Source organism: Bombina bombina, chromosome 6 (assembly GCF_027579735.1).
Source record: "Bombina bombina isolate aBomBom1 chromosome 6, aBomBom1.pri, whole genome shotgun sequence".
NCBI classification, from domain to species: Eukaryota; Metazoa; Chordata; class Amphibia; order Anura; family Bombinatoridae; genus Bombina; species Bombina bombina.
This window is the reverse complement of record NC_069504.1, coordinates 629754147-629898325: the sequence shown is the minus strand read 5'-3', so window position 1 is coordinate 629898325 and position 144179 is coordinate 629754147.

Below are 144179 nucleotides of genomic sequence, written 5' to 3'. Positions count from 1 at the left end.
TGTCCGCTTGCACATTGTTAAATATGCCCCTTAGTCCTTAGATGACCCAAGATGCAGTAACTATTTCATAAGCATTTTAGCATTATGAAAAATAAAGAAGCAAATAAAATCTGATTTCAATTTATACTTATAAACATGCCACAGTTTAAGGGCTCCATGTATGAAGCAGTGAGAGCTGCTCAGGAGCCCTTGGGGGGCAGGTTATAGCCTGCTTCCCGCAATGTAAGAAGGTGGTGATGGAAAATCGCTGAGAGCTCGCTCACTCTCAGTGATCATCAGCCCCTTCAGTCACGCGATTGGTCCCGCAAATGAAGGGGCGGGCATTAATAAATGCAATGAGTTTGTAATGATGCATATGGCCAGCGGACGAAGAAATCAGTCAGCTGCCCGTATTTAGTGAAGGCAGGTGCACAGCTTTACAAGTTGAGAAGCTGTCTGCCCTCGTCTTGGTACACGGAGCCCTAAAATGTTAAAGGACCAGTAAATACAGTAGATTTTCATAATCAACTAATGCATGATAAAAAGACAAAGCAATAGCTTTAGTTATGAATACGTATGTTCTGTGAATTCTTGCTATTCTTGACGCTGTTAAATTGACGCTGTTAAATTTCAGACCAATGACTGAGCACCATACAGGCCAGATGAAGCCCGACAAAAGTTTAGCGTTTTGTGGGTGAAACGCGTGTAGCCATGGTTTTTCGATTTGCATTGGATTTCAGCTGAACTGCTGCTTAGTATTTGCATCTGCCCGGTTCATGGTGATAACTAAGAGGAAATACCTATCGGCACCCGAGTAACTGAATGCCCTGTTTCTGACACGGATGGATCAGGTATGAACTTACCTTTCTCAGGTGAAGTGGTCTTGGAACACAAGTCTTCAAGGACTGACATAGGGGTGTATTACTATACAGCTATGATGCTGCAATATCTGTTTAAACTGCTGAGAATTAACCATCCCCGGATTTTAAGGGGTTCCGCTATTATCACAGAGTATTATTAAAGATACCTAAGGGACTTTCTGCATTTGTGGAGGTTACATCGGGGGGACTCAGCAAGACATAGTTTCCTCTGGGCAACACAGATCTTCCCGTATGGATTTTGCAACATTGTACCGTTTACTAGTTACATTGAACTCAGCTACAAGGTAGCATCTGTTTCACTGCAAGCTATGGCAAGTTACTACTTGTGACCACAAGCTACACAAGATATACTTCTTTATTTCAGTCCTCACTAGTGCTAGTAAAGGTTTCATTCATTTCTGGGAAGTGTGTTATTATTGAACTGGTTGATGTTTTGATATACATGTGCTTTTTAGTTTTGCTTTTTTTCTGTACTTTTTTTTAAGTTTTTGCATTTTGATTCTGTGATTGTTTTTTAATGGGGTATTGAACACAATAATATATTTTATTGGGTTCCTATACCTATCAATAAATTTTAAGTAAACACGATTGAAGTTCCAGTCCCTTTTTGTGAAACTTGCTGGAATCAAGTTCAGAATAGAGGATATGATAAGAAATATCTGCAGGTGCCACTGGATGAGTCGCTACTGATGACCCAAGAACAAGCATTAATAAAGAAAGTAAAGGACTCTATCAATAATAAAATAATATTCTCTACAGAGTTTACCCCTGACAAAATGGATATACCCAATATCCTTAAGAACAATTGGGATATCATTAAATGATGCAACACTACCATTTAGTAACTTTGAAGGTCCTATGGTAGGGTATAGGAAGGGGAGATCCCTTTGTGATCAGTTACTACGTACTGACAATAAAGCAAGCAACATGAACAAGACATGGTTAGGCTCAGAAAGAAATGGATGCTACAGGTGCAGTGGTTGTGTGACCTGTAACGGTTTATCTCAAAGTAAATACTTTGTACACCCATGGAGAAATAAACGTTACACTATTAATTACAGGATCACATGCACCACTACACATGTGGTGTACATGCTGCACTGTCCCTGTGTTCTATATAGGGAAAACCCAGGATGACCTGCGGATATGTATGGCCAACCATCAGTCAGCCATACGTACAGCACTACGTGTTGGCAGTTCTGAACAACCAGTAGCGAAGCATTTTTAATGCATAACCATAATGTATCTGATCTCAGATACATAATTATAGATCACATTCCAGCCCCTATTCGAGGTGGTAACAGAGCTAAAATGCTCCTCCAAAGGGAATCCAAATGGATTTTTACCTTGGAAACATTGGTCCCTATGGGCCTTAATACCAACTTTGATCTACATTGTTTTCTGTAACTAATCCTATAGGTAGTCACAAATAGTGGTTAGTTAGAGTGCCCATCTCTCTGTTAAAGAATGAATAGATCCTATTACAACACCATCATTCATTAGGTAGTCATTCTCTATGTTAGTTAGTGTACCAATTTGACTCCATCCGGAACTTGTGTAGCATTTCCTAAATGTAACTGATAATAAATATTATTTCACAGGTTGCAATACTGTATTATTATGATTCAGGTACTCCCCAAGCTGGGTAATGTAGTTAGATTTATAGATCAGAACTATTATTATAATAGATTTCAAAGAGGGATCTTAATATGTTTTATTCTATAGCATAGATCTATCTAGGTTGTCATATATATGAACCTGTGTCCTGATAACATAATATGCCTGTCAGAATTGTATGCCAATTTTGCATTTAATGTTTACGATCTGTGCAGTATTTGTAAATTTGGTTTTAATTTTTTGCTTTTCACGTTGGCCCAGATGACACTCCATAGTCCAGTCGACGCATGCGCAGTTGCGCCGTTTGTGTTCTGCGGATTCCCGGATGTGGCAGAGCAGTTCACCTTGGGATCGATATGGTAGCACTTATAAGGGTGGTAAGTAAAATGTACATTACGTGTCTGAGGACGGGTGGATGCCTGAAAACGTTCACTGTTTTTGTGTACAGTAAAAATTGTTGTTTAAAAATACCAGCGAGCGCTTGCCCTTTGTGAAATAATCTCTTTATGTATAATATATATATATATATATATATATATATATATATATATATATATATATATATATATATACATACAATTAAAAATAAAATGTTCTTGTGAAGAACATAGGTATTTGAAGTATTTTTTAACGTACCTTTGGCTTTACTGCAGTTGTCCTAGCAAACCTTTGTGTTAGTGTGCAAGTGAAAGGCAGAAGAGGTTTTTGTAGTGACTTTTGAGTGCAGGATTTGCGCCTGTATTACAGGTTGTTTGGTCTGGCTATAACGCTAGCGTTATAGTTTATACCTCTGTGATCCATTCCGCTATCTGAGACTAGTAGCTATGGATTTTGCTTCACAAAAATGCTTCACAAAACTCAGAAAAAAATGTTACAAAGTTCACCCACCATCACAAATACTATAATAAACATATTAACCCCTAATTTGCCGTCCACCCACATAGGCAACTCTAAATAAACATATTAACCCCTAAACTGCCAACCCCCCACATCACCAACACTAAATAAACATATTAACCCCTAAACCACCGGCCCCCAAAATCGCTACTACTATAAAAAAAACTATTAACCCCTAAACCGCCTGCCCCCCACATTGCTACTCCTATAATAAACCTATTAACCCCTAAACCACTGGCCTCCACATTGCTACTACTATAATAAACCTACTAACCCCTAAATCACCACCCCCCACATAAAGCAAAACACTAAATTAAACTATTAACCCCTAAACCTAACCCCCCCTAACTTTAAATTAAAATTACAATATAACTGTAAAATTATTATTATTATTTATTTATAAAGCACCAACAGATTCCGCAGCGCTGCCCATGGGTACAAGGATAAAAGCACAACGGAGAAACAATACAATAAAAGACAAAATTTTACAGACAAATACAGGGGGAATTGAGGGCCCTATTCCCGTGGGAACTTACAATCTAGATGGGTAGGAGGATTGGAAACAAGAGGTGTTAGGTAAGTGAAGTGCATTTATTAATGAGTCAGGTGATAAGCTTCCCTGAACAAAAAGGTCTTTAGGGAAAGGTTAAAGGAGGAGAAGTTAGGGGAAAGTCTGACAGCTCGAGGAAGTGCATTCCAGAGGGTTGGTGCCGCATGAGAGAAGTCCTGTAGTCTAGAATGAGAGGAGGTGATGGTAGAGGCCTCAAGGAGCAGGTCGATGTTGGATCTTAGGGGGTGGGCTGGAGTATATTTGTTGATGAGTGAGGACAAGTAGGGTGGGGCAGCATTGGTGAGGGCTTTGTAGGTCTTGGTGAGAATTTTGAATTTAATTCTGCTGTGAATGGGGAGCCAGTGAAGGGACTCACAGAGAGGTGCTGCAGAAACAGAGCATCGAGAGAGGGGGATTAGCCGAGCAGATGCATTTAGGATGGATTGAAGGGGAGAGAGGTGGGAGAGAGAGAGGCCAGATAGTAAGTTATTACAGTAGTCAAGTCGGGAAATTACCATGGAGTGGATTAGCTGTTTAGTAGTTTCAGCACTCAGAACGGACAGATTTTGGAGATATTCTGTAGGTGGTTGCAGCAGGATGAAGAGAGCAATTGGATGTGGGGAATGAAGGACAGATTTTAATCAAGTGTGACTCCGAGGCAGCGGACTTGGGGTGATGGGGAGATAATGGTGCTGCCAACAGTGATGGAAAAATTAGAAACTGGAGTAAAGTTAGAGGGGGGGGGGGATTAGAAGTAGTTCGGTCTTGGACATGTTTATTTTTAGGTGGTGAGAGGCCATCCAGGAGGAAATGCCAGATAAGCAGTCACTGATGTGAGAATTGACAGAAGGAAAGAGTGCAGGGGTGGAAAGGTAGATCTGGGTATCATCAGCATAGAGGTGGTAGTTGAAGCCATAGCTGTTGATAAGTTTACCCAGTGAAGAAGTGTAAATAGAGAAGAGTAGATGACCCACGACAGAGCCTTGAAGTACTCCAACATACAGAGGCAATGGAGAGGAGAAGTCACCAGCAAAAGAGAAGGAGAAGGATCTGTTAGAGAGATAAGAGTGAATCCAGGCGAGGGCAGTGTCACAGAGGGGATGGTCAACAGTGTCAAAGGTAGCAGAGAGGTCAAGTAAGATAAGTATGGAGTAGTAGCCTTTCCTTTTAGCAGAAAGAAGATTGTTAGTAACCTTGGTGAGGGCAGTCTTATTTGAGTGTTGGGGATGGAAACCAGATTGCAGGGGGTCAAGCAATGAGTTGGAGGACATGAAGTGGGTTAGGTGATCGAAAACTAGTTTTTCAAGGATTTTTGAAGCTAGCAGGAGTAGTGATATGGGGCGGTAGTTTGCAGGAGAGTTAGGGTCATGGGAGGGTTTTTTGAGGATGGGGTGACCTTTGCATGTTTGAAGGAGGCAAGGAATGAGCCGGTAGAAAGGGATAGGTTGAATATGTGAGTTACAGCCGGAGTGAGGGTGGGAGACAGAGAAGGTATTAGATGTGAAGGAATAGGGTCAAGTGGGCAGGTAGTGAGGTGTGAGGAAGACAATAGGAAAGCCACTTCACTCTCAGTGGTTGGGAGGAGGATGCAGAGAGTGGCAGAGGGGGTGACTGGGAGTGAAGTTGTGAGATTGCAGGCTTGTGTTGGGATGTTTCTTCGGATGGTAAGTGTTTTTTTGAAAAATTAGTCAGCCAGGTCTTGAGCACTGAATGCAGATGAGGGGGGTGGTGCAGGTGGATAGGGGAGAGAGTTCAAAATGGAGAAGAGTAGTTTAGGGTTTGAGGAATGAGTGGATATAATAGAAGAGAAGTAGGTTTGCTTAGCTAAGTGAAGGGCAGAGGTGTAAGAGTAAACAGTGAATTCATAGTGCATGAAATCAGGTTCAGAGCAGGATTTCCTCCAGGCATGTTCAGCAGTGCGGGAGCATTTTTGTAGGTGGCATGTTTGCTGGGAGTGCCAGGGCTGGAGCTGATGATGTGGGGCTTTGCAAAGTTGGGGCAGAGCGAGAGTGTCAAATGCAGAGGAGAGAGTATTGTTATAGTGGGTTATAGCAAGGTCAGGGCATGATATTGTGGAAGTGTGGGGGATTCATATTAGAATAAGGTTGGAGAGTTGGGGAGGGTCCACAGTGTGCAGATTTCTACAGGTGCGGGGGAAGGGGGTGAAGTTGGTTTAGTCTGTATATTAAGATTAAAGGTGAGTAGATGGCGGTCTGAGATGGGATATAGGTGACAGTCAACATCAGAGAGAGAGCAGAGATAGGAGAATACCAGATCAATAGAGTGTCCATTGTGGTGGGTAGGGAATAGGGTGGATTGTGAGAGGCCGAAGGAGTTAGTGAGCGAGAAAAGTTTAGAGACAGCATGGCAGATGGGTTGTCAATGGGGATGTTGAAGTTGCAAAGTTGTTAAGGAATAGGGAGGTTGGCCCAGGGGGCAATAGATAACTGCCACTCTGAGAGAGAGGGGGGAGAACAGTCAATGCAGTGGACTTCAAAAGAAGAAAAGGAGAGAGAGATGGAAATGGAGATAGGTACTGATAGAAGCAGGAGGGGGAGAGTAAGATGCCAACACCGCCACTATGTCTCTCACCTGGCCTAGGTGTATGGCTAATGTGAAGAGCACTATGTGTGAGAGCAGCAATAGAAGCAGTGTCAGAGGAAGATAGCCAGGTTTCAGTAATTGCTAAAAGATTGAAAGCATTGGAAACAAACAGGTCATGAACAGTTGTAAGTGTGTTACAGATTGAGCGAGCATTCCAGAGGGCACAAGAAAAGAGAGGGGATAAGCACTGTGTGCTAATGGAGATGAGATTGTTGGTATTGCGTGACCTAGAGTTTTTGCAGTGGGAGACAGAGCGAGAGTGTAAAAGTGCGGTGATTGATGCAGGGCCACGGTTAGGAGAGACGTCACCAGCAGCAAGCAGTAGTAGCAGAGAGAGTGACAGAAGGTGAGGGTGAGATTTGTAGGAGTGTGTATGACTAGACACAGGAGAGTTAGAGGGGGAAGTGTTTCTAAGAAGACAGAGTAGTTCATGAGAGGACAGCCTATGGGATGAGAGAAGGAAGTGTGAGATATCGATATTGTGGAGATTGTTGTTATGTGAGTTTTAGGAGAAGGGCAGACAGAAAGAGCAGAAAATACGAAGAGAGCATAGTGTAGATGTATAGTTATTAAGTTTACCTGTTAGTGAGACTGCAGTTTACACCTTCAGTTTCCACCTCCAGTGAGTAACTCTGCCATTTCTAACAGAGCCACTTAGAATCAGAGAGCCAAGGCTCAACTGAGCCTGTGGGCTGCTGTATGTAGCAGTGAGAGTAATGAAATGATTCTATGCAGATGTTACAAGAAGTCTAGCTAGCCAGGAGTAACACACTTGCAAATTAGAGCGGGGGTTGCAGGATGCATTAGTTATACAGAGATGATTACATTACAGGTAGACAAAATGGAGACAGAGGAAATGGTTACCAGATATTTCTATCAGGAATTAAATGGACGTTTTAAAAGCATCAGATGAAGTAGGTTTAGAAGCAGTGTGGATGTAGACCCAGTGAGTAACTCTGCCACTTCTAACAGAGCCACTTAGCATCAGAGAGCCACAACAAGGTGAAATAAAAAGAACCAAAGATTGAACTATAAATTAACCTAACATTACTATTTGAAAAAATAAAATCTAAATTACAATAAAAAACTAAATTACGAAAAATTTAAATTATCTAACATTACAAAAAACACTAAAATTACAAAAAATAAACAAAATTATTCTAAATAATAAAAATTAAACCTAATCTAATAGCCTTATAAAAACAAAAAAGCCCCTCCCAATAAAAACACACCCTAATCTAACAATAAACTACTAATAGCTCTTAAAATGGGCTTTTGTAGCAATAAAATGGATCTATATAAAAATCTATGTTGCTTTGCAAACAGGCATAGGGATGTTTGGTAGGGAGAAAAGTAAAGTATCAAGGGTGGTAGGTGACATATATGCAAGCCCTCTTTTGTATTATAATTTGATGTTTCTATTCATTTTTAATTTGAAACCCACTCTGTTTATATACATAGTTCTAGCAACCATATAAACACAGAGTAGACATATGTCCAATAATCCAACGTTCAAATGCAGATGTTCATCAAACAATCAAAAATATTTGATTAAGTAATATCATGTGGTTTGATGAACTTTTTTATATATATATATATATAAACTATTTTAAAGAGAAGAAAAAATGGCACAAAATAGTGACATTAAAAAAGACTGGGAATTCAGCACTCTTTTAAAAAATAATAACAAAACACTTGTTGAGATTTACTATAAAAATCCAAAACATACAGATTATAAGAAACAAAAAAAAGACAAAAAGGGGCCGGCCCTAATGACAACCTTAGCTGTACTGAGAAAAAGTGCAACAAGACATGAATAGCTAGCAATACAAATGCAATGTGTTGTAAAAGGAGAGAATGTTTTCAGGTATGAATCAGACCTACATTAGGTTTTAGTGAAAACTGAAACTACCTATTAAGAGAAAACAGTCTACTCCTATTTACAGGACTTGGCATCCAGGATAGATAAATGTCTGTTTATACACATATAGCATTAAGCATATCAAGTAAGCAATGCATTGCAGTTAAAGTGCACATATATAAACTTTTTCAAGCGGAATCCACATGGTATATCCTCTTAAAGGGACAGGGCTTTCAATCAGCCCACCTGAGACTAAAATCAGTTGAAGCGGTCTAGAGTTCCAGGGAATAGTTTTACACTAGTGGATGAGGTGTTTATAGTCAGAGGTCGAGCAAAAGGGTTAACTTTAGGCAGTTGTAAGCCAGTTGCAATATAACAGCTGTAGTGGTGTTAAGTCAGTCAGGCAAGGTGAAACAAGCATGAAAAAACAGCCAGTTAGGGACAGCGTGTGTCAACAAGCAGCGATGTAAGCAAACAAACCAAGCAAAAAATATAGAAATAGGTGCAGGAGGATACTTGCTTAGTGTTGTAGTACCACTCTGTCGACTGCACCTTTTCTTACCAGCCTCCGTTTGCCCATAGCCTCATCAGATCACCTAGTCGTTCTGTGTGCCACTCACTAGCGGCTCCTTTGCTTGAGAAGATGAGTAGTCATCCGTCGTCCCGATAATGCCTGTATACTTTTCCACCACTTGCATGCTCATATACATTCTGTGAAGACACTACTTTGCTCTAATATAATTCCGCTCGGTTCCATTTGCCGCCGCTCCATTCAGCAGCACACTCAGCTTTAAAATAGTCATATGCCTAGATTTAGAGTTTTGCGGCCAAAGGGGTGCGTTAGCTACGCATGGTTTTTTTCCCCTGAACCTTTTAAACAACGCTGGTATTTAGAGTTCTCTGAAGGGCTGCGTTAGGCTCCAAAAAGGGAGCATACAGGCATATTTACCACCACTGCAACTCTCAATACCAGCGTTGCTTACGGACACGGCCAGCTTCAAAAACGTGCTTGTGCACGATTCCCCCATAGGAAACAATGGGGCAGTTTAAGCTGAAAAAAACCTAACACCTGCAAAAAAAGCAGCGTTCAGCTCCTAACGCAGCCCCAATGTTTCCTATGGGGAAACACTACCTAAGTCTGCACCTAACAACCTAACATGTACCCTGAGTCTAAACACCCCTAACCTTACACTTATTAACCTCTAATCTGCCGCCCCCTGCATATTATTTTTAACCCCTAATCTGCCGCTCCGTACACCGCCGCAACTTACGTTATCCCTATGTACCCCTAATCTGCTGCCCCTAACACCGCCGACCCCTATATTATATTTATTAATCCCTAATCTGCCGCCCCCAACATCGCCGCCACCTACCTAAATTATTAACCCCTAATCTGCCGACCGGACCTCACCGCTACTCTAATAAATGTATTAACCCCTAAAGCTAAGTCTAACACTAACCCTAACACCCCCCTAAATTAAATATAATTTTATTCTAACGAAATAAAATAATTCTTATTAAATAAATGAATCCTATTTAAAGCTAAATACTTACCTGTAAAATAAACCCCAATATATCTACAATATAAATAATAATTATATTGTAGCTATTTTAGGATTAATATTTATTTTACAGGCAACTTTGTATTTATTTTAACTAGGTACAATAGCTATTAAATAGTTAATAACTATTTAATAGCTACCTAGTAAAAATAATTACAAAATTACCTGTAAAATAAATCCTAACCTAAGTTAAAATTACACCTAACACTACACTATCAATAAATTAATTAAATAAACTACCTACAATTATCTACAATTAAATCAACTAAACTAAATTACAAAAAAACCCCCCCACTAAATTACAAAAAACCCCCCCCCACTAAATTACAAAAATTAAAAAAAGATTACAAGAATTTTAAACTAATTACACTTACTCTAAGCCCCCTAAAAAAATAACAAAGCCCCCCAAAATAAAAAAATGCCCTACCATATTCTAAAATAAAAATTAAACAGCTCTTTTACCTTACCAGCCCTTAAAAGGGCCTTTTGCGGGGCATGCCCCAAAGAAAACAGCTCTTTTGCATTTAAATAAACATACAATACCCCCCCAACATTACAACCCACCACCCACATATCCTTAATCTAACCCAAACCCCCCTTAAAAAACCTAACACTAAGCCCCTTTAGATCTTCCTACCTTGTCTTCACCACGCCGGGTATCACCGATCCGTACAGAAGAGGGTCCGAAGTCTTCATCCTATCCGGCAAGAAGAGGAGATCCGGACTGGCAAACATCTTCATCCAAGCGGCATCTTCTATCTTCTTCCATCCGGCGTGGAGCGGGACCATCTTGAAGCAGCCGACGCGGATCCATCCTCTTCTAATGACGTCCTAAGTCCGAATGAAGGTTCCTTTAAATGACGTCATCCAAGATGGCGTCCCTCGAATTCTGATTGGCTGATAGAATCCTATCAGCCAATCGGAATTCGAGGGACGCCAACTTGGATGACGTCATTTAAAGGAACCTTCATTCGGACATACGTCGTTAGAAGAGGATGGATCCGCGTCGGCTGCTTCAAGATGGTCCCGCTCCGCACCGGATGGAAGAAGATAGAAGATGCCGCTAGGATGAAGATGTTTGCCAGTCCGGATCTCCTCTTCTTGCCGGATAGGATGAAGACTTCGGACCCTCTTCTGGATGGATCGTTGATACCCGGCGTGGTGAAGACAAGGTAGGAAGATCTTCAGGGGCTTAGTGTTAGGTTTTTTAAGGGGGGTTTGGGTTAGATTAGGGGTATGTGGGTGGTGGGTTGTAATGTTGGGGGGGTATTGTATGTTTATTTAAATGCAAAAGAGCTGATTTCTTCAGGGCATGCCCCGCAAAAGGCCATTTTAAGGGCTGGTAAGGTAAAAGCTGTTTAATTTTTATTTTAGAATAGGGTAGGGCATTTTTTTATTTTGGGGGGCTTTGTTATTTTTTTAGGGGGCTTAGAGTAGGTGTAATTAGTTTAAAATTCTTGTAATCTTTTTTTTTATTTTTTGTAATTTAGTTTAGTTGATTTAATTGTAGATAATTGTAGGTAGTTTATTTAATTAATTTATTGATAGTGTAGTGTTAGGTTTAATTGTAACTTAGGTTAAGATTTATTTTACAGGTAATTTTGTAATTATTTTAACTAGGTAGCTATTAAATAGTTATTAACTATTTAATAGCTATTGTACCTAGTTAAAATAAATACAAAGTTGCCTGTAAAATAAATATTAATCCTAAAATAGCTACAATATAATTATTATTTATATTGTAGCTATATTAGGGTATATTTTACAGGTAAGTATTTAGATTTAAATAGGAATAATTTATTTAATAAGATTTATTTTATTTCCTTAGATTAAAATTATATTTAATTTAGGGGGGTGTTAGGGTTAGACTTAGCTTCAGGGGTTAATACATTTATTAGAGTAGCGGCGAGGTCCGGTCGGTAGCAGTGACTTTGGGGGGGGGGGGCAGATTAGGGGGTAATAAATATTATGTAGGGGTCGGCAATGTTAGGGGCAGCAGATTAGGGGTACATAGGGATAATGTAGGTTGCAGCGGTGTGCGGTCGGCAGATTAGGGTTTAAAATTTTTTAATAGAGTGGTGGCGATGTGGGGGGGGCCTCGGTTTAGGGGTACATAGGTAGTTTATGGGTGTTAGTGTACTTTAGAGCACAGTAGTTAAGAGCTTTATGAACCGGCGTTAGCCCAGAAAGCTCTTAACTCCTGGCTTTTTTCTGCGGCTGGAGTTTTGTCATTAGATTTCTAACACTCACTTTAGCCAAGACTCTAAATACCGGCGTTAGAAAGATCCCATTGAAAAGATAGGATACGCAATTGACGTAAGGAGATCTGCGGTATGGAAAAGTCGCGGCTGGAAAGTGAGCGTTAGACCCTTACCTACAAGACTCTAAATACCAGCGGTAGGACAAAACCAGCGTTAGGACCCCCTAACGCTGGTTTTGACGGCTAACGCAGAACTCTAAATCTAGGCGATAGCAATTTAATGGGTCTGCACCACTAATATACAAATAAACTATTGTATAGAAGATTAGTTTTTCTATAATATTGTGCGTGAGGAAACTCCACACAACAACACTTGGAAAATGCAACTTTTTCCATCCACCACTCATACATATATATATATACATATATACATACATATATATATACATACATACATATATACACACACATATATATATATATATATATATATATATATATATATATATATATATACACATATATATATATATATATATATATACATATATATACATATATACACATATATATATACACACACATATATATATATATATATATATATATATACACATACATATATATATATATACATATATATATACATATATATATACACACATACATATATATACATATATATATACATATATACACATATATATATATACACATATATATACATATATATACACACACACACACACACACACACACACGAAGCTTGCACTCTCTGAATTTTCAAAAAGGTGCTTTATTTAGCAAAAAATGTGACGTTTCAGGGATCAATCACCCCTTCATCATATATACACACACACACTCATAGATAGATCAGTTGCACAGTTTTCAGTGACTCAGACAATTTACCCCAGACACACCTGGGTGCAAAGCCCATAAGGAAAATTACAAAACAAAATTATTAACACAACATATAGGAAGTTTGGCACTCTCGTGCAAGCACATGGCTAGATTAAAAGCAAAATCAAAGAGTTAGTTACAGCATTTGACCAAATTGTGATAGGCCCAGAAGCATATCAAGGTCTCTTTCTCCCTGGTCCCTAACCTACAGCCACACAATGGATTTCTTCAACCAAACACACTGAGATACAAACAAGGGTGACACAGGCCCTTTGTAATTTCCCTAGACACACACACAAACACAAAACACGGAAATGGACTACACTCTCAAACACTACTGGGATCACATCTTATGTCCCTGTAAAACTCACAAATTATTATTACAACACATAGAAAGTCTGGCACTCTCTTGCAAGCACACAGCAAGATTTAAAGCAAAATGTAAGAGTCAGTTACAGAATTTGGCCAAATGGTGATAGGCCCAGGACCACGTCAAGGTCACTTCTTCCCTTGGCCCCTACCCTACAGTCACACAATGCATAATTTCAACCAAACACACTGAGATACAAACAAGAGTGACACAGGCCCTTTATAATTCCTCTAGACATGCAAAGAAATACTAAAATTGACTGCATTCTCAAACTGGGCTTGGTACACATCACATGACCCTGTATCTATCTATCTCCTTGTTCATAATGTTTATCTGTTTGCACCGCTTCTCTGCCTTTGATATCTATAGGGGTAGATTTATTAAAGGTCGAGCGGACATGATTCACTGTAGCGAATCATGTCCACTCTACTTCACTAAATGGCGACAGCATACGCTCTCTGCATTTATCATTGCACAAGCATTTCTAGTGAAAATGTTGTGCAATGCCGCCCCCTGCTCACCGGCGGCCGCTAACAGAGGGTGTCAATCATTCCGATCATATTGGAATGATTTCAGTCCGCCTCCTAAAAGGTGGCGGAGAAGTTAAGGAGCGGCGGTCTTACAACCGCTGCTTCTTAACTTCCGTTTCAGGGCATAGAAACTTCCATTTCAGGGCATAGAAAGCAACATTCACTGCTTAATAAATCTACCCCTATATATCCACATCGTCTTTCCTTCTTCCACAATCTCACTCTTCCCTGTCTCTCTGTCTCCCTAAGCTTTGTCTCTCTTTCACATTCTCACTCTCTTTGTCTGTGAGGTGATAGCTTCACAAGTAATCAACCACAATTAGAAGAGGGAAAATATTACATTCTTAGGTAAGTACACAATATTGTTCCCTATTACAACTGCCTGAAGTCACCTATCAGTATTCTAGTACGTTTAGGAAAATGTGTACATGAATAAACAGAGCCCTGGAGGAAGGCACTACAACAGAAGGGCGTGTGACCCCTAGCCTGGGACCTATGAGGTGAAAGAAGAGGTGGGTTATGGATGGGAGGCTATAAAGAGGGGGTAGCCCAGCAAAAGAGTGCCAAATCCCTTTGCAAGATACGTGTGGGAAGAAGCTGTGAGTCTTGCATGTACCTTGCAAAGAGATGTCAGCGCTCCATGACCTGTTGGCCTCTGTCACGGCCTTGGCTAACACCAGAGACTCCGGATGGGTGCAGCAACAGCTTGCTGCGATGGGTTCCGTGCCCAGGGGGAGTCAGGATGCAGCGACAAGAGGAAGAGTAGCAAGGCCCTCTGGGGGGAGGCCTGCCAGGAGGGCCCGCCGGAGCATCTTAGCCCGAAGATCCACAGCAGGCCCAGGACGCAGGGGCCGTGCCAGAAGAGGAGGAGAAGCGCGAGAGTGGTGGCAGCGGGGGCCGCAATGGTGGAGGAAGTACAGCAGGTCAGAGGCAGAAGGTGTGATTGAGGTTGGGAGGCCATGGAACGGCCATGAAGGGTGATATGGTGGATAGGAAAAAGAGTTGGGAGGGGATGGTTGCTACTACGGCATTTAGAGGAATAGGAGATCTGGGGTGGTGGGGCCCGTGCAGGGATAAGCACGGGGGAGGCAGGGTATAATGGAGGGGAGGGGGTAGGGGGGTTCATGGCCTGGGGATGAAGGCCTTTAGCGGCAGGGAGGATGTTAAGAAGAAAAAGCCCAAGGGGGGGCAGTTTAGTTCATCAGTTAGGGGTAGCTGGTCTGATTATCAGGTGCATAGGATAGGAAGTTAAAGGGTAGTTATGGAGTGCATATAAGGGCATACATTGCTATATTAGGCAGGGATGGGTTGGTTGGTATGGGGGGGTGAGATACATTAGGGAGGTGGATAGTACTGTGAGACCCCCCTCCTCCTTCTCTCTTCATCCCCTTTCTCCTTTCTGTCACAGCAGGGCAAGTATAACCTCTACCCCTCCACCCCCCCTCCCAATTTTCCCCGCTAGGGCGTGTTGGTTTGGCTGGTGTAAGTGGAAATAAAAGTGGGTTTTGCTGCCCTTTGCCTTGTGTTTCAGTTGGAGCGGCGGAGAGGAGCAAGAGCAGAGACGGTGTACCTGCAGCGCAGGGGACGCACCAGAGGGAACCAGATTTCAACAACATGGACATGGATACAATCTTTCTGGACTAATTTAATGAGTTTGATGAGGAGCCGCAGGAGAGTGCAAGTGTGGCGGGAAAAGTGGCAACGGACCAGGTAGGGGGACACGAGAGTGTTGGCTCAGCTGCTACAGTTGATGTCACCTGGGTCAGCTGGGATATAAGGTAGAGAGAGTTTAGGATGAAGTGGGACCAGGGGCCCAAGGGCGGCAGCTAGCGGGAGCAGGGCTAGTACGGGGTGGTCTGGGAGGACTGACCTTGATGGTGTATTATCTTTACAAGCGGGAGCGGAGCACGGCTGCAGACTGGGCAGTCAAAGAGGCGGTGCAGCAGGAGCGAATAGACGGCAGGAGAGGTCCCGCTCTCCGGTGAATGAGGACAGATGGAGGGTTTCACATTCATCCCCGACGTGGGGCAGGCTGGAGAGGTCCCCCAGGCGGAGGGGTGCTGGAGAGAGAGAGAGATCACGATTCACCACCAGTTCCATGGGGAGGTGAAGGGTCGAAACGGAGTGTGAGGATAGGGGGTCAGTGAGCAGAAGGAGAGAGAGAACCAAAGATGGCAGACAAGACGGCGGCAACTCTGGACAAACCACGGCTCCTACCAACACAGGTGAGGTGCCACAACCAGCACTAGGGAACACAATTACATCTGATAGCAATGTGGGGAATGTGAATGAAGGGGTTGCAAGTTTGCTGAAGGGTTTTAAAGGATTTGGTGGCACAGGTGGAGAAGCAGTGCAATACGGGCATGGCGGGGGTGTGGGGCCAGCAGGTGGGGCAGGGTGCAACAGGGGGGACAGCGACGGGCAGATCCATTAAGGTGGCAGAGGTGGCCTTGACCAGGCCATGCCTATGTACATTTGGCTCTCTGGGCATACACCTGACCCAGGACATAAAATAGAAGATTTGGAAGCGGGAATTTCTACAGATATTTTCATTGCTTCCATTGGAACAGTTTGTGGAGATAAAAGAAGATACTAAGGGGGAGCAGGGTAAGAAAGAGGAGGAGGAACACAAGAAGAGATATAGGAAGTTGCCGAAGACATTCGGGAAAAGGTCCAGGGCTTTTAGCATACTGGCGAGTGTGATGGCAGAGAAGTTCCCGGAACAAGGTTCGGCTCTGTTCTGTTACTACGACGAAATATCGGCGGCCTATCGGACGTACGGGGGTATGGCATGGTGGCGCTACGATGAGCAGTTCTGGCAGAGGATTGCGGTGAGGCCGGAAATGCGGTGGGACGACCGAGACATGGGAATATGGCTGGAGATGATGACACCACTCCGGGGGCAGTCCTTTCAGGGGCTTGGGGGAACAGGGACGGGAGCAGGTGGGTCTGGGGCATCAGCGGCCATTAGAAAAGGCCTGTGCTTCCAGTTCAATGATGGACAATGCAGATTTGGGAGTACATGTAAGTTTAAGCATGAATGCTCGGGGTGTGGAGGCTCTCATGCCTACGCAAAATGCTTCAAGAAAGGGAAATTCCCTGTCAGATCAGGGGAGGTGGGTACACAGGGCCAGGATGCCAGTGAGGGTCAAAAGGATGGTACCATGGTTAAGACGGTACGCTAGGGGATGGAAAAGGAGGGAGGATGCAGAGTTATTGCTGACGGGGTTTAGCTCAGGATTTTGGATACCTTTTGTTGAAGGGGAAGGGTTTAGGGCGCAAGGGAATTGGAAGTCGGCTAGGGAATTTCCGGAGGTGGTTAGGGGTAAGTTGGAAAAGGAGGTTGCATTGGGAAGGATGGCGGGCCCATTCAAGGATATTCCGTTGGTCAATTTGAGGGTTTCTCCATTGGGTGTGGTCCCTAAGAAGGTCGCGGGGCAGTTTAGGATGATTCATCACCTATCCTACCCAAAAGGGGCGTCGGTAAATGATGGGATTGACCCAGAGGTGGCGGCGGTTAGGTATGCGTCCCATGATAGGGCTGTGGAGTTGGTTCAAGCGGCAGGGATAGGGGCAAAAATGGCAAAGGTGGATGTGGAAGCTGCTTTTCGGCTGTTGCCAGTACACCCTAGGTGTCACCATTTTCTGGGGTGTTGCTTTGAGGGGTCTTACTTTGTGGATCTCTGTTTGCTAATGGACTGTTCCATTTCATGCTCTTACTTTGAAAAGTTTAGTTGTTTCATGGAATGGGTGGTTAGGCAAATGGCGGGGGTGAACTCAATGGTCCACTATTTAGATGATTTTTTGTTCGTTGGCCCGGAGGGGTTGGAAGACTGAGATCTTGATTTAGGCTTTCATTCAAGTAGCGGACCATTTTGGGATCCCGGTGGCAGCTGATAAGATGGAGGGCCCTTCCCACTGTCTGAGTTTTCTGGGCATACAAATTGATACAGTACGAATGGAGTGCCGACTGCCAGAGGATAAGGTGACGGATTTGGTAGGAATGATTGAAAGGGCTTTAGGGAAGCGAAAAATAAAACTGAGGGAGTTGCAATCGCTAATCGGAAAATTTAACTTTGCCAGCAGGATCATCCCGGTGGGGAGGATTTTCTCTAGAGAATTATCATTGGCGATGGCAGGGGTGAAGGAGACATCGCACAGGATACATTTGAATAAGGAGCTATGGGATGACTTGGAAGTGTGGAGGAGGTTTTTGGCGGAATTCAATGGAAGAGCCTTGATGCAGGAGGTGGCGGGTCCTGGGTTACACTTGTATACGGATGCGGCAGGGGCGGTTGATTTTGGAGCATTTTTGAATGGGAGGTGGTGTGTGGGGCAGTGGCCGGAGGCATGGCATGAGAAGGGGTTAACAAAAAATCTGGTATTTTTGGAGCTGTTTCCACTGGTGGTGGCCTTGGAAGTTTGGCCCCATATCCTGGCAGATAAAAAGGTCATCTTTCATACTGAAAACATGGGGGTTGTGTCAGTAGTTAACTGACTGACAGCCTCATCTAAGCCGGTGATTCACTTGTTAAGACTATTTGTGTTACAATGTTTACGATGCAATGTATCATTCAGGGCAGTGCATGTGCCGGGTAGGGAAAACAGTATTGCTGATGCTCTTTCCCGTTTACAGTGGGATCGGTTTTCGAGAGCTGGTGCTGGGAGCCAAGGAGGAAGGGGAGCGGTGTCTGGAGTCGTTGTGGAGGAGAGCATTCGTAGCAGACTGAATTTGCTGAGGGGGGCGGTAACGCCCGGGACATGGAGGTCATACACGCAGGTATGGGCTTTGTGGTTACAATTCTTGCAAGGGCGTGCAGATGTGAAAACGTCCGAGGGTAGGGCCAAGGCATTGATAGAATGGATGGCGAAGGTCTCTCGGTCTATGGTTAAGAGGCGATTAGCGGCAATGGCCTTTTTGTTCCAGCTAATGGGGTGGGAAGATGTATCAAAGAAGTTCATGGTCAGGCTGGCCGCGAGGAGTTTGTGTAGAGGGAAAAGGGTGCCGGACGGCAGTAGGCCAGTAGTGTATGCAGTTTTATTGAGTATAGTTGAGAAGTTGAGATGTGTTTGTGTGGCGGATTTCGAATACAAGCTGCTCAGATTAGCTTTTGTAATGGCCTTTTTTGGGGCCTTCCGGGTTTCTGAGTTGGTGGGCACAAATAGACAAGATAAAGGGGGGTTACAAATGGTGGATGTCAGGGGGGAGGGGGATGTGTTGACAATATGGTTAAGGAGGTCCAAGACGGATCAGGTGGGGAAGGGTTGCCAGATATCTCTGAGAGCGAAAGGGGGTGAGTGCTGCCCGTTGCACAGTTTTAAGGAATATATGGGAGTAAGGCCAAAGGAGTGGACCTCATTGTCCCATTTCCAGTTTCAGGCAGTATTCAAAAAATGTGTGGGGTTGGTGGGTTTACAGCCGGCTGAATTTGGGACACACTCATTCAGGATAGGGGCGGCTACAGAGGCACAGGCATTGGGGTTGGGGCTTCGGGAATTAAGAGGATCGGGAGATGGGTTTCTAACAGTTATTTGTCTTACGTTAGGACAGTTTTATTATAATAGTGGTTATGTTGTTGTTTTGTTTACACAGGTCCGGTTAATTGTTGGCTGTTGGGACACTCTTACATTTACTGGGCGTGAAAAGCAGCAGCGGTTAAGGAACAAGGGTTTCAGATGGGGTGGTTACCAGAAGAGGTCCGCATCCGTTGGCTGGGTTTCAGAGGCATGAGGTGGGATCAGTTGCTTGTTAAGGTCATAGAATATGCCATGCTGTAATGTCCTCCTGATATACTGTTTATTCTTATTGGGGGGAATTATCTAGGCCTTATGCCCCAAAGGATCTGATGGAAGCGATGAAAAGCGATATTGTGAGGCTGGGGGAGTTGTTCCCAGGAATGGTCATTTTATGGTCTGAAATTGAGCCACGTTTGGCGTGGAGGGCAGCGTGGGATATATAAAGGCTTAAGACGTCTCAAAGGAAGGTTAACAGGATGATGAGTGGGTTTGCAAAAAAGCGAGGTGGGTTGTCCTTACGGCATGTAGAATTTGAAGGGGAGTCGGGTGGATGTTTTCTCCTTCAAGACGGGGTACACTTAAACGAAATAGGATTGCATTTGTTCAATTTTAATATAAAGGAAGGGGTTGCAAAGGCCTTGGAGTTGGTGGGCGGGGCACGGCGGTGATGCCTTTGCCTGTGGCGGAGAGCTTGCCCGGGGGGATAGCAGTTATGGTACCTCCTGAAGGCAGGAGTGAATGGGATGGGATTTTGTAGTAAGGGAGTTATGTTTCTGCTATGGACAAGCTGGGTTTGTGAGGATTTAAATGTGTAAGTTATATGTTATGAAATAAAAGCTGCGGCCTTTGTACCCCATACTTGTGTATTTTATTTTAGATAATTTCGTAGTGGAGGGGTCAAATTATTTACTAACTATAAGGTTCACAAAAGAGTCATATTGAAATAAAAACTCTTATAATGTTAAAATATCATTTGAGGGCAATCACTAAGCCCCTGAAAGAAACTGGGAAGTTCTCCTAAAATTAACTTTGCTTTATAAAGTAATCTAACTAAGTTCTATCCATGCGGTTATGTTAAGTATAAATCAGTAAGATTTTTTTTTAGCAAAATAATCTGAAAAAGAAAGTCTTTCGGCAAACAAGCAAGTTTTATTATGGAAATGCTGTAAGATGGAGAGAAAGCACAGCAGGTGCATTTGTGCCTGACAAAAGTAGTAAATGCCTAATACATGAATATTTTCCTCCAGCAGCACTTACATATTTCTTCCCATGTTATTACAAAAATAATGCATGGATGGTGAAGTGTGTGAAAAACAAAGGATAATTAGCAAATGAACATGAAAAATCTAAAATTAGGATATTGTGATCACGTTAACCACGTATTCTCCCATAGTTAGAAGTTAATGGAGCAAAGAAATTGCACTCAAACCCGATCGCATATTCTCAAGTATGCTACCCAGACATGAAAATATGAATATTTCACATTCCAGTGTTCTTGACATCACAGAATATGTTCTATTTATTCATAAATACATATTTCTATGTATAGCTCATTGTTTTTTGGTACAATATGTATATATCTATATATAAATGTGATGTTAACACCAATATCCGAAATTGTCATATTCAAAGAACTTGCACTGCATTACATAAAAAGGGGTAAAATGGAGGTTTAGGAGCACCCTACATAATGATCATGGGGAGAGGGGATGCGGGGGACCACTATAGTACAGAAGAAAAAAAAAAAAAAAAAATAAATATATATATATATATATATATATATATATATATATATATATAAATTTTAAAAAGTCAGGGAGGTGGAAGGGTTGTAGGAGGATCACTACACTACAAAAAATGTCTGCCAGTACCTAAGAGAAGGGTTGAGTGTGTATGGTGGAGTAAAAGAGCTCTTTGGGAGGGGATCATGGAGGTGGGAGGTGTCAGGTAGAAGTGTAATACCTACATTAATTTGCAGCCAGATTACAAGTTTTGCGTTAGAGGCTATGTGGTGCTAACGAGCAGTTTTCTCTCACCGCTCACTTACCTACATCGCTGGTATTACGTGTTTTTACAAACCCGGTGTTAAAAGGCAAGAAGTGAGCATTGAGCAAAATTGTGCTCCTTACCTCACTACAATACCAGCGCTGCTTAAGTCAGCGGTGAGCTGGTCGTACGTGCTTGTGCATGATTTCCCCATAGGAATCAACAGGGAGAGCCGGCTGAGAAAAAGTCTAACACCTGCAAAAAAGCAGCGTAAAACTCAGTAACGCAGCCCCATTGATTCTTATGTGTAAACACATTTTATGCTTACACCTAACACCCTAATATGAACCCCAAGTCTAAACACCCCTAATCTTACACTTATTAACCCCTAATCTGCCACCCTCGACATCGCCGACACCTGCATTATACTTATTAACCCCTAATCTGCCGCTCCGGACATCGCCGCCACCTATATTATACTTATTAACCCCAAATCTGCTGCCCCCAACATCGCCGAGACCTACATTATTTTTATTAACCCCTAATCTGCCACACCCGCATCATCGCCACCTACATTATACTTATTAACCCCTAATCTACCGCTCTGGACATCACCACCACTATAAAAAACATATTAACCCCTAAACCACCGCACTCCCACCTTACAAACATTAGTTAGATATTATTAACCCCTAATCTGCAGTCCCTAACATCGCCACCACTATATTAAATGTATTAACCCTGAAACCTATGTCTAACCCTAACCCTAACACCCCCTATCTTAAATATAATTACAATAAATCTAAATAAAAAATAATATTACCTAAATAATTCCTATTTAAAACTAAATACTTACCTGTAAAATAAATCCTTAGCTAGCTACAATATAACTAATAATTACATTGTATCTAGCTTAGGGTTTATTTTTATTTTACAGTCAAGTTTGTATTTATTTTAACTAGGTAGAATAGTTACTAAATAGTTATTAACTATTTAATAACTACCTAGATAAAATAAATATAAATTTACCTGTAAAATAAAACCTAACCTAAGTTACACTAACACCTAACACTACACTACAATTAAATAAATGACCGAAATTAAATACAATTAAATAAATTAAATTAGCTAAAGTACAAAAAAAAAATCCACTAAATTACAGAAAATAATAAACAAATTACAAGATCTTTAAACTAATTACACCTAATCTAATAGCCCTATCAAAATGAAAAAGCCCCCCCAAAATAAAAAAAAAAACACCTAGCCTAAACTTAACTACCAATAGCCCTTAAAAGGGCCTTTTGTGGGGCATTGCCCCAAAGAAATCAGCTCTTTTACCTGTAAAAAAAAAATACAAACAACCCCCTAACAGTAAAACACACCACCCACACAACCAACCCACCAATAAAAAGCTAACTTAAAAAACCTAAGCTCCCCATTGCCCTGAAAAGGGCATTTGGATGGGCATTGCCCTTAAAAGGGCAGTTAGGTCTTTTGCGGCCCAAAGCCCTAACCTAAAAATAAAACCCACCCAATACACCCTTAAAAAAACCTAACACTAACCCCCTGAAGATCGACTTAGTGTTTTGAAGACTGGACATCCATCCTCAAGGAAGCGGCAAAAGTCTTCATCCAACCGGGCTGAAATGCTCAACGAAGCCGGGAGACGTCTTCATCCAAGCTGTGCGAAGTGGTCCTCCCGACGGGCAAAAGTCTTCATCCAGACGGCATCTTCTATCTTCATCCATCCGACGCCGGAGCGGCTCCATCTTCAAGACATACAACGCGGAGCATCCACTTCATCCGGATTCTTCTTACTGAATGACGGTTCCTTTAAATGATGTCATCCAAGATGGTGTCCCTTAGATTCTGATTGGCTGATAGAATACTATCAGCCAATCGGAATTAAGTTGGAAAAAATACTATTGGCTGATGCAATCAGCCAATAGGATTGAAGTTCAATCCTATTGGCTGATCCAATCAGCCAATAGGATTGAGCTTGCATTCTATTGACTGATTGGAACAGCCAATAGAATGCGAGCTCAATATCTTGGGTTATCTACATAAAATAAAATAATATACTTATATAAATAAATATATATATATTGTCTTGATAGGTACAAAAAAAAAAAAACCAACAAAAATTTAGTGATGGCAAAAATACAATAAAAAGTCTCCAGTATTTTGGGCAAGTTTTTCTCTGAAATTCCCAGTAGCAAAGGGGATAATGATAATTTGAAATGATGGGGAAGTTGGCAGAATGTGTGTGTCAAAGTAAAAAAAATAAAGATTTCTGGTCTTTGTTTTATTTATCCTTAGAGTGTAAAGTCGAGTTTGTTTCCATTAAACCGTTTAAAATGGTGCCGTAAGCTACCAAATTTCCCCGCAGCTAAAAGTATTTTACAGCTCAATTTTAGTACCAGGTTTCCATTGAAATAGTTTGCGCTTTGCGTGCAGTCGCTCTTTTCGTGTAGGTGTAAGTTAGCGTTGTGTTAACACTTCCACCCGATGCCGGATTTCTAAAACATTATTAGATTACTATGGTAACCTGACCATGCATTACACTCGATTGCATATACGGCACTACATAAAAGTGCGGCACGTATATTTTACCCGTCGCTTGCTATTAAAATAAAATCAAACACCTAACGCATGCACAATATCTACCTCTCAACCAACCCCCCACCGCAATAACTAATACATGTATTAAACCCTAATCCGCCAACCCCCCACAACGCAATTATCTATTTAAACTATTAACCCCTAATCCGCCATCTCCCACAATGCAATCTTGCTATTTAAACTATTGACCCCTAAGCCTCCATCCCCCACAATACAAATAACTAATCGCGAAGCCCCCTAACCTAACACCCCCTAAATAAAACCCCATTACATAAATTAAAAAAATACTAACTTACAATTAAAATAAAAAATACTAACATTAATTTAAAAATAAAACCTAAGATTAAATTACAATAATTAAATCTAAAATTACAAAAAAATTAAAAAGTCTAAAACCACAGAAATTATCAAAAATAAAAAAATTCAACCTAATCTAATATCCCTATAAAAATAAAAAGCCCCCCAAAATAAAACACCCCCTAATATAAGACTAGACTAAAAACTTAAAGGGCCTTTTGTAGGGCATTGCCCTAAAGTGATAAGCTCTTTTACCTAAAAATACAAATTAACCCCTAACAGTAAACCCCCCAACTCACACCCCCCCCAAAATAAAAAACCTAACACTAAACAAACCTAAGCTACCCATTGCCCCTGAATGGACATTTGTATGGACATTGTCCTAAAAAGAGCAATCAGATCTTTTGCAGCCACTTAAAATAACAAAGTCCTAATCTAAAAAAAATAAAAAATAAAATAAAATAAACCCTAATTCTAACCCCCAAATAGGTACTTACCGTTCCTGAAGTCTGGCGGAGAAGGTCTTTTTCCAGGTCCTGAAGGTCTTCTTCAAGGTGGCGATATCTTCATCCAGCGCGGGGACGTCTTCTATCTTCATCCAGGACCAAGGCGACGCGGAGCGGAGGTGACCGCAGAAAAGGACCAGCTACCATTGAGCCATCCAGCGTGCAGCATCCTCTTCATACGATCCCTGCCACACACTCAAGCTTGAATGCAAGGCACCTATTTTATATTGGTGTACCGTTGCATTTCTATTGACTGATATTTTCAAATCAGGCAATAGGATGAGAGCTACTGAAATCCTATTGGCTGATTTGAACATTTTTGGGTGATTTTATTTTTAGATTAGGACTTTGTTATTTTAATGGTCTGCAACAGAGCTGATTGTTTTGGGGGGTTTGTTGGTTTGTGGGGTTTACTGTTAGGGGTTAATTTGTATTTTTAGGTAAAAAGAGCTGATCGCTTTAGGGGGTGTTTTTATTTTGGGGGCTTTTTTATTTTTAAAAGGGGTATAAGATTAGGTCAAATTTTTTTATTTTTGATAATTTGGTTTATTTTTTTCTGGGATTTTAGACTTTTTTAATTTTAATAATTTTAGATTTAATTATTGTAATTTAATCTTAGGTTTTATTTTTTCAATGAATGTTAGGATTTTTCATTTTAATTGTAACTAAGTATTTTTATTTAATTGTAACTTTTTTTTAATTTATGTAATGGGGGTTAATTTAGGGAGTGTTAGGTCAGGGGGCTTAGTGATTAGTTATTTGCGTTCTGGGGGGATGGTGGATTAGCGGTTAATAGTTTAAATAGGTAGATTGCATTGTGGGGATATGGTGGATTAGGGGTTAATAGTTTAAATAGGTACTTTGGGATGTGGGGGAATGACGGTTTAAAGGTTAATACATGTTATTGTTAGTTGCGATGTGGGGGCATGGCAGATTAGGGGTTAATAGTTTAAATAGGTAGATTGTATTGTGGGTGTATGGCAGACTAGGGGTTAATACATTTCATTGTTAGCTGCGATGTGGGGGAATGGCGGTTTAGAGATTAAAAACGTATTGTTAGTTGCGATGTGGGGGGTGGCGGTTTAGTGGTTAATACATTTATTATAAGTTGTGATGTGGGGAGATGGCGGATAGAGGGATTTTGATGTGTCGGTTTAGATTTCAATGGGAAAAAGGTCTCAAAAAGCACCTTTTTCCTGTTTATTACCAAGTTGAGCTGGGTGTAATTTTTGTGTATCGGCAGCCTCTGACAGTGTATTAACAGTTTGCACGGGCTGTGGAAACCTGGTGTTATTTAAAGATTAGCGGCTTCTGATACTTTGTATAGGACACGATAATGTTTTCGTCAGCCGGAGTCCGGTTGTCGAAATTGAGTTATAATGGGCCGTTGGAAGCAGTCGGTGAACGATATTGCTTTTGACAGCTTATTTAACGATTTGTGAAAATAACAATTGAGCCAAAAAAGGCTGCTCCTAGATGGTAACTCACCATGTGGTACAAAATAGCCACTGTTCTGTGATGAAATTACATTCACATGGGGACGGAGCTGAGCGGTGATCCAAGATGACCGCTTAACATGAAGCTCCAATGCCAGGAGCAGAACCAACACTCCTCTACACCTCCAACTACCCTCTCTAACCACCACAATAGTAGCGATAAAGCTCCATAACACCAACAGACATTTTTGAAGGTGTCAGTAACCCTTACAGACAGCCTACAAAGGCTGTAAAGACCCGCTCCTCATGTGACCCGTCTAAGACCACCAGCCTCACATGGCGCAGCAAAATTAATCCGGTAAGTCTCCTAACTTCTGCACACTGATAATAATCTCCTAAAGACACATTACACGCATTCATATGCTCAAATTGGAACAAACAAATGAATCAGAGAAGACCGTGCTTGTTTTTTTCACATATAGCCCACAGCACAATATAACAGATACCATGTGTTGACAGAGCACAATGTATAAAGTGCTTAGGCACCTGTTTCACTAAATCTTCAGCTTTCCATGTCTCATTGAACATTGCAGTACTTGTTTTCTGTCATTTATAGTGGACATTTTGCTATAAAAGCTGCATTTTTGCATATATATAAAGCCTGCTGCTGGAGACTACCAATACCATAAAGCTGTGTACTGCCACATACTACTACTAGAGACCGCCAAATCTCCATGTAAGAGGTTATCTCTGTACTATCACTGCTGGAAACCATCACATTTCCTGTTTATCTGCTAAACAGCAATATATCTATTTACCTACTACCAGTTTGAGGGTCACTGACTGTAGGCCTGCTGACCAAGTTCACCTTTGCAGCCTCTGAGCCTGCCCATCTTTAAGCTACTACACTATGGCGTCCAAAAACCTGGTTAAATCAGACAAACTTCCACGTCAGTCATCCGCACAAAAATCTAGCATGACTGCATATTTCCAGTCATCTACAGCCTCAGAAGCTCCTTTAACTCACACAGATACAGCCCTTATAATGGAGGCAGAAACGGGAACTTCACCAGCACTGGACACTTCTGCAATGCTAACTAAAGCGGACTTAAGGTTGCTACCTACAAAAGCAGACAAGAATGAGATGATTACTTGAGTTGTCACTAGCCTTAAAGAAGAATTTGCCAATCTTAAACAAGATATCAATGAACTTGGCTTTCAAGTGGAGGCTCTAGAGGATGAAAGAGACCTCTTTGGTAAGGATATTGACTCCACCCGCCTACTAGTAGCACAACAAGACCAACAGATTACAGAACTAAAAGATAAAATTGATGACCTCAAAAACCAAGGCTGAAGAAACAACCTGAGATTCCGTGGGATCCCTGAAATTATCCCTCGAAACTCACTTCAGCTATAAGTCATAGACCTGATTAAAGCCCTTACAGATGAAGATTCCTCTGACAGACAACATTCACATAGAAAGAATCCATAGAGCCCTTAGGGCTAAACCTAAGCCGGACCAACCACCTCGTGATGTCATAGCTCCTAAGCTACACAGACAAATAACTTAGCTTATCTGCTGCAATAAAACACTCAAACTTTCAATTTCAGAATAACCGGATACAAGTCTTCTCAGATCTCTCAACCTACACACTCCAACACCGAAAAGAACTCTCTCCATTAACCACCATATTGAAGGAAAAGAAAATCCTGTATTGTTGAAACTTTCCATTTGCACTATCCATAATCCATATGGGAAAATGATTGTATTGCAAATCCACCAAAGAAATACCGACCATCTGTACTTCATTAGGACTCTCTCTACCTGATCCCCAACAAACATCTACTTCTCTGACCCATAAAGACTCACCCTCACCAATAGAACGTAGCACTCCAACCCAAACTGTAGCCGGCGAAGCTCCTAAACAAAGGAGAGCAATGTGGAGCGAAGTTGCAAAAACAATATCCAGAACAAGACAAAACTTGGGACTTTCTCACTCAAACACTGTTGTAACCTGAGTATATGACCTCCTTTTTCTTTTTTATTACTTATTACTCTCAGAAATGTTTACATTTTATATAGTAAAAATTCTTTACAAACTCATAAAAAGTTTACTCCTTTGGGTAACTACCTTTAAAATATCCCATCCCAACCTCAATCTCACAACATATTCCCCTCTCCCCAAGACCCCTTCCCTTAATTTACACATCCCCATACCTGCCCTCCCCCATTATGTAGCTGAGGAGTTTTGGTCCTCAACCTTGATACCCTCCCTACCCTTTTTTTTACTCTCTTAGTTTCCCTTCTCAATGTTTTTTCTCGCCATTCTCTTCATTTTTTTAGACCCCTCTGCATTTCTAAATGCACTGGCGTCTACCATTTCTGCACTTGTTTTTGTTCTTATGTTCGTAAGTTTGATATGTTTGTACATTTTTTATCACTTCATGATGTACTAGCTCTATTGAAACACAAAATTTACAACATTGACGAAACTACAAATTTACGGAAATGTTACCTGTTGCCTTACTTTCTTTTGTTTTTCTCAGAACAGTAACAGGCTTACTCGGTTTACCAAGTAAATAGAATATATGAAACACTACCTCCAACACTTTTTTACGGCACGGACCAGGTAAGATCGCTCTAATTTTCTACTCTTTGAACCATGATGTTTCCCCACTCCACCCCCCACGCTAAACCTCTTAGCATATACACTTAAAATGTGAAAGACTTTCGAACACCCTACAAACGCTCTATAGCATTTAATGATTTTCATAAAAAGAAAGCTGATATATTACTTCTTCAAGAGACACACCTTTTAGAATCAGACCACTCTCATATCTCGAAATTTCACTATCCCACCCAATTTTTTAGTTCCAACTCTAAAAAACTAATGGAGTCGCAATATTTTTCCACAAAGATATCCTTTTTGAAAAGCTTTCACAAAAAACTGACCCAGAAGGAAGGTTCCTGATATTAGTTGGCCTCTTCTTTCACAGACCTATAACATTAGTCAATATTTATGCTCCACATATAGCCCATGCCACCTTTTTCCAAAAAATAATGAATAAAGTTCTAGACACATCTAAGGGTCTTCTCTTTATTGGAGGTGACTTTAACCTCCCTTTAGATTCTAAATTAGATGTATCCAATGGAACCTCACACCTATCAAATCATTCAATTAAATCAGTTTGGAAAGCATTACAAACAATACCCATATTCGATATATGGCGCACTCACCATCCTATCAAACGAGACTATACGTTTTTCTCGTCTCCTCACAAATGTTATTCCAGGTTAGATTATATATTTACGGACCATGTAGACCTTGCGATAATTACTAAATCCCAAATTTCGCACATAACATGGTCTGACCACTTAGCAATGTCCTGCCTCATGAACTGGCCTACAACTCCAGCTAACACATACATATGGAGGCTCTATGATACTATTTTCTTACATCCTCCAATCGCCCAACACATACAAACCAACTTACAAGATTTTTTTTTCATTAACAATCCTACTGATACTGATCATTTTACCACCTGGCAGGCCCATAAATGTACGATCCGAGGAGAACTTATCAAAGAACTTATCAAAGCTAAGGCCACACTGAATAAACAACATAGACAACAATACAACAAACTGACAGACACTTTAGCTCAAGCAGGAAAACAACACAAACTCCACCCCAAAGACAGCAACTTAGAACAAAGAGTACAGGAAGCAAGAACTGACTTATTATGTTTACGCCTACAAGACACATGTAGACAATTAGGAATTCACTCCAAATTTCATCTAGATAGTAATAAATAAATAAAACTCCTTGCCAGATACCTAAGGAAAAAAGATTCAAAACTTACGTACATTCTTTGACAGTAAACAATAAAACCTCCATCACATATGACAATATAGCTGAAACCTTTCGACAGTACTATGCTAAATTGTACTCCACTAGCCCTTCCTCTCAAATTTTAACAACCCCTCTATCAGGTCTGTTAGACTATCTACAACAAGCACACTCCTATATTATCATCAACCAACAAGTACAATTTAGACGATCCCATTTCCTTATCAGAAGTTTTATCCGTCATTAAAAATCTTCCTACCGGCAAGGCACCAGGCCCAGACGGCTTTACCTCCCATTACTATACCTGATTCAAAGGCATATTAGCTGGCCCAGTTACTGATATGTTTAATAAAATTGATCGGCACCACCCCTTTCCAAAGGAAATGTTAGAAGCCCACATAACTGTTATCCCTAAACAAGGTAAATCACCACTTCATCCCCAAAATTACAGACCGATATCATTAATCAACATGGATGTCAAAATGTATGAGAAAATTCTAGCAAACAGGTTGAATAAAATATTACCAAACCTCATCCATCCTTACCAAACTGGTTTCATTCTGGGACGTGAATCCAAAGACAATACTACTAGAGCCATACAACTAAAATCCTCCCCGGCACAAACAATCTTTGTCTCGATTGATGCAGAGAAGGCTTTTGACAGGGTGGACTGGGCATTAATGTCTGCCACCCTGTCTCATTTTGGCTTTTCCCAACCCTTTAAAAATAAAATCTTCGCATTATATTCTCATCCCACGGCCAAAGTCAGAATCAATTTCACAATCTCTTCCACCTTTCCAATTTTAAATGGAACTCAACAGGCTTGCCCTTTATCCCCCCCCCTATTTTCCCTATTTATAGAACCCCTATCCTGTCTTATCAGAGATAACACATTTATCCAAGGCCTTACGGTAGATCACACAGAATACAAAATATTACTGTTCGCAGATGATATCTTGTTGATATTGACTTCTTCTATCACCTCTATCCAAACCCTCATATCCGAAATTGCTGCTTATAGCAGATGGTCTAACTTCTCTATCAATTATAACAAATCAGACATACTGAATATCTCAGCTACTCCACAGGTATTATGTGAAATAAACAGATTAACACTCTTTAATACAAACACAAAAACAATTAAATACCTATGAATTATACAAGCAGAGAAAATCCCTGACATCTTCAATCTAAACTATTTACCCTTATCACAAATGATCAGTATAACTCTCTCCTCCTGGATCTCACATCTCGGCCTGTCGTGGTTAGGTAAAATCGCTGGCACCAAAATGACTATTCTACCAAAAATTCTTTATATATTCCAAGCAGCCCCAAAATCCCTACCAAAGTCATATATTTTATTTCTACAATCGCAGTTAAACCAACTCATATGTGGAAATAAGCGCCCCTTAATTAAAAAAAAAAAAACACCTTATATAGACCCAAAGACAAGGGCGGCCTAGGGGCTCCAAATATCCTACAATACTACTATGCCACTCACCTAACCCATATAATACAATAAAATAACCAACTAATAGATAAATTATGGGTACCAATATAAAGATAATTGTTAAAAATCAAGGTTGGCTAGCTACAAAAGATAGAGACCCAAATATAACTTCTAACCCCTTGATCTCTGGTACTTTGAAAGTTTGGGATTCACTGATTAGCAAATACCCCGCACTTTCAACGATTCCATCTCCCTTAACACCCTTGCTAGGAAACAGAGGTTATAAGTTTTTCTCACACCTAACCGCTGGTATACAAATAGAAGACATAATTTCCTATCTCCCTGCCTATAAACTGTATGAAGATCACTCATTAAAAACAATGACTGCTCTGAAATCAGAATTCCCAAGACTTTTCAATACCTGGCTTACGTATTTTCAGATTTGCACCTACCTATCCACTCATCCGAACAAAGACTCTTTCGTCAGGCCCTTGACGCCATTTGAAAACTTATGTTCCACACATATCCTTAAAAAAGGCACACTAGGATTCTCATACAAAATTTTATCCAAGATCACATCTAGGTCCCTCCCCACTTACACAATCTCTTGGAATAGCGAGCTTAATATTGATATAACCTCGCAACAATGGCATAACATATGGTTATTTCCCATACTTTAAGAGGCTATTGGAAGTAAATACCATACTCCAGTGGAGAGGAGACTCTAATTCCATACCGCAAAGAGGAAAGGAAGTTTTCTTTTTTCCCCAAAAGATTCACTGGGAGAAGTGTCTTACTCTGAAAAGGGCATAAGAGTAATCACCACACCTGGCAAGGTCAAAGAAAAAGAAAGTACATCTTTAACACAAATATGGATCTACATCTCCTCCATGTAATCATCATACCTCATATGTTTGAGGTTAAAGAAGGTGAGCACCTTTTTTATACACATACCTGTGTCTATTATTTAACATTAACATACTGCGCCATAAGTTGTTTTTTCTTTTTGTCTTTCTCCATTCTATGAGCGCTGATATCTTTAAACTACTACTACATCATTTGACCCTTTGTTCCATTGGTGATAGTGGAACCTCCAGATATAGCCACTTTTGAAATACACCAGGAGAAACTATACAAGCAGATTAACTATTTGCATCATACACAGAGCAAATTAAGGACCTTATTGACAATCGATATATATATTTAATAATACAAAATATTTTTTTTTCTATGTGAAGAACATAGAAATGTAAAATATGCACAACACGAATTGGGGTTCACAACTTAGGACTATTGCGGCCGGGTTAACGAACATGAAGAATTGTATATTCAATGTGCATTCTTTATATATTAAATATACAATTTTAAAAAATATTAATAAAAATGATTTTAAATTATTATACATATATATTTTTATTAACATTTTCAAATATTTGTAATTTTTATTATAGATATATATAATATATATCTATAGCAATAAAAAGTACCTCATCCTGTATGTAAAGATCATTGAATGTGACAATGTACAGTACATATACAGTAAAACACATAAATACTTCAATATCAATACATTCATATATAAAGGTACATACACACATATATATATATATATATATATATATATATATATATACAGTATCTTACAAAATTGAGTACATTTAATTAAATCTTTTCATGTGACAACACTGAAGAAATGACACTACAATGTAAAGTAGTGAGTGTACAGCCTGTATAACAGTGTAAATTTGCTGTACCCTCAAAATAACTCAACACACAGCCATTAAGGTCTAAACCATTGGCAACAAAAGTAAGTACACCCCTAAGTGGAAATGTCCAAATTGGGCCCAATTTGCCATTTTCCCTCCCTGATGTCATGTGACTCGTTAGTGTTACAAAGTCTCAGGTGTGAATGGGAAGCAGGTGTGTTTAATTTGGTTTTATCGCTCTCACGCTCTCTTATACTGGTCACTGGAAGTTCAACATGGCACCACATGGCAAAAAACTCTGAGGATCTGAAAAAAAGAATTGTTGCTCTACATAAACATGGCCTAGGCTATAAGAAGATTGCCAAGACCCTGAAACTGAGCTGTAGCACGGTGGGCAAGTCCATACTGTGGTATTACAGGACAGGTTCCACTCAGAACAGGCCTTGCCATGGTCGACCAAAGAAGTTGAGTGCACATGCTCAACGTCATATCCAGAGGTTGTCTTTGGTAAACAGACATATGAGTGCTGCCAGCATTGCTGCAGAGGTTGAAGGGGTGGGGAGTCAGCCTGTCAGTGCTCAGACCATACGCCGCACACTGCATCAAATTGGTCTGCATGGCTGTTGTCCCAGAAGGAAGGCTCTTCTAAAGATGATGCACAAGAAAGCCCGCAAACAATTTGCTGAAGACAAGCAGACTAAGGACATGGATTACAGGTCCTGTTGTCCGATGAGACCAAGATAAACTTATTTGGTTCAGATGGTGTCAAGCGTGTGTTGTGGCAACCAGGTGAGGAGTACAAAGGCAAGTGTATCTTGGCTACAGTCAAGCATGGTAGTGGGAGTGTCATGGTCTGGGCCTGCATGAGTGCTGTCAGCACTGGTGAGCTACAGTTTATTGAGGGAACCATGAACGCCAACATGTACTGTGACATACTGAAGCAGAGCATGATCCCCTCCCTTCGGAGACTGGACCACAGGGCAGTATTCCAACATAACAACCCTAAACACACCACCAAGATGACCACTGCTTTGCTAAAGAAGCTGAGGGTAAAGGTGATGGACTGGACAAGCATGTCTCCAGACCTTAACCCTATTGAGCATCTGTGGGGCATCCTCAAACGGAAGGTGGGGGAGCGCAAGGTCTCTAACATCCACCAGCTCTGTGATGTCGTCATGGAGGAGTGGAAGAGGACTCCAGTGGCAACCTGTGAAGCGTTGGTGAACTCCATGCCCAAGAGGGTTAAGGCAGTGCTAGAAAAAAATGGTGGCCAAACAAAATATTGACACTTTGGGCCCAATTTGAACATTTCCACTTAGGGGTTTACTCGCTTTTGTTTCCAACAGTTTAGACATTAATGACTGTGTGATGAGTTGATGAGTTATTTTGAGGGGACAGCAAATTTACACTGTTATACAGGCTGTACACTCACTACTTTATATTGTAGCAAGTGTCATTTCTTCAGTTTTGTCACATGAAAAGATATAATAAAATATTTACAAAAATCTGAGGGGTGTACTCACTTTTGTGAGATACTGTATATATATATATATATATATATATATATATATATATATATACATACACACATATACATATATATATACATATACATATACACACACACATACATATATATACATACACACACATATTTAGACATGTGTATGTATGCATATACATATTCAAGCCCTTTGTAGCCTTTATACCATATATCTTTGAGCCCTAATAGCAAATAAATTTAATAATTTCTATCAGATAGTCTTTATATGAGTGTAACTACTTTTACATGTATTGATGTTGTGTTTAGTGCAACTTTTTTTCCCCTACTCTTTACGCTAGATCTTAAGTTGTCCTAACCCAAAGTGGGTAAATCACGATTGCAAATGCATTTAATTTGAACATGGAATGCACAAATTTTCTGTCATGCACAAAAAAATGGAAAAAAATTATATTGGTCACACACTGCAGTTAGCACACCGTTCATAATCATTTCTGATCAACCAGAACTATACATTTTGCCAGTTCCATGTTATGAGAGTGGCTTCATGTTTGAATAACTCTACGAGAGATTATATATGGCTGTGATACCTTTTTTGCTCTGATTGTGTTTTTTTGGGAGCTAAGATGTGTGACCGTAGGTAATGTATCCGGAGTCTTTCAATATGTGATCAACTGCTGTAAAAAACATCTTCATTTTATAATTTTAGGTTAGTGAGCACTGTCCTTTCCTCATCCTAGGGGCTGTCACTAATGAATGATTAGCAACAGATGTACAAGTACATTGTACACACAAAACACAAAAACTCTACACAAACACTACACTTTTCACAAACATTTATCCTAAAACTAACCACAATGGATGAGATTACATATGCGGCATAAGTTTCAGCTCAACATCGGATGAATCACATAAAGTGCGCTGCCAGATGCTATACTGCCATAAGTCTAACAAACTTGCGAGGTTAAAAAAAAAATGTGCGCAAATACACATTTCTGGCATTGCCAGTGACTTACGCCAGTATATTGCACGCGTACGTTTTAAATAAAAAATAGTTTTATGTAAATGAAGAATTCACATGTGAAAATCGAAACCGAAAGAAATTAATAAACCGACACATAAATATGACTTTTAAAATAACTATATAAACCCATGCATAACCTCCATATTTTGCATGTGTTTGGATTGTTCTTTGAGCTACAATACACGGCCCATAGCAGAGGATTTAGATAGTGAAGAGAGAGAGATGCATTCAAAAACGTTAGTTAGGTCGCATTGGATTGAGTGTTTGTCACACACATATTTTTACATATTGCACACATTGTATACATAAGGTGTGAGACTGCGCCAAAATAAAACTACTATACAAACTCCAAAATAAATAGAAGTCTCTCAGATTCTATAGAAACTAGCAAATATTAAAAATGTGTAATAATGGAGCGCTCGAGGAGAGCTAAAGTACAGCCGTATTGAACAGATATATAATATACCAGATATGAATAGACTATAGCAAGCGCAGAAGATTAACCACAAAAGCCTAATCTATATGTCCTAAATAAGTATATGTACTGGGCAATACTGCAAATATATAACTACAATAAATGCAATCAATAAAAAATGCGGATACAAATGGGTATTTTATATAGAGCAATTCATATATATGTTAAAAAGAAATTTACATAGATATACTGAAATTCATAAAAATACAATAAGTAAAAGGTCGACCTTAATATGTCAAATAACAATGCATCAATAAATACAATACAGAAATATAAATAAATGTACAAAAAACAAAATACAATTGTTTGATACTGTGTATCCAATAGAACAAATGTCAGATTGTCTATAAAAGAGTCTTTAAGTCCTTTTTGCTTGCAAACTTGAGTATCCGTGTAGACGACAAGCCTCCTAGTGACAAAGGACAGATTCCTAAAGGCAGTGTGAAGAGCCTTATGTGAACTATATAATCTGTACTCACAGTTAAGAAAGTTGATATCTGCAAAAGTATAATGCACAGGTGCATATACTGTGTGCTTAATAGTCCCAGAGGTTCACCACACCATACAATCGCTGACAGTTGGATTGATATATGGGATAAAAGTATAATTATGATATTGATATAAATATTGATATAAAATTACAAGTAAAATGTCTACTCGCAATCCTGGAGCCTTAGATCCTACAAGCGGCTGCTAACTGAATAACCCCTGAAAACTGACAGGCTGAATTGCAATCAAGCTGAACAGTCAAAGGTGCCGTGGGCCAAAATTCAGATACGCCGTCTATCACAGGAATACCGGCTCTATGCTAATAAAGATAGTAACTCCGTGAACGGAGTGAATATGAGCAACGCGTTTCAATTTTTCAATCTTTGTCAAGCTCGTTACCGGAGGACTCTTTCCCGGGTAAATATATACCTGTATCTACGTTCTGATTGGATGACTTCATAACCAATCGGAATGGCTGTAGGCGCAAACTGTCAATCATTCCTTGTTCTAAGCCGCGGCCAAAATACAAACGGCATATTGCCATGCCAACACTATAAATTTACAGCTTGCTAGATAAAAGGTTATGATATATACAAACCACTACTTTTATAATGTCAAAGTCTCACTTAGAAATTAGAATATAATTGACATCATGAAAAATGTTTAAAAACCGATAAGGAAAAACAAATCAAATAAAACTGCCAGAGGATATCACATTTCATAATTTAAAAAGTTTTAGAAGCTTATTAAAATATTTATTTAAAATTCTTTCACTAGCTCTAATATGGTGATAATTAATGATAGAACTCCTCAAATATAAATGTATAATAAATAAAAATATAAATATATATTGAAGATATGAAAAATATAGTAAAAACATATTTGGCATTTAACTAAGATATAATAAATTAAATATCTAAGAGATATAAAATCTTATAAAAATTGAATTGATGAAATCACATAGAAATACTAATATTATTTTCTTATTATAAAAAGCAACCTAAGTCAAACTCAAGGTTTAGACCATTTGGAGTTAATGTTCTAAGCTCAAATATCCACTTGGCTTCTAATTTGAGAAGTTCATTTAATACATTACTCCCTCTCCAGTTTGGTTTTATTTTGTCAATCAAAGTGTAGTTAAGGTGCTTAGTGTTCCCATTATTGCATCTTTTAAAATGCTTAGGGACAGGGAGATCTTTGTTACTTTCGAGATTCATGTTTTCAATTGAGTTTAGGTGTTCCCTAATTCTATCACGTATAGGCCTAGTGGACTCGCCTATATATTGAATCCCACACGAACACTCTAATAAATAAACCACATTTGAGTCAGTGCACCTGTATAAGTTTTTGATTTTATAAACCTTCTTTGTGATTGTTGATTTAAATTCTTTTCTTTTAGTTGAGTGTTTGCAGGCCTTACAGCTCAAACATGGGTAAAAACCCACAATTTTGTCACCTTTCAAATCTATATCATTTAGAGAACTAGCTGTTTTCTTTAAATCAGAAGGCGCTAAGTAATTTTTCAGATTCTTGCATTTCTTATATATTACACTAGGTTGATTTGGCAAACATGGGCCAATCACTTCATCAGACTTTAAAACATGCCAATGTTTTTTGAGGATTCTTTCTAATTTTTTATTATCCTCATTGTATTGTGTGATAAACGGGACTTTTAATTCACCATCCTCCCGTGTAGTGGCAACATTAATTTTACTCTGTTTTCTACTCAATAAAAGATCCCTATTCATATTAGAGGCCTCAGTTCTTGCATTATCTATTAATTCTACATTGTATCCCTTATTGATAAATTTATTCACCAGAATTTCAGTATATCTATGTAAATTTCTTTTTAACATATATATGAATTGCTCTATATAAAATACCCATTTTTATCCGCATTTTTTATTGATTGCATTTATTGTAGTTATATATTTGCAGTATTGCCCAGTACATATACTTATTTAGGACATATAGATTAGGCTTTTGTGGTTAATCTTCTGCGCTTGCTATAGTCTATTCATATCTGGTATATTATATATCTGTCCAATACGGCTGTACTTTAGCTCTCCTCGAGCGCTCCATTATTACACATTTTTAATATTTACACATTGTATACATACACAAACACCAAACTTTTATTTTCAAACACCTCACACATTTTAATTTTTTATACAGTGTTATAGGCTGAGTGCTTGGTTGTGATTGTGTGTGACTGGACCTGCCTGGGAGTGACTGGGAGTGTGTGTGGTGTGTTATGATGGCAGGGAAAGGTAGGGAGGAGGGGAGATGAGTGACAGGGAGAGTAGGAGAGGAGTGGACTGGAGGAGCAGTGCCCCCCCAACAGGGAGTAAGTGGAGAGGGGAAAAGGAGAGTCAGAAGGGAAGATGGGAGGAGAGATGCCAGAGACCCCCAGAGGCCAGGAACATCAAGGAGAGGGACAGGCAGGAACATACAGGTGTGCTGTTTCCATTTACCTTGGATATCACAGGAACATACACTGCCAGGGATATCTCAGGGATGAAGCCAAGTGGCCATGGATGAGGAGAGGCTGAGATGTCCCAACTTCTCCTTTGAAGAAAATGATGCCCTAGTCCAGGCCATCATGGACAACTATGCTGACCTCTTCTGCCAGGTGAAGGGCAAAGGCATTGTCAAGAAAAGAAAGACTGCATGGCTAGAGGTGGAGGATGTTGTCAACAGTGTGGCCCAGCAGAGGAGGAATGTGGAGCGGCTAAAGAAGAGGTGGAATGACTGAATAACTGCAAGAGGCAGGTGAAGGAGAAGATGGTGCAGGAAGCATTCTACCAGAGGGCAACAGTCGGTAGCCCAGCCCTACCAGTGGAGTACAACACCTGGCAGGATATGATCCGCAAGTCCCTGAGCACCACAGCAGTCCATGGCATTCCAAGAGCTCATGTCTCAGGGGTTGCAACCACTGCACATCATGCTGGTGACTAAAATCCTGCACACCTGTATTATATGTAATTGCAATACAACACCCTTCAATCTCACACATTCATGTACATGATGAGGAGCATGGGAGTTAGAGTACTACCAAAACTATCTACAATTTGACTGGACATTATTGCTACATAACACAATGCCATTCATGATGTGGTCTGGAAAATAGCAATACTAACATGTCTCAGAGTAACACAGGCCCCAAGCCACATAGAGAGTAAGGGGTCGACATATCAAAGTCTGATGGACATGATACGCTGTAGCTTATCATGTCCGCCAGACATCGCTTAACGCCAACAGCATACACTGTCGGCATTTAACATCTAGTGAACTGCTTGTGCAATGCAGCCCCTGCAGGTTTGCATTGACCACTAGCAGGGGGTGTCAATCAACCCGATCGTATAGGATTGAGTGGATTGATGTCCACTGCCTCAGAGGCAGCGGACCAGTTAAGGAGCAGCGGTCTTAAGCATCTTCAGCAGAAGCACTAACATCGGCCTCAGAAGCAGCTTCAGCAGAAGCACCAACATTAGCTACAGCAGCAGCTTCAGCAAAAGCACCAACATCAGCCTCAGCAGCAGCTTCAGCAGGAGCACCAACATCAGCTTAATCAGCAGCTTCAGAAGAAGCACCAGCAGCAGCTTCATCAATTCAATCTTAAGAATCTGCAGCTTCATCAATTCCACCTCCACCAGCAGCAGCACGTCCACTAGCATAACCTGTTCTCCGGACTCTTGGCACTCAAACAACTGACAGTCATGTTGCTCAACAGTCTCAGTATGCATTGGAGTCTCCCCTGGATACCAAATACATTTGGCTCCAGAGGAGGCTCCTCAGAGACACAGAGAGATTCCACAGACAGAGCCTAGAGCTGCAGAGAGACATACCACATTGTTCAAGGAAACTGTGGCCAATCAGTCACAGATGATGAGATGGCTGGTTCATATGCAGCTGCAGGCTGACAATAGATCCAGAGAACATAATCAGCTTTTGGGTGTGTTGATGGAACACTTTACACACCAGCAAGACACAGCCTCAAGCGTATAATCTGCCAACAGCACACCAGCAGAAACACCCACATCTGCAGGACAAGGCTATCCACCACAGGCACCTCAGCTTTGACCCTAACCATTAAACTTTGTTATTTACCATGTAAATGTCATACACGTCCATGTGATGGGTGTTAGGGTACACTAATATTGAAAAAACATGATAATATGACCTGTGTTAAAGTGGCAATACACCACAGGTAATATTATCATGTTTATGAAAATTGTTGTACTCTAACTAAAATTACATAGTTATGTATTAAGGGTACAATTTGTAATATTCACTTAGACTATGTTAATCCATATGTCTCACATACAATATTAGTGTACACAGGGGTACATATAATACAGGTTTATTTCCAACATCAGGGAACATAGGGAAGTGGCATATGTTTTCAATCTTGTCTGGTTGGACAAATGAATATATTGTGTCTCCTAAACCTGAATTAAACAATGAGACATATTCAAGAATTAGGCGGGTTAAGGGAAAGGGGGTGGGATGTAGTAGTTTCACTTACATAAAAAAAATCCAGAGTATGGAATCATGCAAAACATGAAATATATACATGCAATGGTAGGTGAGGTACAGTCATACATCATAATACATGTGGCCTATATGGGTTAGTGGACTTAGGAACATGTAACTTACATGTGAAGTATTCCCAGATAACGTAATCTCTTACTTGGTTCCCCCTCAGCGTCCCCCTGTACACACCCTCAGGTACAGGCACCACCTCATGTTGCTGAGGCTCAATGTCCCCCAATAGACGTGTGTCCACAGCAATGTTGTGTAGAATACAACATGCATTGAAAACACACTTTGTTGGGGTTATACTGTATCGGCTAATCATAGTACATTATAGTACACACACAGTCAGTAGTAGCTGCAGGGAGCAGTCTGTACTCTGCAGACATGTGCTGCTGTGCATGTGTCTTTGGGTCGCGCCAGCAAGTGTGAGTAGGTAGGAATCAGAAGTGAGCACAACGAGGCAAATAGTCTGCCAGCTGCAGAGTAAGACAGACTGATGGTTGCTTGCTGCACAGGAGGTTAGGAAAGATTAGAGTAACCATTGGTTAGGTTCTTTGTGCATGCACATTGACATTGTATTGGTAGTGTTTAAGTGCACTGGTTGGTGTTAGTCTCTTCCGATTTTCAAATCAGTTTTCAGTTGATGGTCAGTGTAGTATTTTTGTTTACTTTGTTTTGGTCTATGCTGGCGAGGGGGGTGGGACCGTGGGAGAGAGGCAAAGAGTGAGACTGACTCTGTGGCGCCGGCTAATTACCCCTGAACACCGGGCCCGGCCCCTGCCCTACTACTACCGCTACCAGTACTTTCTTCTCTGTTCCTGTTCCCTCTGCCTGCATGGTTTTTTTCACCTCACCCTCTCACTGAGAAAGAGAGCTCAGGCCAGAGTGAGCAGGGACCATGCCAGCAGAAAGAATAGGAAGCTGCATGCAGTGCACTCTGTCCTGCTTGAGTCTCTGGGGGTTGGGGTGGCTAAGGCCTGGGCTGGGGTCTGGGACCTGGGGTTATACTAGTAAGACTGCAGTGGGAGCGGAGGCTTTTTGAGATAGAGAATGGGGGAATAAAAGAGTTTGCAGAGCGAGCACCAATTGCACACTCCCTAGCCTGTAGTGCCACACTGCTGCCTGGACCTCTATGTCACTGTCACCATGTCAAAGAAGGTATGGGCTAGCCTGGGGAACCAGAGGGCAGCTGTCAGTGATGAGTGAGTCTCCTGGGGGCCTGGAGGAAGGGGTTACAATGGCCCCCATATGAAAACAAAGAGGAATTTATTATAACCTTTAAGGAATGCGATCTGTCAATAAGGGTTTATTAGCAATTCTCTCTCTCTTCCATCCCTCTCTCTTCCCCCCCCTCTCTCTCTGAATCCCCCCTTTGTCTCTCTCTGAATCCCCTCTCTTTCTCTCTCTGAATCCCCCTGTCTCCCCCTGTCTCTCTTTCTCCTCTCTCTCCCCTCTCCCTCCTCTGTCTCCCTCACTCTCTCTGAATTACCCCTCTGGCTCTGTCTTTCCCCTCTGTCTCACTTTCTCCCCCTCTGTATTTTTTTTCTCCCGCTCTGTCTCTTGCTTCCTCCCCTCTGTCTCCCCTCTCTGTGTCTCTGTCTCTGTCTCCCCCATATGTCTCCCCCCTCTGTCTGTCTCTCTGAATCCCCCACTCTGTGTCTCTGAATACACACTGTCTCCCTCTCTGTCTTCCCCCTCTCCCTCTCTGTCTTGCCCCTTTGCGCCTCTGTCTTCCCCCTCTCCGCCTCTGTCTTGCCCCTTTGCGCCTCTGTCTTGCCCCTTTGCGCCTCTGTCTTGCCCCTTTGCGCCTCTGTCTTGCCCCTCTGTCTCTCCCTCCTCTGTGTCTCTCAGAATCCCCCCTCTCTCTTCTCCCCTCTGTCCCCCTCAATCAATTTTTCTTAGTTCTCTTGCTATATTTATTTATTTAGAAAGCAGGAATGTAAAGCATAGGAGCCACCAATAAGCAAGCACTACCCAGGGTTCTGAACCAAAAATGGGCCTGTTCCTAAGCTTTACATTCCTGCTTTTAAAAAAAAGATAGCAAGAGAATGAATATAAATGTATAATAGCCGTAAATTAGAATGTTGCTAAAAATTGCTGGTCTATCTGAATCATGACAAAAACAATTTTGGTTTAGTATTCATTTAAGCTTGCACTCTGTATTGTTTCTTAAAGGGACATGCAACCAATTTTTTTATAAAATGTATTTAATGATTCAGAGAGAGTTAAAAATTTTAAACTTCTAAAATGACTTCTATTATAACATTAGTTTCATTCTCTTGGTATCCTTTGTTGAAGGAACAGCAATGCAAGAGAATTAAGCAAGTTAGATAAAAGAACATAATGGGGGCCTTGATGGATGGTTTAATAAGGGGCCCAAAATTTTCTAGTGGCAGCCCTGCGGGTTTGGATGACTCCGGTCACATATTAATGATAACCAGGCTCCAGCCAGCTCCACCAACCCAGACGCCGCACTGCAAACATTTTGCACTGCACAGTTACTAAAATCAGAGGCGGTAGCAAGGCAGCAGGTTATAGCAGCGTGGACAGGTGTGGTGGTGGCTTAGTGAAATTCTATAATTTGAATATATTGTATTTTGTGATTGGATAAATGTTTAATGTATGTACTGCAATGTTGTTATTATATATTTATTGTAGGTAATCCTAAGTATTTATCAACATTCAGTTAATAAAAAGATATAAACAGGTATATACAACTGATATATATATATATATATAAACTTGTTGTCTAATGTGAGCTTCTTATCTATATATAAAAACTAATAAAACATGTGTATAATTAGACAGAAATTTAATAACTTGTTAAAAGCATACATAAAATAAAAAGGGACGTCTCCCTTATAACATCGATTTCATCAGAGAAAACAATTGAATAACTGTAGTATATATTTCCGCTATTTGATAATCAGGTACCTGTTATATAGTGTAACAAATGATAATGTCCAGAAATTGGATTAAAAAAACTTAAAGATCCAAACGAGATGATCTCCCCGCTATTGTGGCGGGTGTGTTTTACCGGTCCGTTAGTGAGAGACTGGTATTTAAAAATATGTCATGTGACTTTTCCTACGTCACACTTGTGATCGTAGCTGTTTCAATATAGTTGTAATGTAACCAGTGATCCTTGATATTCTGTCAAGTGCTTATTATGTTGCAATTTTTTTTAAATTTAATCTGTATGTGTATCAGAAGGTGTATTCCCCTATTCCGTGTGTAATTAGGGAGTCTTGGGGGAGATTGCAACTTACGCTGGTCTCTTGGCACACCTGATTTCTCTTTTAGTGTGGTCTTTGCGGTCACATTCAGTGACTTGAATGTTAAACTTTGCGGTCACGTGCAGTGACTATAATGCAATCCTCGCAGTGTGGACTTGGCGGTCACTTGTAGTGGTGGGAATTGAACTTGTGACCTTTAGGGTTAGAGAGGGAGATCTTAACCATTAGGCTATGTGTATCTAACTTTCTGTGTTAGCATAGTGGACTTGGCGGTCACTTGTAGTGACTGTAATGAGGTTTTTGCGGTCACGGAGGTGACTAGTGGTGGGGTCTTTGCGGTCACAAGTGGTGACTAGGAGTAGAATCTTTACCGGACATCAGTTATGTTATACAGCAAGGTCTTTGCAGTCACAGATTGTGACTTGCATGTATTAACTTGCGGTTGTATCTTTGCGGTCACAGATTGTGACTTAAAAGTGGTCTTTGCGGTCACTAACAGTGGTGACTTAGAGGAAATCTTTGCGGTCACTAGTAGTGACTAACAGAATGATCTGTATCGTTGGAGATCAAAGTAAAACTTGGCAATCTCTCTGTGCAACTTAGTAGAGCTGATTAGAAACAAATGCAGGTTGTAACAACGTCCAGCTGCAAAGTTGCAGGAGGTAATCAGCAAAGGAAGTCTTGTAGTAGTTGTCTTTCCTTTCTTGGCAATTATAACAGCAATCAAAATAAAAACATAAAGTGCAGAGTGACAACAGTGTCAAGGTCAACGCGTTTCGCCCTTAGGCTTTATCAAGACATGTTTGTCTGTGTCACCTGAGTCTATATATAGGGCTTAACTGGTTTGGATTGGCTATTCTATGTAATTTAATTAAAGGTGGAAAGTATAGATATATGAAAATTCAATATAAAGGTGGAATTATATAGTTGTGTGTGTCTACAAAAAGCTTATTGTTCTTCATTTGTTTTTGTTCTTTGTGTTGTAATAAATGAAAGACAATGAATAGATCCTAGAAAGGTTCTTGTAAGAATGCAATAAACATTATTTAGAGAGTTCTAAATATATCTATATAATGTATAATGTATGTATTTGTATTGATTTTGATGTGCTTATAGTTGCTTGAATATTGAGCATATGTTAATTTTTAAATATATAAAACAAATAGAAATTATAAGTAAAGATTTTTTTAAAATAAAAAAGTTATGACTTAGTGAGTAATTTAAAAAAAAAAAAAAAATTAAAACTGTATTCAGTTTTCCCTTTTGTGATTGAACTCACGACCTTTTGGTAATTGAGCAGAGGATATTATCCACTAAACCACATCTACCTCAACATTGTATATAGTGAAATACATGTATTAGTGAAAGTATATGTATACACACACACACACACACATATATGTTTATATACATTTATATTTACAATATGGTTTTGTTTGTATAAATGAAGACCATAGAGAAAGAAGTGATGATATTCATAAGAGACTAAAATCTATATAGATAGTTTTTCGTGGTAGTAAGAGATGTTTAGTAACATTTACCTGAACCAACAAAGGAATGTGGTGGGAATTGAACTCGTGACCTTTAGGGTTAGAGTGAAAGAGATCTTAACCATTAGGCTATGCATATCTCACTTTCTGTGTTAGCATAGAATGGAGGTATTTATATATATATTAGCATGATGTAAAATTATTATAAGAAAGGGGAAATATCTTAGAAAATAAATTTAAAGAAACAGGGTATGAGGATAAAATAATACACCAAGCAAGGGAAGAGGTAGATAAAATAGACCGCAAAGATCTACTATCTTATAGAAATAAACAAAGTAGGGGCCATGGTGATACAAAGAATGAGGTAAATGTGTCATTTATTACGGATTACAACTGCAATAACAAATTAATAAACAAAATACTTAAAAAACACTGGCACATAGTACAGACGGATCCCATAATAGGGGATAAAGTAACACAATTTCCAAAAATCATATACAGAAGAGCAAAAAATTTAAAAAATAAACTAGCGCCAAGCGAATTGAAACCACTAAAAACAAGAAATCAAGATATAAACTTAGAAGGAAATAAAATAAAAGGCTTTTTTCCATGCTTTGGATGCCGATCCTGTAAATACAGTAGCAAACTAAAAGAAATAGAAGTGAATAGCTTTAAATACAGAATTGATGAAACAATCAGATGTCAAGACAAAGGAATTATATACATAATTGAATGTTCATGTAAAAAGTACTATATAGGTGAAACGACAAGAACCCTCGCGATAGAATTAGGGAACATCTGTCATGCATTGATAGAGGCACTCTTGACACACACCTCTATTCTCATTTTAGGGACATTCACAATAACAATCTCAAACATTTTAAATTCTGGGGTCTAGCCAAGATAAAACTTAATTGGAGAGGGGGAAATTTAGAAAATCAATTATTGAAGTTAGAAGCAAAAATGATCTACAATATGGACACACTATTTCCAACTGGCTTAAATTCAGAGCTAGATATTTCCCCTTTCTTATAATAATTTTACATCATACTAATATATATATATATATATATATATATACCTCCATTCTATGCTAAAACAGAAAGTAAGATACACATAGCCTAATGGTTAAGATCTCTCTCTCTAACCCTATAGGTCACAAGTTCAATTCCCACCACATTCCTTTGTTGGTTCAGGTAAATGTTTCTAAACATCCCTTACTACCACTAAAAACTATCTATATAGATTTTAGTCTCTTATGAATATCATCACTTCTTTCTCTATGGTCTTCATTTATACAAACAAAACCATATTGTAAATATAAATGTATATAAACATATATGTGTGTGTGTGTGTGTATACATATACTTTCACTAAAACAAGTATTTCACTATATACAATGTTGAGGTAGATGTGGTTTAGTGGATAATATCCTCTGCTCAATTACCAAAAGGTCGTGAGTTCAATCACAAAAGGGAATACTGAATACAGTTTTAAATTTTTTTTTTTTTTTTTGAAAAATTATTCACTAAGTCAACTTTTTTATTTTAAAAAAATCTTTCCTTATAATTTATTTGTTTTATATATTTAAAAATTAACATATGCTCAATATTCAAGCAACTATAAGCACATCAAAATCAATACAAATACATACATTATACATTATATAGATATATTTAGAACTCTCTAAATAATGTTTATTGCATTCTTACAAGAACCTTTCTAGGATCTATTCATTGTCTTTCATTTATTACAACACAAAGAACAAAAACAAATGAAGAACAATAAGCTTTTTGTAGACACACACAACTATATAATTCCACCTTTATATTGAATTTTCATATATCTATACTTTCCACCTTTAATTAAATTACATAGAATAGCCAATCCAAACAAGTTAAGCCCTATATATAGACTCAGGTGACACAGACAAACATGTCTTGATAAAGCCTAAGGGCGAAACGCGTTGACCTTGACACTGTTGTCACTCTGCACTTTATGTTTTTATTTTGATTGCTGTTATAATTGCCAAGAAAGGAAAGACAACTACTACAAGACTTCCTTTGCTGATTACCTCCTGCAACATTGCAGCTGGACATTGTTACAACCTGCATTTGTTTCTAATCAGATCTACTAAGTTGCACAGAGAGATTGCCAAGTTTTACTTTGATCTCCAACGATACAGATCATTCTGTTAGTCACTACTAGTGACCGCAAAGATTTCCTCTAAGTCACCACTGTTAGTGACCGCAAAGACCACTTTTAAGTCACAATCTGTGACCGCAAAGATACAACCGCAAGTTAATACATGCAAGTCACAATCTGTGACTGCAAAGACCTTGCTGTATAACATCACTGATGTCCGGTAAAGATTCTACTCCTAGTCACCACTTGTGACCGCAAAGACCCCACCACTAGTCACCTCCGTGACCGCAAAGACCTTATTACAGTCACTACAAGTGACCGCCAAGTCCACTATGCTAACACAGAAATTGAGATACACATAGCCTAATGGTTAAGATCTCCCTCTCTAACCCTAAAGGTCACGAGTTCAATTCCCACCACTACAAGTGACCGCCAAGTCCACACTGCGAGGATTGCATTATAGTCACTGCACGTGACCGCAAAGTTTAACATCCAAGTCAATGAATGTGACCGCAAAGACCACACTAAAAGAGAAATCAGGTGTGCCAAGAGACCAGCGTAAGTTGCCATCTCCCCCAAGACTCCCTAATTACACACGGAATAGGGGAATACAACTTTTGATACACATACAGATTAAATTTAAAAAAATTGCAACATAATAAGCACTTGACAGAATATCAAGGATCACTGGTTACATTACAACTATATTGAAACAGCTACGATCACAAGTGTGACGTAGGAAAAGTCACATGACATATTTTTAAATACCAGTCTCTCACTAACGGACCGGTAACACACACCCGCCACAATAGCGGGGAGGTCATCTCGTTTGGATCTTTAAGTTTTTTTAATCCAATTTCTGGACATTATCATTTGTTACACTATATAACAGGTACCTGATTATCAAATAGCGGAAATATATACTACAGTTATTCAATTGTTTTCTCTGATGAAATCGATGTTATAAGGGAGACGTCCCTTTTTATTTTATCTATGCTTTTAACAAGTTATTAAATTTCTGTCTAATTATACAAATGTTTTATTAGTTTTTATATATAGATAAGAAGCTCACATTAGACAACAAGTTTATATATATATATCAGTTGTATATACCTGTTTATATCTTTTTATTAACTGAATGTTGATAAATACTTAGGATTACCTACAATAAATATATAATAACAACATTGCAGTACATACATTAAACATTTATCCAATCACAAAATACAATATATTCAAATTATAGAATTTAACTAAATACTCTACCCGTGCTAATCTAGCGCTGGACTACATTCACTACATATCAACCACTGTTTTCTTAGAGGGGAATACATTAGTCTAGCAGGGTCAATTCTCCAGCACCTCATCTTTCTCACTACCAGTGGGGGCTTAGTGAGGCAAGGCAAGGGAAGGAGGCAATGACACTAGGCAACCATCATCTGCATCTCCCAGACAACTCTCAACTAACTGGTACGTACTGCTTGCTTAGTTGCTTGTTGTTTCTCTGTTTATCTATCCTCAATAGTTGTATGGTGATAAAGAATTGTAGCTCCAGCACATTATGCCATGATACACAATCAATAACTAGTTTCATAAAATAATTGAATATGCAGGTTGATTACAATTCTACAATTTATTCAGTCAGATATGTTTTCTTTTATATCTTTTCATGAAATAAACACCACAACAAAGCATGGCAGAGTTAGATGATAAATCATGAGGTTCTAAAAGTGTATTTATAAATGAGTGTGCCAGTATAGTAATGATGCCCATAGCAGCACTGACTGGCTAAAATACAATTCTGTAAAAAGTTATAGATACAGAGTTATAGATACAAGGTAATTACATAAGTTAAAAGTATATTAATATAATTGTGTTGGTTATGCAAAACTGGGGAATATCTATCTTTTTAAACAATTTTTTTTTTTGCTGTTGCCTGTCCCTTTAAGGGAATTGCAAAGTCAGTGCCTGCCTGATACACTGTGGAAACAAACACAGATTACCCCCTGCTTGGAGCATCTAAAGCTGTCTATACCTTCAAGGTGGATCTTTTACATAAGATGGTGAGAGATCTGCCTTGGGGCAGCTTAGAAGCTTCAAGCAGGGGTCATCAGTTTCTTTCCAATGTTCTATCATATGAGGAAGGAAGCCTATGAGATGAGAGGGTCAGAGGAGGTGGGAGGGGCGATAGGTTGGAGAAGGTGCAGAGGAGGTAGATGGAGCAAAAAGGGGGGCCCTGCCACACCGGAGAATGTGGGCCTGCTGGTACATGAGTTGTGGCTCTGTAAGGGGGCGGGCTGAGGGGGTTAACAGCCATGGTCTGCAGCCCTACCCTGAGTCACCTGTCATGCGACATAGATATTATGATCAATACAGGTTCCTCATGTGCTTAAAGGGACATAAAAGCAAAATAGTTCTCATTACTTAGATAGAACATTCAATTTTAAAAAAAACTTTCTAATTTACTCTTATTATCATATTTTCTTGTTTGCAGCACTATATGGCAGCAGTTTTGCAACAATGTTATACATTAGCAAGAGCACTAGATGGCAGCAATATTTCCTGTCATGTAGTGATTAAGGCATGTGCACGCTACCTACCTAGTAGACATGTGCGTTTCGTTTTGGCCGACTTTTGTTTTCGTTAAATCCCGAAAAATTCCGAAAATAAATAAATCAGTTTCTGAATTTCCGGATCCATTATTCATTTTTGAAATTTTTAATTGTTCTATCTAAATCGCAGTTCCCCGACATCACCAACACTAAGTAAATCACAAAATAAAAATATTAACCCCTAAACTGCAGTTCCTCGACATCGCCGACACTAACTAAACCTATTCATCTCTAAGCCGCTGTTCTAAAACATCACCGACATGAACTAAACCTATTAACCCCTAAACCGCCATTCCCAAACATTGCCAAAATGAACTAAACCTATTAACCCCTAAACCGCAGTTCTCCGACATCGCCAACACTAAATAAAGATATTAACCCCTAAACTGCCGTTCCCAAACATCGCCAACATTAACTAAACCTATTAACCCCTAAACCGCAGTTCCCTGACATCGCCGACACTAACTAAACCTATTAACCCCTAAACCACCGTACACCCACATCGCCAACACTAACTAAAGATATTAACCCCTAAACAGGCAGCCCCCACATCACAACAACCTAAATTAAACTATATTAACCCCTAAACCTAACACCCCCTAACTTTAATATCATTAAAATAGACCTAAATTAAAGTTACAATTATTAACCAACTACCTATTTAAAAATAAATACAAACTTACCTGTGAACTAAAAATAAAACCTAAGCTAGATACAATATAACTATTTACTAACTACCTTTTCTTGGTATTCTTGTTGAAGAGATACCTAGGTAGTAGACATGTGCATCGCTAAAAAATATTATTTTTAGTAATGTTAGGTTTTATTAGTGTAAGCTTAGGTTTTATTTTTATTTGACAGGTAAGTTTGAATTTATTTTTAAATCGGTAGTTGGTTAATAATTGTAACTCGAATTTAGGTCTATTTTAATTATGTTAAAGTTAGGGGGTGTTAGGTTTAATCTAGGTTGTTGTGATGTGGGGGCCGGTGGTTTAGGGGTTAATAGGTTTAGTTAGTGTTGGGGATGTGGGTGTTTGGTGGTTTAGGGAACTCCGGTTTAGGGGTTAATAGGTTTAGTTAGTATTGGCGATGGGGGTTGTGGTTTAGGTGTTAATAGGTTTAGGTATTGTTGGCTATGTGGGGGTTGCAGTTTAGGGGTTAATAGCTTTATTAGTGATTTAGTTAGTGTTGACGATGTGGGGGGGTGCAGTTTAGGGGTTAATAGGTTTAGGTAGTGTTGGCGATGTGGGGGGTGCGGTTTAGGGGTTAATAGGTTTAGTTAGTGTCAGCGATGTCGGGGAACGGGTTTTAGGAGTTAATAGTTTTATTAGTGTCGGCGATGTGGGTGGCGGCGGTGGTTGTTTTAGATAATTTTGTTTTGCTAATCACTGGCAAATTAGTTATGTTAATTTAAATCGTTTTTTCGGATCCATTCTTTATTCATATGCATTATTCTAATATAAACTTCAGAATAGAATAATGCATATGAATAAAGAATGGATCCGAAAAAAATGAACGGATCCGAAAAAACGATTAACTTAACTAATTTGCCGAAACAAATAAAAAAAAAAAAAAAAAAACTTAACTAAGCTAATTTGCCGAAACAAAATAAATTATTTAATTAATCAAAACGAAACAAAACGCTTATAGAAGTAAATTTGAAACATTTAAACAATTGTATTCTGAGGCCCATTTATCAAGCTCCGAATGGAGCTTGAGGGCCTGTGTTTCTGGCGAGTTTTGAGGCTCGCCAGAAACAGCAGTTATGAAGCAGCGGTCTAAAGATCGCTGCTCCATAACCTGTCCTCCTGCTCTGATGAGGCGGACAGAGATTGCTGCAATTCAACCCGATGCTGAATACGGAGAGCGTATTGCTCTTAGCATTCAGTGAGGTCTGTCGGACCTGATCTGCACTGTCGGATCAGGTCCGACAGACCTTTGATAAATAGGCCTCTCTATCTGAATCATGAAAGAAGATTTTTGGGTTTTATGTCCCTTTAACAATAGTATGCATTGGTAAAGGATGAATATAGGGATTTCTACTAGGCCTTGATTGCAGACATGTATGACTGATATGGTTAATCCCTATATTGTAAATTTGTAGAAATAAAAAAAAATTAAAGGGACAGTCTACAATTGAATTTTTATTATTTTAAAAGATAGACACATTCCCCAGTTTTGCATAATCACCACAGTTATATTAATATACTTTTTACCTCTGTGATTACCTTGTATCTAAGGATCTTCTGACAGACCCCTGATCACATGATTCTTTATTTATTATCTATTGACTTGCATTTTAGTTCTGTGTTGTGCTAAATCTTAAATAACTCCTCGTGAACACAAACGGCTAGATTACAAGTTTTGCGGTATGAGGGAAAAAGCAGCATTATGGCTCTTTTTCACTATCGCTGGTATTACGAGTCTTGCAGGTATTTCTTTTATTTTTAGTTTAGGGGTTTGGGCTGAAAAAGAGCTAAATGCCCTTTTAAGGGCAATGCCCATACAAATGCCCTTTACAGGGCAATGGGGAGCTTAGTTTTTTTTAGATTAGGATTTTAATTGGGGGGTTGGTTGTGTGGGTGGTGGGTTTTACTGTTGGGGGGTTGTTTGTATTTTTTTTTTTACAGGTAAAAGAGCTAATTTCTTTGGGGCAATGCCCTGCAAAAGGTAATTAGTTTAAATATGTGATAATTTCTTTTTTTATTTTGTGTAATTTAGTGTTTGTTTGTTTTTTGTAATTTAGTTAATTTTATTTAATTAATGTAAATGATTTAATTGCAGTGTAATGTTAGGTGTTAGTGTAAGACAGGTTAGGTTTTATTTTACAGGTAAATTTGTATTTATTTTAGCTAGGTAGTTAGTAAATAGTTAAGAACTATTTACTAACTAGTCTACCTAGTTAATATAAATACAAACTTGCCTGTGAAATAAAAATAAAACCTAAGATAGATACAATATAACTATTAGTTATGTTACGGAGCTTTACGCTGCTTTATTGCAGGTGTTAGACTTTTCTTCAACCAGCTCTCCCCATTGATGTCTATGGGGAAATCGTGCACGAGCACGTAAAACCATCTCACTGCAGCTTTCAGCAGCGCTGGTATTGGAGTGCGATATGGAGCACAATTTTGCTTTACGCTCACTTCTTGCCTGCTAATGCCAGGTTTTTTTAAACCTGTAATACCAGCACTGTAGGGAAGTGAGCGGTGATAAAAATTTGCAAGTTAGTAGCGCACCCCTCATAAACGCAAAACTCGTAATCTAGCCGAAAGTTATCTATATGGCCCACATGAACTAGCAGTCTCCTGTTGTGAAATGCAAATAAAAAAGCATGTGACAAGAGACTGTCTGTAGTGGCTTAGAAACAGGCAGAAATTTAGAGGTTAAAATGTTATAAAGTATATTAATATATCAATGTTGGTTGTGCAAAGCTAGGGAATGGGAAGTATTACAAAAAAAACTGAAAGTGCTTCCCAGGTGTCACTAATCAGTTAAAATATTTAAGTAAAATTGTGTGTATTCATATATTATACGTATATACCACTAAAATCAAATTTTATATATATACAGAACATCCACAAGAATAAATTGTTTAAAAGTTCCTAATGCCACAGGTATCAAATGGCAGAAGCCAGGGATATAAAAGATGGAAATCCAAATAGAGTCCCCAAGATATTAGATTGGCATGCGGTGTCTCTAGACGGCTGCTATCTTCTCTAAACTCCAACAGGACAGGAGCCATAGGACTGAAATAGCAAAGAACAAGAGAAGGCGCCACAATGGTGCAATATCATTCGGGTGTATGTGAAGTATATGCAAGAGTAATCACATCATACTCACAGACTGTCAGTTATGGGGTGTATAGCTTTAAATCCAACCTCACTTAAGGCTGCTCCTCCCCCTCTCACCTGCCGTTTAATTCAGTTGTGAACTCTTTCTCAAGCAGAGACGTTACCACAACTAATATTCCTGGCTCTAACATACTGGACTATTATATTGTTTCTTCCAAGGATTAAACTACCACAGAGAGAACCGCCGTGTTCCTACTTAGTCACCCAGCCTTGACCAGAACTTAAATACAATATCAAGCTCACCCCTCTCTGGAGTTTCCCTATCTGACTGAGGGCTTCCCAGCCTGAAGACCGGATCATCACTCCCCGGTTCAACTCCAGTGCCTCTTAGTTGTTCCCCTCAACTTCCTCTCAACCTCCGGTGTACAACGCGGGTTTCCCCGCTCTCAATACACATACAGTCTCCGCAACATCGCAGGTTTCCCCGCTAGCAAGACTTCATACAGCCTCTGCTCTGCTACGCTCCGTCGTAGCCTGTCAGTGAATCTGGACATCTGATTGGTGCTCACGCACACACCCACTTCACTCGCAGCACAGACCCTGCAGCTGTACACCTCTCCCTCTGCTGCTGCCTGTTATCAACTGTAAGCAGTACTACTTAACTCAGAGCACAAACAAGAGGATTTGTAACCGGTTACATTATAAATAGACGTTCTATTCAACCACACTGGTCTTTGTTGCTAACAACCATACTGCAAGGAGTACCTCCAGAGTGCTAACTAATAATTTAAACCGGACTCTCTCCTGTAACCAACTAATACAGAACCTTCACAGGAGTGATTAACCCTTTCTTCCTTCCTCCTATCACAGTATAATCACCCATTTGAGTAACCTGAGAAGCAGCTTATAACCATTAAACAGTAAAGATATTTTCCTATCTGCAGTTGAGATCCACAACTATTTGACCAGGTCTGATTTCAGAGAAAGAGTGTGACATATTAAATGGCCTAACAAATGGATCCAGCAGATTTGCCTACTGTTGTGTACAATCTCACACAAAGGGTGGACCAGTTGTCACATGGATTAAGAGACTTGCAACTACAAAATGACAGCCTCAGAGCAGCAATAAGAGACAACACTCCTGAACCACAGGTGTGTTTACCTGATAGATTCTCAGGAGACAGAAAACTCTTCAGAAAATTTAGGAATGCCTGTTACTTGCTTTTTCAAATGAAACCAAGGACCTACCATACCGAGAGGCTCAAGGTTATGACTGTCATATCTTTTCTTGCTGGCGAACCCAGAGTATGGGCGGATACATTCCTAGAGAACAGCGATCCTATCTTGGGATCTCTCACTGACTTCTTCTCACAGATGAACTTACTATATGAGGATACTCAGAAGAAGCTCACAGCAGAGGCGAAGATGCACTCCCTCAGACAGGGAAGAAGACCTGTTGAGGAGTACCTCTCCGAGTTCAAGCTTTACCGTGGGGTTCTGCAGTACCTGATCCGTTGGAAGGGTTTCACCCCTGATGAAGATTCTTGGGAGCCATCTTCAAACATCAATGCCGCCCGATTGATTGCCCGTTTCGACAGGGTCCATCCGGACAAACCTGCTCCTCCTGCAGCGGTGCAGCACCTTTGATGGGGGGACCTGTCAGATATGGGGTGTATAGCTTTAAATCCAACCTTACTTAAGGCTGCTCCTCCCCCTCTCACCTGCCGTTTAATTCAGTTGTAAACTCTTTCTCAAGCAGAGACGTTACCACAACTAATATTCCTGGCTCTAACATACTGGACTATTATATTGTTTCTTCCAAGGATTAAACTACCACAGAGAGAACCGCCGTGTTCCTACTTAGTCATCCAGCCTTGACCAGAACTTAAATACAATATCAAGCTCACCCCTCTCTGGAGTTTCCCTATCTGACTGAGGGCTTCCCAGCCTGAAGACCGGATCATCACTCACCGGTTCAACTCCGGTGCCTCTTAGTTGTTCCCTCAACTTCCTCTCAATCTCCGGTGTACAACGCGGGTTTCCCCGCTCTCAATACAGATACAGTCTCCGCAACATCGCGGGTTTCCCCGCTAGCAAGACTTCATACAGCCTCTGCTCTGCTATGCTCCGTCGTAGCCTGTCAGTGAATCCGGACATCTGATTGGTGCTCACGCACACACCCACTTCACTCGCAGCACAGACCCTGCAGCTGTACACCTCTCCCTCTGCTGCTGCCTGTTATCAACCGTAAGCAGTACTACTTAACTCAGAGCACAAACAAGAGGATTTGTAACCGGTTACATTATAAATAGACGTTCTATTCAACCACACTGGTCTTTGTTGCTAACAACCATACTGCAAGGAGTACCTCCAGAGTGCTAACAAATAATTTAAAGCGGACTCTCTCCTGTAACCAACTAATACAGAACCTTCACAGGAGTGATTAACCCTTTCTTCCTTCCTCCTATCACAGTATAATCACCCATTTGAGTAACCTGAGAAGCAGCTTATAACCATTAAACAGTATAGAAATTTTTCCTATCTGCAGTTGAGATCCACAACTATTTGACCAGGTCTGATTTCAGAGACAGAGTGTGACAGAGACTCCAAAGCACTTAAAAAGTGACAGATGGGCGTACTGAACTATCACGAGCTGTTCAGAAAGGTCTCACAGGCATGTCTGCTGCTCTTACATCTCAGGCCGGATCCCAGTAACAGGCACATGTGTATTTAAATAAATTCAACACACTGCTCACACACAGTTAAGGATCACAATGCCAAATAGGGAATGGGTAGTAAAGGCATTATCTATCTTTTTAAACAATAATATTTTTAGTGTTGACTGTCCTTTTAATAATAATTTATGCAAAGAAAATAAAAATATTCACGAAAGAAAAATCAGTTTCCCTTTTCTACAGTATTTGCCTTATCTTTGCAGTTAATTTATATTTCCATTACATGCTATTTTTAGTGAATAACACAGATAATCTTAATGTAATGCATATTTATCAAGCAGCCGACCTCGCAAGAGTGTTCCATCTTCAAAAATCTGGAACAAGGAGGTCTGTCTGAGGATGTAGGAGTCATGTCCCCTCCCTGGAAAGCCTGCATACACGTGGGTGTATTTTAGATTGTTATCGGAGACCATCTGGCAATTCAAAGAGTAGAACCATTTCCTGTTACTATAGAGGAATGGCTCCTCATGTGGAGCCATGATACGCATAGGTGTGCAATCAATTGCCCCCATGACATTGGGTATACCCCTCCAGTCAATAGAAGCCTTGTTTAAGACTGTTCCACTCCTGGAGGGTATGGGTAGGCTTACCATAATTTTTAGAGGTGAAACTGGGACCACCTGGTGTGGTGCCAGTGGGAGTGTGGTCAGGAGCGTGGTCAAGGGGGCTAGCTTTTATGTGTGTAATGTTTCGTGGATACTCTACCCTTCCTCAGTCAAACAAGTGAATCACACAGTTTACACACACCCCCTAGTGAAAAAGGCACCATTACGTAGTCATGGCAAATAAATCATTAATCTAAATCTCAGATTCTAAATAATGCCAAACATCAAGCATAATTATCACTTTCATAATTATCAATTTCACAATTTAATATCTGCAGTGTAATATGTGTTTTATGTGTCTAATTAAGGAACAGAGCCAAATACTGATAGGGCATAAATACAAAATTGAATGAAAGTAAAAAAGAAACACATACCTGCTAAAGCTGTTTAAGAGGCTACTCTATACCATAATGCAGGAAGATTATAGCCAAAATGCTATCCTGCATGAAGTAAAGCAAGATCCAAGCCAAAAATCCTGCCTGTCTGTACTTCTTAGTCATACCCATATGATTCCCCTAAAGGTGTATTACCGGCAATGACACCAATGGTCAGGGGGGGGGGGATTACATTCTTAGAAAAATAAACCAAGTAGTACTACAAAATTAAAAAAACCCTATGCTGCTCACTCAGCCTGTTTTACTAAATGTAAACTTTGAAGGACACAAACGTTAAGCTAAGCAGGGCTGTATGTAACAAAGTACCAGCATCCAACTATGCTGGAGAGCCACAGTCCAGTCATTTTGAATAATGTGTCCGTGTTTCAGGTGGTCTGAGACCCGGACACATGATTTGAAACCTGGAGGTGGCAACCCTACTGGGACAGAATGAACAACTGGGTGGGACACTGGGACAGCGCCTCCAAACCGGGACAATCCCAGTAAAAGTGGGGCTTCTGGTAAGCCTAGGTATGGGGGAAATTAATGCATTGCTTTGTATGTATATCCAGAGCACTCAACACCTCCCCCAGGACCCTGGAGAAGGTGGATTGCGCTAGGCCAGACACATAGCCCTCTGTTGACTGGAAAGAGCCGGATGCCAGGAAGTGTACAACACACAACAGCTTCTTCATACCAGTCAGAGCTCAGTTCCTATAAGCTTGAGGGTCAATATCATCATTCAGGATCTCATACAGGTCAATGAGACTTGCAGATGCCAAGCGATACCTGTCCCTGACCTCCTCCTCTGTCATTCCAAACAGGGTGACCCTAACCTTGTGAATCCTTGGTGCACTTGCTCTCCCCCTCTGCTGAAGCTGATGTCTTATGGGCCAGCTGGCATCTGGTTGGGCAGCACCAGCATGCCTTGACCAGCAGCAGTGGTAGCAGCACCAGTAGCAGGGACAGCAGCAGCACAAGGATCAGGGACAGCAGCAGCACCAGGAGCAGGGACAGCCACACACCATGAGTAGGGACAACAGCATCAGGTACATCATCAGAAGGGACATCATTAGCAGCAGGTACATCAGCAGCAGGGACTGGAAGTCCTTCCAGCACCCCTTGTGCCCCACAACAGCATCTATACAAACGTTGTAAGTACTGAATGGGAAACATGGTGGCAAATGAGGGTTTGCATTGTCTGTCAGGTGTTTTAAGGCTGCAGGTGAGAGGTTGTGCTGTTTGTGATTGCTTTGACACACTTGCAGAGGGTGGATACTGTTTTGAATATTTAAGTTGGCAGGAAAGGTTTAACTGTTTGAGATGTACGGCTGATATGTATGTGATTGCACATGCGTTAGGTGTTTGTTAGGCCTCCCAGGGAGTTATAGTGCTTTTTTACACACGCACGTAAGTCCTTGAGCTACATTTGGGATACCAACTTGCAACACCAGTTATATGTTAGTCTATGGGAGTAAAAACTGCGGGCGAAGTATAAAATATATACGCTTGGAACTTGTCAGCTGCACCGTATATGTAATCTCGCCCAATGTTTTTATGGTTTATCTACACTTGCTAATCATTGTCAAACATATGCTATTTAACCCATTATGGGTAACAATTACAACAGCATTGTGTCCTGTGATAAAGCTATGAAGGAAATCTTGCCTCCACTATAATATTTAGACATTATTAAAAACATTTCAAAGCATGTGGTTTAATGTGTCTGACATAAATAATAAGTGATCGATTTATGCATGTTTGTGTAATCCCTAATTTAATTTTAAGAAGATGAGTAATAGTTTTTGTTCTGTAAAAATAAATTCTATAAATGATTACTTATCACCATGGGGAATAAAAGTTAGTCACATCATTACCAAGATAACAAGATGTATAATGTTTTTCTTTTTCAAACTATACTAACAAGAATTCATATTTCCCCTTCACATTTTATACATTTTTAAATATAAAAATTAAAACATGCTAAATGACGTAACAGTAAGCATTAAAAATACTAGAGAACATTGAGAAAATTAAGAAATATATACATCTTCATTCTGCATTTTGTTGTTAAGAATTTTCATATAGACCATTGGGATTTTGGGTTGTTTTTTTTGTGGTCTAATTATGTTTAAAGTGATCTGTAATATAATAATGCAACCCTTTTATGCACATCATGAAATGTATGTACATAGATGTGGTATTAAAACACACCGTTATACTAAACTGCTTTATGTAAAATTGTACTAACATCATTGCAAACTGTCCCATTTATCTCAAGACAGTTCTGTTTTTTTGGCTTTCTGTCTCTGACTATTAAAGGGACACTGAACCCAATTTTTTTCTTTTGCGATTCAGAAACTTTCTAATTTACTCCAATTATCACATTTTCTTCATTCTCTTGGTATGTTTATTTGAAAAGCAAGAATGTAAGTTTAGATGCCAGCCCATTTTTTGTAAACAACCTGGGTTGTTCTTGCTTATTGGTGGATAAATTCACCCACCAATAAACAAGTGCTGCCCAGTGTCTGAACCAAAAATTGTCTGGCTCCTTAGCTTAGATGCCTTCTTTTTCAAATAAAGATAGCAAGAGAACAAATAAAAATTGATAATAGGAGTAAATTGGAAAATTGCATACTCTATCTGAATCATGAAAGAAAATATTCGGGATCAGTGTCCTTTTAAGTCTGTTCTCTATTCAGTTCAGTGTGTAGTTTAATAATATTAATATTGTGTGCAATGGTGTACTCCCACCACTGGAGGTTGCTGTGGCTTTCGATTTTACTTACCACTACTTTAGCTTACTGTATGTTTTTTATGCATTAGTGCTATAAGGTATGTGTGGTCTACACTGCTACACAATGTGTAGAAAGGTGTTAGGTAAGGAGGGCCATGAGATTTGATATATAATACCAGGGAGGGTAGAAGGCAATTGGTGAGGAAGCAAGGCATCTTGAGAGTGTTGCACAATTTGGAACGTATTTAATTGCTCCTATTTATATATTGTTTTATGCTGAGGCTTTGCTTAGCAGGGGCTTAAGATAATCTAGAAGTACTAGGGCATTTCTATTAAAAGGACACTGTAGTCTAGATTTGTTTGCATAATTGTTTTGTAGATGATCCATTTATATAGCTCATTTAGGAGTGTTTTTGTAACAATATATATAGTTTTGCAATTTTTTTAATAACACTGTGCTAATTTTCAGACTCCTAACCAAGCCCCAAAGTATTAGATGTAGACTGAAGGGGCTGGACTGTACTGTGAAGTCAGGATCAGACTGATATGCTTCAGGAAAGTTCTTCTCTGTGAAAGGCACATGATGATCAAAAAAGGCTGCTTCTTGGGTGGTAACTAGCCATAGAACAAGCTATTATGCTATTGTTCGTTCCCAGGTTGAGCGCTTCTCTCTTTTTATTTATGCAAATTATGACACATAGGGAAGTCTCCCAAATTGTGATGCGGGAATCCAGACGTGGACCCGTTGCTCAGTGTGCCTACGGGGATATGGCTGCACTTCACTGACGAGGCCCACAATAGGCCGAAACGTACATCTGGGGTTTTGCTGTTTCTCTCGTTCAGAGAGAGATTGCCTGGTATTTCGGGGCTGGACTTTACTGTGAAGTCAGGAACAGACTGATATGCTTCAGGAAAGTTCTTCTCTGTGAAAGGCACATGATGATCAAAAAGAGGCTGCTTCTTGGGTGGTAACTAGCCATAGAACAAGCTATTATGCTATTGTTCGTTCCCAGGTTGAGCGCTTCTCTCTTTTTATTTATGCAAATTATGACATTTTGGGAAGTCTCCCTAAGTGTGATGTGGGAATCCAGACGTGGACCCCTTGCTCAGTGTGCCTAGGGGGATATGGCTGCACCTCACTGACAAGGCCCACAATAGGCCGAAATGTACGTCTGGGGTTTTGCTGTTTCTCTTGTTCAGAGAGGGATTGCCTGGTATTTTGGGGCTGGACTGTACTGTGAAGTCAGGATCAGACTGATATGCTTCAGGACAGTTCTTCTCTGTGAAAGGCACATGATGATCAAAAGAGGCTGCTTCTTGGGTGGTAACTAGCCACAGAACAAGCTATTGTGCTATTGTTCGTTCCCAGGTTGAGCGCTTCTCTCTTTTTATTTATGAAGTCTGCAGACTCCTGCTTGCTCCTGTTTGTGTAAAGGGTCTTTTCATATGCAGGGGGGGAGTGTCTGTTCCTGCTTTCTCAGGCCCTGTCAGTGTTTTTCTCAGCCTATCATCAACAGTGCTAAACTGATAGCTTCTACGCAAGTTTTTAAAAAGTTTTATACTGGGTGTATACTGTCCATTTAACTTATTATCTGAAATTATCATTTGAATTTGTCTGCAATCACTGATACATACACGTCTAAATATGTGTATATATATATATATATATATATATATATATATATATATATATGTGTGTGTGTGTGTTTATATGTGTATACATATGTATTTAAGTATTTTTTTTACTGTATGTTTACAGTACATATTTTCAGTTCAGTAGCAAATTTTTTTAAGAGACAGGAACCTCCTTCAGACAGAACTGTAAACTGAAGGATGCCTTATTCAAAAGGGCAAAGGTATATACATTAAAAGAGGAGCCCACACTTGCTTGTCAAAAACTATGTAGTCCCTTGTATGATAAAACTTCAATCCCCCAAGAAAGTTCTCTCAAATACTGGTAAATATTCAAAAGTGCTTACCCTGTTATAATCCAATGATCCTTATGGAGATCGCCAAATTGTGGGCGTATAAAGCGTCTACAGTCGACAAACAGACAGGAGCTCCGAGACTACTTCTGATGCGACCAAAGCGTGACCACTCTAATGCGATGCGTCCAGGGATCCTTATGAAAATGCCAAGTCGTGGGTGCCTGGAAACACAAACAGGGGCTTCAACTCTGTTTTATTTTATCATCACACCTTGAACTTATTATTGGTATTCTTTACCCCAACTAAAAGATAGAAGATTATTATATTATTTTATTTTACCATCACACCTCATATAAGATTTAATATTGGTATTCTCTACACCAACTAAATATAAATTAATGCAAAGGTCTTAAGTTATATACATTTCCAGATTGCGGTTCAGCGCCCCTTCCTATCCCACTATAATTTATTTTTTTCAAAAACTTTAGGTGTATTTACTTGTGAGAAGACTACACTAGTGAAGGAGGCTATATCTGGAGTGAGTTAGATTGTTCAAATTACCCTATCTATACTTCAACTCTGCTCTGTTTAACATGAGTGAGACCGCTATGCTGTCGATGCGGATGGGGTAACTCCCGGCTGTCCTCCTCAGAACCGCCAAAGTGTGGGCGTGGCGGGGTTATTTACTAGTCCAGCCAATCATGGTACAACACACTGGGGACTGTAAGTTAGAGATCCAAAAGCGGCTTCAATCAATAGTAATTATTTGTAGCATAGCGGTTATACATATCATGGTGGGCTCAAAACTCTCGGGTGGATATTGCTCAATACTGTACCAATATAAATGAAAAGAAGAGAGCAGAGCAATATCCAGAATTAATATGAAACATAACATTTATTAAACCAATGAAGGTATTAAAAAAAGTCCATAATCACATCACCATTTCTAAGAACAAATTATCAAAAAACAGCTGAATAGGTAAGCTTACGCATTTCAGCTAAAGAGCCGTAGTCATAGCTTAACTTGAAAAGGAGAAACTCACTCTTTTATCTCCCTACCTACACAGCCATTGGTTAAAACACAAAACTATTGCAGTTGGAAAATTATCTATTCATTAACTAGGAAAAGCCCTAAAAGGAACCTACCCTCATTTTGTGCAGACGACAGTAAGTTGGACAAACAACACGTGATGTGGGGTCGAGAATTAAAGAACATTTCTCCACCATATCAATTGGTAAATCTACTACCCCTTTGGTCCAACATTTTGCCCTCTGTCATAACAAAAGCCTTGAATCTTTCAGGTGGCAAGTAATAGACAAAACCATTCTCCCTAAGAGAGGGGGTGACAAGAATAACATTTTGAGCAAAAATGAAATGTACTGGATATTAAGGTTGGATACAAGAATTCCGTTAGGATTTAATTCGGAATACGACCTGATCAACCATTGGCAGGTGTAATAGTGAACATATAGTCTTCTAATAATACTATTTTCAGCTTTTAGGTGCTCTACTGTTAACCTCCTCCCCTATGTATATCCATTTTTTATAGCATTTAGTAACTAAGATCAAATATTTTCTACATTTCCACATACAATTGACACATGTATTGAATATTGATTATTAGAAACATTAAGTGATGGCTTTCTATGGTTTGGACAATAAGGAGTTTTAGACTCCTAACTACATTTGAGGGTGTATTGTTATACTGATATGTATCACTATTTTAGGGTTTTTATGCAAACATTTATATTACAAGGGCCTCATATTTAGTCATACCCTATAACTGAGACAGATTTGCAGATTTGTATATCTATTCCTATAGATAGAGATATAGCTGTGTACATTATCAGATATTTAGACATATATATTTAATAATAAAAATTACATAATTTTCTATCAAATATATAAAAGAAGACAGCACATCTCAAGGGATATATTTATCAATGTCCGCCGCACATCGATAAATGCAGACAGCATACGCTGTCACTATTTATCATTACACAAGGGAAATGCTTGTGCAATGCCACACCCTGCACATTCACTAGCAGGGGGTCTCAATCAACCTGATCATATTTGATCAGAGGTGGTGGACAAGTTAAGGTGCATCCGCTGCTTGGTAAATCTACCCCTAAGACTCAAGTAAAGTTATTAAAACAGATTCTAGTGCATAATAAAATCACACTTACTAGACATGTGTGTAGTAATAGCATGAAAACAGTGATCCACAGTCTGTAGTGGTGTAATGCCCTTTTTGCCTCCTTGCGGGCCGTTTAGTAGTTTGATTATCCCTTTTCAAACACTAAGGGATTAAATGCCCTACATCTCCTGAGTGTCTGCTCGTAACTTAACTTAACACTTAATATAACTTAACAACTAATAAATAAAACACAACACAGTTCTGTGGGTGAAAGACCCGTGGGTCGCATTTATTGGTACCAGCCGTGGAACTGGCAGTTAACTTATCCATGGGTGGCGGCAATCGGGGCCTACATCTAACTATGAATAACCCCTTCTAGAAAATGGCCAAGGGACACCGCTGCAGACCACAAGGCGGAGATACTCACGCAGCTTACATAATTAGGGGTTTTCCGGCCTAACAATACTCAGCCCGAGCACGCCCAAGCATACCAAGCCTGTGACATCACCCTGACCGCAATGGCCATTACCAAACCTCCTTCCAGTCTGCAGCCGTGATCCTGACCACCCGCCAGAGTAGGGTGCAAGCATTATTAACTCCAAACCTGTAGGTCCAGCCTTGACTTGACGAACAGCATGTCAATAACTGGGGAGTTCAAAATTACCGTCCTTGGTCTTAGGGAAGTAGTTCGAGTAACCCTCTTCCTGCCTCAGACACCTAGTCTCGATAGAGACCTAATGACAGACCGATTGCCGCCTGTTATTTCTTTGACTGAATCAATAGAGCATTACCAGTGCCAATCAGTAATGCCTATCATCGAATCAATAATGCATTACAAGTGCCAATCCGTAATGCATAACAAATCCATCCGGTTGGATGACAAGACAAAACAACAGTGCATAACAAATTCAACAACAGTGCATAACAGGGCTGGGAGGGTGGGGAAAATTCTTCTGGGAGTCCACAGGAACAAAGAGGAAGTAGAATTCCTGTACATCCTTCTTATAAGGTTAGTAAACCCCTCCCAACATAATGCAACATTGTAACTAATACACACACACACAGCAGCACTCACTCCTACAGGCCTTAACCCTTAGCTACGCTCCGGGCTATTTGCCCTGCACTTTCTTAAGGGATTAAATGCCCTACATCTCCTGAGTGTCTGCTCGTAACTTAACTTAACTTAACACTTAATATAACTTAACAACTAATAAATAAAACACAACACAGTTCTGTGGGTGAAAGACCCGTGGGTCACATTTATTGGTACCAGCCGTGGAACTGGCAGTTAACTTATCCACGGGTGGCGGCAATCGGGGCCTACATCTAACTATGAATAACCCCTTCTAGAAAATGGCCAAGGGACACCGCTGCAGACCACAAGGCGGAGATACTCACGCAGCTTACATAATTAGGGGTTTTCCGGCCTAACAATACTCAGCCCGAGCACGCCCAAGCATACCAAGCCTGTGACGTCACCCTGACCACAATGGCCATTACCAAACCTCCTTCCAGTCTGCAGCCGTGATCCTGACCACCCGCCACAAGAGACTGACCTGCATATACAATGGTCCTGACTCTTGCCGCCATCCTATACTCTTAGGAGTAACTCCTGCCTGATGTTCTGCAAGAACAAATCTACTCCTGCCGGTTCTAAATGAACCCCATCCTGCCTATACCAACCCTTATGGGCTGCCGAGATGTTCCCGTGCTCTACCACAAAACCCTCGAGTTCGACTACCTGCTTCCTCAGGTCCCTATTGATCTTTTTCCTGACCTGGAAAGCTGCCTTATGACACACCATGTGCCTCCATCTTAATCTAGGGATCACATTCGACCACCCGATTCTCACACCTGGAAACCAGAGTTTGAACTGCCTCAGGTCTGACTGCATTGCCCGGATTAGATCCAATGTGGGAATGGCCCCCACATCATTGCCGCCAGCATGAATTATCAAAATGTGAGGTTTCTCCCACCTTTTTGCTGCGGTCTGGAGCAATGCAGGCAGATCTGACCAAGACAAGCCTCTGCGCCCTAGCCAACGTAACACAGCCCTGGACGATTCAATTCCTAGCTGCTGTCCTCCTGGCATGGCTGCAGCTCTAATTGCGGCCCAGTGCACATATGAATGGCCGACGATCCACACCCGTACAGGACCTGGACGTGTTTCTGAAACAAAGGAAACAAGAGTTAGCCCGCTTGCAGTAGACCAGGTCCACAACCTTGGCCCATAACCTTCTGGTATCACCCCCGCAAGCCCCCCAACTCTTGCATGCATGACCCTTGATCCCCGATCTCAAACATACAGCGGCCTAATGTAAGATTTATACCGCTGCGACCTCCACCGCCCCAATGAGCGGATCCGATCCGAGGACCAACCCAGCTCTGCTGCTGTCGTCGCTGCCCCCACCCTGAAGGAGTGTGGGGCGATCCGAGACCCGTCTAGGCCAGCCTTTTGCGCTGCCTTCTCCAAAACCTTGCCAAACTGGTATCTGGTCAGCGGGTCTCCATTAGCATGTATCAAAACCTGGAGGAGCCTCCTGGCCGTACTCCCAGGTAAGATGACACTAGCCGCACAGGGCAACAGGCAACACCCTGCTGCCCCGGCAGTGAAAGCCAGGCTCCCCAGCCCTCCTGGTCCGTTTTGGACCTGGGAATGAACAATAGCACGGAGTCCTCCACCAGCCGAACATGGCTGTGCATGACCCCCCCTGCGGCCGCCGTTCTGGCTCGCGGTACCAACTCACCCACCCTTAATGCGCCGTGAAACGCTAAGCCAAAGGCCGCCCCAAAGAGGCGGGCCTCAAAAGGTGAGGAACATATCTCTGGCAGCACGTCCAGCAATTTTACTAGCCGTTCTGCCGTAATGGGCTCCCTTGTGTCTCGTCGTGGAACTTCCAGACGGCCCCAGCCCCTCAACAGCTGTTTAACGAGAAAGGATCGCAACTCGTCTTTAAAGGCGTATAGCCTGCAGAAAAAGGCCACAGCAGATAGTCTTGCTACCACCGCCCCCTTCGTTGTTCGCTTACCTCTCAGCTCCGCCAGCCAGCGCAACAAAAACCCTTGTTCACCCTCGCAAGAGGGGAACTCACAGAGGTCGCAAAAACCTACCCATTCACTCCAGTACCTCACGTATGCCGACCATGTGCTGGGTGCCAACGAAGCCTGCAACACCGGGATCAGTTGCTGTAGTCCTTCGCCATCTGCCACAAAAAGAGAGGGCAAGAAAGACCATTAGGAGCCGCGGCAGGCGCCGCAGCCCTAAATGCCCCCCACTGGAAGCGCGACAATGCATCCGCAACTATATTCTGCACCCCTGGCACATGCCGTGCCCTAAAGTCAATGTTCAGTTGCAAACATCTCAACACCAGGTGTCGCAAATAATGTACAACCACAGGCGATGAAGCAGAAAGCCTGTTAACCGCAAACACCACGCTGAGATTATCCGTCCAGAAAATCACAGCCCTGTTACTAAACAGGTGACCCCACAATTCCACCGCAACCAGGATAGGAAACAATTCCAGAAGACAAAGATTGCGTGTAAGCCCTCTGGTCGCCCATTCGGTCGGCCAGGGCTCCGCACTCCAAGCGCCTTCAAAGTAAGCCCCATACCCGGATGCTCCTGCAGCGTCCGTGAACAGATGTAGCGCTTGGTTAGATATCGGCTCCCTTCGCCACATGCAGACGCCGTTAAAGTCCTGGAGAAACCTCTCCCAGACCTGCAAATCCGCCACGAGGTCCCTCGTGATGCGAATACGCGATGCCGGAGCCCTACCTCCGCCCAAACACCACTCTAGTTGCTTGCTAAACACCTTCCCCCACAGGATCACTCTCCCCGCAAAGTTAAGGAGGCCAAGGAGCGATTGCAGTTCCCGCAGTGAACATGTCTGCGTTGCAACCATGGCCCGTACAGCCGCCAACATCTTGGCGACCTTTTCCTTAGGCATCCTGCATTCACCTGCCACTGAATCGATCTCGATGCCAAGGAACGTCAAGCACGTGCACGGCCCCTCCGTCTTATCCTCTGCCAGAGGAACCCCAAACCTGGCCATCATGAACCTCATGACTTTCATTAAAAAGGCACATTCTTGCGAGTTGGCCGCCCCTACCAGGAGAAAGTCATCCAAGTAGTGCGCCACTCTATCACTCCCCGCCACTGAGACCACCGCCCAGTGCAGGAAAGTGCTGAATGCCTCAAAGTACGCGCAGGATATCGAACAGCCCATGGGCAGACAACGGTCGACATAGTAACCCCCTTCAAACCAACACCCCATCAGCCCAAAGGATGATGGGTGAATCGGGAGTAGCCTAAACGCGGATTCCACGTCTAGTTTCGCCATTAATGCTCCTGGGCCCCGTTCCTTAACCAGAGCCAGCGCGTCGTCAAACGACTGGTAACGGACCGAGCTCAATTCCTCCGGAATAGCGTCGTTTACCGACCGCCCTTTCGGATAAGAGAGGTGTTGTATGAGCCTGAACTTACCTGTCTCCTTCTTGGGGACCACCCCTAGTGGGGAGACAACTAAATCCAGTAGCGGCCGGTCCCTAAAAGGGCCTACGACCCTACCCAAGGCCACTTCTTTGCCCAGTTTTTCCCTGACTGCCTCAGGGTATTGGGAAGCCGATTTCAGGTTTTTCCTGTCACGTGCTCCCCCTACCCGGCCTACTACCGGGATCACAAAGCCCTCACGCAACCCGCTATCCAGAAGCTGAGCAGCCGCCCTATCTGGGTACCTACGCAGCCATTTACAAATGACCTGGACTCTAAGTGGCGAATCCGCCCTTAGCGCCAGCGCCTCCTTTGCTCCCAAACCGATCAGTTTGGGTGTCTCGCTTTTTGGAGCAATCAGCACCGGGGTGATGCCCGCTGCAAAACTTGCAGACGTGCTTGAACGTGCACGAAGTGCCCCGCTCACACGCCTTGTCCTGGTATCGCCAGCATACACCCCCTTGTCGCCGTTGAAAGCGCAAAGTCTGCCTAGCCCCGGGCGATGCCGCTATGGCGCCTCCTTGCGCCCTCCTTTCCGCATCAAGATGCGCCCAGAGGTGCAAATCCATCGTACCAAAATCAAGCAGTGGGTTGCCCACTTTCTTTTTCCGGTATAACATATCATACTCCCTCCAAGCACCATCGGCAAACTTTCTGTGTATTGCGTCGATGGTGTCAACGTACTTAAAGAGGGCAGTCCCCTGATCGGGAAACCTCTCTAAGTAGCAAGTGGCGTAGACCCGGAAACACCGATGCCACTCCTCAAGGGTATCAGGCCGCCTAAATTTCTTAGGGCCCGTACCATCCTCCGCCATCTCCTTAAACTTAAAGGCCTCTGCAGACAGCTCAAACATGTTAACATACTTACCGTCCTGGATACGTTTCACAGTTTTAGTTTTAAGGTGTGCATGCAAACTGTGTACCTGGCACGAATAAGTATCCCCGTGTACCGCTGCCTTTCTGTTCACCGCCTGTGGTGACCCCCCAGCAACCCCTAAGAGTTGAGATGACTGCGCCCCACTACTGGCAATGTCATCCCTGTGATTGCCCTTACTCATCTTCCTCAACATTCTATACATCCTCCTATGCCCTTTCGTGTGCAAACCCAGGGACCCATCTATCTCAGATCCTGACCCTGACCCACTAGAGCTGGAAGAATTACACCGCCCCCTAGGTAAACCAAGTTGCATCTCACCAGAGGAAGCGCCCGATGTGGCTTGGCCTTGTCCAGAAGCACTGCTGACTCCTCTAGGCACGAGAGCTCCGGAACTCTGAGTCGCCATATCCCTGCTGGATGAGGAAGTCCTGGGTACCTGCAAAATAGAAGCCAAGAGGGGAGTACCTCGGGAAGGGCCAGCCATCTCTTCCCTATCCCCCGTTTCCTCAAATTCTAGATAACCCTCCCGGTCACTGTCACTCACACCGCATGCCACACTCACATCATCATCCGTACTGGTGGCTAACCCGCTAGTCGAATCCTCTTGAAATCTCACGGTCCTACTCCGACCCTGAGACTTCGATCCCCTAGCCTGCCTCGCCTGTCCCCTCCCGGGGCTCTCTAAGCCTTCCCCAGTGCCAACGCTAATGCTAAATGCTAGCATGCCCCCTTTTGACAGCCCCCCTTGTGGCTATTTGCTCAGATCGTGCTGGTGAAGTCCTGCTGGGCGTCATGATACCCTGCAGGCCTTGCCCCTGGGGCTCCGCTATTGCGGCCTCGCCCCTTGAGCTGTGTGCCAGGATGGCCCCCTTATTCGCGGTCTTAGCCGTGGGGGCCTTTCCTTTACTTTGGGCCGCGGCGCGTGCGGGGGCCGCCTTAGCTTTTCCCCCTCCTAACGTAGGCCGCGAGCGCGAGGCGGGTGCCCTGTCGGCATCCCCCCCCTTATTACTGTGTCCAGCTGCGGCTCTAGTGCGCACACCCTGTTGTGACGCCCCCGGAGTGCCCTCCGGAGGCCCCTGCTGCCCCGGTGCCACGCTCACAGTTGCCCCATGATTCAGCACCTCTGCCCCTCTATCCGGCCTACCATGTGCCCCCCCGGCCTCCTGGGCCCCATCGTTCTTGCCCCCAAGAGCGGGTGTCCCCCCCCGAGGTGCTCCCTTCTTACCTTCGGAGCCCGGGGGGAACGATCCGCTCTGCTCGCTGTCCAGATTGCGACTGCCGCAAGCGGAAATGACGTCACCGGAAGTGACGCGGGAGCGCGCAACGCCGCCGGATGTCGACGCGGCGGCCATTTTAGAAGCCACGAGGGACAACGGACCGGAGGCCTGTACCTCACCGTAGGCCAAAGCCAGGGCCTGAAGTACCGCCGGACCCGACGACGTACCCGCGAGGACCGACGCCAAGGACTGGAGGAGAGCCACCGCCACCGATTCCCCGGAGAGGACCACTGCCGCAGGTGAGGCCGCACTGCTCCCACTACCCGCGCCAACGACGCTCACCCCCGAGGTGCCCGCACTTGCTAAGGCCTCGCTGGGCCCTGCCACTACAGGCCCCTGCCTAAGGCCGACACCGGAACCCCCGGTTACAGAACCGGGACCCCCGGAGCCGAACCAGGAGCTCCTCTGGGTCCCCCTAGGCTCGAAAACCGACCCGCCGGGTGCTCCTACTCGCCCCTCAGGCCCAATCTCCCCTGAGGGCCTACAGACTGTCTCACACGACGGATAGGCTATACCGGGGCCACCATCCCCCTCTAAATTCTCCCGTGCAGGAGAAGGGAACAACAATGGGCTACCCCCCCCCCCCTAAGGGAGAAACAGGCAGACACAGCCCAGACCCATGGCCCAGACCCACCGTGACAGTTCCAGATGGGGATGGTGCGACCCACTCCACGTCCTCTAACTCCATTTCTTCCCATTCTCCAGATTCGCCTTCCATTGGAAAATGCTGCAAACTGCTAAGCTGAAAATTCTTCTGGGAGTCCACAGGAACAAAGAGGAAGTAGAATTCCTGTACATCCTTCTTATAAGGTTAGTAAACCCCTCCCAACATAATGCAACATTGTAACTAATACACACACACACAGCAGCACTCACTCCTACAGGCCTTAACCCTTAGCTACGCTCCGGGCTATTTGCCCTGCACTTTCTGTATCATTGGAGCTCTGGAAACCTCACTACAGATTCTGCCTAAGGACAGAATACCCAACGCGTTTTGTCTTGTCTTTGTCAAGAGTTAAAATGTTTAATTTGTGAAGAAAACTAGTATCTATAGCTAGTAGTCCTTCTCCTATTGGTCGTTATGGACAGACCGCCTCCTCCATATTTGAATTTCTATCGAGAACTTCTGCATCAATCGACTTATTTATATGTATGTTTGTACACCAGCCAACTGGCAATTAATACCTCTAATATTGGCAAAATTCTACTGAAAAATTCTAAAAATACTATAAATATTAAAACATACTAAAAAGTATTACAAATAGTTTTTTACAATATGTAGTAATAATATTTAAATATTAAAATATTTAATATTCACATATTACTACATAGCGTAGAACTAAGTCATGCAGCAATGGGCAGCAGATTGAAATATATGCCTATATACATTTATATTGTTGTGTTCATATGTGTACATACACCTTTTAACACATAAATACATTAAATATGTATATAAGTATATACATACTGTATATATTTACAGAGAACAGTTACCCATAGACCATAGTGTAAAGGCACTTTTCAGTGCTGTTTTTATGTAACACCCCACACCCGCCAAATTAAACCCCTAAAAATGCTTCATATAGTTTAAAAATAAATAAAGATGCTATTATTTTTTATTTTACAAACTGCACTACATACTTTATTTTGCAGCCAATTGGGGTACTTTTAGAAAATTAAACAAAAATCTGATCTCTGATTAATTTTCAGAGCACTAATTCTAATACTAATAATCGCATTAGCAATAACTGGTTATTTATTGTGCGCCTGTAAAAGGGGTGAACTTGCCATTTTAAGGGGCGAACAATAAATTAACACTCCACTTGTAATGTAGCCCTAAATGTGCTTCCCTTTTACAATCTCTGCATTATTATTTGTTTATATATTTTTAAAAGCATTAATTCTATGTTCATGAAACTTTTATTCTTTAAAAAGCACATTTAACATGCATTGATTCCCAGATTTTTCATTTGCATATTTGAAATTATGGGGCCGATTTTCAAGGGCTGAATGGCCCATGATGCCCCTGTTTCCGTGCGAGCCTTCAGGCTGAAGACCGCTGCTTCTTAACTCGTCCACTGTTTCTGAGGTGGCAGACAGCAATCCATCCAATCCTATACGATCGGGTTGATTGACACCCCCTGCTAGTGGCCGCAAATCTGCAGGGGGCGGCATTGCACAAGCAGTTCACCAGAACTGCCTGTGCAATGTTAAATGCCAACAGCATACGCTGTCAGCATTCAGTGATGTCTGGTGGACATGATACGCTAAAGCGCATCATGTCTGCCAGACATTGATAAATCGGCCCTTTTGTCTTGAATTACAGCTTTGTTAAAAATAAACTCCATTTAGAGTGCATTAACATTAGTTAAAAGACACAGCAAACACAAATGCCAATTGTTTCACCTTATATTATAGCAAACCAAAATAAAAAATGCAAAAAAGTACATTGAATTAATATGATTTATAAATACACTTTTAAGCATTAAAAAACATTCGGCTAGATTACGAGTTGTGCGTTAGGGTAAAAAAGCAGTGTTAAAGGGACATTATACACTCATTTTTTCTTTGTTTTGTAGATGATCTATTTATATAGCGCATAAAGTTTGTTTGTTTTTAAAATGTATAGTTTTGCTTATTTTTAAACAACATTGCTCTGATTTTAAGACTCCTAACCAAGCCCCAAAGTTGTATGAGAATACCAGCTTGCTCCTGATTGAGTAAAGAGTCTTTTCATATGCAAATGAAGGGGGAGGGGGGAGTGTCTTATTTACCACTTGCAGTGGGCTTTCCACCTACCTTTTCAACAGAGCTAAACTTGCAGCTTCTAAGTAAGTTTTTAAACAGTTTTATATTGGATTTTTATATCAGTATCTGTGCATCTTATTCTTTATAGTAGTGTCTATTACATGCAGTTATATGAAAATGAGTGTATACTGTCCTTTTAAGAGGTCCTAAAGCTGTTTTTTTATGCCCGCTGGTATTACGAGTCTTGAAGGTTTAGGGTCACCGCACACTTCTTTGGCCTTACCGCAAAACGACTTACGTAAACTTTGTAAAGTCTATGGGACTTCCATAGCGCCGGTATTACGAGTCTGTCCTGAGAGGCCAAAAAGTGAGCAGTAGACCCTCTCCTGTCAAGAGTCCTACCGCATTAAAAAGTCAGTAGTTAAGAGTTTTATGGTACAACGCAGTAGCATAAAACTCATAACTAAAGCTAAAAAGTACACTAACACCCATAAACTACCTATTAACCCCTAAACCAAGGCCCTCCCGCATCGCAAATGCTAAAATAAAAATTTTAACCCCTAATTTGCCGCTCCGGACACCGCTGCTACCTACATTATATTTATGAACCCCTAATCTGCTGCCCCCAACATCGCTGACACCTACATTATATTTATTAACCCCTAATCTGCTGCCCCCAATGTCGCTGCCACCTACCTACACTTATTAACCCCTAATATGCCGCCCCCATCGTCGCCGCCACTATATTAAAGTTATTAACCCCTAAATCTAAGTCTAACCCTAAACCTAACACCCACTAACTTAAATATAATTTATATCAGCCAATAGGATTTTTTCTACTTTTATTCCGATTGGCGGATAGAATTCTATCAGCCAATCGGAATCTAAAGGACGCCATCTTGGATGACATCACTTAAAGGTACCTTCATTCTGTTTTAGTCGTCGGATGAAGAGGATGCTCCGCGTTGGATGTCTTGAAGATGGACCCGCTCCGCGCCAGATGGATGAAGATAAAAGATGCCGTCTGGATGAAGACTTCTGCCGTCTGGAGGACCACTTCTGCCCGGCTTGGATGAAGACTTCTGCCTGTCCGGAGGACCACTTTGCCCGGCTTCGATGAAGACGTCTCCCTGTAAGTTGATCTTCAGGGGGTTAGTGTTAGGTTTTTTAAGGGTGTAATGGGTGGGTTTTATTTTTAGGTTAGGGACTTTGGGCCGCAAAAGAGCTAACTGCCCTTTTAAGGGCAATGCCCATCCAAATGCCCTTTTCAGGGCAATGGGGAGCTTAGTTTTTTTAGCTAGTATTTTATTTGGGGGGTTGGTTGTGTGGGTGGTGGGTTTTACTGTTGGGCGGTTGTTTGTATTTTTTTTTTACAGGTAAAAGAGCTGATTACTTTGGGGCAATGCCCCGCAAAAGGCCCTTTTAAGGGCTATTGGTAGTTTAGGCTAGAGTTTTTTTTTATTTTAGGGTGGCTTTTTTATTTTAATAGGGCTATTAGATTAGGTGTAATTAGTTTAAATTTCTGCAATTTGTTTATTTTTTTTTTTTTGTACTTTAGCTAATTTAATTTAATTTCGGTAATTGTATTTAATTTAGTTAATTTATTTAATTATAGTGTAGTGTTAGGTGTTAGTGTAACTTAGGTTAGGTTTTATTTTACAGGTAAATTTGTATTTATTTTAGCTAGGTAGTTATTAAATAGTTAATAACTATTTAATAAATATTCTACCTAGTTAAAATAAATAGAAACTTGCCTGTAAAATAAAAATAAACCCTAAGCTTGCTACAATGTAACTATTAGTTATATTGTAGCTCTTTTAGGGTTTATTTTACAGGTAAGTATTTAGTTTTCAATAGGAATAATTTAGTTAATGATAGGAATATTTATTTAAATTATATTTAAGTTAGTGGGTGTTAGGTTTAGGGGGTTAATAATATTTAACTAATGTTTGCGAGGTGGGAGTGTGGCGGTTTAGGGCTTCATATGTTTATTATAGTGGAGGCAATGTTGGGGGCAGCAGGTTAGGGGTTCATAAGTATAATGTAGGTGGCGGCGGTGTTCCGGAGCAGCAGATTAGGGGTTAATAATATAATGTAGGTGTCAGCGATGTTTTGGGGGGCGGCAGATTAGGGGTTAATAAGTGTAAGATTAGGGGTGTTTAGACTCGGGGTTCATGTTAGGGTGTTAGGTGTAAACATAAAATGTATTTCCCCATAGGAATCAATGGGGCTGCGTTAGTGAGTTATACGCTGCTTTTTTGCAGGTGTTAGACTTTTTTCAGCCGGCTCTCCCCGTTGATTCCTATGGGGAAATCGTGCACGAGCACGTTACACCAGCTCACCGCTGACTTAAGCAGCGCTGGTATTGGAGTGAGATTTGGAGCTAAATTTTTCTCAACGCTCACTTTTTGTCTTTTAACGACGGGTTTCTGAAAACTTGTAATACCAGCGTTGTATGTAAGTGAGAGGTGAGAGAAAATTTGCTTGTTAGCACCGCATAGCCTCTAACGCAAAACTCGTAATCTAGGCGATTGTCTGTTGTGCAGGGCTGATATATGTTGTTATAATGCACTGCAGGCCTCTCTGACAGTCACAATAGTAAATATTTTAATAGCTATTTGAAGCTATTTACACTAAGGGCTCCATGTACTAAAAAGCTAGCAGACAAGCTTCTCACCTTGGGCAGTGGACGAACAGGAAACGGGTGCCCGTATGTATCATTACACTCTCAGGTGAGCATGTAAAGCCCGCCACTTCTCTTGTGCTAACAAGTGAGAGAATGGACTGTCAATCACCAGGACCGAGCGACTGCTGTGTGATTTCTCCTTGCCACTTTAGAGATGGTGTACAGTCTACAAAGCAGTGGTCTAATGCAAACCTGCCCCGCAAGGGCTCCAGAGCAGCATAACCTGCTTAGTACATGGAGCTGTAAATATCTGACTATGAGAAAAATCTTTCATGAGAAGTTGATTCAATACAGTGAAATCTGTATTAATCTTGAATAAATGGTATGTGATTTATCCACAGTAAAAAGTGTGACTAGTCTGCAGCATTTTACATGCACTACAAAGGCTATGGTTAGAGATTTGATGTCAATATGCATGTAGTAAAGATAAACTATCTACACATAAAGATTAGTGATGTCACGAACTTAAAATTTTAAAACCAACAGGGACTCTTTCTGGCCACAATAGTGATGGAAAAGTTTTTCAAGGGTACTAACACCTGGACTGTGGCATGCTGGAGGGGGATCCATGGCAAAACTCCGACGTAAAATTACATAGTTAATGCAGAGTCTGGTTTTAATCCATAAAGGGCATAAATCACCTAACATTCCTAAATTGTTTGGATAATGTGCTTTAAAACATCAGGTATGATGTTGCATCGATCAGTTAGTGTAAGGGTTATGCCCGCTTCAGTGACAGACCAAACTCCCCATTTAACGCACCACAACAACCGCAAACAGTCCATTTGCACAACCGCAAACTCCCCATTTGCACAAGGTTGGATACCAAGCTAGCCATGTCCCGTTCCTTGTCCTCACTGATGTCATTGAAGGTCTCTTCCTCCACCCAGCCACGTACAACAGCAAGGGTCCCCGAAAGGTGACAACAAGCCCCCTGGGACGCCTGCTGTGTTTGGTCTTCCACCTCCTCAAAGCCACCTTCCTTCTCTGACTCCTCTTCTTCAAACTCCTCTCTCTGCATTGCCTCTCTCTGCATTATTATAAGGTGTGTTAAGTAGTACTATTCCTATCAGTTTAATCCCTGTTACGTCCCCTATCAGGGGACATGTATACGGCATGGATTTTAGGAACCGGGAGATGGAAAAAGATGCTTGGTCAGTCCTCCTACTTCAAATTTGGGGCACTGCGCGTGCAATCGTGGCCGGATTTTTAGCCGACGGACATTTGGCAGACGGACATTTGGCCGAAACACAAGTGGCTGTCAAATAACAGTCCGGCCACGAGATAGATAGATTTGATAGATAGATAAATAGATGCAATAGATACATTTGATAGATACGATAGATAGATAATTTCCCAGACAGAGAATTACAAGACGTGGGGTCTGGGACCCATGGTAAGGTTCCCAGAGGCAATTGCGGTGCCAGGGGACGTGTATATGGCATGGATTTTAGGAACCAGGAGATGGAAAAAGATGCTTGGTTGGTCCTCCTACTTCAAATTTGGGGCACTGCGTGTGCAATCTAATGTGCCACCAGATAGGAGTGGTGTGTTAAGTAGTACTATTCCTATTAGTTTAATCCCTGTTATGTGCCTTTTTTTTTGTTTGGTTTTTGAAGCCACAGTGCAGCACCAGAGGCCAGAAAAATTTGGCATGTATACATGCAAGAAAAATTAGGTATTGTTGCAGCGGCTGCTGTAGCAGCGGCCAGAAAAATTGATGTTTGTTTCCCAGGCAGAAAGTGCCCTTAAACATTGCGGCTTGAACCCTAGTTGGTGGCGGATAAGTCACGCAAGTCATCCGGCATTCAGAGATAAAATACAGCAGCGTGTGGACCATTTTTAGCCCAAGGCAGCTCATCTCATCAGGCCTTTTTTAGTCGAATGTATTGCCCACTGTCAGTCCCTTCGGGATCCATCCCTCATTCATCTTAATAAAGGTGAGGTAATCTAGACTTTTTTGACCTAGGCGACTTCTCTTCTCAGTGACAATACCTCCTGCTGCACTGAAGGTCCTTTCTGACAGGACACTTGAAGCGGGGCAGGCCAGAAGTTCTATCGCAAATTGGGATAGCTCAGGTCACAGGTCAAGCCTGCACACCCAGTAGTCAAGGGGTTCATCGCTCCTCAGAGTGTCGAGATCTGCAGTTAAGGCGAGGTAGTCTGCTACCTATCGGTGGAGCCGTTCTCTGAGGGTGGACCCCGAAGGGCTGTGGCACTGCATAGGAGTTAAAAAGCTCTGCATGTCCTCCATCAACAACACGTCTGTAAAGCATCCTGTCCTTGCCGGCGTGGTCGTGGGAGGAGGAGGATTACTTTCACCTCTTCCCCTGTTAGATTCTTGTTGTGCTGTGACATCACCTTTATACGCTGTGTAAAGCATACTTTTTAATTTATTTTGGAACTGCTGCATCCTTTCCGACTTGCGGTAATTAGGTAACATTTCAGGCACTTTATGCTTATACCGGGGGTCTAGTAGCGTGGACACCCAGTACAGGTTGTTCTCCTTCAGCTTTTTTATACGAGGGTACCTCAACAGGCACGACAGCATGAAAGACCCCATTTGCACAAGGTTGGATGCCGAGCTAATCATGTCCCGTTCCTCGTCCTCACTGATGTCACTGAAGGTGTCTTCTTCCCCCCCAGCCACGTACAACACCGCGGGTACCAGATAGGTGACAACGAGCACCCTGTGATGCCTGTTGTGGTTGGTCTTCCTCCTCCTCCTCAAAGCCACATTCCTCCTCTGACTCCTCTTCCTCACAATCCTCTTCCAGCGTTGCCACTGGTCCAGCAAGCGATGCTGATAAGGCTGTTTCTGGTGGTGATGGTGACCACAACTTTTCCTCTTCACGCTCATCTACGGCCTGATCCAGCACTCTTCGCAGGGCACGCTCCAGGAAGAAAACAAATGGTATGATGTCGCTGATGGTGCGACTGACTAGGTTTGTCACCTCCTCAAAAGGACGCATGAGCCTACAGGCATTGCGCATGAGCGTCCAGTAATGTGGCAAAAAAATTCCCAGCTCCGTAGAGGCTGTCCTAGCACCCCGGTCATACAAATACTCGTTAACGGCTTTTTCTTGTTGGAGCAGGTGGTCGAACATTAGGAGTGTTGAATTCCAACGTGTCGGGCTGTCGCAAATCAAGAGCCTCGTCGCAAATCAAGAGCCTCACTGGCATGTTGTTTCACCGCTGGATATCTGAAAAGTGTGGCATGGCCATGTAGGAACGCCTCAAATGGCCACACACCTTCCTGGCCTGCTTCAGGGCGTCCTGTACGCCTGGGTACTTATGCACAATGCGTTGTACGATCAGATTACACACATGTGCCATGCACGGCACATGTGTCAACTTGCCCAATTTCAATGCCGCCACCAAATTACTTCCATTGTCAGAAACCACTTTGCCGATCTCCAGTTGGTGCGGAGTCAGCCACTGATCCACCTGTGCGTTCATGGTGGACAGGAGTGCTGGTCCGGTGTGACTCTTTGCTTTCAGGCAAGTCAACCCCCAGACGGCGTGACACTGCCGTATCTGGGATGTGGAATAGTACCTGGGGAGCTGTGGGGATGCCGTTGATGTGGAGCAAGACGCAGCAGCAGAAGAGGACTCAGCCGAGGAGGTTATGGAAGAGGATGGTGTAGGAGGAGTAGAGGAGGTGGCAGCAGGCCTGCCTGCAAGTCGTGGCGGTGTCACCAACTCCTCTGCAGAGCCACGCATTCCATGCTTGGCAGCTGTCAGCAGGTTTACCCAATGCGCAGTGTAGGTGATATACCTGCCCTGACCATGCTTTGCAGACCAGCTATCAGTGGTCAGATGGACCCTTGCCCCAACACTGTGTGCCAGACATGCCATTACTTCCTTTTGCATAATCGAGTACAGGTTGGGGATTGCCTTTTGTGCAAAGAAATTTCGGCCGGGTACCTTCCACTGCGGTGTCCCAATAGCTACAAATTTTTTGAAAGCCTCAGACTCCACCAGCTTGTATGGTAAAAGCTGGCGGGCTAAGAGTTCAGACAAGCCAGCTGTCAGACGTCGGGCAAGGGGGTGACTTTGTGACATTGGCTTCTTACGCTCAAACATGTCCTTGACAGACACCTGACTGTGGGCAGATGAGCAGGAACTGCTCTGGAAGAAAGACGGAGGGGCAAATGGTTGAGAGGGGGCATGAAGGACAGCAGTGGTTGACGTGGCTGAAGATGCTGGACCAGGAGGAGGATGGCGGCTTTGAGTTTGTGTGTTGCTTGTACTCATGTGTTGATCCCATAGGCGTTTGTGATGTGTGATAATGTGCCTTCGCAAAGCAGTTGTACCTAGGGGGTGTTGGACTTCCCACAACTCAGTTTCTTTTGGCACAGGTTGCAAATGGCATCACTGTTGTCAGAGGCAGCCACACTGCTTAGCTCTGCGATGACAGCATTCTGGTGGTGGCAACAGCATGCGTTGATTGGCGTGCTGTCTGGCTGACCCCGGATGCCGATGCATGCTGTCTGACTGTGCCACTAGCTCCTTGTGATGACCTCCCCCTGCTTCCAACTCGTCTCCTCCTCCTCCTCTTTGTCTCCCCTTCTGAACTTTCCCCCTGTACTTCTAGCGGGCACCCACGTGACATCCACGGACGCATCGTCATCATCAACCGCTTCCCTTGTATCTGACAAATCAACAAAGGAAGCAACAGCGGGTACATCATCATCACCATCACACCGTACGTCCATGTCTGTAATGCTCTTTGCCTGAGACATATCACCGTTATCTACATCCTCTGTCAATGATGGTTGCACATCACTCATTTCTTCCAACTGATGTGTAAATAACTCCTAACAGATCAAGTTAACGGCTGTGGTGCTAGCATTGGTGGTGGCGGCAGGCGGGCGAGTGGTAACTTGAGAGGTGCCTGAAAATAAGCTGGAGGAGGATGGTGCATCAAGGTTTGGAGCGGAAGCTATAGAAGATTGGGTGTCCTGTGTTAAAAAATCAACTATGTCCTCAGAACTTTTCGTGTTCATGGTACGTGGCCTTTGAACACTGGGCATTATTCTAGGGCCAAAGGGAATCACAGCACCATGACCACGACGGCACCTGCGGGGTGGCCTGCCTCTGCCTGTCATTTTTATTTAAATTTACACTACTATTAAACAAGATATTAGTGGGGGCACTGGGCAAGTGGGCACAGTATACGCTGTGAGCCTGACACAAAAAAAGCAGACTGATGTTTCACAGTCCAAAAAGTTTTTTTGTTTTTTTTTAAATGTACACTTGCACTACTATTAAACAAGATATGAGTGGTGGCAACACTTACACTACTATTAAACAAGATATGAGTGGTGGCACTGGGCAAGTGGGCACAGTATACGCTGTGAGCCTGACACAAGAAAGCAGACTGATGTTTCACAGTCCAAAAAGTTTTTTTTTTTTTTTATTTACACTACTGTTACACCAGATATGAGTGGTGGCACTGGGCAAGTGGGCCTGGCACACACTGGCAGGCAGGCAACTGCAATTAGATTACAATAGCAGACTGATGTTTCACAGTCAAAAAAGTTTTTTTTTTAAATTTACACTACTGTTACACAACATATGAGTGGTGGCACTGGGCAAGTGGGCCTGGCACACACGCTGGCAGGCAGGCAACTGCAATTAGATTACACAAGCAGACTGATGTTTCACAGTCAAAAAAGTTTTTTTTTTAAATTTACACTACTGTTACACAACATATGAGTGGTGGCACTGGGCAAGTGGGCACAGTATACGCTGTGAGCCTGGCACACACGCTGGCAGGCAGGCAACTGCAATTAGATAACACTAGCAAGCTATGTTCGCCGGCGAACAATTCGTGACATCACTAATAAAGATTGACTGAACCATTCCACAAACAAACCTTTCTGCCAACAGAAAACTGCCAGAGGCCAGAAGATATATACAGGCTAACAAGCTTTGCCAACTTAGGTACAACTTATTAGTTCAAGATGCTGGTCCCAAGGCATCCTTTAATAGGTGACACAAAACAAGTTAACCTACATTTTTTTACTCTTTCCACATTGCTCATTCTCCTGAAGCAGAAACGTTTGACATAGTGTTCACTATTGACCCTATGTGAACTGCATTGCATAATTATTTTTGGTCTGTCATCACATATGGGGATATTTATCAAAGCGTCAACTATGTTGCATTTGCGGGCGTCAATACACTCGCCAAACATTGCGGCCTCGGATCTGAATACGATCTCCTTATTTATTAAAAAATCCATCAAAAACATGCATGTCAAGTACGATGTGAAGAGCACCGGACTGTTGTTACCTAGCAGTCATTGATCTTGCATCTATTCAAGGTTTTCTAAACTTTATTTATACTATTTCATTACTGTCCACAAACAAGATAGTGTAAATGCAATCTATTTCAGAGCAGTACTCATTGCGAATATAGCAAGTAGCAACAAATTTGGGGCAAAGTGGAGAGGGAATTATTAGAATTATCTTTAAGACTGGACATACATATATATATATATATATATATATATATATATATATATATATATATATATATATATATATATATATATATATATAGTAGTACAAGAGTCCAGCACTCACTATGCTCAACAAAATGGGGGTGCATCCTACATTATAAACAAATATGAAGTCCAAAGAGAGCACTCGCCATTAACCAAAATGTGTATTTGATCCAAGGTGTAAACATTTTCGGGGAGTGACCCCGTCATCAGACAAGTGGAAAAAAGAGAACAAGTGTACTCACCAAATGTACCGCGTACCGGATCCCCATTGGACAATATCTGTGTAAACAAAGTGGTTGCCATGGTGTTATACAATATTACATTATGAGGCATTGATACAAAATATAAACCTATAGATAATGCCAAAAGTATCCAACAGATCTTAATCAGTGTGCTATATAAAAGACAAAACAAAGACAAAACAAAGGGGCGCCTCATGTGTAGTATCATCAAATAAGCATAAATCCTCAGAAAAAAAGCCAAATGGGTACTCACAAGGCTCTGGAGCACACCTATGTGCTTGTAGGGACAGGCTGCAGATTTTATCAGGTGTGACAGCTCACCCACAGAGGATGTCAGTCATTAACTGTAGTAGGAAAATAAAACACAGGAAAAGCACCAAATTGTGCAGATCACAAAGGATATGGTGTTTGACTTAGCACAAAGAAAGATTGGGTACTCACATATTAGATGAGCACACTTATGTGCTAGTAGGAACAAGCTGGCATATTACGGTAAGGTGTGTCAGCTCACCACCAAGGGACTTTTCCTTAGGATGCAATATCCAAAAGTGGCAGACTTCAGTGTGTTAAGTTCCACTCCAAGCAGGTGCAGGCAGGTAAAATCACTCACAAGAGTATTTTTAAAAAAATAAAAAGTTCTATTTATTAAAAACAAATTAAAATATATTTACAAAGGAGTGAACTAGGGGCATACAGTCAAGCCCCCTGTAAATGCAACGCGTTTCTCGGCTCATACGTAGTTTCCTCAGGCATATTTTTTACCCTGCTACTGTCCTGCTTTATATACCTACTATCTAGTGCTAACTAACATTTTCCTCTCTATCCTAAGGGCGTGTACCCTTAATTGGTAATCTTCAACACCTGACTGTTTCAGTGTTTATTTGCATAGGTATCAGTCTAGTGTGTTAAAATAAAACAAAGGTATAAAGCGAAAATCTATACAGCAATTCATATACAGCAATTCATATCCACCTAATAATTCTAAACCATAATCTCTAAACATGTGGAAACAATGTAATCATGAATATAAAACATTCTTTCACATTCATATTATACATATATTCACAGTATTTTTCCTACCATATACAGTTCATCATCAACAACATATTCCAAATTATTTTATATTTCAACATTTGTAATTCATAATGTATATCCCCAAAATTTTATATGATGTTAGTTTATTTGCTTGTATGTTAGTTTATTTCAACTGTCATTTGTTTGCACATTATGCATCGTTTAACAGACCTGGGACACACCCCTTGAAAAGTCTATTGAATGATGTTTGTCTCAAGGGGAGAGGTATAAAGGAAGCATTTTATAGTGTTATGTTTTGTTTTCCTCTAAAGGGACACAATAGTGCACAAGGAAAATGCTCTAAAGTGTTAGTGCGCTGTTGCTTATATATATCTATATGTGTAACCCCTGCAGAGGAGTTCAATAAATAGTAATCTCCAGCGCAGTAATGCATGACTGGGAGCTAGCGTAAAGTGAGCCAATGGCAAGAGGCATCTATGTGCAACCACCAATCAGCAGCTAGCTCACAGTAGTGCACAGCCGCTGCTGAACCTACCTAGGTATGCCCTTCAACCAAAGATATCAAGTGAACAAAGTAAACTAGACAAAAAAATAAAATAAATAAAAAATGTAATCATTAGTTCAAAACTGCATTCTCTGTCTGACCCTAACATTTTATTTTGGCTTTCATGTCCCTTTAGTTTTACTTTCCTCATAATCCATATTAAAGGGACATGAAGCCTCAAATATTTATTTCATGATTCAGATTGAGCTTCTCACTGAAAATGTGCTACTGGAAATCAGTCATATCTTTTACTAGAAGGTTTTTTGCTAAGGGAGGTATATTGCAAAATGCTATTAAATTCTAAAGGTCTTTAAATAGAGAGTAGTTCAGAGATACACACATTGAAAATCCTGATGGAATCAATATTCCTGGTTTCCTTTTGAATTTGTCTATTGTTTCAAAAGACAGACAATCACTACATTACCCATGCCCCAGTCCTGCACAACCAACACTTTTATATCAAACTTATGTTCTGACCTAATAACCAATTTGTAGAATAATACTTAAGGAGTCTAGATATAAAGGTTATTTAAATCCAAGAGTTTATAATTATAAGGAATTATTATTTGTCATAACTATATTTATCTATGCCTCAATGAACTATCTAAATATGCATTAAGGTTTCCTATAATGGACAATAAATTTTATACTAAAAATTGCTATGGTATAAATAAAATTGATATGACCAAAAGATCAATGTGTAAAAATATTATGCATCACAATGTACCCCTATATTTAATGAAGCAATAGGTATTGGGATCATCTATAATAACCACTGATATAAGTGTAAAAAATAAATATAATAAATAAATAAATGATACGTCCTGTAAACATCTAAATCACTATAATAAACAACTCCAAAATAAGGTGTACTTGACATAACATAATAGTGATTAAATCTAGTGTAGAAGCATCTAAATGTGCTATATAAAAAATATAGACAGATAAGTGAACTGTCCTATAGTGGTGAATGATAATCATTCCTGTACTGTGTATACTATGTAAGTAGTATTTTGATGTATAACAAAAAATTCTATATTATGTGTAATGCTTATAGCAACTAATACAATTAACCTATGTGATACAACTATGAATATTTTAGTGCCTTTTCATCAATAAATATATTCTAAACATGTGAGTGACAAAAGAGTCATTGCAAACTATTCTAAGTAGTAATATATAACTAAAACCTATCTGAATTAATTACCATATTAGAAAGCAGCGAGATCGATTACTTCATTTAAACCAGAGGGATACAATGTTTGGAATCTGTAAATCCAAAATGTTTCTCTCTGGCGTAACCGAGTGTATCTATTCACACCCACTCTGGGGGCAATGTATTCCAGAGGGGTAATTCGATATGTTTGGTGGTCACCATTGTGTTGGACTGTGCTGTGTCTTGATATATTATGTTTCATGCTGTGAGCTTTTATATTTCTCCAATGCTCGCTCCACCTAGTTTGAATATTCCTGCACGTGCGGCCCAAATATTGCAGTCCGCATTTGCACGTCAGCACATAGATTACATAACAGGTGCCACAGTCAATTCTGTTTTTTATGTCAATAATTTCTCCTGTGGTGTGGCATTGTGATATGCTTACACATGTGGCACCTGGCTTTATTGCATCTATAGGTTCCTGTTCTCTCTTTATTGGACTGTTAAATTGGATTATGTATATTCTTTTTCTTTGAAATGACCACTTTACTTGGCGCAAGTTTCTGTTTAAGCGTGGGTGCTCTGCGAAATACTACTTTAGGATTTTTATTTTCTATGCTGTTTTTGAGAATAGGGTCTTTAAGAATGATAGGCCTATGTCTGTTTAAAATTTGTCTAATTTGTTTGTGTTCTGAATTGTATTGTGTAATGAATATAGGGCCCTTAGGTTGTTTCTCATCTTTAGAAATATCATGCTCTTCTGACGCCGGCATAAGGATAACATTCCTATCTTCATTCCTAGCCTTCATATAGGTATCAATAACTAAATCTTTCGGATAGCCCTTTTCTTTAAATCTCTCAATTAGAATTTCAGATTGGTTATCATATAAGGCCATAGTGCTGCAGTTTCTTCTAATACGTCTGAACTGACTATAGGGGATGTTGGTCTTCCAGCTATTCAAATGATTACTCGAGAAATGGAGGAAATTATTGCTATCTTTCTCCTTGAAATAGGTGGAAGACTCAACACCCCCCATACAAGTCCACCTTCGATTTAAATCTAAAAATTCAATTGTTTCTTTTTGTATGTTATGAGTAAATGATAAACCCATATTGTTTGAATTAAGACTATCCAAAAATAATATTGCATTCTCTGAGGTACCATTCCATATGAAGATCATCTATGTAACGGCCATAGAATACCAGATTCGCCACCCAGCTAGAAGCATAAATGTATCTTTCTTCAAATCTGCCCATAAATAAGTTGGCAAAGCTGGGGGCGAATCTGGTACCCATGGCCGTTCCTTTGATCTGTAAGTAATAGTCATCTAAAAACTGGAAATAGTTATGTGATTGTATATATTCAATACATGTTAGAATAAACTCGTGTTGCCTCAATGGTAAGTATATATCGTCTTCAAGATAACTTCCCACAGCATCTAGACCCAACTGATGGTTTATATTAGAATACAACGATCCAACATCGCATGTTATCCATAGATACTGTTCACCTTTTTTCTTTATCATTGCTAATTTATTCAACAGGTCAGTGGTGTCTCTAATGTATGAAGGTAGTTTGATAACATACTTTTGTAATTGGAGATCGATATATTCTGATAGTTTATCCGTTAGGCTATTTATCCCTGCAATGTTAGGTCTTCCAGGTGGTCTATAAAAGCTATAAAATGCCACACCACAGGAGAAATTATTGACATAAGAAACAGAATTGACTGTGGCACCTGTTATGTAATCTATGTGCTGACGTGCAAATGCGGACTGCAATATTTGGGCCGCACGTGCAGGAATATTCGAACTAGGTGGAGCGAGCATTGGAGAAATATAAAAGCTTGCAGCATGAAACATAATATATCAAGACACAGCACAGTCCAACACAATGGTGACCACCAAACATATCGAATTACCCCTCTGGAATACATACACTCGGTTACGCCAGAGAGAGACATTTTGGATTTACAGATTCCAAACATTGTATCCCTCTGGTTTAAATGAAGTAATCGATCTAGCTGCTTTCTGATATGGTAATTAATTCAGATAGGTTTTTGTTATATATTACTACTTAGAATAGTTTGCAATGACTCTTTTGTCACTCACATGTTTAGAATATATTTATTGATGAATAGGCACTAAAATATTCCTAGTTGTATCACATAGGTTAATTTTATTAGTTGCTATAAGCATTACACATAATATAGTATTTTTTGTTATACATCAAAATACTACTTACATAGTATACACAGTACAGGAATGATTATTATTCACCACTATAGGACAGTTCACTTATCTGTCTATATATTTATATAGCACATTTAGATGCTTCTACACTAGATTTAATCACTATTATGTTATGTCAAGTACACCTTATTTTGGAGTTGTTTATTATAATGATTTAGATGTTTACAGGACGTATCATTTATTTATTTATTATATTTATTTTTTACACTTATATCAGTGGTTATTATAGAAGGTCCCAATACTTATTGCTTCATTAAATATAGGGGTACATTGTGATGCATAATATTTTTACACATTGATCTTTTGTTCATATCAATTTTATTTACACCATAGCAATTTTTAGTATAAGATTTATTGTCCATTATAGGAAACCTTAATGCATATTAAGATAGTTCATTGAGGCATAGATAAATATAGTTATGACAAATAATAATTCCTGATAATTATAAACTCTTGGATTTAAATAACCTTTATATCTAGACTCCTTAAGTATTATTCTACAAATTGGTTATTAGGTCAGACCATAAGTTTGATATAAAAGTGTTGGTTGTGCAGGACTGGGGCATGGGTAATGTAGTGATTGTCTGTCTTTTGAAACAATAGACAAATTCAGGTAGACTGTCCCTTTAAATCTGAGCCTAATTGGTCAGAGCAAAGGAAACCAGGAATATTGATTCCACCAGGATTTTCAATGTGTGTATCTCTGAACTGCTATACAATTTAATAGCATTTTGCAATATATCTCCCTTAGCAAAAAACCTTCTAGTAAAAGATATGACTGATTTCCAGTAGCACATTTTCAGTGAGAAGCTCAATCTGAATCATGAAATAAATATTTGAGGCTTCATGTCCCTTTAATATGGATTATGAGGAAAGTAAAACTAAAGGGACATGAAAGCCAAAATAAAATGTTAGGGTCAGACAGAGCATGCAGTTTTGAACTAATGATTACATTTTTTTTTTTTTGTCTAGTTTACTTTGTTCACTTGATATCTTTGGTTGAAGGGCATACCTAGGTAGGTTCAGCAGCGGCTGTGCACTACTGTGAGCTAGCTGCTGATTGGTGGTTACACATAGATGCCTCTTGCCATTGGCTCACTTTATGCTAGCTCCCAGTCATGCATTACTGCGCTGGAGATTACTATTTGTTGAACTCCTCTGCAGGGGTTACACATATAGATATATATAAGCAACAGCGCACTAACACTTTAGAGCATTTTCCTTGTGCACTATTGTGTCCCTTTAGAGGAAAACAAAACATAACACTATAAAATGTTTCCTTTATACCTCTCCCCTTGAGACAAACAACATTCAACAGACTTTTCAAGGGGTGTGTCCCAGGTCTGTTAAACGATGCATAATGTGCAAACAAATGACAGTTGAAATAAACTCACAAAGAAGGCAGGATCCAGCTTTTGTGCAAAATAAAATCCAAGTTTATTGGGCTCAGTTAAAACGCCAAATAGGCCAGCAAACAGCATAAACAGGAGAGGTGTGTGAGCGTGACACCAAAGCTTACATGTTTCGGCACGCAGCCGTAATCATAGCCAGTTGAAATAAACTAACATACAAGCAAATAAACTAACATCATATAAAATTTTGGGGATATACATTATGAATTACAAATGTTGAAATATAAAATCATTTGGAATATGTTGTTGATGATGAACTGTATATGGTAGGAAAAATACTGTGAATATATCATACATTGTATAATATGAATGTGAAAGAATGTTTTATATTCATGATTACATTGTTTCCACATGTTTAGAGATTATGGTTTAGAATTATTAGGTGGATATGAATTGCTGTATATGAATTGCTGTATAGATTTTCGCTTTATACCTTTGTTTTATTTTAACACACTAGACTGATACCTTTGCAAATAAACACTGAAACAGTCAGGTGTTGAAGGTTACCAATTAAGGGTACACGCCCTTAGGATAGAGAGGAAAATGTTAGTTAGCACTAGATAGTAGGTATATAAAGCAGGACAGTAGCAGGGTAAAAAATATGCCTGTGGAAACGGTGTATGAGCCGAGAAACGCGTTGCATTTACAGGGGGCTTGACTGTATGCCCCTAGTTCACTCCTTTGTGTATGTATTTTAATTTGTTTTTAATAAATAGAACTTTTTAATTTTTAAAAAATACTCTTGTGAGTGATTTTACCTGCCTGCACCTGCTTGGAGTGGAACCTAACACACTGAAGTCTGCCACTTTTGGATATTGCATCCTAATATGCCAGCTTGTTCCTACTAGCACATGAGTGTGCTCATCTAATATGTGAGTACCCAATCTTTCTTTGTGCTAAGTCAAAAACCATATCCTTTGTGATCTGCACAATTTGGTGCTTTTCCTGTGTTTTATTTTCCTACCAGAGTTAATGACTGATATCCTCTGTGGGTGAGCTGTCACACCTGATAAAATCTGCAGCCTGTCCCTACAAGCACATAGGTGTGCTCCAGAGCCTTGTGAGTACCCATTTGGCTTTTTTTCTGTGGATTTATGCTTATTTGATGATACTACACATGAGGCGCCCCTTTGTTTTGTCTTTTATATAGCATCTCTGGACCATTGTTGGTGAGGAGGAGGCTGCCATCGTTGGGAAGAAAGATACACTTCTTAATCTGAAATTGAACTTTCCTTTAACATGCCAAATTGCTGGCAATTCTAATTGTATTTACATGCTTATATATCATTGAGGTTATCACTAGCTATTTATTAGTGCTCACCCTTTTGTTGTGTAGATTAATCAGTGTGTTATGTGCATTTACGATGTGATGGTAGATATATGATTGTGGAAAGTACTAAAACAACCTACTATTAAACTTAACAACCTAAAATTAAAATCAAATCAAATTACGGTACTAGCCTATATGGAGCAAGGATGAAAGACAGACAATATATGTTAGTGTGCATACAAGAGAGTGAAGCATACAAGAGAGTGAAGAGTATAGTAAAGTAAAAGTAAAGATCTTTACTTTACTTTATCTTTACTTTTGTGTAAATAAAAAAATAACTTTTTAAATTTACACATCCATGTGGCTCAGAATAAGATATTCTCTGTGCAACAGCATTGTCAATACTGAAGCTTCTCACAGCACCAGTGGGGCTTGTATCATGTCAGTAATTTATAAACAGTCTAAAAAAAATATAAAATATATATATATATATATATATATATATATAGTATCAGAAAAAAGCAGGCACTCTCCGTTTATATTCACAAACTTTTCTTTACTTTGTATCCAGTGACGTTTCGGGGTTTCACCCCCGTCCTCAGACTTACTTACAATGTGCTCAAATCATTACAATTCTTATACCCTACTCAATACTCATTTGCATAAACAATTTGCATAAACAATTTAATTAATTAGTATGTGCTTTGTATATTCACCTCTCATCCATGCGGCTTCTAGCGGTGTTTACCCGGCGCCCCTATGACGTCATCATGACGTGTACTACCTGCAATGGACTAATTACAGGCCAGTTTTTCCATCATCCAAGAAGTAGGAAGAGATACATGCATAGATACAGAATGACATGTACTACGAGCCATGTAGTATATCTGCTACATTGTCCGTGCAGTTTATTTTATGTAGGGAAAACATCAGACAACCTACGAATACGAATGGCCAATCACAAGAGCTCAATACGGGCGGCCATAAAAAACCAAGAATCTGATCAACCAGTGGCTCGCCACTTCTTAGAAAGCGGACATAATGTGTGTGATCTCCGCTATACCTTAATAGATCATGTTCCGGTCCCTAGAAGAGGGGGAAACAGAGATAGGATCCTGCTGCAGAGAGAAACGAGATGGACATTTGAGCTTAATACCCTTACACCAAAGGGACTGAATGTTAAGCTGGACTGGCAATGCTTCTTCTAAATTTTACTAAATTTACTAAAGTGAAGCAAAAACAATAGTTATCTAGTTGTAAATAATATGTGATGCAGTTGCAGCAGCTTTAACTATGTATTTTCTTAGATCATCAGAATTGAACTAGTTTAACTATGTGTTTAACTATGTGTTTAACTATGTGTTTAATTCCTCAAGATATATTTAGAGTTATCACCTGACTGATGACGCAATACAGTTAGTATATTGGCTCCTATTAATATTACAGGATTAATTCCCCTAATAGGAGGAACGCTACCAACAGTAAAATATGATGTAGTCGATAGATTGCTAATATAGCAAAAGAAGGGAAGGATAATGACATACTGTATGATGTTTTTATTGAGTTTAAGATTTGTAGACGATAGAGTATAAGTTTTTTGTTTTTGTTTATTTACACAGGGTTACTAAGGTGAAAAAACGATCACTGATTATGAGCTCCCTAGTTACAGGCGACGTCTATAATGACGTGAGTATGCTAGGGTTGGCAACGGTAAGTGGTTGGCGACTTCCGGTGGTGAGACCTGACAAAGAGTGGCGTCTCATATAGGATGACGTCATAGGGGCGCCGGGTAAACACCGCTAGAAGCCGTATGGATGAGAGGTGAATATACAAAGCACATACTAATTAATTAAATTGTTTATGCAAATTGTTTATGCAAATGGGTATTGAGTAGGGTATAAGAATTGTTATGATTTGAGCACATTGTAAGTAAGTCTGAGGATGGGGGTGAAACCCCGAAACATCACAAAGTAAAGAAAAGTTTGTGAATATAAACGGAGAGTGCCTGCTTTTTTCCGATACTGTCTAAACTTGCTGCTGTGCACCCCGGATAGAAAGTTGAGAGTGCTAAACCTAAAGGAATTATATATATATATATATATATATATATATATATATATATATATATATATATATATATATATATATATATATATATATATATATATATATATATATAGTGTTTCTCTTAACAAGTGCTGTGTTGAAAATGCAAGACAGCCATCTCCTTAAAAAATTCACTGATAGAATTCATAATAGGATCATCAGTTTCATAAAACTTATCAGCCCACGAACGGAGATCTCCAGTTAGATAAGAGATGGTAGTACAAACCTTGAACTTGTCAGTGTAATATGTCCTGGGCTTCATGGAAAACATCAGCATGCATGCATTTCTGAATTCACAAAAGCGTGTTCTTTCACCAGAAAAAAATATGTGGAGGGTTAACCTGTGGTTCAGGGTGATCAGCCTCTTTCCTTGAAAAGAAATCATTCATTAACCTCTTCAGGGTGTGGTTTTCATTTTTAACTTCAGTCAAACCTTGTGTTAAAATTTCAACTTTCTGGTTTAAGGAAGCTATTTCAATTGCCATTGAGGCAGGATCCATGATTTTCCTATATACAAGCTTTAAACTATAATGTATATATGTTAGTAAATTTCTTTATAGGTTTGATAATTCTGTTATAAGCTTGTATAATGTTGCTATTCCCAGAGAACCTTAAGTGAAACAGGCTTATACAAAAGGTTATTACCAAGGGAGATAGCTGATTTACTTAGTATAAGTTCTTTTTATAACACTTTACAGAATCAAAATAAAGTGAATACAACAGATGAAATGTAGCCTTTGTATATTTTACACAGTTGTAAAGAGTTGTGTTCTTTAAAGATAGAAGGCAGCAAACAAGCAGCTTATTGGTACTTGTCTGAGAAAAGCAGATTTTTATAGCAAAGTCTCTTTTTAGTTAAGCTTAGAAGTGAGAAACTGATTTGCAGTCTGCAATGTCCATATATCAAGAGGTATCAGGTTACAGCAGGCAAAGTGTGTGATACAGAGAGAAGGAGAGAGTCAGATTTAACCAGTTGTAAGCACTTTAACAGTTTGTATGTCAGCAGAACTTTGGATAACAATATATACAGCTAGAGACAATTGTATATAAAATTAATGATACTTGCGAGTGAGTTTAGAACTGCAGAGAGCGAAGTTGGCACTGAGTCAAAACGGATCACAGCAGGGAAGCTGTTCTTATTTCCTGGTAGAGGTAAACAGTCAGTAACAGAGCTGGCTGGAAAATCAGACTGCAGAGTTAACACTAAGGCCTAGATTTGGAGTTTGGCGGTAGATGGGCTGTTAACGCTCAGTGGGCTTTTTTCTGGCCGCACCATAAATTTAACTCTGGTATTGAGAGTTAAAACAAATGCTGCGTTAGGCTCCAAAAAAGGAGCGTAGAGCATTTTTACCGCAAATGCAACTCTCGATACCAGAGTTGCTTACGGACGCGGCCGGCCTCAAAAACGTGCTCGTGCACGATTCTCCCATAGGAAACAATGGGACTGTTTGAGCTGAAAAAAAACCTAACACCTGCAAAAAAGCAGCGTTCAGCTCCTAACGCAGCCCCATTGTTTCCTATGGGGAAACACTTCCTACGTCTGCACCTAACACTCTAACATGTACCCCGAGTCTAAACACCCCTAACCTTACACTTATTAACCCCTAATCTGCCGCCCCCGCTATCGCTGACCCCTGCATATTATTATTAACCCCTAATCTTCCGCTCCGTAAACCGCCGCAACCTACGTTATCCCTATGTACCCCTAATCTGCTGCCCTAACATCGCCGACCCCTATGTTATATTTATTAACCCCTAATCTGCCCCCCACAACGTCGCCGACACCTACCTACACTTATTAACCCCTAATCTGCCGAGCGGACCTGAGCGCTACTATAATAAAGTTATTAACCCCTAATCCGCCTCACTAACCCTATCATAAATAGAATTAACCCCTAATCTGCCCTCCCTAACATCGACGACACCTACCTTTAATTATTAACCCCTAAACTTCCGATCGGAGCTCACCTCTATTCTAATAAATGGATTAACCCCTAAAGCTAAGTCTAACCCTAACACTAACACCCCCCTAACTTAAATATAATTTACATCTAACGAAATAAATTAACTCTTATTAAATAAATTATTCCTATTTAAAGCTAAATACTTACCTGTAAAATAAACCCTAATATAGCTACAATATAAATTATAATTATATTATAGCTATTTTAGGATTAATATTTATTTTACAGGCAACTTTGTAATTATTTTAACCAGGTACAATAGCTATTAAATAGTTAAGAACTATTTAATAGTTACCTAGTTAAAATAATAACAAATTTACCTGTAAAATAAATCCTAACCTAAGTTATAATTAAACCTAACACTACCCTATCAATAAAATAATTAAATAAACTACCTACAATTACCTACAATTAACCTAACACTACACTATCAATAAATTAATTAAACACAATTCCTACAAATAAATACAATTAAATAAACTAGCTAAAGTACAAAAAATAAAAAAGAACTAAGTTACAGAAAATAAAAAAATATTTACAAACATAAGAAAAATATTACAACAATTTTAAACTAATTACACCTACTCTAAGCCCCCTAATAAAATAACAAAGCCCCCCAAAATAAAAAATTCCCTACCCTATTCTAAATTAAAAAAGTTACAAGCTCTTTTACCTTACCAGCCCTGAACAGGGCCCTTTGCGGGGCATGCCCCAAGAATTTCAGCTCTTTTGCCTGTAAAAAAAAACATACAATACCCCCCCCCCAACATTACAACCCACCACCCACATACCCCTAATCTAACCCAAACCCCCCTTAAATAAACCTAACACTAATCCCCTGAAGATCTTCCTACCTTGTCTTCACCATCCAGGTATCACCGATCCGTCCTGGCTCCAAGATCTTCATCCAACCCAAGCGGGGGTTGGCGATCCATAATCCGGTGCTCCAAAGTCTTCCTCCTATCCGGCAAGAAGAGGACATCCGGACCGGCAAACATCTTCTCCAAGCGGCATCTTCGATCTTCTTCCATCCGGTGCGGAGCGGGTCCATCTTGAAGCAGGCGACGCGGATCCATCCTCTTCTTCCGATGTCTCCCGACTAATGACGGTTCCTTTAAGGGACGTCATCCAAGATGGCGTCCCTCGAATTCCGATTGGCTGATAGGATTCTATCAGCCAATCGGAATTAAGGTAGGAATTTTCTGATTGGCTGATGGAATCAGCCAATCAGAATCAAGTTCAATCCGATTGGCCGATCCCATCAGCCAATCAGATTGAGCTCGCATTCTATTGGCTGATCGGAACAGCCAATAGAATGCGAGCTCAATCTGATTGGCTGATTGGATCAGCCAATCGGATTGAACTTGATTCTGATTGGCTGATTCCATCAGCCAATCAGAAAATTCCTACCTTAATTCCGATTGGCTGATAGAATCCTATCAGCCAATCGGAATTCGAGGGACGCCATCTTGGATGACGTCCCTTAAAGGAACCGTCATTAGTCGGGAGACATCGGAAGAAGAGGATGGATCCGCGTCGCCTGCTTCAAGATGGACCCGCTCCGCACCGGATGGAAGAAGATCGAAGATGCCGCTTGGAGAAGATGTTTGCCGGTCCGGATGTCCTCTTCTTGCCGGATAGGAGGAAGACTTTGGAGCACCGGATTATGGATCGCCAACCCCCGCTTGGGTTGGATGAAGATCTTGGAGCCAGGACGGATCGGTGATACCTGGATGGTGAAGACAAGGTAGGAAGATCTTCAGGGGCTTAGTGTTAGGTTTATTTAAGGGGGGTTTGGGTTAGATTAGGGGTATGTGGGTGGTGGGTTGTAATGTTGGGGGGGGGTATTGTATGTTTTTTTTTACAGGCAAAAGAGCTGAAATTCTTGGGGCATGCCCCGCAAAGGGCCCTGTTCAGGGCTGGTAAGGTAAAAGAGCTTGTAACTTTTTTAATTTAGAATAGGGTAGGGAATTTTTTATTTTGGGGGGCTTTGTTATTTTATTAGGGGGCTTAGAGTAGGTGTAATTAGTTTAAAATTGTTGTAATATTTTTCTTATGTTTGTAAATATTTTTTTATTTTCTGTAACTTAGTTCTTTTTTATTTTTTGTACTTTAGCTAGTTTATTTAATTGTATTTATTTGTAGCAATTGTGTTTAATTAATTTATTGATAGTGTAGTGTTAGGTTAATTGTAGGTAATTGTAGGTAGTTTATTTAATTATTTTATTGATAGGGTAGTGTTAGGTTTAATTATAACTTAGGTTAGGATTTATTTTACAGGTAAATTTGTTATTATTTTAACTAGGTAACTATTAAATAGTTCTTAACTATTTAATAGCTATTGTACCTGGTTAAAATAATTACAAAGTTGCCTGTAAAATAAATATTAATCCTAAAATAGCTATAATATAATTATAATTTATATTGTAGCTATATTAGGATTTATTTTACAGATAAGTATTTAGCTTTAAATAGGAATAAGTTATTTAATAAGAGTTAATTTATTTCGTTAGATAAAAATTATATTTAACTTAGGGGGGTGTTAGTGTTAGGGTTAGACTTAGCTTTAGGGGTTAATCCATTTATTAGAATAGCGGTGAGCTCCGATCGGAAGTTTAGGGGTTAATAATTGAAGGTAGGTGTCGGCGATGTTAGGGAGGGCAGATTAGGGGTTAATACTATTTATGATAGGGTTAGTGAGGCAGATTAGGGGTTAATACATTTATTATAGTAGCGCTCAGGTCCGCTCGGCAGATTAGGGGTTAATAAGTGTAGGCAGGTGTCAGCGACGTTGAGGGGGGCAGATTAGGGGTTAATAAATATAATATAGGGGTCGGCGGTGTTAGGGGCAGCAGATTAGGGGTACATAAGGATAACGTAGGTGGCGGCGATTTGCGGTCGGAAGATTAGGGGTTAATTATTGTAAGTAGCTGGCGGCGACGTTGTGGGGGGCAGGTTAGGGGTTAATAAATATAATACAGGGGTCGGCGGGGTTAGGGGCAGCAGATTAGGGGTACATAAGTATAACGTAGGTGGCGGTCGGCAGATTAGGGGTTAAAAATTTTAATCGAGTGGCGGCGGTGTGGGGGGACCTCGGTTTAGGGGTACATAGGTAGTTTATGGGTGTTAGTGTACTTTAGGGTACAGTAGTTAAGAGCTTTATGAACCGGCGTTAGCCAGAAAGCTCTTAACTCCTGCTATTTTCAGGCGGCTGGAATTTTGTCGTTAGAGCTCTAACGCTCACTTCAGAAACGACTCTAAATACCGGCGTTAGAAAGATCCCATTGAAAAGATAGGCTACGCAAATGGCGTAGGGGGATCTGCGGTATGGAAAAGTCACGGCTGTAAAGTGAGCGTTAGACCCTTTAATCACTGACTCCAAATACCAGCGGGCGGCCAAAACCAGCGTTAGGAGCCTCTAACGCTGGTTTTGACGGCTACCGCCGAACTCCAAATCTAGGCCAGAGTTTGCAAGAGTTGCTGCCAAAGTCTGTTTCTTGAAGTGTAAAGCGGCAGGAAATGCTTCTTAGGTTTAGAAGCTGGAGAAATGACAACAAGGATTTCCTTAAACAGGTACAAAAGCAGGATCTGTAGATTTTAGCTTTAGAGCTTGAAGCAGAGTGGGAACTACAAACTTCAATTATCAAGCAAAGCACAGGTGTACTGAACACACTTTTAAAGGGAGGTGAAGGAGTGGGTTGGTCTTAGTTCTTAAAGCTACAGGAATATGACAGATACATTTTGATACGGAGAGATTAGAAGTAGATAGGGCCACGGTAGCTGTAGAGCAGGGAGAACTAAATTATCAGGAGAGGGCAGATGAAGACAACTGTATTTTTAATTGTCAACTGTTTTTAATGTTCTGGAGCAGGGCAACAGGGGAGAGATCCCCCCCGTCTCCATTTCCCAAAAAAATAAAAATAATAGGGTTTTAATTTTGTTCCGGTATATTATTTTGTTTTAAATATAATTTATTTTTTATTATGTATGTTATTAGAATGAGGGAGAGAACGAGAGAGGGAGAGAACGAGAGAGGGAGAGAACGAGAGAGGGAGAGAGGGAGAGAGGGAGAGAACGAGAGAACGAGAGAGAGAGAGAGAGAGAGAGAGAGAGAAAGAGAGAGAGAGAGAAAATGAGAGAGAGAGAATGAGAGTGAGAGAGAGAGAGACAGATAGAATGAGAGAGATAAAGAGAGAGAGAAAGAAAATGAGAGAGAGAAAGAAAATGAGAGAGAGAGAAAATGAGATAGAGATAGAGAGAGAATGAGAGACAGAGAGAAAAAGAGAGAGAGATAAAATGAGAGAGAGAGAGAAAATGAGAGAGAGAGAGAATGAGAGAGAAAGAGAGAGTGAGAGAGAATGAGAGAGAGAGAGAGAATGAGAGAGAGAATGAGAGAGAGTTCTACAGCTGTGAATGATTTCAGCAACTGAATAAGATGAGCAGCACATTACATAACAAATGACTTGCAAAATTTCAGGATTATTGCGACATTTGATGAGCAAATTGATTGAATAATTTATGCAGCACGACGATTGACAGAATTTCGGTATTATTGCGTCATGTGATAAGCAGAATGTTGTGTCTAAATTAATATGTATAGAATTAGATCACCCAGGTGAGTTCACCAGCTGTAATAAATGCAGATGTATTGTTTGTGCAATTAACTAACGGCTAGATTTAGAGTTTTGTCGGTAAGGACCCGCGTAGCTAACGCTGGCTATTTTCTGGCCGCACCATAAAAATAACTCTGGTATTGAGAGTCCACAAAAAGGCTGCGTTAGGCTCCAAAAAAGGAGCGTAGAGCATATTTAACGCAGCTTCAACTCTCGATACCAGAGTTGCTTATGGACGTGGCAAGCCTCAAAAACGTGGTCGTGCACGATTCCCCCATTGGAAACAATGGGGCTGTTTGAGCTGAAAAAAAACCTAACACCTGCAAAAAAGTTGCGTTCAGCTCCTAACGCAGCCCCATTGTTTGCTATGGGGAAACACTTCCTACGTCTGCACCTAACACTCTAACATGTACCCCGAGTCTAAACACCCCTAGCCTTACACTTATTAACCCCTAATCTGCCGCCCCCGCTATCGCTGACCCCTGCATATTATTTTTAACCCCTAATCTGCCGCTCCGTAAACCGCCGCTACTTACATTATCCTTATGTACCCCTAATCTGCTGCCCCTAACACCGCCGACCCCTATATTATATTTATTAACCCCTAATCTTCCCCCCACAACGTCGCCTCCACCTGCCTACACTTATTAACCCCTAATCTGCCAAGCGGATCATAATAAAGTTATTAACCCCTAATCCGCCTCACTAACCCTATAATAAATAGTATTAATCCCTAATCTGCCCTCCCTAACATCGCCGACACCTAACTTCAATTATTAACTCCTAATCTGCCGACCGGAGCTCACCGCTATTCTAATAAATGTATTAACCCCTAAAGCTAAGTCTAACCCTAACACTAACACCCCCCCTAACTTAAATATAATTTAAATCTAACAAAATTTATTAACTCTTATTAAATAAATTATTCCTATTTAAAGCTAAACACTTACCTGTAAAATAAATCCTAATATAGCTACAATATAAATTATAATTATATTATAGCTATTTTAGGATTAATATTTATTTTACAGGTAACTTTGTATTTATTTTAACCAGGTACGATAGCTATTAAATAGTTAAGAACTATTTAATGGCTACCTAGTTAAAATAATTACAAAATTACCTGTAAAATAAATCCTAACCTAAGTTACAATTAAACCTAACACTATACTATCATTAAATTAATTAAATAAAATACCTACAATTACCTACAATTCAACCTAACACTACACTATCAATACATTAATTAAATACAATACCTACAAATAACTACAATGAAATAAACTAACTAAAGAACAAAAAATAAAAAAGAACTAAGTTACAAAAAATAAAAAAATATTTACAAACATAAGAAAAATATTACAACAATTTTAAACTAATTACACCTACTCTAAGCCCCCTAATAAAATAACAAAGACCCCCAAAATAAAAAATGCCCTACCCTATTCTAAATTACTAAAGTTCAAAGCTCTTTTACCTTACCAGCCCTGAACAGGGCCCTTTGCGGGGCATGCCCCAAGAAGTTCAGCTCTTTTGCCTGTAAAAAAAAACATACAATACCCCCCCCCAACATTACAACCCACCACCCACATACCCCTAATCTAACCCAAACCCCCCTTAAATAAACCTAACACTAAGACCCTGAAAATCTTCCTACCTTGTCTTCACCTCACCGGGTATCACCGATCGGTCCTGACTCCAAAATCTTCATCCAACCCAAGCGGGGGCTGGCGATCCATCATCCGGTGGCTGAAGAGGTCCAGAAGAGGCTCCAAAGTCTTCATCCTATCCGGGAAGAAGAGTAGATCCGGACCGGCAACCATCATCTTCCAAGCGGCATCTTCTATCTTCATCCGATGAGGACCGGCTCCATCCTGAAGACCTCCACCGCGGACCCATCTTCATCCGGCGATGTCCAACTGAAAAATGACGGTTCCTTTAAGGGACGTCATCCAAGATGGCGTCCCTCAAATTCCGATTGGCTGATAGGATTCTATCAGCCAATCGGAATTAAGGTAGGAATAATCAGCCAATCAGATTGAGCTTGCATTCTATTGGCTGATCGGAACAGCCAATAGAATGCGAGCTCAATCTGATTGGCTGATTGGATCAGCCAATCGGATTGAACTTGATTCTGATTGGCTGATTCCATCAGCCAATCAGAATATTCCTACCTTAATTCCGATTGGCTGATAGAATCCTATCAGCCAATCAGAATTCGAGAGACGCCATCTTGGATAATGTCCCTTAAAGGAACCGTCATTCTTCAGTTGGACGTCGCCGGATGAAGATGGGTCCGCGGTGGAGGTCTTCAGGATGGAGCCAGTCCTCATCGGATGAAGATAGAAGATGCCGCTTGGAAGATGATGGTTGCCGGTCCGGATCTACTCTTCTTCCCGGATAGGATGAAGACTTTGGAGCCTCTTCTGGACCTCTTCAGCCACCGGATGATGGATCGCCAGCCCCCGCTTGGGTTGGATGAAGATTTTGGAGCCAGGACCGATCGGTGATACCCGGTGAGGTGAAGACAAGGTAGGAAGATCTTCAGGGGCTTAGTGTTAGGTTTATTTAAGGGGGGTTTGGGTTAGATTAGGGGTATGTGGGTGGTGGGTTGTAATGTTGGGGGGGGGGTATTGTATGTTTTTTTTTACAGGCAAAAGAGCTGAACTTCTTGGGGCATGCCCCGCAAAGGGCCCTGTTCAGGGCTGATAAGGTAAAAGAGTTTTGAACTTTAGTAATTTAGAATAGGGTAGGGCATTTTTTATTTTGGGGGTCTTTGTTATTTTATTAGGGGGCTTAGAGTAGGTGTAATTAGTTTAAAATTGTTGTAATATTTTTCTTATGTTTGTAAATATTTTTTTATTTTTTGTAACTTAGTTCTTTTTTATTTTTTGTACTTTAGTTAGTTTATTTCATTGTAGTTATTATTTGTAGGTATTGTATTTAATTAATGTATTGATAGTGTAGTGTTAGGTTGAATTGTAGGTAATTGTAGGTATTTTATTTAATTAATTTAATGATAGTATAGTGTTAGGTTTAATTGTAACTTAGGTTAGGATTTATTTTACAGGTAATTTTGTAATTATTTTAACTATTTTAGCTATTAATTAGTTCTTAACTATTTAATAGCTATTGTACCTGGTTAAAATAAATACAAAGTTTCCTGTAAAATAAATATTAATCCTAAAATAGCTATAATATAATTATAATTTATATTGTAGCTATATTAGGATTTATTTTACAGGTAAGTATTTAGCTTTAAATAGGAATAATTTATTTAATAAGAGTTAATTAATTTCGTTAGATTTAAATTATATTTAAGTTAGGGGGGGGTGTTAGTGTTAGGGTTAGACTTAGCTTTAGGGGTTAATACATTTATTAGAATAGCGGTGAGCTCCGGTCAGCAGATTAGGGGTTAATAATTGAAGTTAGGTGTCGGCGATGTTAGGGAGGGCAGATTAGGGGTTAATACTATTTATTATAGGGTTAGTGAGGCGGATTAGGGGTTAATAACTTTATTATAGTAGCGGTGCGGTCCGCTCGGCAGATTAGGGCTTAATAAGTGTAGGCAGGTGGAGGCGACGTTGAGGGGGGCAGATTAGGGGTTAATAAATATAATATAGGGGTCGGCGGTGTTAGGGGCAGCAGATTAGGGGTACATAAGGATAACTTAAGTAGCGGCGCTTTGCGGTCGGCAGATTAGGGGTTAATTATTGTAGGTAGCTGGCTGCGACGTTGTGGGGGGCAGGTTAGGGGTTAATAAATATAATATAGGGGTTGGCGGTGTTAGGGGCAGCAGATTAGGGGTACATAAGGATAACGTAGGTGGCGGTCGGCAGATTAGGGGTTAAAAAAATTTAATTGAGTGGCGGCGATGTGGGGGGGCCTCGGTTTAGGGGTACATAGGCAGTTTATGGGTGTTAGTGTACTTTAGAGTACAGTATTTAAGAGCTTTATGAACCGGCGTTAGCCCAGAAAGCTCTTAACTACTGACTTTTTTCTGCGGCTGGAGTTTTGTCGTTAGATTTCTAACGCTCACTTCAGACACGACTCTAAATACCGGAGTTAGAAAAATCCCATTGAAAAGATAGGATACGCAATTGACGTAAGGGGATCTGCGGTATGGAAAAGTTGCGGCTGAAAAGTGACCGTTAGACCCTTTTTTGAGTGACTCCAAATACCGGAGGTAGCCTAAAACCAGCGTTAGGAGCCTCTAACGCTGGTTTTCACGGCTACCGCCAAACTCCAAATCTAGGCCTAAATGATTTATGTTCAACACATGAGTATTTAGCTCTGGTTGGAATCATAAGTCTGATTTTCTGTGTTTGGATGGCAGCGTTGTGGAGGCTTAAAAGATCAGTGATTGCTGTGTTTTTTAAATACCATATTAAAGAACAATGTGGTGTATTAACATTGGCAAACATAACTTAGAAAGAGAATGCAATGTAGAACATTATGATATGCACTAATTTGTACAACTGTTAAAAATGTCTTTCTATCATTTGTGGGATTGAGAATGCCATTTTAAAGTCATTTCAATGTATTTTGCAAGCACAAAGGAAAACAGTGGCATGCAAAATACATAGAAATGACTATAAAATGGCATTCTACTTCCAACAAAGGATAGCAACAGAATTAAAACAGTGCTAATATGTTATTTAAAAAAATATATATAATTAATGACCTTTTAAGCCTCCACAACGCTACCATCCAAACACAGAAAATCAGAGTTCTGATTTCATCCATAGCTAAATACTCATGTGTTGTGCATAAGTAATTTATTGAATTGCACAAACAATGTACCTGCATTTATAACGCCTTGGTTTATTGCAGCTGGTGAACCTGCACACAATCGAATGCCATTTTAAAATCATGTCAATGTATTTTAATGCCCCTGTTTCATTCTCTTGCTATCCTTTGTGTGAAGTTGAATGCTATTTTAAAATAATTTTAATGTATTTTTAATGCCACTGTTTTCATTCTCTTGCTATCCTTTGTGTGAAGTTAAATGCCATTTTAAAATCATGTCAATGTATTTTTAATGCCACTGTTTTCATTCTCTTGCTATCCTTTGTGTGAAGTTGAATTCCATTTTAAAATAATTTCAATGTTTTTTGCATGCCACAGTTATCGTTCTCTTGCTATCCTTTGTTATAGTGCATAGTGATTTGAAGAATAATGTAGAGTATCACCATTGCAAAACATAACAGAAAGGGAATGCTATTTAACAACTTTGTGTTGATAACATTTGTCTTTGCATCTAGAAAACATTAAACATGGTGCAAATAGATTTAAAAAATATAAATACATGAAGTTAGCTATATGTTTTGTATTTTATTTTTCTCTCTATATCTATTAGTGTGACAAGTTTGCTGCAAAAATTTAAAATAAATTTGATTATTGTCCGCTTGCTTTGTAATGAGAGACAAACTTGTAGCATAATCATTCAGTAGTAATGTATTTTTCATTTTCATCTCTATATCTACTAGTGCACCAAATGTGTAGCAATAATTTAGTTTGATTTTTGAAGTGAATGCATATTTAATAAAGTTTCTAATTTACTTTTATTATGTCATATGCTTCATTCTCTTGCAGCATCTAACATAAGTTTTCTGTGTTTTCTGACTCCCATTAAGTTCTATAGCCTCCGCGACCTCAAGGGTGGCGGATTGAAAACTAGGTACGCTGAGTCGGAAAAGACACGAGCGTAAATGTAGAAATTTTAATAACTTAGTGAGAGCTTCAAATAGTATCAAATAGGAGTGTGAATGAACACGATGCCGCTCGAATTCCACGGGTTTTCAACTTGCATCAATCTGCATTGGATTGAGATCGTGGAATCGTATTTTAAGTCACAAATTTCAACTTTTGCCGATTTTGACACTTTGATAACTATGGCGGATCAATCTCGCGACAAGTACAACGCGGAATTCCAGCATATTTTCAGTTGACGCTTTGATAAATAGGCATCATAATCTTTTAATTCATCTAATACAAATCCTTATTTCCATAAAAGCAAATATCACAATGTTACACTGTACATTGTTGTAACCATGATTTTTTATATATATATATTTATAGCTGGGATTCTCACCTGCATCTTTTATTAATCAACACATTTTAGAAGAACACAATTATTTTCATTTTGTTAATAACTATAATACAATTCAGATGCTCAAGAAAAAGAGATTGAGTAGTTAGTGAGAGAATGCATCATATCATACTCCTAATCAACAGCATCATTATCATAATCATAATGATGGCAGTTAAATCATTGAATGCATTTATTTTATAGCATGTTGTCTCCTGTCTCTGGAAGTGTTTTCATTAGTCGTGTTAATCTATTCAGCAAAATGTTAATCTTTTATCAAGCTGCCTAGAGCTCAAGATGATAAAAAAGTTAAACATTTCAAGCTGTTCTGTTTTGCTGGTTCCTCCTAAATATGCTGCTTCCTAACTATTTCCGTCTGGTGATGAGCTACTGTGCCTATGAGGTTTGCTTAGTGAGGTTCTGTTATCCTCCCTAGGAATATATTACCAACAGCTGTCACTTTACACATATTGCCTTTGGGTACTACATCCAACTGACTTCCAGACTGTGCTTTTTCATATTACATTTATTTTATAATTTTACCTATTGGTAAGTAACAGTAATATTTAAACAGATTTGAATTTAATCCATTTTGATGCCTCAGTGTGTGATTGATAATATCAGATTGTGATATCTACTATCTGAAGCAATGCAAACTCAATGTTAAACACTGTAGATGGAACGTGGACTGGTTGGTTGACAAATATTCATGAGATTGATGTCTTCACAAACAAATTTGGCTGACCAATCATCAGTTTACTGCCTCTCTCCTATTGGCGGATTAACAATAACATTAACCATTTGGTTTCTATGCCTTTATTCTACCTAGCCTTGCTACAAGATGGGTCGTAGATAAGAAATGAGAAATTACTGCACAATGGCAAATAAGTAACATTATTAATTGCTTAGTTCAATAAAGAAACTACTCTGCAAGGATATTCATTTTTTGCTATGTCATTGGTTTGAATGAGCTAATTCAATGAGTCTACACAATTTCCCCTGAATGTTCCTGGCACACTGGTCATGTGCTGCAAACCCTTTTCACTTTGGGTAAAGACTGCATAATATCCTCTGATGGATCATCAGATAACTGCAGTATCCTATAAGCCATTTTGACTTCCACTTCAGTCCAACTATCCCTGACTCAAGGTTCCCTGCTTGACCATTGGCTTTAACTAAGAACACAAAATGCTTACTACCTATTAACCCTAGCACCAGGCTTCCCAGTTGATCTTCACTTTTAGACACAGGACCACAAAAGAACTGACCCCCCTCCCCGATTGCTAAATCCAGTTACCACCCCGTACTGCAACATCAATTAAATATGTTACAGAAATAAACTATAAGATTCAGATATTGTACACAAATTAAAACATTTAGGCCTAGATTAAAATTTAAAGTAACACAGAATATGACAAGGTGTTTGACTGGGAAAGGCTCAAAGGTGAATATTTATGTGAATAGTTGTATGTCTGTATGTAAATATATGTTTATGTGAACACCACTTCTTTATTTGCAGGAATAAAGGAACAAAATGTTTGCTGTGTCATCATTTGTTTATTTGTTAGAGGAGCCACTTAATTTGCATTTTTAAACAAATACAAAAACCAGATCTAGCAAAATGTGTAATTTTTGGCATTTGACTGAATCTAAATGCACATATCTAATAGAGATGACTTACGAATTAAAAAAAAGCAATAGCAAAAAATAGTTATTTCTATAGAGCTAGATTACAAGCGAAGTGGTATTTAACGCTCCCCCTCCCACGCTAACTAAGCTAGAAGTAAGTTTTTTACTCACATTGGGTAGCACTCGTATTACAAGCTGAAAGTAAACTGTTTTCACTCGTGCACTAACTTGATGTGTGTAAAAAGCCAAACGTAGAAAATCAAGATGAAGGGGCTGATTTATTATGTCTGGCGGACATGATCCGATCTGCTGTAGCGATAATGTCCGCCAGACATTGATAAATCCCAACAGCATACGCTGCCAGCATTTATAATTGCACAAGCAGTTCTGGTGAACTGCTTGTGCAATGCTGCCACCTGCAGATTCGTGGCCAATCGGCCGCGAGCAGGGAGGTGTCAATCAACCCAATCATACTCGATCAGGTTGAGTTGTGGCAATTCCTATCCGCCTGCTCAGAGTAGGCGGACAGGGTTATGGAGCAGCTGTCTTTAGACTCGCCAGAAACACGTGCCCACAAGCTCCATATGGAGCTTGATAAACGGGCCTCATAGAAACACAGATTATGGATACTAAACATACAAAATATGTAAGGGACAGGACAGATTATGACCAGAAAAAGGTATACACCTGGCAAAGGAAACAAAGATTAATTACACGTAGAAGAAGAAGATCATGTAGTAGTACTTGTAGACAGAATTCTGGAAGAAATAGCCAATATATATTTTTTTTTAACTTATCAGACATAGGACCAGAGTCTTTTGATGAATCATTAAAATCAGACTCAGGAAATATAGTTAATGATTTGTCCACGGCAATAACATTACAGCCAAGGGCTAATGTGGATTATGTGAATAGTAGGATTGATAAATAATCTGGTTCAAGAAGTACAAGCATAGACTTTGGTTCAGGTTGCACTAACCCCATAAGAAGAGGAAATAAATATATTTTGAATGGCTGATCAAGTCAAGAAAAAAGCAAGTTGAAGCCGGTATTTTGCATGCACCAAAGAAGGTACAGCAGGGGAGAAGGGGCAAAGGGCTCACACAAGCAACAAAAATATCAGCTCAGACAGAACAGGGGTGCAATAATCTGAGTTTTTAGGCTTCCTAAACGTTAATAAGTATAGTTTTGAAAAGCTTGGAATGTATCTACTTATAGCCTCTACCCAATTATTGGTTAAAGAGAGCAGATTACTATGGAAATAGCAGATAGTAAGAGTTAAGCGCTAAACCAACTCAGCTGGAAACGCAAATAAGCAGAGATGAGTTCACAGCAAACAGTAGAGCAACTTGTTAAAATGTGAGCTTTCTTCTGATTAAGGTGAGAATGGATAAAGTGGCAGTTCAGTACTGACATCACATGAACAAAAGGATTAAGTTCAAAAGCTGGTAATAAATATCCAAATATATCAGGTGCAGCACAAGTAAGTACTAAATTAGTAATGAAACAGTGTAAGCAGCGTAACATACAACAGGTGAGTATGGTAACAAACATCTAGCCATACTTGCGGTTTACACAGCATGAAGTCAGCAGTATTGCAGCAGCTGACAGTGTGGGAGAAGCAAATACAAACTTCAAGTGACTGTAGTATACGAAGGCAAACTGGAATGGGTCAGAGAGACACAGCTTGCCATGCAGGGGTAGAAGCTGAAAGTGCAGCGTGAGCTGAAGCGGGTGGCATCCTTGCAATAGTGACATACTGGACACGTCACAACAAAGTGGTTTACACAGCATGAAGTCAATCAGTATATGCGTAGAGGAGCTTAGGATATCAGCTACAATTACCAATGTTCAAGCATTGTGTTAAGGTAGGAGTAAACTTAAGTAGGCATCATAGGATGGGAGGAGCATAATGTTAAAGGCACAGATACAGGGTATTACAGATCCCCCACCTCAAGGAATCCTCTCCGAGGCTTCAGGTCCAGGCTTTAATGGGTACTTGAGATGGAATGAAGCCAGGAGCCGAGGAGCAGCTTCATCAGTATGAGGTATCCAAGAATTTTCCTCAGGTCCATAACCTTTCCAGATACTCTAGATGGGCACTTCTTAGATGGGAATCGAGTATAGATTGAACCTATTGAACCTACATATTCTTCATGATCATCAACTTGAATCGGAGGACATGGATATTAAGACAAGTAGATTGAGGGTTAGGGACATATGGTTTTAATAAAGAGACATGAAATGAAGGATGTATTTTGTATGAGTCAGGAAGACCTAAGATAACGGCATTAGCAATTATAATACATTTGATGGGGAATGGTCCAATGAATTAGTTTGCTAATTTCCTGGAGGGTACATTTAGTTTCAGGTATTTCGTGGAGAGCCAAACTGTCACCTATACGGTATTGTGGAGTAGCACTATGTCGCAAATTATAGTAATATTTTTGTTTAGATTTTGCTTCTAACAAGTGTACCTTCAGGAGACCTAGAGTATTCTTTAAATTGGATGAGTATTCAGTAGCAGCAGGAGAATTATGCTGAGTGGTGGACAGGGAGAGATTGTTGGGATGATACCCATAAGTAGCAAAAAAATGGACTGACCCTTGAGGATGAATTCATAGAGTTATTGTAGGAAAACTCAGCCATGGCCAGAAGAGGTAAGCAATAGTCTTGAAGGTGGGAAACATAACACCTGAAGTATTGTTAAAGAATTTGATTGACCCTCTCTGTGAGGCAATTGGTTAGTGGATGATAAGAGGTGGAGAGTCTGGAATCAACCTTTAGTAGTTTGCATAAAGCCTTTCAGAAGTGAGAAGTGAATTGTGTACCACGATCTGAGATTATGGTTGTAGGTAGACCATGTAGTTTAACTATATATGTGGAAAAGGCGTCAGCAGTTTCCTTGGCTGTTGGTAGACATTTCAAAGGTATGAAGTGCGCCAATTCAGTAAGGTGATCAATGACAATAAAAATTGTGTTATGTTCTTGTGAATGGGGTAGTGCAACTATAAAGTCCATAGATATGGTGGTCCATGGTGTATCTGGGACTGGAATCGGGGATAAATATCCAAAAGGTTTTTTGTGCTGGATCTTGTTTCTGGCACAAATATGACAACTCCTGATGTATTCAAGAACATCTTGATCCATTTGGGGCCACCAGAAAAGTCTCTGAACTTGTTCACTGGTTTTAGTAATTCCTTGATGTAGAGTATCATCAAAGTGATTGAGAATGGAAAATCTCTGGTCTTGGGTATGTATGTCTTATCACCATGGTAGAATAGACCAAAGGAAGTTTTCGTGATTCCAGTTTTGGGTTTCTTGTGATTAGTCTTCAGGGAGTTTAGAATTTCTTTTTAAAACTTTGAGAGAGATCCTACAGTTTTTTCAAGGGGTATGACTTGAGTGGGGTTGGTACTGTCTTTATTGCAGTCATTAAATCTGGATAGAGCATCAGCTTTGGTGTTACGTGTGCCTTGATAGTATGTAGTTAAAAATTCAAACCTATCAAAGAACAGTCCCCATCTGATTTGGCGTGATGACAGAGTTTTGCTTCTTTTCAAATATTCGAGATTTTTATGGTCTGTGTAGATCAGAAATGGTTTAGAGGTCCCTTCTAATAAATGTTTCCAGGTTTCTAGGGCACACTTAATAGCGAGCAATTCTTTATCTCCAATAGAATTGTTAATTTCTGCGGGAAGCAGGTTTCTTGAATAAAAAGCTATGAGGTGAAGTTTTGTGGAGACTTGGTTACACTGTGATAGAACGGCTCCTACGCCTGTGTTTGATGCATCAACCTCAACGATATACTGGTAGTTATGATTAGGTAGGCGAAGTATTGGAGCGCTGGTGAAACAGTTCTTTAAATGTGCAAAAGCAAGTTGAGCCTCAGGTGTCCATTGAAACCTTGGTTGGTTTTTTGTAAAAGTCATTAGTTGTTTAACTATAGAAAAGAAGTTGGAAATTAATTTTCTGTAGAAATTAGAAAATCCTAGGAATCTCTGATGGAATGTGACTGAAGTAAGAGTTGGCCAATTGATGATTGTAGAATTTTTTTCTAGATCCATCTAAATGCTGTTTGGAGTAATAATATAACCTAAAAATTTAATCTTTCTTACATGAAATTTATATTTTTCCAATTTTGCAAAAAGTCTATGATCTCGGAGACGAGTGAGAACCCATCGGACATGTTTCTGATGCTCATGAATATTTTTCGAATAGATGAGGGTGTCTTCGAGGTAGATAATGGTGCAAATATCCATCAAATCTCTAAAGATATTGTTTATAAAGTGCTGGAACGTAACTGGGACATTGCATAGCCCAAAGGGCATGACCTTATATTCATAAATTCCGTATCTGCTCCTGAAAGCTGTCTTCCATTCACCTTCTCTATTTCTAATAAGGTTATATGCTGCTTTTAAATCCAATTTAGTGTAAATAGTGGCTTGGTTTAGCCATTGGAGGAGTTCCGGTATGAGAGGTAATGGATATTGGCTTTTTATGGTAACAGAGTTGAGGGCTCTGTGATTAATAATTGGTCTGAGTGTTTTATCTTTGTTTTTAACAAAGAATATGCCTGCTGCAGCAGATGAGGTAGAAGGTGTAATGAACCTTTTCTTTAGATTTTAATCTAGATATCCACGAAGGTGTTGCAGTTCCTGTTGTGACAACAGATACATTTTTTCTGAATGGGACTTGTGAACCAGGTATGATATCTATGGGGCAATCATAGATCCTGTGTCGAGGTAAGTTTTCTGCTTGTTTGATATTAAACACGTCCATAAGATCCTGAAATACAGGTGAATGGCAGCTTCTATATGAGAGATTTGAAACTGTGGGTAGCAAGTGTTTTGGCAGTATGTAGACTGTAGTTTGATAGTATTATGAGTCCAATTTATAGTAGGATTATGCTTAAACAACCATGGGTAACCTAGAATTACAGTATGTAGAGATGTGGGAATTATGTCAAATGTTGCATACTCAGTGTGACCATCAGGTGTAGTAAGGAGCAGGGGTATGGTGTGATGAGTAATATGTCCTTTTTGAATAAAGGATCCATCAATAACCTTAACAAATAGTGGATTATGCTTTAACACAATAGGTATGTTATTATTGCTAGCTAAACTGGAATCCATAAACAAACCAAATGCTCCTGAATCTATTATGGTGTTAGTCTTGATGTGATGTTGATCCCACTGAAATGACAAAGATAAGGTAAGTTCAGTAATAGTTGCAGGTGTTGTGAGTGAATTAATGGTATGTATCTTACCCCTCTTCTAATGGGTCAATATAGGACATGAGGTGACGATATGATCTTTGCTGGCACAGTATAAACAGTCTGGGGTTTTGCTGTTTCTCTCGTTCAGAGAAGAATTGCCTGGTATTTTGGGGCTGGACTGTACTGTGAAGTCAGGATCAGACTGATATGCTTCAGGAAAGTTTTTCTCTGTGAAAGGCACATGTTGAGCAAAAAGAGGCTGCTTCTTGGGTGGTTACTTGCCATAGAACAAGCTATTATGCTATTGTTCGTTTCCAGGTTGAGCGCTTCTCTCTCTTTATTTATGCAAATTATGACATTTTGGGAAGTCTCCCTAAGTGTGATGCGGGAATCCAAACGTGGACCCGTTGCTCAGTGTGCCTAGAGGGATATGGCTGCACCTCACTGACGAGGCCCACAATAGGCCGAAACGTACGTCTGGGGTTTTGCTGTTTCTCTCGTTCAGAGAAGAATTGCCTGGTATTTCGGGGCTGGACTGTACTGTGAAGTCAGGATCAGACTGATATGCTTCAGGAAAGTTTTTCTCTGTGAAAGGCACATGTTGAGCAAAAAGAGGCTGCTTCTTGGGTGGTAACTAGCCATAGAACAAGCTATTATGCTATTGTTCGTTTCCAGGTTGAGCGCTTCTCTCTTTTTATTTATGCAAATTATGACATTTTGGGAAGTCTCCCTAAGTGTGATGCGGGAATCCAAACGTGGACCCGTTGCTCAGTGTGCCTAGAGGGATATGGCTGCACCTCACTGACGAGGCCCACAATAGGCCGAAACGTACGTCTGGGGTTTTGCTGTTTCTCTCGTTCAGAGAAGAATTGCCTGGTATTTCGGGGCTGGACTGTACTGTGAAGTCAGGATCAGACTGATATGCTTCAGGAAAGTTTTTCTCTGTGAAAGGCACATGTTGAGCAAAAAGAGGCTGCTTCTTGGGTGGTAACTAGCCATAGAACAAGCTATTATGCTATTGTTCGTTTCCAGGTTGAGCGCTTCTCTCTTTTTATTTATGCAAATTATGACATTTTGGGAAGTCTCCCTAAGTGTGATGCAGGAATCCAGACGTGGACCCGTTGCTCAGTGTGCCTAGAGGGATATGGCTGCACCTCACTGACGAGGCCCACAATAGGCCGAAAAGGACATCTGGGGTTTTGCTGTTTCTCTCGTTCAGAGAAGAATTGCCTGGTATTTCGGGGCTGGACTGTACTGTGAAGTCAGGATCAGACTGATATGCTTCAGGAAAGTTTTTCTCTGTGAAAGGCACATGTTGAGCAAAAAGAGGCTGCTTCTTGGGTGGTAACTAGCCATAGAACAAGCTATTATGCTATTGTTTGTTTCCAGGTTGAGCGCTTCTCTCTTTTTATTTATGCAAATTATGACATTTTGGGAAGTCTCCCTAAGTGTGATGCAGGAATCCAGACGTGGACCCGTTGCTCAGTGTGCCTAGAGGGATATGGCTGCACCTCACTGACGAGGCCGACAATAGGCCGAAAAGGACGTCTGGGGTTTTGCTGTTTCTCTCGTTCAGAGAAGAATTGCCTGGTATTTCGGGGCTGGACTGTACTGTGAAGTCAGGATCAGACTGATATGCTTCAGGAAAGTTTTTCTCTGTGAAAGGCACATGTTGAGCAAAAAGAGGCTGCTTCTTGGGTGGTAACTAGCCATAGAACAAGCTATTATGCTATTGTTCGTTTCCAGGTTGAGCGCTTCTCTCTTTTTATTTATGCAAATTATGACATTTTGGGAAGTCTCCCTAAGTGTGATGCAGGAATCCAGACGTGGACACGTTGCTCAGTGTGCCTAGAGGGATATGGCTGCACCTCACTGACGAGGCCCACAATAGGCCGAAACGTACAACTGGGGTTTTGCTGTTTCTCTCGTTCAGAGAAGAATTGCCTGGTATTTCGGGGCTGGACTGTACTGTGAAGTCAGGATCAGACTGATATGCTTCAGGAAAGTTTTTCTCTGTGAAAGGCACATGTTGAGCAAAAAGAGGCTGCTTCTTGGGTGGTAACTAGCCATAGAACAAGCTATTATGCTATTATTCGTTTCCAGGTTGAGCGCTTCTCTCTTTTTATTTATACAGTATAAACAAAGATTGGCCTGGTGTCTATGAGCCTTTTCTTCTTGGTTTTAAGGACCCTTTATAGTTCCAATTCTCATGCGGGTTGATGTAGAGACAGGCCTATCCAAAGCAAAGGCGGTTGATCTTTTAGGATATGTATCCAGGGGGAATTTATCTGCTCTTCTTTCCCTGATTCTATGATTAATTGTTATAGATGTTTTGATTAGAGCTTCAAGTGTATCAGGCATCTCTAAACGAGGCAGTTCATCCTTCAAAGCTTCAGAGAGTCCCAATTTGAATTGTTTTTTTTAAACTTATTTGATTCCATTGAAAATGGAAGTCTGTAACATTTGGAAGTCTGTAACATATTCCTCTACAGGGTGTTTTCCCTGTTTAAATTAGCGCAATTTATTTTCTGCATTTATTTGTTTATTTGAATCTTCATAAAGACTGGTCATAGCTGCAAGGAAATTATCAAGTGAGTCAAGAATGGGATCATTATTTTCAAAAAAATGTTTAGCCCAAGCTCTGGGCTCCCCTGCAAGGTAGGATATGCTTGTGCACTTGTTTTCTATCAGTTTGGTACGTGCTGGGTTTCATAGTAAAAAGGAGATTGCAGGCATTTTTAAAATCCCTGAATTCAGATCTTTTCCCTGAAAATGGGATTGGAGGGTTTATGTGTGGTTCTGGGGTTTCTGTGGTCTTGGGAGCCATAAAGTCCTTTAGTAAGCTTTTCAGGGCTGTATTTTCAGCTTGTACTTCAGTCAACCCTCTTGCTAGGTAATCAATTTTTTAATTGAGAGTAGCGAATTAATTATTTATCTCATCAGGATCCATATTTACTACCAAGTTATACCTTTTTAGGCTTGAATATTCTGTAATAATCTAAGTATTTTGTCTTCCTAAACATTAATAAGTATAGTTTAAAAAAGCTTAGGATGTAGCTACTTATAGCCTCTGCCCAATTATTGGTTAACGAGAGCAGACTACTATGGAAATAGCAGATAGTAAGGGTTAAGTGGTAAACCAGCTCACCTGGAAACGCAAATAAGCAGAGATGAGTTCACAGCAAACAGTATAGCAACTTGTTAAAACTTGAGCTTTCTTCTGATTAAGGGGAGAATAGGTAAAGTGGCGGTTCAGTACTGACATCACATGAACAAAAGGATTAAGTTCAAAAGCTGGTAATAAATATCCAAATATATGTGGTGCAGCAGGAGTAAGTACTAAATTAGTAATGAAACAGTCTGTCAGGTGAGTAGATGGCAACAAACAATGCACAAGTTTAGCAGAAGCGTATATACTGATTTAGTTATTAGCACTTGCGTTAGGATTATGCATACGTCTCAAGAAGAAGGTAAATGTCAGCAGAACTCAGTTTAAGCAGCGTAACATACAACAGGTGAGTATGGTAACAAACATCTAGCGATACTTGCAGTTCACTCAGCATGAAGTCAGTCAGTATTGCAGCAGCTGACAGTGTAGGAGAAGCAAATACAAACTTCAAGTGACTGTAGTATCTGAAGGCAAACTGGAACGGGTCAAAGAGACACAGCTTGCCATGCAGGGGTAGAAGTTGAGAGTGCAGCTGTCAGGCTACAAATATAAAGTTAACGATGGAACACAATTCACAGATCTTAATTTATTAATAATTGTTTTGTTTCACTATTGTAAAGGAATATCACTATGGCTTAGTGATATTCTCACCTAATAGTGATAGTTTAGTGGTTTATTTTGCCACACCCCAGATTATGCAGTTAGGGTTAAGCAAACTTGAATAGGATTTGTAGAAATTGCTCTCAATATTAAGTTAGCTTTAGTTCTTAAGTTGCAGGTGTAGTAATGGTTCTATTAACTCTCAGAGTCTTATGCAGTGTAACACATTAATATTTAACTAGTAACCAGGTTCTGTTAACAGTTATACATATGCTCATGCAGTATTGCTATTTTATTTGCAGAGATTACTTGTACCTTGTCTTGTGTTGCACTTGTAGTGTGGCAGAGCTGTAATGAATGCACAGCCTGTTCTGTGGAAGTTCCAGTTTCACTGTGGAAGCTGTGTTGTTTATTAATCTGCAGTCAGGATGTTTCAATAAGGGTTAAAGCCAGATTTTCAGTGACAAGTTCTGTGGTAACTCTCCTTTAAATACAAACTACACAGTGAAAGTTCTCCAAGTAACAAAGCATTAGAACACATAGAATAATACTTGCAGTTTGGTTCAGGCAGTTCATTCAATTGATTGCATGTCAGCTCCTAAGTTAATGAACACTGCAGTTGTTTGGATGAATTCCAGTTAAAGTTGAACAAAGTATCAAAAAGTTCCTGTGAGGAAAAAAGTTCAGAAAACAAGTTATTCAAAGTAGTTAGGCTCAGGTAAATAGGGTAGCCTTGTACTCCAAATTACTAAGCAAAGAAAATTGATTTGGGGTGGTTTTTAAAGGCAAGCTGCAAGTTTTTTGCTTGAAGGATTCCGCTGGGTCCTAGAAGGAGCTAGGTTCCTGACATGACCCCCCACTCAGGGCAACGGTCCCACAGTTGCCGGTCTGGGACGATTTGGATTTCTGCGATGGAAGAGAGTGACCAGCCGTTGAGCTCTAAGATTGGTTGCAGGTTCCCATGTGTCGTCATCAGCTGAATAATTTTTCCAGCGTACCAGATATTGTAATTCACCTCTATGGAACCTGGAATCCAGCAGGGAATGCACTTCATATTCGTCTGGATCCAGTGCCTGAGGAGGTGGTGGAAGAATGAGTTGAGAGTGACGAGTGGCTCTGTATGGTTTCAATAGTGACACATGAAATGTGGGGTGGACCTTAATACTATCAGGTAATTTAAGAGTCATTGCGTTTTCATTGACAATTCTAACTATAGGGAATGGTCCTATGAACAGACCCGAGAGTTTCTTACTCGGTATCTGTAATTTCATGTTTTTGGTGGATAGCCAAACGAGATCACCTATGGCGTATATAGGTGGTGGTCTTCTCTTGAGGTCGTAATAATGCTTTTGAGTGAGCTGAGCATTTTTTATGTTCTCCTCAATAAAGCGGAAATTGTCTTGTAAGGAATCATGTAGATCATCGATTAAGGGTGAATTTAAGGTGTCTGTTGCAATGAAAGATATTGTTGGATGGTAGGCATAATTTGCATAAAATGGTGTAGATTTTGTAGATGAGTTTACAGCATTGTTATAGGCAAATTCAGCCATGGAGAGGAAGTTCATCCAATGTTCTTGATGGTAGGAACAATAGCACCGAAGATATTGTTCCAGCCATTGATTCAGTCTCTCTGATTGACCATTGGTCTGAGGGTGAAATGATGTCGAGAAACGATGATCGATCTGTGTTAAGTCACAAAGTTTTGTCCAGAAATGTGAGGTGAATTGTGTTCCTCTATCGGTAGTTATTATCTTTGGTAACCCATGTAGCTTGAGTATGTTATCTATGAATAAATGTGCTGTCTCAGAGGATGTGGGTACTTTGTGATACGGCACAAAATGGGCCATCTTAGTAAATATATCTATGACCACTAGGATTGTTGTCTGTTTATTTGATTCAGGTAAATCCACTATGAAATCCATCGATAGATGGTACCAGGGTCTCTTCGGTACTGGTAATGGAGTTAATAATCCATACGGAGCTCTTCTCTCGGATTTCGAAGTGGCACAAATGGCACAAGTTAAGATATAGTCTCGGATGGATTCTTTCATTTTTGGCCACCAACAATCCCGTGAAAGCTGTTCCAAGGTTCGGTAAATTCCTGGGTGTCCGGCTAATGGAGAGTCATGGTATAACTTGAGAAAATTTATTCGCAATGCTTTGGGAATGTATAATTTCCCTTCATGGTAGTACAGGTCATCAATCTTATGTACAGAAGAGTGAGGTAGCTCCGGCTCCTTGAGACAATGACGTTTGATTTCGGTTATCACATCGGTGGTTAGACCTACAAAACATTCGGTAGGTAAGATAGTGGTATTTTGGGTTGTTGTTTTAGGTTTCTCAGGTAGGCGAGACAGAGCATCTGCTTTACCATTCCTGGAGGCAGGTCTATATACAATATTGAAGTTGAAGCGCGAGAAGAATAAACTCCAACGGACCTGTCTTGCTGAAAGAGTTTTGTTGTTTTCTAAATAAAGTAGGTTCCTGTGATCAGTGAAAATGGTAATAGGAAACTTGGTACCTTCGAGAAGATGCCTCCAGTGTTCCAGTGATCTTTTTATTGCGAGGAGTTCTTTATCTCCTATGGAATAATTTCTTTCAGCTGTTGACATCATCTGTGAGAAGTAAGAAACTGGATGGATGGGATCGTTTGGTGTTTCCTGTTGAGAGAGAACTGAGCCTAAGGCAAAATCAGAGGAATCAACTTCCAACACATAGTGGTGTTCGGGGTTCGGAAATCTTAGAATGGGTGCTGATGTAAAACTATCCTTTAAATATTCAAAAGCTGAATTAGCGTCTGGATCCCAGTTATAAGATGAGTTAATGCTGGTTAATTTCGTCAGTGGTTTTGCTATCTTGGAAAAGTTTCTAATGAATTTCCTATAGTAGTTTGCAAAACCTAGGAATTTTTGGAGTTCCTTTCTGGACTTGGGTATTAACCAATTTTTGACAGCGTCTACTTTTTGTTTTTGCATAGTGATACCTGTTGGTGAGATATCATATCCAAGGAATGACACATGCTTGGTATGGAATATGCATTTCTCCAACTTAGCATACAGTTTATGCTCTCGGAGCCTAGACAGTACCCATCGCACGTGTGTTTTGTGTTCTGTTTCATTTTTAGAATAAATCAAAATATCGTCTAGGTATATCACAAGACAGATGTCTAAGAGATCTCTGAACACATCGTTTATGAAGTGTTGAAAAGTGGCGGGTGCGTTGCACAGTCCAAACGGCATGACAAGGTACTCATAAAGGCCATACCTTGTCCTGAATGCGGTCAACCATTCGTGTCCTTCTTTTATCCTCACTAAGTTATAGGCTCCCCTTAAATCGAGTTTCGTGTATATAGTTGCCTCAGATAACCTTTCGATTAGTTCTGGGATTAATGGGAGTGGGTAACGATTTTTTATTGTGCGTTTGTTGAGTTCTCTGTAATCGATTATGGGACGTAATGATGAATCCTTATTCCGCACAAAAAAAATTCCGGCACCTGCTGGTGATGTTGATGCTCTGATAAATCCTTTCCGTAAATTTTCTTCGAGATACTCCTTTAAATGATCCAATTCTGGCTTGCAGAGAGGGTACAAGTGTCCATAAGGGATGGAAGAACCAGGTTGAAGTTGTATTGGACAATCGTATGCACGATGAGGAGGCAAGTTCTCAGCTTCTACTTTACTGAATACATCCCTGAAATCTGCATAAGGTGAAGGAATTTGCAACTCAGGTTTTTCTGTAGCTATTTCGGTCTGGAGTAGAACATGTTTGTGGAAACATGTTGTTTTACAATAGACTGAATCAAATTTTATGGAAGATAGTGACCAGTGGATAACTGGATTATGTAATTTGAGCCAACTAATACCCAAAACCACTGGGAAATGTGGTGACGAGACAACATCAAATGAGAGGTGTTCTGTGTGTCCTGCTGTAGTAACTGTTAACGGTGTGGTATGGTGTGTGATAGGGCCAGTTTTAGGTTCTGAACCGTCAATCATATGAAAAGAAAATGGAGTATGCTTTTTTATAAGGGGTATTTTATTTTGCTTTACAACATTATAATCAATAAAGCATCCATAAGCTCCCGAGTCTATGATGGCTTCAGTAGTCAGCTGATCTTGGTCCCACTGTATGGAGAGAGTTAACATGCAATAAGTTTTAGTTTTAGTGGTGTTTAATAAAGAACTTGTAACTTTGAACTTACATTTCTTGTTTTTCTGTAAAATGGGACACTCCTGGACTGAATGTGTAGGATTGGCGCAATACATGCACAGATTATTACTCTTCCTGCGGTATCTTTCTTCTGTTGTTAAAGGACCACGGGCTATTCCGATCTCCATGGGAACAGCTGTTTGTTTACTATGTTGGGTTGGTTGAGGTGGGGAATAGATAGAAGGTTTTGGTCGGACATCTGCAGAAAACCTTTCTGCCTTCCTTTCTCGCAGTCTACGATCCAATTGTTTTGCAGCATTCATCATTCCTTCTAGGGTTTTGGGAGTTCTATCCTGGCGATTTCATCTTTCAAGCTCTCCGAGAGGCCTAAACGGAACTGGTTTCGAAGTGCAATCTGACTCCATTCCGAATCAGCAGCGTATAATTTAAATTCCGTGATGTACTCCTCCACGGGTCTCTTGGCTTGCTTAAGGTTCCTCATGGAGGCTTCAGCGGACATTTGTACATCAGTGTCGTGAAAAAGATCATCCATACATGTGAAAAATTCAGAAAGGGATCCTAGCACTGGGTCATTATGTTCGCACAGATTGTCAGCCCAGATTCTTGGCTCACCCCTCAGGAATGAAATAGTACTGAATACCTTGATCCTCTCTGTGGGATAACTGCGAGGTCGTAGATTATAAAGTAAATGACATGAATTCTTAAACTGCCTATACTGCTTCCTGTTTCCAGAAAAGAGCTCTGGTAGTGAAACTGAAGGTTCAGGTGTTTGCTGAGGTGGTGCAGTATGAGTAGTAAGTGAGTCTCTTATAATTCCCCTTAAAGACTGATTTTCAATTTGTAAATCATGAACCGCCTGAGCAAGCTGATCAACCTTTTGGGAGAGGTTGTAAACTATCTGTGGTAGATCTGGTGGCTCCATTTTTATGGCTTAGTAATATGTCAGGCTACAAATATAAAGTTAACGATGGAACACAATTCACAGATCTTAATTTATTAATAATTGTTTTGTTTCACTATTGTAAAGGAATATCACTATGGCTTAGTGATATTCTCACCTAATAGTGATAGTTTAGTGGTTTATTTTGCCACACCCCAGATTATGCAGTTAGGGTTAAGCAAACTTGAATAGGATTTGTAGAAATTGCTCTCAATATTAAGTTAGCTTTAGTTCTTAAGTTGCAGGTGTAGTAATGGTTCTATTAACTCTCAGAGTCTTATGCAGTGTAACACATTAATATTTAACTAGTAACCAGGTTCTGTTAACAGTTATACATATGCTCATGCAGTATTGCTATTTTATTTGCAGAGATTACTTGTACCTTGTCTTGTGTTGCACTTGTAGTGTGGCAGAGCTGTAATGAATGCACAGCCTGTTCTGTGGAAGTTCCAGTTTCACTGTGGAAGCTGTGTTGTTTATTAATCTGCAGTCAGGATGTTTCAATAAGGGTTAAAGCCAGATTTTCAGTGACAAGTTCTGTGGTAACTCTCCTTTAAATACAAACTACACAGTGAAAGTTCTCCAAGTAACAAAGCATTAGAACACATAGAATAATACTTGCAGTTTGGTTCAGGCAGTTCATTCAATTGATTGCATGTCAGCTCCTAAGTTAATGAACACTGCAGTTGTTTGGATGAATTCCAGTTAAAGTTGAACAAAGTATCAAAAAGTTCCTGTGAGGAAAAAAGTTCAGAAAACAAGTTATTCAAAGTAGTTAGGCTCAGGTAAATAGGGTAGCCTTGTACTCCAAATTACTAAGCAAAGAAAATTGATTTGGGGTGGTTTTTAAAGGCAAGCTGCAAGTTTTTTGCTTGAAGGATTCCGCTGGGTCCTAGAAGGAGCTAGGTTCCTGACAGCAGCGTGAGCTGAAGCGGGTGGCGTCCTTGCAATAATGACGTACTGGACACGTCACAACAAAGTGGTTTACACAGCATGAAGTCAATCAGTATATGATTAGGAGCTTAGTATATCAGCTACAATTACCAATATTCAAGCAGTGTGTTGTGGTAGGAGTGAGCTTAAGTAGGCATCATAGGATGGGAGTAGCATATTGTCAAAGGCACAGATACAGGGTATTACAAGGGGCCAGAATCCCTCTCATTGAATATAATAAACCTGTCTAGCTTTGCTTTGACACAAATTGATGTATCTTTATTGAGACTTAGGGGGGTAGTTATCAATGTGTCTACTTTTCCTGCCTTCGCCGGCCCAATACGCCCGCCTAAGCTCGCCTCACATCGCCGCCGCAGACCTGCAAAAATTCGCCTAAGTTATCAAAAAAGCTGTCAAAAAGCCACGCACCAAGTATGGGGGGATGAGCAGCGGACTGTGAGAGTTATCACTCATCCGATCTCGCTGCTCTTTTCACAGCTTTCTTGCTAGCCTGTCACTAAGCACCCACACTATACTATACTGTTCTACCCCCTATACCGGCGCCCCCGGAGCCCCCTGCAACTCAATAAAGTTACTAACCCCTAAACCGCCGCTCCTACACCCCGCCACAACTCTTATAAATGTATTAACCCCTAAACCGCAGCTCCTAGACCCCGCCGCAACTCTTATAAATGTATTAACCCCTAAACCGCCGCTCCCGGACACCGCTGCCACCTACATTATACCTAGTAACCCCTATCCTGCCCCCCCTATGCCGTCGCCCTCTATAATAAAGTTATTAACCCCTATCCTGCTGATCCCGCACCTCGCCGCAGCTAAATATATATATTAACAGGCATCTTTCAGTTTATTTTAACTAGGTACAATAGCTATTAAATAGTTATTAACTATTTAATAGCTTACCTAGCTAAAATAAACTGAAATTTACCTGTAAAATAAAAACTAACCTAAGTTACAATTACACCTAACACTACACTATACTTAAATAAACTATTCCTATTTAAAACTAAATACTTACCTGTAAAATAAACCCTAAGATAGCTACAATATAATTAATAATTACATTGTAGCTATCTTAGGATTTATATTTATTTTACAGGTAACTTTGTATTTATTTTAGCTAGTTAGAATAGTTATTAAATAGTTATTAACTATTTATTAACTACCTAGCTAAAAGAAATACAAAATTACCTGTAAAATAAATCCTAACCTTAGTTACAATTAAACCTAACACTACACTGTTATTATATTAATTAAATACAGGGAGTGCAGAATTATTAGGCAAGTTGTGTTTTTGAGGATTAATTTTATTATTGAACAACAACCATGTTCTCAATGAACCCAAAAAACTCATTAATATCAAAGCTGAATAGTTTTGGAAGTAGTTTTTAGTTTGTTTTTAGTTATAGCTATTTTAGGGGGATATCTGTGTGTGCAGGTGACTATTACTGTGCATAATTATTAGGCAACTTAACAAAAAACAAATATATACCCATTTCAATTATTTATTTTTACCAGTGAAACCAATATAACATCTCAACATTCACAAATATACATTTCTGACATTCAAAAACAAAACAAAAACAAATCAGTGACCAATATAGCCACCTTTCTTTGCAAGGACACTCAAAAGCCTGCCATCCATGGATTCTGGCAGTGTTTTGATCTGTTCACCATCAACATTGCGTGCAGCAGCAACCACAGCCTGCCAGACACTGTTCAGAGAGGTGTACTGTTTTCCCTCCTTGTAAATCTCACATTTGATGATGGACCACAGGTTCTCAATGGGGTTCAGATCAGGTGAACAAGGAGGCCATGTCATTAGATTTTCTTCTTTTATACCCTTTCTTGCCAGCCACGCTGTGGAGTACTTGGACGCGTGTGATGGAGCATTGTCCTGCATGAAAATCATGTTTTTCTTGAAGGATGCAGACTTCTTCCTGTACCACTGCTTGAAGAAGGTGTCTTCCAGAAACTGGCAGGAGGACTGGGAGTTGAGCTTGACTCCATCCTCAACCCGAAAAGGCCCCACAAGCTCATCTTTGATGATACCAGCCCAAACCAGTACTCCACCTCCACCTTGCTGGCGTCTGAGTCGGACTGGAGCTCTCTGCCCTTTACCAATCCAGCCACGGGCCCCTCAAGACTCACTCTCATTTCATCAGTCCATAAAACCTTAGAAAAATCTTGAGATATTTCTTGGCCCAGTCTTGACGTTTCAGCTTGTGTGTCTTGTTCAGTGGTGATCGTCTTTCAGCCTTTCTTACCTTGGCCATGTCTCTGAGTATTGCACACCTTGTGCTTTTGGGCACTCCAGTGATGTTGCAGCTCTGAAATATGGCCAAACTGGTGGCAAGTGGCATCTTGGTAGCTGCACGCTTGACTTTTCTCAGTTCATGGGCAGTTATTTTGCGCCTTGGTTTTTCCACACGCTTCTTGCGACCCTGTTGACTATTTTGAATGAAACGCTTGATTGTTCGATGATCACGCTTCAGAAGCTTTGCAATTTTAAGAGTGCTGCATCCCTCTGCAAGATATCTCACTATTTTTTACTTTTCTGAGCCTGTCAAGTCCTTCTTTTGACCCATTTTGCCAAAGGAAAGGAAGTTGCCTAATAATTATGCACACCTGATATAGGGTGTTGATGTCATTAGACCACACCCCTTCTCATTACAGAGCTGCACATCACCTAATATGCTTAATTGGTAGTAGGCTTTCGAGCCTATACAGCTTGGAGTAAGACAACATGCATAAAGAGGATTATGTGGTCAAAATACTGTTCCGATCAGCCAATAGAATGCGAGCTCAATCTGATTGGCTGATTGGATCAGCCAATCGGATTGAACTTCAATCTAATTGGCTGATTCAATCAGCCAATCAGATTTTTCCTACCTTAATTCCGATTGTCTGATAGAATCCTATCAGCCAATCGGAATTGAAGGGACGCCATCTTGGATGACGTCCCTTAAAGGAGCCTTCATTCATCGGTAGTCCGTCGGTAAAGAAGGATGTTCCGCGTCGGCGGGATGAAGATTGAAGACCCCGCTTGGAAGATGACAACGCCCGGATAGAAGACTTCTTCAGCGCCTCTTGGAAGATGACATCGCCCGGATGGAAGACTTCTTCAGCGCCGCTTGGAGGATCACTTCATCGGATGGAAGATTTCTTCAGCGCCGCTTGGAGGATAACTTCTGCCGCTCCGGGTCTCCTCTTTGGTTCCATCGCTGCTCGGCTGATTGAAGACGACTCAAGGTAGGATGATCTTCAGGGAGTAGTGTTAGGTTATTTTAAGGGGGGTTTGGGTTAGATTAGGGGTATGTGGGTGGTGGGTTTTAATGTTGGGGGGGTTGTATTTTTCTTTTACAGGCAAAAGAGCTGAATTCTTTGGGGCATGCCCCACAAAATGCCCTTTTAAGGGCTGGTAAGGTAAAAGAGCTTTGAACTTTTTTAATTTAGAATAGGGTAGGGCATTTTTTTATTTTGGGGGGTTTGTTATTTTATTAGGGGGCTTAGATTAGGTGTAAGTAGCTTAAAATTGTTGTAATATTTTTAAAATATTTGTAACTTATTTTTTTTATTTTTTGTAACTTAGCTTTTTTTATTTTTTGTACTTTAGTTAGTTTATGTAATTGTATTTAATTGTAGTTATTTGTAGTTAATTTATTTAATTTATTTAATGATAGTGTAGTGTTAGGTTTAATTGTAATTTAGGATAGGATTTATTTTACAGGTAATTTTGTATTTCTTTTAGCTAGGTAGTTATTAAATAGTTAATAACTATTTAATAACTATTCTTACTAGCTAAAATAAATACAAAGTTACCTGTAAAATAAATATAATTCCTATAATAGCTACAATGTAATTATTAATTACATTGTAGCTATCTTAGGGTTTATTTTACAGGTAAGTATTTAGTTTTAAATAGGAATAATTTATTAAAGTATAGTGTAGTGTTAGGTGTAATTGTAACTTAGGTTAGTTTTTATTTTACAGGTAAATTTCAGTTTATTTTAGCTAGGTAAGCTATTAAATAGTTAATAACTATTTAATAGCTATTGTACCTAGTTAAAATAAACTGAAAGATGCCTGTAAAATAAAAATAAATCCTAAGATAGCTACAATATAATTATTATTTATATTGTAGCTATATTAGGGTTTATTTTAAAGGTAAGTGTTTAGTTTTAAATAGAATTAATTTAGTTCATAATAGAAATATTATTTAGATTTATTTAATTAATATTTAAGTTAGGGGGGTGTTAGGGTTAGTGTTAGACTTAGGTTTAGGGGTTAATAAATTTATTACAGTGGCGGCGGTGTAGTGGGGGGCAGGATAGGGGTTGATAAATGTATTATAGGTGGCGACGGTGTAGGGGGGCAGATTAGGGGTTAATATTTAATATAGGTTGCAGCAGGGTCCAGGAGCGGCGGTTTAGGGGTTAATACATATATTATAGTTGCGGTGGGCTCCGGGAGCGGCGGTTTAGGGGTTAATACATATATTATAGTTGCGGTGGGCTCCGGGAGCTGCGGTTTAGGGGTTAATATGTATAGAGTAGCTTGCGGTGGGCTCCGGGAGCGGCGGTTTAGGGGGTAATAACTTTATTTAGTTGCGGTGTAGGGGGGACAGATTAGTGGTGTTTAGACTCGGGGTACATGTTAGTGTGTTAGGTGCAGACCTCTCCTATAGGAATCAATGGGATGTCTGGCAGCAGCGAACTTGTACTTTCGCTATGGTCAGACTCCCATTGATTCCTACGGGATCCGCCGCCTCCAGGGTGGCGGTTTGAAAACCAGGTACGCTGGGCCGGAAAAGTGCCGAGCGTACCTGCTAGTTTTTTTGATAACTAGCAAAAGTAGTCAGATAGTGCCGCACTTGTGTGTGGAACATCTGGAGTGACGTAAGAATCGATCTGTGTCGGACTGAGTCCGGCGGATCGAAGTTTACGTCACAAAATTCTACTTTTGCCGGTCTCTAGCCTTTGATAACTAAGGCGAATCAGCCTCGCCACAAATACGCTGCGGAATTCCAGCGTATTTGAAGTTGACGGCTTGATAACTAGGCCCCTGTGTTTAATTTTTGTCCACGCTTTAGATTAAATTCCTTTTAACACATTGATTGACGTCAATCAATAAAATATCACTGATGAAATCAGCAGTGCTAGTCACACGACTCAGGTGTGATGCTAGCGCTGCTGGTTGGATCGGGACCGTTTTGTGCTCGGAACTAGCAATGCTTTGTGGATCCTGAGCAGTACTTAGATTGCTGGTTTTAACCCTTTTCACTTTAATTTCCCTTTAAGTTTTGATTCTAGATAGTCATGAGATGTTGTTTGCTTTACCTGATATCAAATTATAGAGGATAATCACATAAACCAGAAAACCTTTTCTTCCATGATTCAGATAGAACATACAATTTGAAACAAACTTTCCAATGTATTTATATTATCAAGTTTTCTTCATTTTCTTGTTATCCTTTGCTGAAAAGCAGAAAGGTAAGGAGTGTGCACGTGACTGTAGCACTATATGACAGCAGTTTTACAACAATGTTATACATTAGCAAGAGCATTAGATGGCAGCACTATTTCCTTTCATGTAGTGCTTTAGGCATGTGCATGCTTCCTATCTAGATATCTATTCAACTCTCCCTCGTGCTGTCAGGCTTTTCCCTAATCTGTCCTCCTTTAAATGCTCCCTGAACACTTGTCTGTTCAGAGAAGCCTACCACCCAACTCAATAATAAATTAACTTCACTTACCTAACATTTCCCTCATCTAACTCTGTATTAACATCTTTCCAAATCTTGCAGTCCTCACCTCCTGTTTCTCAACCTCCTACCCTTCTAGATTGTAAATTCCCACAGGAATAGGGTCCTCATTCCTCCTGTATGTGTCTGTAAATTTTGTCCTGTCTTTTACAAGTCTTGTATTGTTTTATTTAAATGAATTGTATCCATGGACAGCGCTGCAGAATATGTTGGCGCTTCATAAATAAAGTGTAATAATAATGATAATAATAATAACAAAGAATAGCATGAGAATGAAACAATAGAAGTAAATTGGAAACTTTTTTAAAGTTATATTCTCTTTCTGAATCATGAAATTAAAGAAAAAATGGGTTTCATGTCCCTTTAAGATTCTTTTCTGTTTAATAGATGTTTGTGTATTTGCTGTTTATTATTACATAAACATGCAAAATGTTTGCAAATTACAGATACCTGAGTATAAATAATATTATGTTCCAAACTTTTAAAAAAATGACTTTGGTGTTTACAAATAGAATATTGAATTAATGTTAATTGTAGCCAACTAGAAGAATATTCCTGCATTCACTGGAGAACGGATTGTTCATGCCTTTATTATGAACTGAAGAGTTACAGGTTCAATATTCCTTTCTGCCTATATGGAAACCCAAAAAAAAAAAAAGAAAATTCTAATAATGCAACCTCGTAAATTGTTTAGGATTGTTTGTACGTTTTACCACAGCAGGGGATTATGCTGCTAAGCTAAATTATGGCAATTAATTATAACCATGATAACGCAGAAGTGTTAAAAGCGAAGAAATGGACCCAGCTGTGACACAGTGCATGTAATGAATCAGTTCTTAGGGTTGGAATCTTCAAGGGAACTGTATTTAACACTTTCATGTTTGAAGATGTGTGAAAACTATCGTTAGTAAATAAACGTTTGTTAATTCACTAAATTATATAGTATGATTGTGTAACACTATTTATCCATAAACTGCCCCATAATAGGATGGATTATGAGGGGCCCGCTAACTGTTGCACGCCGGTGATAAGGGGTTTATTGCGTTTTTTGCACGCTTCAGAAGTAGCGTGTGTATTACAAATTCAAAGTAAACCCATTCGCTTAAGAACAATTGATATTAATGTGCGTCTGGATAGCGTGACTTTAGAGCTCTGGTTAACTGTTACGCTGGACTAAAAAGTTGCACAAAACACACAAAAGGTACATTTAAAAGTACAGTTACACTCCTAAAAAACACTGTCTAATACACATTACTTTAGAAAAATTGCATACAAAAGTTATAAGGGATCAAAGATATGAGTATACAAATATCTATTTATGTTATAAAATCAAATATACAATGATCCCACAAATAATTTCAAACAGATTTGTATAAAGAATAATGCAGTTAAAAGACAATAACAATATGTGACCATTCACAAAATGCTTACTGAAATGCCATATAAAATATGCTAGCCCAGAATAAAAGTCTGTATTAGAAAATCCACCATATAGGGCTAAAAATACTGCTCACTGCGGCTATTATATTAAGAGTCACGTATCACCTTTTTTAATGCGGTTGATAAATCCCAAGAGTCTCATATACTGCTATTCCTATAGCAGAAAACTTTAACTGATAAAAGTTGTCAGAGTGCTGTTAATGTAACCTTTACGCAATCATGCCTTGGACATCTGACCTCTAAGGTCATAATTTTCACACAGTTTCACTGTAAACATAACTTACTCCCCAGCCTGGATAGTACCGTGTATATACCAGATGCCACACTCACAGTGGGAGCTCCGCATGCTCTTCCGCCATCCACGTTCAGTGAATGATCTGTTCAGGTCTCGGATGAGCTGTAAGTGACGTAGATTGGTCACAAGGGGTTTTCCACCCAATCCGCTTTGTCCAATTCTCGGCTGTGCGATATAGTAAGAATGTCAGGAAATTCAATGTAGAAATCGGAAGTGTATCTTGTTAACTCTGTGCAGAGTATTTTGTGAACTTGATACACTATATGTAACTTTAGTATAATGCCATCAATGCGTTTCGCCTTTGGACAGGCTTTATCAAGATGGTTTTCAGTTGTAAATTTTTGGTTTAAATACCTTTTCAGTGCTTTTGATTGAATGGTGCTAATTGTACGTTAAGGTGGTATTTTTCCTTAAAGTGGCAGATTTTTCTTTTTAAAACTAAAGGACATAATGAGAGTACTGATTCACATAGATTTAAGGAACACAGACAATATAGTTCACAATATAATGAAAATAACGGTGCACATGGATCTGATGACAATAGAATATCCCATTACCAGAAACAAGGCAGATTCTATAATCATAATAGAAATCCAAATAGAAAAAATTGGAGAGAAAGGGATTATAATGATTTTGGGTACACCAATAGAAATAATGAGTATAGGGATGAATATAGAAAAGTACATTACCCCAGGGAAAGAAGGGGAAGTCAATGTGAAAGAAGAAAAACGTAGGCACCGGATGATTTTTCAAAATGCAAATGTCCTTTATTCAAGGTATTTAAAATCACAACAACGGATGTGTAGGAAAAGCATAAACCTCAGGGCTAGGTGGAGTAGTGGTCACCCACGTACCCTAATGCTGACATGTTTCGGCAAAGGCCGTAATCATAGCTATGATTGATACCTTTGGATATGGTTAAGGCACGGATGACAATTCGGCAGTAAACGTTTCTCCCACAAGGTGCTACAATACAGTGAAACCTGTCCTTGAAGCTGTGGACTCTCCCTGGTTCTATCTGGTTCACCTGTTCCACATCGTGACGTCACGCTTCCCCGGATCAGCCGCTCACACGCTGACACGCTGTAGGGATCCACACGGCTGCTCGACCTCCAGGATACTGTGAACGCACAGACACCTTCGTGAGAGGATCCGGAGCAGGATATTAGAGGTGGGTCCCCAGAATCAGCATCTGTCAGTAGCGTGCATACCGGAGGTTCAACACAAAGATCTTACGGACCTTATCTATGGTGGGAGAGGGACTCCAAGGCACCTTATATATATATGTGGGACTTGTGTGAGTTATACATCTTTACCATATTGTGCAAACAGGTGCTGCATTAACTTTGTTGAAAGAAGGGGAAGTAACTATTATACAGGAGACTAATACCCCTACCCCAAGATGAATAAACAACTGAAATAAGAATGCAGGGTACCATTAAGGAATAGATATAAGCCCATAGAGGTAGTGAGATAGGAAGAGATTACAAATGATTATGAAAGGGCTGGACAAAGTGATTATAATCATACTTTTTTAGAGAGCAGTCAAAATCAAACAGTAAAAATTAAAACCAGAAGAGGAAAGAGAGGGGGAAATAAAAAAAAAAAAAATAAAAAAAAGTGGAAGTAAATGATAGTACACCGCAAAAACCAAAGGGTATTTCACACATTAGTAAGACACAATTGACCAAAGAGGAAGAGAGAGTACTCAGTTTGGGACTATCCTTTGTGCCTACAGCAAAGTTAAATGAATTTGAAACACATATTCATATAAATCAATTTATTAGAAAATTAACATTAAAAATATATTTTCAGAAACATTCAGTAGAGAGAGAGAGTGTGCCCAAAGACAAATTACAGTAAATACTAATGTGCAAAATACAAACCTAAAGCCAAAGCTGAAATTGTACCCCACCTATGAAAAAGAAAGCAACTAGAAAGTGTTTGAGAAATTAATCCTAAAAGGCTTATCTGAAATGAATGAGGGTAAGAAAGTGAAACAAAATTTAACATAAAAAGAAAGAGAAACCCTGAAAATCTTAAAATATAGTCCCGAAATAATGTTAAAACCTGCAGACAAGGGGGGTGGGATAGTAGTAACAGACAATGTCTACTATCTACAAGAGGCCCATAGATTATTAAATGATGTAATTACAAACAAAAAGATAAAATTGAATTCTACCAAGACAAATATTACTAGACTAAAAAATATGTTAGATGAAGCTAAGTCAAAAATGATTATAATTAATAAGGAATATGACTATCTACTTCAGAAATTTCCTAAAATGCCCCTGTTTTACTTTTTACCCAAAATACACAAAGACATGCACCAACCACCTGGGAGACCGATTATATCGGGCATTCAGTCAATCACCTCAAATTTATCAGAATTTGTGGATATACAATTACAGAAGTATGTTAAAAATCTTCCTTCACATGGACACTACACACATACTTAATCTTTTAGAGAATTTTCAATGGGAGGGGGAATTAATATTAGCCATGTGTGACGTGATTCACTGTAAACTAATATAGAGCACGAAAAGAGCATAGAAGCTGTGGAATATTTCCTAAAAAGAAAGGATGAGGATAATAAGGAATTGAATTACTTTATCTTGGAGAGTATTAGATTTATTCTAACAAATAATATATTCACATTCAATGGGAAAATGTATATACAAACAAAAGGTACGGCGATGGGTACAAGGTTTGCACCCAGCTATGCCAATCTCTTCATGGGAAAATGGGAGAAAGAATTCCTGGAGGGGCATAGCATGGATGCAAACCTTGTACTCTTTAAGAGATTTATTGATGATATATTAGTAATATGGAAGGGTGATATGTAAAGCCTAGAGGAATTATTTAGGTATATGAACTTTAATAATATTGGCATTAAGTTTACATACAATTACAGTAAGGACAAAATAAAATTTTTGGACTTAGATATTATGATTGAGTATAAGTCTCAAGTAACCATGAATCATTTTAAGGAGGTTGATGCCAACAATTATGTCCATTCTAAAAGCTGTCATCTACCTTGATGGATTGAAAAAACCCTAAGGGACAGTTTGTAAGAATATGCAGGAACAGTACCAATATTGCTTACTATGACAAACAAGCGATTATTCTAGAGGGTAGATTTATGGAAAGGGAATATTACAGTACACTAATTGAGAAAGTGAAAAATTAAGTAAGGGGAAATGATAGATACCCTATGCTAAAAAAACAGGAGATGAGACAAGATCAAAATTTAAAATTGATAGTACACTTTATTACGAATTAATTGTAACTACAAAAATATGGAATACATCATAAGAAAGCACTGGCATTTGGTTAAATCAGACGATATTTTGGGAGCAAACATATCAGACAACCCTAGATTCATATATAGAAATGCCCCCACTTTAAGGAATATATTATCCCCAGGTGAATACAGGGGACCCACTAAGGGAAATAAAATGGTAGATCTAAAAGGACAGAAACTATTTGTGTCATACCCCTGTTATAGCTGTAAAGCTTGCAAGTTCACTAAGAAAATTAAAACTTATATATCTACAAGTAATGGGAGCAAATATGAGATTAAGGATATAATTAGGTGTACTGATAAAGGGATTCTATATATTCTCCAATCCTCTTGTAAACTCCAATATTTGGGAGAAACTACAAGGACTATACGTGAAAGAATACGTGAGCATTTATTTATTATAGAAAAAGGTAACCTTGAAACACGCCTTTATGACCATTTAAAAAAAGTACACAATAATAGCAAAAAAGATTTAATGTGGTCGGGTATCAAAAAAGTAAAAAAGAATTGGAGAGGAGGTGACTACCAGAAACAGATCTTAAAAAAAGAGGCAGAAATTATACATCAAATAGGAACATTATATCCCCTTGGGTTAAATTCCGAATTTGATTTAAACCCTTTTATTTTGGATTAACTCTGATATTTAAGATCATAATGATTGTGACAGAGTGGCATTATATGTATAATATATAGTGTATATAATTTTTCATTTATGTTTAATATTGTCTTGTAGCTATATATATGAATCAAACTCACTGACCATAGACTATTGTATCACCCACCATTTTTAAGAAAAATCAACCACCTTAAAGGGACATGAAACCCAAAATTTTTCTTTCATGATTCAGATAGAGAATACAATTTCAGACAACATTCCAATTTACTTCTATTATCTAATTAGCTTCATACTTTAGATATCTTTTGTCAAAGAAATAGCAATGCACATGGGTGAGTCAATCACACAAGGCAACTATGTGCGGCCAATCAGCAGATACTGAGCCTATCTAGATATGCTTTTCGACAAAGGATATAAAGAGGATAAAGCAAATAAGATAATTGAAGTATATTGGAAAGTTGTTTAAAATTGTATGCTCTTTCTAAATCATGAAATAAAAAATTTGGGTTTCATGTCCCTTTAAGGAAAAATACCACCTTAACATACAATTAGCAGCATCCATTCAAAAGCACTGGAAGGGTATTTAAACCAAAAATTTACAACTGAATACCATCTTGATAAAGCCTGTCCTCAGGTGAAATGCGTTGATGGCATTATACTAAAGTTACATACAGTGTATCAAGTTCACAAAATACTCTGCACAGAGTTAACAAGATATACTTCTGATTTCTACATTTAATTTCCTGATATCCTTACTATATTGCACAGCTGAGAATTGGACAAAGTGGATTGGGTGGAAAACCCCTTGTGACCAATCTACGTCACTTACAGCTCATCCGAGACCTGAACGGATCATTCACTGAACGCGGATGGCGGAAGAACATGCGGAGCTCCCACTGTGAGTGTGGCGTCTGGTATATACAAGGTACTATCCAGGCTGGGGAGTAAGTTACATTTATAGTGAAACTGTGTGAAATTTATAACCTAAGAGGTCGGATGTCCAAGGCATGATTGCGTAAAGGTTACATTAATAGCACTCTGACAACTTTTATCAGTTAAAGTTTTCTGCTATAGGAATAGCAGTATATGAGACTCTTGGGATTTATCAACCGCATTAAAAAAGGTGATACGTGACTCTTAATATAATAGCCGCAGTGAGCAGTACTTTTAGCCCTATATGGTGGATTTTCTAATACAGACTTTTATTTTTGGCTAGCATATTTTATATGGCATATAAGTAAGCATTTTATAGTATAAAAATACTTGAATCATCTTGAAGCAGGCGACGCGGATCCATCCTCTTCTTCCGTTGTCTCCCGACGAATGACGGTTCCTTTAAGGGACGTCATCCAAGATGGCGTCCCTTGAATTCCGATTGGCTGATAGGATTCTATCAGCCAATCGGAATTAAGGTAGGAATATTATGATTGGCTGATGGAATTAGCCAATCAGAATCAAGTTCAATCCTATTGGCTGATCCAATCAGCCAATCAGATTGAGCTCGCATTCTATTGGCTGATCGGAACAGCCAATAGAATGCGAGCTCAATCTGATTGGCTGATTGGATCAGCCAATCGGATTGAACTTGATTCTGATTGGCTGATTCCATCAGCCAATCAGAATATTCCTACCTTAATTCCGATTGGCTGATAGAATCCTATCAGCCAATCGGAATTCAAGGGACGCCATCTAGGATGACGTCCCTTAAAGGAACCGTCATTCGTCGGGAGACAACGGAAGAAGAGGATGGATCCGCGTTGCCTGCTTCAAGATGGACCCGCTCCGCACCGGATGCAAGAAGATCGAAGATGCCGCTTGGAGAAGATGTTTGCCGGTCCGGATGTCCTCTTCTTGCCGGATAGGAGGAAGACTTTGGAGCCTCTTCTGGACCTCTTCAGCCACCGGATGATGGATCGCCAACCCCCGCTTGGTTTGGATGAAGATGTTGGAGCCAGAACGGATCGGTGATACCTGGATGGTGAAGACAAGGTAGGAAGATCTTCAGGGGCTTAGTGTTAGGTTTATTTAAGGGGGGTTTGGGTTAGATTAGGGGTATGTGGGTGGTGGGTTGTAATGTTGGGGGGGGTATTGTATGTGTTTTTTTTACAGGCAAAAGAGCTGAAATTATTGGGACATGCCCCGCAAAGGGCCCTGTTCAGGGCTGGTAAGGTAAAAGAGCTTTTAACTTTTTTAATTTAGAATAGGGTAGGGAATTTTTTATTTTGGGGGTCTTTGTTATTTTATTAGGGGGCTTAGAGTAGGTGTAATTAGTTTAAAATTGTTGTAATAATTTTCTGATGTTTGTAAATATTTTTTTATTTTTTGTAACTTAGTTCTTTTTTATTTTTTGTACTTTAGCTAGTTTATTTAATTGTATTTATTTGTAGGAATTGTGTTTAATTAATTTATTGATAGTGTAGTGTTAGGTTAATTGTAGGTAATTGTAGGTAGTTTATTTAATTAATTTATTGATAGGGTAGTGTTAGGTTTAATTATATCTTAGGTTAGGATTTATTTTACAGGTAAATTTGTTATTATTTTAACTAGGTAACTATTAAATAGTTCTTAACTATTTAATAGCTATTGTACCTGGTTAAAATAATTACAAAGTTGCCTGTAAAATAAATATTAATCCTAAAATAGCTATAATATAATTATAATTTATATTGTAGCTATATTAGGATTTATTTTACAGGTAAGTATTTAGCTTTAAATAGGAATAAGTTATTTAATAAGAGTTAATTAATTTAGTTAGATGTAAATTATATTTAAGTTAGGGGGGTGTTAGTGTTAGACTTAGCTTTAGGGGTTAATCCATTTATTATAGTAGCGATGAGCTCTGGTCGTCAGATTAGGGGTTAATAATTAAAGTTAGGTGTCGGCGATGTTAGGGAGGGCAGATTAGGGGTTAATACTATTTATGATAGGGTTAGTGAGGCGGGTTAGGGGTTAATAACTTTATTATAGTAGCGGTGCGGTCCGCTCGGCAGATTAGGGGTTAATAAGTGTAGGCAGGTGTCGGCGAAGTTGTGGGGGGCAGATTAGGGGTTAATAAATATAATATAGGGGTCGGCGATGTTAGGGCAGCAGATTAGGGGTACATAGGGATAACGTAGGTTGCGGCGGTTTACGGAGCGGCAGATTAGGGGTTAAAAAAAATATGCAGGGGTCAGCGATAGCGGGAGCGGCAGATTAGGGGTTAATAAGTGTAAGGTTAGGGGTGTTTAGACTCGGGGTACATGTTAGAGTGTTAGGTGCAGACATAGGAAGTGTTTCCCCATAGGAAACAATGGGGCTGCGTTAGGAGCTGAACGCTGCTTTTTTGCAGGTGTTAGGTTTTTTTTCAGCTCAAACAGCCCCATTGTTTCCTATGGGGATATCGTGCACGAGCACGTTTTTGAGGCTGGCCGCGTCTGTAAGCAACTCTGGTATCGAGAGTTGCATTTGCGGTAAAAATGCTCTACGCTCCTTTTTTGGAGCCTAACGCAGCATTTGTTTGAACTCTCAATACCAGAGTTAAATTTATGGTGCCGCCAGAAAAAAGCCCGCGGAGCGTTAACAGCCCTTCTACCGCCAAACTCCAAATCTAGGCCTAAATATTTATATGTATGTTTATATATATATATACATATATATATATATATATATATATATATGTATGTATGTGTGTGTGTGTGTGTGTGTGTGTGTGTACATATGTATTTATGCATTTATATGTGTATTTATGTATTTATAGACATATATAAGCACATACATATATATGTATACATATAAAGACATATATATATATATATATATATATATATATATATATACAGTGTATATATATATATATATATATATATATAATGTGTGTATTGGAACCCTTTGCTGTCAAGTAGCTGACAACATGAAAAATAATCACCAAGATTACAAGTCGTGCTCTAAATTCGATGCTTAAATAACGCTAAAAATTTAGCGCTACTGCACTTTCCATAGCGCTGCCATTACAATTCACACAAAAACCTTCTTTTGTTGTGGGGTATGGTGCGTTAAGCTCCATACCACACAAAAGCCAAGGCTCATGCACGTTTCCCCCCCATAGACATCAATGTTGAGAAAGTGTTAGAAAAAAACTAACACACACGCTACTATAATAAAACTATTAACCTCTAAACCACCGGCCCCCCACATTGCAACTACTAAACTAAACCTATTAACTCCTAAGCTGCCAGCCCTCCACATCACGACGCACTAAATTAAACTATTAACCCCTAAACCTAACACCCCCTAACTTTAATTAAAAGTTACAATATAACTATCTTAAAATAAATAAAAACGTACCTGTGAAATAAAAAAAAACTAAGCTTAAATAAACCTAACATAAAAAGTAAATAAACCTAACATTAAAAATTAAAAAAATGAAAAATAAAAAAACTAAGTTACAAAATTAAAAAATCCTAACACTATGAAAAAATAAAACAACTAACATTACAACAAAAAAACACTAAAATTACAAAAAATAAAAAAAATCTAACATTATACAAAATAATACACAAAATTATCCAAAATAATAAAAAATAAAACCTAATCTAATATCCCTATAAAAAATAAAAAAGCCCCCCAAAATAAAAACACCCCCTAATCTAACAAAAAACTAATAGCCCTTAAAAGGGCCTTTTGTAGGTCATTGCCCTAAAACAATCAGCTCTTTTACCTAAAAAAAATTACAAAATACACCCTAACAGTAAACCCCACCACCCAACCAACCACCCAAAATAAAAAAAAACTAACTCTGAAAAAAACTAAGCATTAAGCATTTGTATGGGCATTGCCCTTAAAAGGGCAATCAGCTCTTTTGCTGTCCATTAAAATATAAAATCCCTAATCTAAAAATGAAAACCACCCAAAAAAATAAAAATAATATACCTAAGTCTAACCCCGAAATAGGTACTCACAGTTCCTGAACTTTGGCGGTGAAGGTCTTCTTCCAGGCTGCTCTATCTTCATCCAACATGGGACCATATTTTATCTTTTTCCCGGAGATGCGGAGCAATCTTCCCCGATGTGCAGATCCGGAGCGGCAGTCCTCAGCGCGTGGAGGCTCCTCTTCATGCAATCACCACCACATACTGAAGATTGAATGCAAGGGGCCCCTTTTATATTTGGGGTACCTTGCATTGCTATTGGCTGACATTTTCAAATCAGCCAATAGGATAAGAGCTGCTTAAATCCTATTGGCTGATTTGTGGCAGAGATCGCATGAAGAGGAGGCTCTGCGCTGGATGTCATTGTCACTGCCGGTCCTGCACAGCTTCGCTCCCCCGGGATTAAGATAGAAGATGCCCCGTGATGGATGAAGATGTTGCCGCCTGGATGAAGACTTGTCGCCGCCTGGATAAGGATGGATATCTGGACTTCAGGAACTAGGAGTACATTTTTTAGGGTTAGTGTTAGGTTTTTTTATTTTTTGAGGTGGTTTTTTTAGATTAGGGTTTTTTTATTTTTTATTGGGCACTAAAGAGCTGATTGCCCTTTTAAGGGCAATGCCCATACAAATTACCCTTTAAGGGCAATCAGTAGCTTAGCTTTTTTCTAGACGTAGTTTTTGTTGGGGGGGTTGGTTAGGTGGGGGGTTTTACTGTTAGGGGTAATTTGTAATTGATTTATGTAAAAGAGCTGTTTAACTTAGGGCATTGCCTTACAACAAACCCTTTTTTTGTTTATTTTAGTTTTTTAAAATAATAGTTTAGGGGTTAATAGGTGTAGTTTAATATTTGCAATGTGGGGGGGGCAGCTTAGGGGTTAATAGGTTTATTATAGTAGTTGCAATCTGAGGGCCTGGCAGTTTAGGAGTTAATAGGTTTATTTAGTGTTGGCGATGTGGGGGGTCGGAGGTTTAGGGGTCAATACTTTATTTTAGTGTTGGCTATGTGGGTGAGTGGCGGATTAGGGCTTAATAAATTTAATAAAGTATTTGCGATGAGGGAGGTGGCGGTTTAGGGGTTAATAGTGTTGTTTATGTGTGTTAGTGTACTTTGTAAAAATTTTTATATGAGTTTTGTGAAACATTTTTGCTTTGCAAAATCCATAACTACTGGTCTCAGATCAGGAAATGGATCGCGGCGGTATAAGCTATAAAGCTAGCACAATAGCCGGACTGCACAACCTGTAATACAGGCGCAATGAAAACTCCACACTCAAAAGCCATTTTTTGAGTGCGGAATGAAAAGTTGCGTTACAGTCTAAAATGCTTGCGGTATAACTGTACTGCCGCGACTTATAATACGTTAGACCTGCCATTCCCCGCTTAAAAGCCAATTTTTCAGCGGTATAACTGTACTGCAAACCTTGTAATTTGGACCGATGTTTGCAATATACATATTTAATGTGTTTAACTATTTATTCACTGAAAAGTAGCGCTAAGGAATCTGTTGGCGCTCTTCAAATACCTGATAATAATAATTATAATAAATATTTCCCTTTACAGTGTTCTTTACATAGGAAAAATATGTTCTAAGTATTTTTAAATAGATATTCCTATATATATATGTATATATCTATACCTATATATAATCATATATATAATCATATACACACATATATATATATGCATATATATATATATATATATATATATAAATAGATAAGAAAAAGATGGGTGTGCAACTGGCGCAACTAAAGAAACCTACACTTTAAAATATGAGAAATAGTAATGTTAAAAATTAAATTAAATGCTGCCCCAATCTATCTACCCTGGAGAGAGAGTCCCTAAACCCTCTAACCAAGGTAAGTAAGAGTAAATGAAAAGGAAGAAACTGATAGAGAAAATAGGGCGCAAATAAATATAGAAAAGAATTATAAAAAAGAAATCAATTAGTTTAATTATAATGTATTATAGGTGTACTAATAATATATAAAATTCATATGTAAATAGATAAAATAGTTCTGATGAAAAATATAAAAAATATATAAATAAATAAATTGATTGAGCGCTTGATGGACTAGATGTACATTAAACACAAGAAAATGAATTGTCAAACATACAGTGCAGTATAAACAACTCTTGTATAACACATATAAAAGTTAATAAAATATGCAATAAAAGATCATCTGAATAGGTGAAAAATATATAAAAAATAAATGTATAGTAGTATATAAGACTGCCTTCATGTAAGAAGCAGATTTCTCAAGGGGTGTCTACTTACACTCCTTTACCTCAATCAATATGAGGTAAGTGCCGCGCAGTGTCAGTAGAGAACTCCCTTGGATCACCAGCTGTTCACAGAAATAGGATATCCACTCTCAGGACTTAGGTCTTTGTCTTTGTGGGAGTAGTATAACCCCCTTCACCGGATGGCCACGAGCATGTAAAACAAATGAGAACAGTAATAGTGCAACCCCGTATTTAAATTGTGAAAATTGCTTTATTCCATACAGTGCACTCACATTTAAAACCCTCAAGTATGTATGAGGTATATTTTGACAATATAATATAAAAACAGAGACTGGTTGTTCCTGCAAGCAATATTAAACAGATACTGTTCCCAAGTATTTGTGCTCAATTTTAGAGTATTAAAGTCCAAAATGAAACCAATAAATAACAGTCCTGGTGTGTCCTATTTCATATCAACAACTTATTCCTTACGCGTTTCAAAGGCATTAGTATTTGACAGCCTTCTTCGTCAGAGGATTGCTACTATCTCTAAGCATAAAATAAACTTATTTTGAATACACATTAAAATAACTCTAGTTACTTCTATATATTACTTTGTGAGGAGTTCTAGTAGTTAGAATAATATTGATAAATGTATACATATACACTCTCTATAAATATCTTACATTTGATATTAACAAATTGTTAATATATATCTCCTGTGCCACAATCACTAAGGTTGTATTACCCCCTTCTTTTATTATCTATTCATAAATTTGTTTTATCGCCATAATTCATATTATCAGATTTTTCTTCTACTTTCTTATCAAATGGATTTCTAATAACATCTCTATATATATATACATATATATTTTTTATCACCTTCTTGCATATTGGTTCTTTTTATTAAGTATATTTTAACATAATATAATTTTATTGTATTATTATCTGTATATATATTGTTTGTTTTAAACATCAGCTATATATAAAATGCCATTATTGAGACACGCTTGTAAATATATGGACAAGCGTATCTTAGTGTACCGCAAGTATCACACTAAAAAATTCAGGATACTAATAGTATTTAAGGTATACATATGGTGTTGCTTTTTATTTGCACAATCGCCGTGTTATCAAATAAGAGACTTTGAACTAACTTTGAGCAGCAGCCAATCCATGACTCGAAATTATCATAGGCGGACGGCCGGTCATGTGATTTCTTTTTGTACCAATGAGACTTCTGTGTTTGGGGGGAGTGTGCCGCCGCTCCGCTTGAAATACAACTCGTTTACCAGCTGTCTGTAAAATCCTCTGACGAAGAAGGCTGTCAAATACTAATGCCTTTGAAACGCGTAAGGAATAAGTGGTTGATATGAAATAGGACACACCAGGACTGTTATTTATTGGTTTCATTTTGGACTTTAATACTCTAAAATTGAGCACAAATACTTGGGAACAGTATCTGTTTAATATCGCTTGCAGGAACAACCGGTCTCTGTTTTTATATTATATTGTCAAAATATACCTCATACATATTTGAGGGTTTTAAATGTGAGTGCACTGTATGGAATAAAGCAATTTTCACAATTTAAATACGGGGTTGCACTATTACTGTTCTCATTTGTTTTACATGCTCGTGGCCATCCGGTGAAGGGGGTTATACTACTCCCACAAAGACAAAGACAAGCACTTCAACCTAAGTCCTGAGAGTGGATATCCTATTTCTGTGAACAGCTGGTGATCCAAGGGAGTTCTCTACTGACACTGTGCGGCACTTACCTCATATTGATTGAGGTAAAGGAGTGTAAGTAGACACCCCTTGAGAAATCTGCTTCTTACATGAAGGCAGTCTTATATACTACTATACATTTTTTATATATTTTTTACCTATTCAGATGATCTTTTATTGCATATTTTATTAACTTTTATATGTGTTATACAAGAGTTGTTTATACTGCACTGTATGTTTGACAATTCATTTTCTTGTGTTTAATGTACATCTAGTCCATCAAGCGCTCAATCAATTTATTTATTTATATATTTTTTATATTTTTCATCAGAACTATTTTATCTATTTACATATGAATTTTATATATTATTAGTACACCTATAATACATTATAATTAAACTAATTGATTTCTTTTTTATAATTCTTTTCTATATTTATTTGCGCCCTATTTTCTCTATCAGTTTCTTCCTTTTCATATATATATATATATATATAGATGTAAGAATAAATAGAACATATTCTTCTATGTGAAGAACATTCGAATGTGAAATATTCATAATTCATGTCGAGTTAGCGCACTGGAGAAAATGTGACCGAGTTTGAATGCGAGTAAGAGTTCCATTCAAATCTATAAGGGGATACGATAGCGCAATCATGATATTCATTCAGATTTTTAGCCGCTTCAGCTTAGCTCTCGTCTGAAAACTATTAAATTCTTTCAACTTGTAATACGCGCCCTACTTTACTTACGTTTTGCAAACTTAAAGGGACATGAAACACCAAATTTGTCTTTCTTAA